Genomic DNA, 142,471 nt, shown 5'->3' on the forward strand with positions numbered 1-142,471 from the left:
AGATTCAATAACTGAATCTGAAAACTGGCATTTTCAGTTGGTCTGGACACAAGGTGCTTCAAAGAGGCCTGGGAAGCAGTGGGCAGTAGCCGGGAGATGGAAGAGTCAGGCTGATTGGAAGCTGAGAGGTCTTTCAGCCCAAGAGCTGGTCTTGTAGCCCTAACTCTGGACACTGGCTTGCAGATGCCCATCAGATACTGGTGTCTATAGGAGTAGTGTGTCTGCAGTGACAGCCCGGGACCAGGAAGCAGGGTGTGGGAGCCAAGAGGAGAAGAGGAAGCCTCCAGCCTGGAGAGTTGTGGGGAAATGGAATCGAAACCCTGGCTTCTGACCAAGTTTATGTGCTGGAGATCTGTCTTCAGCCCTGAGACCCTCTGGCCCCTTGGCTGAGCAAAGACAGAAGTAATCAGGCTGGGTTCTTTGCCAGACAGAAACCAGTGGCCCAAGAATGGGGCCTGGTGGGAATCTCATGGGTTGGCACAGAGGCTCTTCTCCCCTCAGTTGCTTCAGAGGTCACAGAGTGGTCAGCGCAGGAATCTCCTGAGCTGTCCAAAACCACAGAGCATCCTCTCTAGCTCATGACTGAGGAGAAGGGTAAAAAGGGATCTTGGTGCAGAAGAATTTAGGGTAACAATTAGGGGGAAATTTTCTGACGTAAAGCTGGTATGCTGCTTTCTGTAAACTTTTAGCAATAAAGAGAATGTGCATGAGTGCATGCTAAGTCACTTCAGTCATGTCTGACTCTGGGACCCTATGGATTTTGCAACCCTATGGACTGTAGACAGGCCCCTCTGTCCATGGGATTCTCCAGGCAATAATACCAGAGTGGGTTGCCATGCCAGCCTCCAGGAGATCTTCCCAACCCAGGGATCGAACCTGCGTCTCTTACGTCTCCTGCACTGGCAGGCAGGTTCTTTACCACTAGCGTCACCCAGAAAGCCCAATAAAGAGAAAAAGCCTTGTTTAATTGAACCAGTTAGCCAGAAGCAGGAGGATGGGCAAAATGACCTTGACACACAGATGCTTTTCACAAGCCTTAGTGGTAAACTCAAGCAGGGGTGCCTAGACAGAGAGAACCCCGAGCTCCCAGTCCACCAGGCCTCACACTAATGCCGCAGGAAGAGGACAACTGAGGTGTAACCCTCCTGTTCTGCTCAACAGAAGAGGTGATGAGACGGCCCTACTGTGGCCTAGCGTGGGGACCCCAGGGTGGTAGAATCATAGATTGCCAGAGGAAAGGGAACTCAAAGAGCAAGACCTGCTACTCCCAACAAGAAACTGGGGCCAGAGAGGTAGCTTGCTGCTTTCAGCCCTCTTCTGGAGGGTCTCCACGCCTGTGGACCCCTGGGAGAATGCCTTCCAGGAGAAGAGCCGGTGCCTAGCCTGAGGAAGTGAGGGGGCACAGCCATGGGGAGCCGGGTGTGGGGAATGGTCCCCATGACCCTAGCCAACCTTCTGGGCCCCAGATGAAGAGTGCATCGCTGGTTCCCCTTGGAGGGGAGTAGTCAGTCACCCCGTAAAAGTTTATTTTTATACATGTCTGATCTATTTCACATCCGCTCAGATATTTTGACACATATACAGGAAATGTAACTCTCTCCCATATGGCAGTGTGTGTTTGGCCAGACCTGGGGAAACTCAATAGGGTCACAGAGGAGCAGAGGGGAGCTGCAGCGTCAGGGAAGAATGCCAGAGGCCTGAGGCCACAATGGGCACCTGGGGCCAGCAGGCTGGGGACAGGGGTCAGAGCGAGGTCAATGCAGAAATCCCCCTGCCTGTGTACAGGGCCCCAGGGTCTCACGCCCAGGAGGCTGAGAATGCTGTGGCTGCTGCTCCCCAGGAGGGATGAAGTGATCCAGGAGAGGGCAGCTAGAGCAAGGGGATGGGGCTGTTAGAAAAACAAAGACAAGTTAGGCCTGAGGGCCAAAAGCTGAGACTCCTCAGACATCAGCAGAGGAGTGGGGCTCTTCTCCCCACTCCCACGTGCTGGCATCTGAGCACAAGCACAGGGGGAGACCCACAGCTCCAGTGAAACAAAGGGAGGGGTAAGGCACTCGGCTGGGTGCTACCCACCTGGACCTTCCCTGAGTCAACGAACTCCTGTGGGCCTCCATTTCCTCATAAGCAAATCAGGGTTGATATTACCTAGCTGGGAGGTCGGGAGGATGAAAGGGGAGAATGCACATATTGTTTCTCAAATGGGTCTGATACAGGAGAAGAGGTTGGCATTTGCTAGTTCTCTGTTCTGAACTATAAAATGGGGAGGATGCTGGTGTCTCCCTTGCAGAAAAGTGGGAGGTTGAAATGGGACAATACGGGACGATGTGAGTGAATCACCACGCAAAATGCCTGGCTCCAGGGGTGTGCTTTCCAGGTGGCACAGTGGTGAAGAATCCGCCTGCCAATGCAGGAGACACAGAAGAGGTGGGTTAGATCCCTGGGTTGGGAAGATCCTCTGGAATAGGAACGGTAACCCACTCCAGTATTCTTGCCTGGAGAATCCCATGGACAGAGGAGCCTGGCAGGCTGCAGTCCATGGAATCACAAAGAGTCAGACATAACTGAGCACACACATGCACAGCGGTGGGTTCTTGATCCTTCAGAACACGCTGGGTCTTCACATGATGCTGGCAGGCCCCATGTGGGTGTGAGCACAGCATGCTCTGGAAGAACTCAGAGGGGCACCTCGCCCCTCCACACGGGTCAGAGAGGGTCCTTTTCAGCTCTCGCAGAGAGGAAAGTAAACTCATTTTTTCATGACGGATGGTAGCCAGAATAGCACACTAACTTTATTGGTCTTTTCCCTTTTTATTTTTTGAAGTTTAAATTCATTGACATAGCATTCCTACAGGGTGTCCCATGGAGGCATGTTGATGGACAGGCATCAGTAACTCACAGAGTCGAGATTGGAGCAGATGCAGGCTCTCTCCCCGTGATCCCTTAATGCTGGCATCAGACACAGGGCACGGTGAGACTGGTGATGGCACAATCTCTCCAAACAAAGCCATTTGGACTCTCCTACTCCTATGTGCTTGAACACCACACGGGTAGCCTGGCCTCTGCCTGTTTCCAGGGACTCCTTCCCCACAGCTATGGGCGCTGCTGGCCTGGAATACGTCCCTGCCTTGGTCATCACTGCCCCAGCGAGCTGGTTCAGGATCTCAAAGGGCCAAGGAGGAGCCTCGAAGTCCCTGCTTGGTAAATAGAGTGTGACAGCCAAGAAGTCGCGAAGCCCTCCCCTTCCTCCTTTCTCCTCTGGGACCCAGAAGGTTGAAGCTCGAAAAGCCCAGGGAGTGTCAGTAGGTGGAGGCTGCACTTGGCCTCACCTCACCCCACTCCCCCACCCACCTCCCTGTAAATCCTGGCGACACAACAGGAAGGCCCTTTAACTAGCACATAAAAGTGCTTTGGGCTTTCAAAGCCCTGCTCTGCATTTATGGGGAGCCCGAGGCTTTTACGGGCCATTTCTAGTCCCCCTCCCCCTGACCTACTGATACCTTGTGGTTTCTAGCTGTGGTGTGGGGAATTATCACAGCCCAGGCCTAGTGACCAATGGGGCAGGGAAGGAGAACAAGGGAGCCTTGCACCAGGGAGGCAAGGGTATCTCAGCAAGGCCCAGCCGGTCACCCAGCCTCCATGGGCCAGGCAGTCTTCTGAGGTGACCCTCTGACTGGCCCCTCTATCCTTTGATAGGGCTCAGAATAAGGCCTCACCAAGTTGGTGCTGACGGACTGACTGATCTAAAGCCAGAGTAACCATGGATCAGCCTCAGAAGGGGCTTAGCAAATGCTCCTGAAGGGCAGGGAGGGTCTTGTCCTAAGAGATATTCAGCCTGTTCTGGAGCTAGCCAGGCAGGTGAGCCAGTCAGACTAGTGTTCAAACAATGGATTTTTTTCTTATTTATTTTTAATTGAAGAATAATTACAACATTGTGTTGGTTTCTGCCATACATCAACATGGATCAGCCATAGGTAAACATATGTCCCTTCCCTCGTGAGCCTCCCTCCCACCTCCCCCCCCCCATCCTACCCCTTGAGGTTGTCACAGAGGCCTGGTTTGAGGTCCCTGAGTCATACAGCAAATTCCCACTGGCTATCTGTTTTACATATGTTAGTGTATATCAAACAATGGATTTTGAAGATCTTGTTTGGCCCTGAAAGACTGAGCCTATAGGCTTGTAAGGATGTGGCACAGGGGTTGCAGATTGTTAAGCATCTCTCCAATGTAGAGCTGGAACTTCATCCCAGAAGCCTCAAAGGAGTGTTTTTCCCACCTGGGCCTCTGATCCTCCTTAGTACAGAGAATGCTCTGGCTCTGAGTGTGTGGGCAGTGGGAATAGGGCAGGGGGTGTGGTCCCCAGCTTGGGAGATGTGAAGGCTGGTGGAAAGGAAGAAGCGGCCAGAGTCTCTACCTGCTCCCATCTTCTCCTGCCTCCAGGCTCCCAAAGTAGACCCCAAGACCCCTCACTGAGGTCTGCCAGGAACCCCGCTCCATCCTGCTCACTGCCCCTCCCTTCTTGGTTGTCTTCTCTATCAAGCTCCTTCTCTGCTCTTTTCTTTTTTTTGTTTTTCCTCTCCCTTCTCATTCTCTCCTCTTCCTCTTCATTAGTCTCCCTCCAATTCTCATGCTGTGGACCATTTCACTTTGTTTTTACCTTTTCTTTCTCCTCTTTCCATCTTTATTTGATTTAACCATCTTCCTCCCTCCTCTCTTGTACCAGAGTGTCTCTTAAGGTCTCATTTAACAATGAGATCACATAATTTTTTAAGATTCCATAAACATAGGCCATGCACAGTGCCAGGGGCTTCCATGGTTATCATTATGTTTAAACCTCACCATCACCCTCTGAGGTTGAGGCTGCTCGCATTTTACAGGTGCAAAACTGAGGCACACAGAACAGGCATGATTGCCTAGGACCACACAGCTATCAGATGATGGACCCAGGATTACCTCCAGCTGCCTTCGCAAACAACAGCAACCAAGATTTCTTATAGTAGTGGCATATAGTATGGCTCCAGAATATAGTACTGCTGCTGCTGTTGCTGCTAAGTCACTTCAGTCGTGTCCAACTCTGTGCGACCCCAGAGATAGAAGCCCACCAGGGGCCCCCATCCCTGGGATTCCAGTACATGCCAAATAGAGATCGTATATTTAGTGCAGTTTACAATACAGGGCCAGACACTGTTCTTAGTGTTTGTGTTCTCAGCTCACACTCCTATGAGGCGGGTACTGCTGCTTCTACCCTCATTTTACAGACGATGAAACTGAAGTGTAAGAGATGAAATAACTTGCCACACTATAACAGGTAGGTGGCAGGGGAAGGTTCAAGCCCAGGCCTCTGGACTGTATACAGCATCACTGGGCCCTCCCTTCTCTCCATGTTCTGCGGCAGGCAGTCCTTTCATTGGGAATTTCCGGGTGATGGAGGCATCACTTCTGGCTCAGACAGTAAGAGTCCTCGGGGGCCTATGGGCCAAACCTACCAAGGGAAGGTGTCCACAGCACATGTCTGGGGTTGTGTGTCCTAAGGAACGCCAAGGCCAAGTGCTAAGCACGGATGTCACCGGCAGGGCTTGGCTGAGACAAGAGGATCTTGTCTTATTTCCAGACTAGAGAGAATAAAGGCCTCTATTTGGAGCCCCTGCCCCCCAGCTGGCTCCTCTGCTCCCGGAAGGGCCTCTCATTCCCCTCCTGGGAGGGCCTGGAGAGCGTGCCCTTCCTCCTGACCTGCTCAGGGAGGGGCTCTGCTAAGGTCAGGCAGCACCCCACTTGGGCCCATGGCCGCCCCAGCCGCTGCAGAGTTCTTGGCGGGCACCTGGTCTGGTTCTCCTGGCACGGCGAGGAATGTGCTTCTGTCATCCTATCCTCCCTCCCCAACCCTAACCCAGCGCAGAATTGGATTAAGAACAAAAATATGAGCTGTGTTTGTTTTAATCAGCTTCAAGACATGGGGGCTTTTAAAGGGAAGGAGAGCAGGCCGGAGCTGGCCCCGGGGCAGGCAGGCTGGGCGGTGATGCCATCCCAGGGTCAGGAGCACGCCGAGCCATGAGTGCATCTGCAGGTCAGATCCTGGGGCAGATAAGGGCTGAGAGGGAAAGGACCTGGGGGGCCAGGGGGCTGGAGGAAGGATGAAAAGGATAGGAAGGAGGGAGGGAAAGACAGGGTTTTCCCTAAGCCTGCAGAGGGCCAGCAGCCAGCAGTCCCATCAAGTCCCTCTTGCTGGCATGACAAGAGGCAGGAGGGGAGGATGCTGTGAGGCTGGGGGAAGCCCCTGGAGCCCAGAAGAGCCAACAGAGAATCATTTTTTGGCTCCTCTTGGCCTTTGGAATGAGGGATAATGGAAAGGAGTCGAGGAAGAGTCAACTGCAGTCTCCACCACCCGATGGCAGGAAGAGCCCCTGCCTGGGGTCACCACAGAATCCAAGCAAGGGTATCTGGGCTGGAGCTGGCACCAGAGGGGACAGGTGCTGACAGTGAGTCAACCACACAGAACCCAGAGGCAATTGCGAGGTGTGAGGGTCATGTTGAGGGAATCAAGGCCTGAAGGAGCAAGAGGCTGGGAAAACAATGATCTCCCTGGGTAGATCTCAGGTTACATGAAGACCTGGGGGCCATGGGGTATGGGGAAGGGTTCTGAAGAGGGAGCCAGAGGGTGCTCTGGGATCTTGGAGCAACTGCTTTTTAAAAAGCCCCTGTGGCCATACGACTGTATACTTGCTATACGAGAGGTTATCTTTACATGTGCCCTGTGAGCCAAGGAAAGCTGCCCAGAGAGATTCAGGGACTAGTCCAAGGTCACACAGCCAAGAAGAGAAGTTGGTACAATGACCTCAGGCTCAGGTTTTCTGGCCAGTGCTCGAACCTCCATGGATGGGACAGCCTCGGCTAATTCTCAGATCAAAGCCTCCAGATGGAAACGATAACGTCAGACAGCTGAGGACAGAGCTCCCAGAGGCGTTCCCCAGAACTCTCCTATTCCCCAGCCTCTGGGCATCAGGAGAAAGGCCTGGACTGGCTCCGTCCATGTGCCAATCACACTCCAACACTGTGGGCCATCCTCGCCCAGAGGATGTCTGAGCTAATCCCCAGGTCCCCTTAGATCAAAACATGAGCTCCTCGGGACAGAACCAGGTCTTCTAATTCAGGTTCACAGATGGGTTTCGGTCCATGATGACACTTTTGCCAGTCAGAGGTGAAAGTGAAAAATCAATAATCCTTATATGGTAACATTTGAACTTCCCTGGTAGCTCAGTAGTAAAGAACCCACCTGCTAATATAGGAGACATGAGTTCAGTTCCTGGGTGGAGAAGATCCCCTGGAGAAGGAAATGGCAACCCACTCCAGTATTCTTGCCTGGGGAATCCCATGTTCAAAGGAAACCTGGTGGGCTCAGTCCATGCGGTCGCAAAAGATTTGGACACAACTTAGCAACTAAAAACAATAAAATATGGTAACATTTAGTCAGCTTTTAAATTTGAAATATCGTTCCTGTTCTGATTTTAAATGTTCTTTCTTTCTTGTTACAAAACATGATGAAAGTAGGACTTCTGGAAAACCTGTTCTTGGGAAAATTAGAATTGTCAAACCTATGTCCATCCCCTTAATTTTTAATTGGTCCATAAAATCCACAAGTTTGAGAACAACTGTAATATTTCATTTGGAGACATTCTTACCTAACCTGAGGCACAGGCTTCCCAGGTGGCACTAGTGGTAAAGAATGCACCCGCCAATGCAGGAGATGCAAGAGATGCGGGTTCAATCCCTGGGTTGGGGAGATCCCCTGGAGGAGGAAATGGCAACCCACTCCAATATTCTTGCCTGGAAAATTCCATGGACAGAAGACCCTGGTGGGCAACAGTCCATGGCTGCAAAGAGTCGGACATGACTGAGCATGTGCACACACACACACACTGAGGCGCAGTGCAGAGCTCTGCACACGACAAGCACTCGGTACATGTGGAACAGGGGACGTCTTACAGGCCAGGCCAGCAGGGACTTGGATGTGGAGACCTGGGCTGTAGAATCTCCAATGACTGGGCAGGCCTGAGCAAATTCCTGCCATTTTCAGCCTCAGTTTCCTCTTCTGGAGGAAGAGACAGGAGGAGACAGGACTTTCAGGCAAACTCTAAGATGAATCCCAGGGGCAACATTCCACGGCTCCCAGAAAAGAGACCCACCAGCCTCAAGCACTGAGTCTGCAGCTATGCCCCAGGCAGAAGACTGACAGGGGTGCAGGGGGCTCTTGAACAGATGGCCCATGTGAAAGAAGTTCTAGTAACAACAACAGAGATCTGATGGCCCTGAGAAAAGAGCTTAACTGGACAGTAGCCAAGACTTAGGCCCAAAGCAAATGAATGCCCATTGGCCCATTGGCCCAGGCCTCTGGATGCATCTCCCAGCCCTCCCAGGCTGGGATCAGGGTCAGAGCTGCCCTTTCATTGTGAGTCTCGCCACCCTTCTGTAGGTCGAGTGGATCCAGTCCAAAGCAGCCAAACTGGACTTTCCCCTGCTCTGTGCCAAAGGCAGGGGATGCACACATTATTCAGGAAAATGTGCATACACTAGGGCCACATTAGTCAAATTTCAAATAGAAGTATTCCTCTACTCATGAGGAGGGCATGGCAACCCACTCCAGTATTCTTGCCTGAAGAACCCCCATGGACAGAGGAGCCTGGCAGGCTACAGTCCATAGGGTTACCAAGAGTCAGACAGGAATGAAGCGACTTAGCATGCACACACGTGTAAGTACCCCAGTGTGTTAAGTGGCAATTGGACTAAACAAAATATGAGCAGCCTCCACTCTCAGGGACCAGTCCTTGGCAAATACCCTACTGACCCGAGGGGGATACAGATGGGAGGAGACCCAGTCTTCCCATAACGAGCATTCTGGACCACAGAAAAGGTGGGTGTCATGCACAGACCCAGCAGCAAAGTAAAAGCAGGGGCAGAAGGCATGAACTGTTGGCCGTCAATGGGATCTGGAATGAAGCCATCTCTCTGCATGCTGGAGCGAGATCAAAAAGAGCGTGCTCTGATTCAGAGCCGGGCACTGGTACCCCCAGGCACTGTCTTCAGTGTGTGGGTGACTTTTTAGCTTTGGTCCAGCTGTGAAGAGGAAAGAGGTATCTTTGCCCGGGTCCTCGGGTGCAGGCGGAATGGGCACAGCTGTCCGCACTAAGTATGGAAGGAACAGGGACCATGGGGGCAGGGTGATCACAACCCTTCCACCCCCTCGGGCAGCTTAGCTCTGCACAGTCTCAGCCCCATTCCCCAGACACCAAGGGACACCCGCTGCTGACACCATGGCATTGGGTTTCCCTTGGGCCGGCTCAGGCTACTGTCACCAGGTCTGCCAGGAAATTGCTGCTGACACTCAGGGAAGGGCCCGGGGAGTGGGGAGGCCAGGGATTGTGAAGTCGGTGAGTTCTGAGAAGGCACTAGAAGGGGCTGGAGCAGGGGAGACAGCTCTGGTTCTGAGTCTCCATCCCACTCCTGCCCCTTCTGGGCCGCTGCAGAAGGCCAGGGAACCTGGCAGCTTGTGGCTAGCCTGGCCACGTGGAGTGCCATGGAGGGGAAGAACAGGACTCCCCCCATACCCCCAAACCCGATGCTATACAACTCTGCCCCTTAGCATCCCTCCGGGAGGAATGCCACGCCTGCCCCATCCCCATCTGGCCATGTGCCCAGTACACTGAAGGGCCCACCACATGCTTTAATCTGGATAAAGATCATGTTCCTTCATTGTGAGTCCTACTAGGTCCCAGGCGGTTCTCCGTGCAGCCTCGCCTGTGCCTGTACACCATCTCTTTCTCACTCTCTCGCCTGGGCTTACTAAAATAAAAATATGCAGTGGCTCCCAGGTGCTCCTGAGTATTTCAAAAGTTTGGGAAGAAAATGGGAACAAGGCCAGGGGTAAACGGCAGAAGGCGAAGGGACCTTCAGACTGGGAACTGGGACCCTCCAACTGTCACTGCCCCTTCTGTTCTCTGACAGGATGTATGTGCACATGTGTGAGCATGTGCACGCGTGTGTGCACCTGTGTGTGTGCATGCATGTGTTGGGGATGTCGGGGATGGAATGACCATCAGGGCCACAGAGGGCCACAGGACACTCTGGGCTTCCAAGGGCAATAGTTGCAGGATTTTGGGCCCAAGCCACTTGCAGAGAAACATCTGAACAGCACCACTCCCCCCCCCCCGCCCCCACCCCCCCCCCCCCCCCCCCCCGCCTCCCCAGCCCCCCTCCCCACCCCACCCCCCGCCCGTCAGCCCTGGAATGCGCCATCCACCCTGGCTTTGATCCTGGATTGCCCCACCCTAGTCCCCGGCTAGGCAGGGGGAAGAAGAAGGCTAGAGGCAGAAGCAGACCCTATGGACGTTCTGCAAGGGGCTGGGCCTTCTGGGAGAGAACTGGAGAGTGCTGGCAAGGGTGGTGAGCATCCTGTGAGTATGGGGTGGGGGTGGGGGTGTCCAGCCAGGGGACTCCAGAAGGTGATGTTCAGTTCCTGGTACCAGGCTGGAAGCCACTGATCTCACCAGCCAGCAGCTTGGAGCCTTCAACCCAGACAAAGGCGGTCCTCTCCCTGGGAGCCCCTTAAGGGCAGGGATAGGGCATCTCAGAGGAGGACCAGTCAGTCTATCCATCCATCCACCAGCAGGTGTTTCAAATAGCTGCCAGAGGCCTGACGCTGTGACAAGCGTGCGGAATTTTCTCAAAAAGGCCCACCTCTCCCTCAATCTGGGAGACTCGGGAAGGCAGCTGACAGCGGGGCCAGGCAGGGGAGAGCAGCGCCCGATTTCCTTGAAATTATCACCTACTGTTCTTACTCTTCATTTAATCAAGTAAGGACATTAAAGACAGATAAAAGTATGCTAACACTTTTTAAAAAAAATAAAGAGGATAAAAGGCAGTTCTTCCCAAGATCAATTAGTGACAGAGGTTAGACCAGAGGTTACTTTGTGGGGAACTGACTCAAAGAGACACCAGGAGGCCTGGGGGACACTAGGCAAGCACTAGTTTCAGATTGGGAATACACGGACATTCGCTGGCCTGTACTCTCGGGTTAGTGCACTCTGTTCACGTAAGTTACACCTCAGGAAAAAAAAGCAGAGACAGACAGAAGTCAGATGTTAGCTCACGAAACCACATGGACTAGGGCAACGCTTCATGAATTCAAATTCCAGCTTCACCTCTCAGTATCTATGTGGCTTTGAACAAATTACTTAACCTCTCTGTGCTTCAGCCACCTCACCTCTAAAAGAGGATAATAATTATACTTACCTCAAAGAGTTCCTGTGAGGATTAAATGAGTGAAAACATGTGAAGCCCATCCAACCACGTTTGCCATATAGTAATCACTTGGTAAGTGCTAGGCACTGTTATTAATATTATTTCAAGAAAGTGCAGCTGCCAATTTCATACTGAAATGCAAGAATAAATTTAAAAATTTAAAATTAAGAAAACATAAAATGACACTTTATAATGTGAATTACATGCTGTGACATGGCTTTCTTGCACAAACATAATTAGAGACTCTATATGTGATTACTAATTAATTATTCAACAAATATGTATTGAATGCCAGTAGCTTCTAAAACTATTCCAAACAGTAAAATAAAGCAGTGAATCAGACAAAATCCCTGTCCTCATGAATTTACATGTGGGAGACAGTACAGAAATAAGCAAACAAATATGTAACTCAAGGCTTCCCCGGTGGTCCAGTGGTTAAGAATCTGCCTTGCAATGCGAGGGACATTGGTTCAAACCCTGATATGGGAAGATCCCACATGTCGCAGAGCAACTAAGCCCATGTGCCACAACTACTGAACCCACACGCCGCAACTACTGAGGCCCATGCTTCTAGAACCTATGTCCACAACAAGAGAAGCCTGCACACCACAACAAAGAGTAGCCCCCGCCAGCCACAACTGGAGAAAGCCTGCATGCAGCAACAAAGACCCACCACAGTCAAAACACAAAATAAAAATAAATAGATAAATCTTAAACAAATGTTACTGTATATATTAAGCATCAGCAGAGGACATCAAGCAGGATAAATACCAAAAGATCTACACAAAACCACACCACGCCGAAACGGCAGGAAATCAAGACAAAGAACAAATCCCAGAAGAAGTCAGAAGGGAAAAAATATGCAAATGCTTTACTCACAGAGGAACAAGGTAAGGATTATATCAGACTTTTCCTCAGACACCAAGCAAGCAAGATGAAAGGGAAGTGAAATATTCGAACTGTTGAAATAATTCTGTATCCAGTGAAATCATCCCTCAAAAGTGAAAGAAATGGACTTTCTCAGGCAAACAAGGTCAGTAGTGGTAAATGCTGTGAGAAAAAAGAAAGCAGGGTAAAGGGTTAGAGAACAATGAGGAAGGTGCCGTCTCAGGGAGGTGAGGACATCTCCCGAAGGAGGTCCATTTCCATGGGGACCCGAAGAAGGAGAAGGGGCAGAGCAGGAGCCAATGAGGACCACGGAGGGAGCACAGGCAGAGGGAACAGCAGGGACATAGGCCTTGAGGTGTGTGGTGTGCTGGAGGAGCAGAAAGATACCATCACAGCTGGAGTAGGATGAGCCCGGGGTGGAGGATATGAAGAAGGCAATGCCCGAGGCCTGGGTCACAGGAGGAGTCTGAGTTCAGTTCTGAGTGCCAGGAGAAGCCACAGGAAGAGTCTGAGCTGAGGAGTGATACAGTCAGGCCTCTCTCTTCCAAAGATCACTCTTGGCCTCGGAGTGTGAAGAATGGGGAGGAACAAGGAGAACAGGTCCAGGGCAGCGTCCAGGCAAGAGATGGTGGGGCCATGGACCAGGATGGAGGGCAGAAGGGGGTGAGTGATTCACTGGGTTCTGGATACTTTGGAAGGTGGAGCAATCGGATGAGGGGCAGAATGGATGTGGGGGGTGAGGAAAGGAAAGGGCCCATGTGGGTCTTTGGCCTGAGCAACTTAGAGAGGGGCAGCGCCTGTGGCTGAAATGGTGCCCCTGCAAGAGGAGCCGATTGGTGGCCCAGTCGAGGTTCTGCTTTGTTAGGTTGAGACGCCTTCTAAGCCCGCAATCGGAGAGGACACGCGGACAGCTGGACATACTAGTCTAGCACTCAGGGGAGCGGGCAGAGCGGAAAATACCACTGGGAGTCATCAGCAGCAGGAAGTCAAGCTCACATGCCCTGCCTGTTCTCACGCTTGGGGTTTTCTCATAATCATTATGGAAAATTCCCTGTAGCTCTGCTAAGAAAAGTGGAAACAGTCTTTCTAGGGTTGTCTCATTAAGGCTGGAATATTCTGGGCGACATCAGAGAAGGCGAGACCAGCACCCCTTGTCTCCAGTAACTCCATCGATCCTCTCCCTGTGGGTGGTGAGCAGGTGTCTGATGGCCGAAGATCCAGGGAAGGTGTGGTCGATGCTTTGTGCCAATGGCCAGAGAAAAATACCACCTGGGCAGGACCACTCAGTGCCCTGGGTAGAACTGGAAACAATGTTAGATGGTGCTCTCAAGAGAATGAAATAATCATGCCCACCCACTTCTCTCTCAGACCTGATCACAGTATGCCCTTTGGATAATAGCTGTGTCTGGTCACTAAAACTGTGGCTGATGGGACTTAAACAGCCTTTTACAGTGGCTGACATTCCTGTTTAACAAAAGAAAGCAAACTGTAGACTCAAGGCCTTCCAAAGGCAACTCGAGCTACAATGTAATCACATTCTATGCCTTAGTTTTATTTATTTTTCTGGCTACCCTCTGTTTAAGACAAGTGCTACTGGTGTTCCATTTATAGTAGGACTGTACAATGTCCTTTGAAAAGATATTCATGTGTATGTGGACATGTATGTGTGTGTGTGTGTGTGTGTGTGTGTGTGTGTGGTGAGTTAATTTAAAGAAAAATGTTAATAGTACAAGTGGCACTCAGATGTGGCCGAGATCATGAAGGTGCTACTCACATGACGAAAGCCTGAAAAAACACGACTATAAAACATGAAGAAATGGAAACAAGAGCCTTGAATCTTATATTCGTACACAAAGCCCATAACCACCCAAATCACCCAGGATCAAGGGCAGGAGCATTTTACTTTTCCTTTATAGCTCCAGCAGGCTGCAGGTAGATAAATTTTCCACTTCCACCAAGAATGTTGCTTTTGGTATTTGCTGTGGCTAGATTTCACCAAAGGGCTTCCCTGGTGGCACAGACTGTAAAGAATCTGCCTGCGATGCAAGAGACCCATGTTCAATCCCTGCATCGGGAACATCCCCTGGAGAAGGAAATGGCAACCCACTGTAGTATTCTTGCCTGGAGAATCCCATGGACAGAGGAGCCTGGTGGGTTACAGTCATGGGGTCACAAACAGTCAGAGACCACTAAGTGATTAACACTTTCACTTTCACAGGTTTCACCAAAGGCAAAAATTCTCTGAATATACAATTCTCACCATCTCAAGGCCACAAATTTGATGTTATTAACACAAATGGTATTTTCCCAAACACTGCAAACTTATGAAATGCTTCTGAATCAGCAAACACTACAATATGCCCTTTAAATAACAGCTGTATCCAATCATACTTCTAACTCATGGAGATAGAAGTTCTGGGTCAAAATGTCCCCAAATGGTACCCTTATCAAAAATAAGGAGTAGGTTTGGGCATGACTCAGATCTTTAAGCGGCATCTGGCCTAGGCCAGACCTCAGGTGTCTCTGTGTATCAGGTGCTCCCCACACAGGACTGCCTGCCCAAGTCAGGTGAGAGTGTCCATGTGGGGTTCCTAGATCCAGGCAGAGAACAGAGCTCCGGAAGAACAAGAACAGAGGATATTCAGATGTGAGTCTTGCTGTCCTCTTAGCACCCCAAAGAAGCCACCACACCCCTTCCCTGGAGACCTTTTGGCCTAGTGGTGTTATCCCCAAAGTAGGAATTATGGGTCCTGGGTTCTCAGCACCTCCAGCTGTGACCGGGCTGAAGGAGGCACAGCTGTCTTGCCAGAGGCTGTGTCTCTTGCGAAGGAGAAACATCCGGCCAATTCCACCAAGAATGTCAGTCAAAATGCAGGGCGGGACTCGGTCAGCTCAGCCATCCTGTCCAGCAGTTCTTGTGTCCTGGGAGCAGGCGCCTGGATAGGCCAGGATAGGACCTCATCTCCACAGTCCTCTCCCATCTAAAACCTGTAGCCTGGTGGGGGCGGGGGGGGGGGGCGCCGCAGGATGCGGAGGATGTGACCTAGGATGTGGGGACCCGCGGGCTCCGTGGAGAGATATGCAGAGGTGAAAGGGCAAACCTGCTTCTAGTCTCCTTATCAGGAATGGCCGAGGGAAAGGGAAGTGGGCAGCCCTAGAGGTCAGGCTGGGGGGTCATGGCTGGGGCAGAGCGAGACCCACGAGACCTAAGAGGAGAGCCTGCTGGGTGGGGGAGAAGGAGAAAGGGGTGGGGGTGTAGAGGGAGGGTCAAGGAGGAACCAGCTGCACGGCCATTTCCCAAGTGGTGGTTGGGGGGTGGGGGGAGGTTGGTGCAAAAGCTAGGGTGGCCAGCCCTCCAGGTTTGCCTGGGACTGTAGGGCTTCCTGAAAGACAAGACTCCCAGGCTTAAAATGAAGGTGTAGCTCTGGCTGGGGACTCACCACGCCACCGTGCTAGAATGCCTTCTCACTTCTCCCCTCCCGTTCTCCACACAACAAATAATGACACGTCCCTTCTGTGCTAGCCTGCTGCCAGACAGGGGGCTCAGCAGTGAAAGGACAAGCGTGGCCAGGGCCGTGCAGGCTGGGCACCCCTCCCAGCACACGCAGGTGGACTCCGCACAGCACACCCGCCCGGCCAGCCCACCGCAAGGTGCCTCTGGGGCACATTTCTGGGAAGCTTTTTGTCTACCCCACCAAACCCCAAAGGTGGGGACTGGGTCTAGTTCACAGCTCTACCTCCCAGTGAGCCGGCCTAGGGCCCTGAGCAGCATGGGTGCTTAATGCATGTCTTTGGCTTGAGGGGCTAAGGCACTCGGGGCAGGCTGGAAGTGAGGACACCTGTGAATGACCAGTCCCTCACCTGCACCAGTACACAAGCACAAACACACGCGTATGCACACAGGCACACCTAAACTTTGAGCAACATGCTTCCTGACTCAGCACAGAAGGGCGCCCAGCCCTCTCAGCTAGGAAGGGTGACGCCTGTAGGCAGACCCCAGCCTAGGTTAGGGGAAGGTGGTCCCCTAGATGAGGGCGGGCAGAGCTGGCTTGTTCTCTCCTAGCTGTGAGGTCTTAGCCTAGGGCTCCATCATCCTAGTCCCTCAGGGATCCCACCTGCAAGGAGCTCACAATAGTCAATGTACCCCCTGTATGTCTGGGGTCATCATGGGGAATCAGAGCCATGCTGAGGCTCCCCTGACCTTGGTCCTTGCAGCCGGAGAAACCAGTGGGGACCCTGAGGGGAGGCTAGGCCTCTTGGGGCACAAGGGACTGCAGGAATGGAGGCAGTGCTGGAAGAGGGTTGGGGTTCCAGCGACAACTCCAACCAACTCCTCTGCCTGTTTAAAGAGTAGGGGACTATATCACTGAAGTCACCACGGGACTGTAAGCTTCTTGCAGACACACAAGACTGTGTGCACTCATCTTAGTCTACCCAGAAGGGCAGTGCTTAGATGGGCTTTCCACACTTTCCATGGACGTTGCCCTTAGAGAGCAGCGCCCCACGTTTCTGTCCTGCCCCCTGCTGACGTTTTATCATATTGCAACTCATGAGATAAAACGAAAAGCAATGGGTGGGATTTCTGACTGGCTGTGTTCAGCCCGCATTTGGGAAGTCTGGCCTTGGGATATCATTAGGATAAGACCCCTGAGTGTTTCAGGAATAGCTGGAACCTAGCCACTCCCAACCAACTGAGGAGTGGGAGAAAAGAGCAGGATGTGGCAAGACAACTTTAGAGAAAACAACAGCACACTCTATCCACAGAACACAGACAGCAAAAGCACAAAAGGGACCTTGGGCCTTTTAAATCAAAACTTAGGTGTCCAGAGTTGGATTATCAGTCTTTGGCAAATGCACACTCATGCTTTCCTTCAGTTAGTTATTCACTAGCAGTTTTTCATAATTCATAAACACGTATGAACTAGGAATTTTCTTTCTTTTTAAACAGTAGAGCACCACCCCCCCACCTTTTCTTCTAAAGGAAATTTCACGAGAATGCTGGTAAATAAAAAGTGGAACCGCTCTGGCTGCAGTAGGGGTGGGGGCTGGGAGCTGCCTGCTTGGCCCCCCTTTCACTGCTCCAACTGCCCTGAGAAGCCCCTTAGAATGCTGTGGAACATGATCTAAAGCAACATGATCTATGCCCAGAATGGCAGGAACCTGTCTCTTTCATTCCTATGTCCCAGCACCCAGCACATGCCCAGTTCAGTGCCCGGTTTCAACAAATGTTGGGTGAAATGAATAAGTGAAGCTTGCTGCAGTGTCTACCCAGGTCTGATTTGGGGCGAGGGCAATGAGAACTGTCTCTGCCTCCAAATGTGTCCCCCATCAGCCTGCCACAGTGCCTACCATTCCCCACCCCCATGCAGTCTAACGCTGCCTGTTCCCCGGGATTCAGAGCAGATGCCACCTCCTCCATGAAGTTTTCCCAGATGTCCCCCGCCACAGTCATCTTGCTGCCTTTGAACGCTGTGGCCACTTTATAACACCTCTTTCCTGCATTCTTCACACTCACTCAGCCCTCAGCCCAAGTTATTTGCATACATCTTATTTCCCCAACTATGCAGATGCTGCCCTCCTTAAGGGTAGGACAGGTTTGACTGACTGTTTCCATCTCAGCCTTTCAAACAGTAAAAATCATATCAATGTATTTGAGGTAGAAGGAAAGTCTCCTGATTTAAAAGGACACTGTGTCTCCAGGAAGGCCCATTAAAGTTCTCAACAAGGGCACCTGGAATCAATCTGACTAAGACATGAGTGCGAAGTAACTTCTCCACTCCAGCAACCATCACCAAGGAGAGAGCATTCAAGGAGATCCAAAATAGGGAAGTCTGAGTGGAAAAGAGACACGTAGGGCTGCATTAGTCCCAAAACTGTGTGAAGAGGTTGGGTCCCTGGCTCTGAGAAGGATTTGGAAAATGTGGTCCACGAAGAGCTGGAGGAAGGGACAGTGAGAGTAGAGACTGGAGGAGGCTGGAAGAGGGTCCTGGGTCCTGGGGCACTTGAGTTCGCCTCCCCACTCCTGTCTCCAGTGCCTGGCAGGCTGGGACAGGGGGACTAGCTCCCTTTTCCTCCCCCAGAACATCTGGGGCCGCATCAGACTTAACGATCTGGTAAAGAAAATTGTTATGGAAATATGTAACCGTGAGACGTTATCAAAGGCGTCTTTAAAGTCCCTTTTCAACCCCCAGCCGGGTGGAGGGGATTGGAAATTGGAAAACTGGGAGACGATTACAGGACCATCAAAGTGGCCGAAATTCAATCCAACCTGAAGGTTTAAGGATGGCTAGCAGACCCCTGCCCCAGCCCAGAAGGCTGCAAACCCACTGTTTAAAAACCAAATCAACGGCATCATCAGATCCGGGTCTGGAGCAAACAAACGGCGCCCACAAAGGCTTCCCTGGATTTCCCTTGTGTTGAGGAAATCTGAGAAGTGAGGCCCTGGGAAGGCTCCCAGCTTCCAGGGCTTCTATCTTCTCCTCCCCACCCCACCCCACTCCACCTCACCCCACCCCACCCCCATTCTGGGCTCCGCTCTTTGTCTCTTCATCCTTCTCGATGCCTTTCTTCTACATCTCTTTCTGTTTACTCTTTCTCCTTCCATCTGTCTGTCTCTCTTCTCCTTCCATCTTTCTTTATATATTTCTTGTCCTAACAGTGTTCTTCCTCTCCTTTTCCTGTTTCTCTCTCATAGTCTGTCTTTTGTGACATTCCCATCCCTTTGTTGTGAATTTCCATCCATTTTGTCTTTTAGCACTGCATCTGTCTCTCTACATTTTGTCTTCTCTTTCTCTTTTTCTCCCTTTCGATCTTTCTCTTCCTTTTTCTTTCTTTCACAGCAGAAAAACCTTTTCTTCAGCCTCTATTGAATTTTTCTGCCTTTCTCTGCTTGAGGATTTCTTGTACTTTCAGGCTACGTATGAAAGGAAATCCTCTTTGGCCGGTATATTTACCCTTATGAATCCCAGGTATTTCTCCCAGGTGACTAAATATAAATAGCCCTCCATGCATGCCCATCGAAAGACATTAGTCTCAACCTCCATCACCGTGAACTGTCCATAGCGGCAAGATTACTGTGCCCTGTGCCAGCATACACAGGCACTCAAAATGGACATGTGGTTTTACCTATGACCAGGCTCTGCAGACATGGAAATTTATGTCCGGAGGGGTGGAATGCTACAGCACATAAAACTGATACAGACAGAGAACCTCGGTAATTTACAATTCTTTTTTATGTGGAGTGAGAGAAAGAGACTATAATTTTGCTACTAATAAAGTTATCCATATTTATTCTCAAGATTTGAGGGTTTATCTTCGTTCATATTTCTTGCGGTCGTAACCTTGAAGGCTCTGTGAGATCGCAGGTTTGTAATTAGAAAACAGCTCAATTCGCACGTCTCTTTGGAAACACCGAGAGTTTCATTCCGCCCTGCAAAATTTGTCGGTAACCAAGCACGAGAAGAAAGCTCCATATAGTCATTCACCTTCTAAGAATCGTTTCAGAGGCGCAAGGGAAACACATACGTGTTTATGAAAGAACGGAATAGAGAAAGGGCAGAAGAAAACGAAAGCAAGCGCACGGTCCGCGCCGCAGGAACCCCGGGAAGGCGCGGGAGCCGGCGAGGCTTGTTGCGCACAACAGACGGGAAGCCGCAATTCGCTGCTGGGCTGCTCACCACGGCCTGCGGCCCGGATGAGAGCAGGACGCGAGCCGTAGCGGCGGGTTAGGGGCAGGCAGCACCCAACCTCCGGTCCGCCACCCGCTCGTCGTGCCGTCTGTCCGTCACGGGCCCCAGTGCGCAGCGCTCCCGGCTCGCGCGTTTTCTCGGTCCGCCGCCTCCACCTCTGCTCCCGGAGAGCCTGGCCGCGCTGCGGACAAGCCGTTAGTTCACCAGGCCCCAAGTTCACGGGCGCCGCGCGGGTTCCGCTGGCGTGCGCACCAGCTGGGCTCAGGCCCCAGGCTGCGGCGGTGCTGGAATCCTCGGCCCCGGCTGGAGAGAACACGCCGGGCAACCGTAGGCTCGAGCCCCGGCGGGGGGGCCCCCCTGAGCCTCAAGGCCGCGGGTGATCCGGGAAGAAACCAAGCGCCCGTTCTCTTTGATCTGGTTTTATAGAGATTTGATGTTGACATTAAACTTTGAATGCTTTTATCTATTTCGATCTCTCTCTTATTCTTATTTTGGGCGGGGCCTCCTGTGCCAGAGCTAAGGGCTGGCGAGGGCACGCGGGCGGGACGGGCACCGGGGTCGACAGGGCGGGCACCGTGGTCGGCTGGACGAGCACAGAGGTCGGCGGGCCCAGAGGTGACATGGCGATGCGAGAGGAACGCTGGACGTATCCACCTACCCACATCCACATGCAATTCCCGATCGCCCCACGTATCCCTCCGTCCCCCACTCGCAGGCCAGACCGCTCTCTCCATCAGCAACGCCGGCGCGGAAGGCCGAGCAGAATTGAGACGCCGCGGAGAGACCAAGGCTCGGAGGGGCGCAGAGCGCGGAGACCGGGAGTAACTGGGAGCCGCCGCCGCAACTCCGGTCTCCCTCCGCAGCCTCTGTACCCATGCCGAGAGGCTCAATTACTTTCAGGTGTGGACCACTTAATAAAATAAATCTTCCGGGGGCAGGAGGCGAGTTTTCAGGAGCCTAATTCAAATCAGCAGACTTCGCATTTGTAAAGAGGGGCTTCCCTCAAATCCTTGTGGTTGGGGGCGTTGGAGGGATTGGGGGGGGGGGGCCAAGGAGTCAAGAATAGAGGTCTCTTTCTGGGATGATACTGTCAGCGGCTGGGCGGAGGACCCTGGGAGCCTCTCTGTCTCCGTCTCTCTTCGGCTGTGACTTTTTCTGGCTCTGTTCCGGTACATCAGAACGGAACCAACCATTTGGGGTCTGAATCACTCTGTTAAACCGACTAGAGTCCTCTAGCCCAGACAGGAGACCCAGTAGAAACAAAAGGTTCTGTCTCTCTCCATGCCTCCCCCCACCCCCACCTCTTTCTCTCTTTTCTCCTCCTTTGTCTCCATCATCCGTTACCCAATGTCCTCTCCATCTGAGATTTCCAAACCTGGTTTTGCAACACTGGAGGGAAACTCCAATTATCTCCAGGGCTTTGTGAAATGCTCAAAATGAAATAAACCTTTAATTAACTTTAATTATTTAACTGCAGGTTATGGACCCCCCAATTGGCAGGAAAAGCAGACGAGAAGGCTGATGGATTAAATAAAACATCCCAGGGTGTCACAGCTCCCTGAAGGTGAGAAACGCCAGCTTTAGAGATTTCAGGGCTCCGGAAAGAATCCCAGGCTCAGAAGAAGAAAGTTCCCAGGAGGACAGGGACTTAGATTATTAAGGTTTGGGGCCAGAGACTCTGCTCTGCCCTAGGCTTTCTCCCCTCACCCTCTTGCCAACTGTCACCATCTAGGCCTTTAGAGGAGGGAGTGGGCTACTCTCTTCCTATCCCACCCCACTCCCACTTAAGATCCTTCAGTAAGGTCCAGTTTACATCAGACAAAGCAAACTGTTTCCTTCCTCTTTTGCTAGGAAATTCAGACCACAACTGAATTCTTGTCTGAATTTCCCAGGTTCTGCTCTTTTAGAAGAGTTACTCACCCCAAAGTCCCGTCCTCATACCACCAGATCTAGGAAACTGCCCTTCTCAGGGCTCAGGGACGGGAGCCCCCGAGAGGTGACCTCAGATGGCTGAGGTGGAGGGCAACTCGCTCCACAGCATCTGACAAGGGCCCACATGTTTCCCGTACAGAGAACAAATCTGCCCCATTAAAGCGTTACTCCGTTGGGGAAAACACTGATGCAATATTGGAAACATGCTGGGCCCACAGTGAGCGCCGGAAGGAGAGGCAGGTCTTCTCAGGAAGGCAGAGGCGGCCAGTGGGTGAAACTAATCCCGCCACGTCCACCCTCGCTTGGCCCAGCAAATTGAGGGAGGGATTATGGACCAAAACATCCAGATGCAGAGGGAGGCTGTGGGGCTGGTGGTGCATTTACAGAGCGAGCAACTGGGGACAGACGGGGGGAAGAAGGTGCCGGTACCCTGAGGGCAGCAGCAGGAACAGGACTCGGCTGCCTGGACTTGGGGCCGAACTGGAAGGAGAGTCCACTTCCCGGAGCCCAAGCTTTACAACCAATAACTCCATGGTTTGGGCCCCAGCGACACTGCTGATCTAAATAGTTTATTAACAAATGGAAAATACATAAACACATAACAATTGCCTCTAAGAAAAAAACTTATTAAAATCCCCCTGTGTTGTATGTAAAATAAATAGCTGAGACCATATGGGTGAGGGGGAAAACGGTCGTGTCCTAATTGGCTCTCTGCTCCTGGCACAGGTTCCGTCTTTAGGCCTCAGTTCCCTCCTGTGTAAATGAAGGTGACAGCCTAGACGTACACTGGTGATTCTCAAGCTTTAGATGGCATCGATATCACCGGAAAAAAAAAAAAAAAAATTAAAAACTGCTGGCCCTACCCCAAGAGTTTCTGACTTAGTAGGTCTCGGGGAGCACCAACAATCTGCCTGTTTCACAAGTTCCTAGATGTTACTGCTGTTAGCCTGAGATCCATACTTTGAGAACCTCTGGACTAGATGATATGTAAACTTCCATCTAGATCTAACACACTCTTCCATCTCCAGGCTCCTGTGTCTGCCCCATCAAGCCCTGAGGAGTCTGGAGCCACATATGAGAGGGGCTGATGTTTTTACCCTCGAGCTTGTACCCCCTGTCATCAGTGCAGAATAAATCTTTCACTGGCCAATAGGGACTGAGGCCCCTGCCCACTGAAGGATCCCAGTCCTCTCACTACACATATTCCAGTCTGAATTAACCCCAGCTGGCTGGCTGTAGGGCCTGAATCTCCAGCAGTGGCTAACACTGCTTTCCCTTTGTACCAAGCAGGGCTGGGCCTAATCCTACTTAAATGTCAAGCAGGCCTATTGTGTACAGGGCTGCCGTCAGAGGGGCTGGCAAGAGCCCAGGGTACATCTTCAGGCCCCTCGATGTAGCCTAGTGTCTGCCAAACACTTGGTCCGCCACACACCCGCGCACACGCACACGCTCCGTCACACGCAGAGCTGGGTCGTCAGGAGAGCTAGTTTTACTTTGATGTACCTCTCCGCTGCACATTTGTTTCAGCTCCCCTCCTGGAGCCACAGCCTTATTTATCTTCTTGGCATGGGTTCTTAGAATACTTCCATTCAGGCAGCAGCAAAATCACTCAGCTCCACTGTTTTACGAAGTTTATCAAACAGCAAAATATCCGGTCTCTTTGTCCAATGGATCTGGTGTGAATGTGCCTACAGAACTGCCTTTCCCAGACGCCCTGGGGTCTGTGTGTGGTTATATATATCCTCCCCTGAGAGGACCCCACAAAATTCAGGGCCTGCCTACTCATGCTGCAAGGGGCCCCCAAAGCAGCCGCAGGGCTCAGAGGCATCTTCCTGAATCAGGAGACCCAGCCACATATACTCCGCACATGCATGGGCTACACTCATACTCCACCAGCAGAGCCTCAGAAGCCCACAGCAGACTAACAGCCCTGCGCCCCACCCCAGTCGCCCCTTCCCCAGGCCTGCCATGGCACCCTCACCCCCAAAGGACAAAGCTTCTGCTAAAATCATTGCTGTCATCTCAATCCCAAAGTTTGGGAGCTCTGTGGAAGGACACACCTCCCCTGCAGCTGAGGACTCGGACCCTCTCCACCCACTTAAAGGGACAAAGGTATCATACCTCCCATAGGCTGACTCAGAATGAGGTCCTTGCTGCTCTTCCCCCTGTCCCTAGACTCCAAGCATCCTGCTGGCTTCCCAGAAATCACGCCTACTCCAGGGCTGGGCTCCCTACCTATAGCCCCCCACCTACCTGAGGCCTTCCAGCCAGGGCTATCTGAAGAGCAAGAGGGCCCACTCAGCACCTGGTATGCCCTGTGCTGTCACCAGGATGGCACTGATCATGCGCTTCCAGAGCCTGGAAGTTCACTTGGTGCCCTCCCTGCTCTGCCTCTTAAGGATCTCCCCAAATTCCAACAGGAACTTTGTAGATGCCCTGGCTTTACAGTTGACAATATATGCTAAGTGAAGAACCCCTTTCACAATGGAAATCTGGCTTAGGGTTCAAAATGTCCTCTGAAGCCATGCCTCTGTGCCTGGTCTCTGCAGCCCCTGTTTTCTGGGCTGCAGGTCATCATACACCCCACCCCCAATGTGGCAATAAGTCTGGTCATTCCTTCCCACTAAATATTAATACCTCTTCCCTTCAGTCATTCCTCCATGGTGGTTCAGATGGTAAAGAATCTGCCTGCATTGCAGGAGACCTGGGTTCAGTCCCTCGGTTAGGAAGATCCCCTGGAGAAAAGAATGGCTACCCACTCCAGTACTCTTGCCTGGAGAATCCCATGGACAGCGGAGCCAGGCGGGCTATACTCCCTGGGATCACACAAAGTCAAACACGACTGAGCGACTAACACTTTGGCTTTTCACTTTCAGCCGTCCCTCTTCATTTCCTCGGCCACATCCTGTCACATCTTTGATACCTCGTGCCTGGACTACTGTCCTATACACTGTCTTGTCCCCTTCTCCCATGTCCCTGGGGAAATAATGCTACCTCCCTCACAAAGAATTCGATAATGTACTTAAAATAACTGGCCCAGGGCTTCCCTGGTGGTCCAGTGGTTAAGAATCTGCCTTACAATACACGGGACACGGGTTCAATCCCTGGTCAGGGAACAAAGATCCCACATGCCACGGAGCAACTAAGCCCGTGTGCCACAACTATTGAGCCCATGCTCTGGAGCCTAAGTGCCACAACTAGAGAGTCTATGCACCTCAAAGAAAGAGCCTGCATGCCACAACTAAGACCCGATGCAGCCAAATAAATAAATATTTTTTTAAAAAAAGAAGTGGCCCATCGTAAGTGCTTAATAAACTTTAGGTACCATCATTGTGCATGCATGCTCAGTCGCTTCAATCCGACTCTTTGTGACCCTATGGACTGTAGACTACCGGGCTCCTCTGTCCGTGGGATTCTCCAGGCAAGAATACTGGAGTGGGTTTCCATTTCCTCCTCCAGGGGCTCTTCCCAACCCAGGGATCGAACCTGCATCTCTTACGTCTCCTGCATTGGCAAGTGGGTTCTTTACCACTAGAGCCACCTGGGGAGCCAGATACCACCATTACTATTTTTATTCTGCTCAAGCTACCAAAATTATATTCCTAAAGCACACCTCTCATTCTCCCACTAAATAACAACAATAATAATATTAACACACTGATCACTTACGATGGGTCAGGCCCTGCTCCAAGTGCCTCTCCATACTCTCCCTGCTGCCCAAAAGAAAGTAGGCTCTGTATTCCACATGTGCCACCTGGTCCCACCCAGCCTAGGTGTTGTCATGTCTATTACTCCTTCACAAAGCCCCTTCGGGGGGCAGCTGAGCTCCTTGTGCCTGGAAATGCCTACTCACTTGACCCAGACTCAGCAGCTATGTGCCCCCTTCTCCATCAGCCCACAGTTTCCCGGACCCTCCCATTTTCTCAGGCTGCTCAGAGATCTCCCAGGATTCCCTGCAAGGGGGGAATGGTCCTGTGTGCGGGTTCTCAAGGTGTGCGGTTGGGAGTCCAGGGCTCAGTGCTGATGTGCTCATGACTGCCCAGTGGCGTCCTTCTGCACCTGGAAGTGGCCTCAGAGGGCACCAGCCCCTCCCTGCTACATCTGTTCCTCAACCTGGCTCACCCTTAGTGGTCATCTTGGAGAACTGAATATTGTTCACGTGTCCAAATCTTGTCTCCCCAGGAGAAAAAATTCCATAAGAAGGATCTACCCAGGCTTGGAGTGCGGCTGCATCTGCCTCCCGCACTTGTGCCCAGCACAGTATCTGCCTCACTGAACACTCAGATTCAGAGTGGCTGGGGGCAGATGCAGCCCTGGCCTGTCTGCCAAGACTCAGGTAGCACACCTGTTGGAGATGGTACAGGCTGACCAGGCTACCTGCTTGGTTCTGTCATTTAGGAAGTATGTGACACCTTGGCCAACTTACTTCATTTCTGTGAGTTTTGTAGTCTCATCTGTGAAGTAGAAATAATAATAGCTACCTCTGGAGAAGATTATATGAAATTTTAAAATGTAGACCTCCCTGGTTCAGACCTACCTCACAATCGGCTCTCAACACCATCTTTCTCCCTGTCACTCAGCGCAAGGTATAAGACCAGAGTTCCTCTGCCCAACTGACAGCAAGGCAAACAGGGAAAGTGAATTCTCCTCTCACGTTAAAGGTGAGTCTGCTTCCTTCCTTCACCCATGTGAACAAAGAGCCCCCATGGAGCCTGAGATCAGCTCACTGTACTGAGTGAGCCCCCTAGGAGTTTGCCTCCTGTGACAGCTGAACACTTGGGGTACACAAAACATGTATTGTCCCATTTGGGGATCTCCCCTGTCTCCCTCAGGACAGGCAATGTGGCTCTCTCTGCCCAGTGGGCTTTGCCACTTGCTTTCCAGGCACCCTGTCATGCCCCTTCAGGTCCCCTTCTTTTTTTTAAATTGGAAGATAATTGCTTTAGAATGTTGTGTTGGTTTCTGCCATGAAAGTAAAAGTGAAGTCACTCAGTCATGTCCGACTCTTTGCGACCCCATGGACTGTAGCCTACCAGACTCCTCCATCCATGGGATTTTCCAGGCAAGAATACTGGAGTGGGTTGCCATTTCCTCTCCAGGGGATCTTCCCCACCCAGGGATTGAAACCGGGTCTCCCACATTGTAGGCAGAAGCTTTACTGTCTGAGCCACGAGGGAAGTCCGGTTTCTGCCATACAACAATGCTAATCAGCCATAAGTAATATAATACCCCCACCCCTCATCAGGTCCCCTTTTTAACCCATGGGTGCAGCCCCAACAGTGGCCAAGGAGCCACATGGTGGAATTCTCTCCTATACAAACTCAGGACTGACTTGTGTGCCCAGTAAAATATGGCAGCAGTAATGCTGTGTGAGTTCTGAGGCTGGGTCATAAATAGCACCTCAGTTTCCACCTTGGTCTTTTGGCTCATTCTCTGTGGGACAAGCCAGCTGCCAGGTTTTGAGGGCTGCTTGCAGCAGCTCCATGAAAAGGCCCACTTGGGGAAGAATTCAGGCCTTCATGAACAGTCAACACCAACCTGCCAGTGATGTGAGAGGGCCACCTTGGAAGCAAATCCTCCATAGAATGACCACTGTCTGATTTGGGGTCCTGAGGTACCCCTGAGACAGACCATTCAGCCAAGGTGCTCCTGAATCTCTGACCCACAATCACCGACCATTGCTATTTTAAGCCACTAAGTTTTGGGGTGATTTCTTATGCAGCCTTAGATAACTAATATACAAACCAATCTCAGCTTCTCCATTCTGTAAAATGGGAATATTAATATCCACCTTATAACATAATAAAGAAGATATGAGATGGTGTTTGACCAGAACATTGTAGGTGACCTATGAGTGGTGGATCCTACTATTACAATCCATCCCGCTCCCTCTGCTTCTCAAGAGACTTCAGAAGAGGCCGGTAGAGCCCTTCCACCCTCTTCACTTGCTTTTCTCCCAGTCTCTTATGAGGTTTAGGCCCTGTCTTCGTATTCTCTTCCACCAACAAAGGAGGAGACCCTGGGCTGGAGTGTACTTCTGTGCGACATGGTGGTGAGCTCCATCCAGAACTCTGGGGTGGGTCCCACGCACATTTCTAAGGGGGTTCAGTGGTGTGTGTTTGCATTTCCTTTGAAGGGCCCCAAATGTGATAATTACATACTTGTTAGCCCTGTAAAATAACAAATCTGGAATCTACACTCTGGAACCAATGGATTTCCTGCTGAAATGAGTTCAAGAGGTGCCCTGACCAGCATTCCCGGTAAGAGCCTGGCCCCGAGAGGCCCTGCAGACCACCCGCCCGCCCACATCCCACAGCTCCTGCGCGCAGCTCTCCACCTCATGGCTCGGGCGAGCAGATGTGCTTTTTGTTGCAGTTGTTTTCCTGTTTTCTTCATATCCGCCCTCTGGGTGTGGCTTCCCACTTAGCCTAGGGAGACTTCTCAGGCCTGAGGCTCCCCCCTCCATGGCTCCCACTAGCAAATCCAGTGCTTGGAGCTGGGCTTGGCAGATGCTGGGGGTGGACACCTGTGGAACCAGCCTGCCTTCCCCCTAGAGCTTCCCTTGACTCCTGTGGACTTCTCCACCTTTGTCTGTCTTCCTCCCACCCTTCCCCAAACTCTCTTCTTGCCTAGGCTCCAGCAATATTCAACAAATCTAAGTTCCCCAAACTTGGCTTCCTCTTTCTCACCTCTGGGCTGTCTTTCTGGAATGCCTTCCCTCCCTGCCACCTCCATACACCTTCCTCTGGCTGACCCTCATTCAACTTTCGAGATTCATCCTGGAAGTGTTCCATGGCAGCTGCCTCCAGCCCAAGGCGGTGCCCATCTCATGGCCCCTACAGCCCCCTGTGCTTTCTTGCCTCAGAACAACATGCCCTGCTGGATACCTGCCTGTTGCTCTGTGTCTCTCCTGCTAGAGTGGAAAAGCCCTGAGAATAAACAGTCTGCATCTCTGAGTCTATTCCCACTGCGTGCCCCCCCCCCTCTCTGGCACATGGCAGGCATTCAATAAATGCCTGATGAACAAACAAATGAATAAAATCAATTCATCAAAGTCTGCCAAGAGGTCTAAACCAGCCCCCTTCTGTTTCACACCAAGAAAGAGTTCATGAAAAACTCTCCCACAAAATGACTTCTCTTGGTCCAAGCCAGCACTTGCCACAGAACACATTTACTGTAACACCAAGGCAGATGTCAGGGCAAACCTGGCCTGCAGGGCACTGCCACATCCCAGATGAAGCTCTGCCTCTCTGGCCCCTGCCCCCATACTAGCCCGACCCGAGGAGGGTGGGTGGAGAAAATGAGCAGAGAAATACAAGTTTGGGGTGGGGGGGACTCAGGCTCAAGAAACATCTCTGTGAACTCATTCATTCCAGAAAAGCTGAACTATAGACTCACTCCCCTCCTTCTTCTGGGGATGAAACTTGAGTTCTCCCATTGAAAGAGATCAAATCAATAGAAGAGAAAAAAGTAGCTCCCTAACTTTCCAGAAATTTTATCCCAAAGCATAGACTTCAGCTTGGGTTGTCAGAATGACAGCCAAGGATCCTGGATATCTACAGCACAAAGCTGCTGCTTCCCCCACCCCACTTCTTTTCTTTTTTTAAAATATCATGGGTGAGGGGGAAGTACCGGATCTAAAGGTTTATTTACCATTCCTTAGTCTGACCTTCCAGGAAGAATGTCACTAATGAGAAACAATCTACGTGGGCTCCCCATCCCAGAATTTTCATAGGGATCAATTTAGGATTTCAAAGTCTAAACAGGACAAGAGTAATATTGACTGTCTTGCCTTCAAAGAAAAAAAAGAAAAAGCAACTGAGTTTTTCCTGTCTGGAAGGAAGTTTTATATGTCAAAGAAATGTCAGATCTGAGGTTCCATCTGTCCTGTTGTTCTGACTGCTCTTGGACATCCCCTGGGAGATAAAGGGGCGCATTCACCTTCGTGCGGCATAGGCGCAGGGCAGTCAAAAAGAGAAAGAAAGCTGAAGTTGGGACCAATGTTCAATTCAAGAACCAACCTTAAAGTTGAGGCTAGAGGCCAGGAGTTCTGCTCTGGAGACCAGATTCCATTTTGATTCACATCCAAATGATTTTTTTTTTTCCATTGTGGAGGAGACATTTCCATTCCAGCAAAGTTGACATGTGGCAGGGGTCACGTCTGTCTTGCTCTCTGCTGTATCCCACTGCCAGCAAATGCCTGTCACAAAGTAGGTCCTCCTATTAAATCAATGAATGAAACAATCAGCCAGTGTAAAACAGTTGCCTAGAAACAGCCACTAAGCATCATGTCCATTTTAAAAGTAGTTTTTCTCAGCAAGTGGAGTGATTTTTCTTTTCTTTCTTTTTTTAATGATAGGACCCAGAATTATCTGGATCATCCTTTCAGCTTATCTCACTGAGTCTCTGGACACTCTGTCAGTGACAAAATGCTATTGTAATTCAACTGGTTATTAAACAGCACGAATGATGAACTCACAAATTCTCTTAAAACTCTGCCCCACATCTGGCTGTGTTGGTGGGTCATAAAACCTCTCAGGTGTTAGACGCTGTTTCATTTGGTCTCAGCTTAGCAGAAACCCCCCTCCACCTAAACTGTCCCAACTGTCATTTGGTGATCAGAAAGGCAGCAGTATGGCTCCATCTTGGACCAACTCTGTTCCCATCCACTTTGGCCTCAAATTGCATCAGGAAGAAGTTCTGAGACCTCCCTGGTGGTCCAGTGGTTAAGAATCCACGTTCTAATGCAGGGGATGCAGGTCTGATCTCTGGTTGGGGGACTTAAGATCCCAAGTGCTGCAGGGCAACTAGCCCACATGTGACAACTACAGAGCCTGAGCACCACAACTAGAGAAGCCCACGTGCCACAAGAGAAGACTGTGCGCTGCAACTAGAGAAAGCCTGTGTGCCGTGAATAAGACCCAGCGCAGCCAAAAAAAAATCCATTAAAAAAAAAGAAGTCCTGACCTTCCCTTGGGAGAAGGAGATGTGCATCTAATGGTTCCAGTTTTGGTATGTTAGCTGAAGAACAACTATGAGATAGCTGGTGGGAACCATGGACCTGAGCATAAATTTTTGATCTGCCACTGATATCCACATTGGACAAATGGCAGCCTTCTGTGGCCTCAGTCTCTCTCTGATAATACGGATAATAATTGTCTCCTTCCTGGGGTTGTTGTGAGGGTCAAGTAAATCAATAGACAGAGAATACGTTAGACAGTGCCTGGCATGCTACATGACGCTACCTGTGTTAGCTATTGTTTTTATTTGTAAAATTAGGTCCCCTATGATACTTCATGATTTCTCAGCTCTCCTAAGAAAGAAAACCTTGAAACTCTGAGGTTGCATTTTTGTTTTTTCTCTGCTCCTGCCCCATCAAACTGGCCAGACCACATATGGATAAAGATGAGTGTGCACTAGTGGTGTCTAAGAGGGGGCAGGAAGGGGCCCTTTAAGAACTGTTTTGCATGGTCCTGGAAGAAAACCCTGCCAGAGGGGCAACCCTATCTACCTGACCCACCTTAAATGGAATCTGGGATTTCCTGCCACCTCGGTTCAATTGGGAACACCATCTCAGCATGGAAATTGGTTCTGTTCAAAGAGGGGGAGAAAGGCAGAAGGAATTTCTGGGTTTGGAAAACAGGGTGGGTCCCTAGGTCTCTCTGCTCAGCCCCCAATTATAGAACCTTCCATCTGAGGTCATGGAGCCTTCTACCAATTCAGTGATGTAGCCCAGAAATCTGGCAGCAGTTTCTGGATCTCTTAATGATAATAAAAATCTCTTAAATGAACACAGTTCATCACATCCATCAAATAAGTGTTCCTCAAATTTTCCTTGTTCATGGGTAGGGCCCACTTTCATGATGAGTAAACTGAGGTTCAGAAAGGTTATCATTGGAGGCAAAACACTTGGCACTTAAGTTTGGCTGCCCTGTTTAGACTGTTGATGATATTTTTCTGTCATACTTTCATCTTCCACAGTAAGCCACTTGACTACTTTGTTGAACAGAAAAGGTGTCCTGAATTGACATTAACATGCTCCTGAAAAAAGTCAACAATATCTACAGCTCTAACCCAATAACTATTATTTTCTAAATTGAGGTAAGTTGATTTACTAACTCAATATCTATTGAAAAACCCCTATGAATGGGCAAAAGTGATCAATACAAGTTGGCTGCCCAGAGCTGGGATCCACTGGATCCTAGAGAATGGATGCCCCTGGTAAGGCCAAAGAGGAAGCTTAATTCCAAGCTAAGCCTCCCTCTTGGCTGGAAATAGCAGCTCCAGGTGCTCCCATCTCACTATTCCAGTCTGCAGTCTGTGATTAGGGGCCCTAATGGCCATAATGCCTCCAATGTGGTGTTTAAACCAATAAGGCTTCAGAGAAGTTATGGTATGTTTAATAATGGCTTAATGACTACTTGTGAGATGCAAGGCTTCTGGTTCCTGTTTGCCCTTGATTTACAGCCCAACTCTGGCTGAGGACAGCCAAGAAACCCCCTCTAAGCCCCCAGCGGAAGAGGGAGGTGTTCACACCAGGCCCCTTGGATTCCTTTAAAAATTGAGAATTCAAATGAAATACAAATGATGTTCAACTCCCCATCCTTCTTGCTAATCTCTGGAGGCAGTGAAAATAAAAAACTGTGTGACCCAGAACTAGGGACTCCTCAATCTACAAAAGTGAGCAGGGGTCCTACGGCCCACAGGTATTTCTTCCCAGATCTTAGGTAAGGTGGAGGTTGTTTCACTTTTAAGAAATTCTAAGCTACTGCCCTAGTCCTGGGTTTCCTTTTGGCTAGGGAGACCCAGCTATTAGGTGACATGGTCCTACTTTGTCCTTCTAAAGTGGCAGGCCTGGGGCAACAGCACCCGAGGTCTGAGCTGCAGACAGCCCTTCTCCAGGCGGTCTCTAGGCACTTTCAGATTATTTGCCCATTAAAAGGCATTCACTCCATGCCTGTTGTTCAAACACAAAACCCTCTAGGAACTCCTCCACCTGCTCCCAAGGTAACCTCTGCTGGACTCTGTTCAGTCCTGAGATGCCTCTACAGCCCCGCTGTCTTCTCTGCCCCTGCCTCTGCTTCTGAAACTCACCAGGAATATATAGAGACTCAGAAGACTGACTGTCCAATGTCCACAGCCAGATGAGAACTGTAAGTGACTAGTTCAAGGCCTCACAGCTAATTATCATACCCAGCTCCCAGCCCCCAGCACCCATTACCAGATTAGAGTTGTTTCCACACAATAATGACTCCTCGACCGGAGGAAAACAAGAGATCTCTATAACGGAGGTGTTTTTGCTGAAGGCCAAGTTTTTCCAACTCCCAGTAAAAAGAGTAAACGTCCCAGCCCAGCCCCTACCTGTTCCTTGGCCATTATCCCAGGCTAAAAGTCAGGAGACCGGACCTAAAAGTATTTGTTGGGCCTGGAGGGGGTCTCTACCCTGAAGTGTCTCACCCTTTCAGAGTCAAGAGCCTCCGGGCCAGATATCAGGGCCAGTGCTGCTCTAAACAAGGGACTCGCCAAGATGCACAGACAAAAGGGACTCTACCCTCCAGAGAGGGGGTGGCTTCCTCCCCTTCTCCCACTGCTTCTGATACCAGGACTGGAGTGAATCAGGGGGCTACCGGGCTCCGAGGGGTTAACCCGCGCGGGGCTGCACGTGACGTGGATGGTTCCAGCATTAAGTCAGAGTGCGGCCCCCTCCCCTGTCCCACCCCCCGCGGCGCGCGCCGCTCCCGGGGGCTCCGCGCCCCCGCGTCCAGGTCCCTCCCCCTTGGCGGGCGCTCACAGGCCGCGCGGGCAGCGCGAGCCCCGGAGCCCCCGGCGGCCTGTGCGCCCCGAGCCGGCATGGACCCGGAGCGCTGCGCGCCTTTCGGCGTGGGGCCCGGGCCTGGCCCCTACGCGGCCGCCGGGGACGAGCCTCCGGGCCCCCAGGGAACCCCCGCCGCCGCGTCTCACCTGCACCCCGCGCCACCCCGCGGCCCGCGGCTGACCCGCTTTCCGGCCTGCGGGCCCCTGGAGCCCTACCTCCCGGAGCCGGCCAAGCCGCCCGCCAAGTACCTGCAGGACCTCGGGCCCGGCCCGGCGCTCAACGGCGGCCACTTCTACGAGAGCCCCGAGGAAGGTAACGCGCGGCGCGGGGCGCTCTCCCTCTTCACACCCCGGGCCCGCCGGGGCCTCCCCGCTTCCCTCTCCCGGTCGCTTATTTCAGAAATTTTCTACCTCTCTCGCCCCTCCGCACGGCTCTCTCTGAAGCCAGACCGGAGCTGGTCCTCACTGGGCGAAAGCTAGCGCCGTGCGGAGAGGCAGAGCCACGCGTGCCTCTGGCGGCGGGAAAGGGAGGCGGGAGGTCCAGGGAGACTGGAGTGGCGACGGCCCCGGGCCCCGTTGGGCCGGAAGACGGCCGGAACCGGGAAGCAGAGATCTTGCCTTGCCGGAGTTGGGCGGGAACTGACACCGAGGCCCAGGAGCCAGGCTTAACTCTTGGCCCCAGTGAGGGGAGAGAACCGCGGCTTTTGTGGTCGGCCCCGATCTACAGTGGCCAAGCCGGACTCAGCTGAGGGAGGTTGCGGCCTGGCCTCCCCCGGGAGAGGCGCTGCTGTCTGCGCCTTAAGGCGCTCGGTACAGTGGCCACGGTTGGTGAGGCAGTCCCGGGACATTCTCAGTGCAGAATAACTGTGTTCTTATTTCCCAGACTAACCTGGCCTCTCCGTCGTATGCACGGCGATGGCCGCCCTTCGAGCAGTCTTGGCTTCCTCGCGCTGGATGATCACCGCGGGGCCGTCGGGAGTGGGCCTAAGTCCTGGGCGCCTCCGGCTGCTCCTGGGCTGATACCCTGGGCGCTAACGCCAGTTGGACCGTGCGGTCTCCAAAGAGCCCGCCTGAGGGGGCCTGAACCCAACCCCGCGGCTGCCACTGCACCGGCTGACCTGTGGAAGTGTCGGTGCCCGCGCCCACCTCATCTTTGCTGCCACATCCCGAAGCTTAGGCCCGGAGCTGAATCCTTAGAGATCGCCTCCCAACTCTCCTCCGCCCCGCTGGCGCCTCGCGGGCCTCTGCGGAGTGGCCAGGCGGCTCCAGCCTTCGCCCAGTCGGGGCTGTGAGAACGTGTAAGGGAGGGCAGGGAGGTGTGTGGGGGTCAGTGGAGGAAATGAGCGAGTCCGCGGAGCTTCGTGTCTGTGCCCTTTGAAAGAGGCTCTCCTGATAAAAACCACAGTTGGGACTTAATGAGAAGCAGTTGGCCTGGCTCCTCTGATCCCAGCCAGACGGCGGCGGCCGCGCAGCGCCGTGAGCACCGCCCGGGACACAGGTACCTGGCCTGGCTCGACGCGCCGCGTTCGGATGACGCACCCTGCGGCTCAGCTTCCCTGCTGGGCACGATGGATCACGGACGGACAGCCGGGATTGCGACCGACCCTGGCGCCGAGCTAACTGCTGAGAGCGCTGGAGCAGAAAGAGCGGCGAGGAGGACTCTAGCGACCGCGACGGTGTCAACAACGAAATGCGTGGGGAAAAAAAAAAACAAAAGTGTAAACAACCAAAAAGAGGGAAGAGGAAATTCGACAAAACAATAGTGGAGAGAGGAAAGAAAGAAAGGTAAAAGGCGATCAGCGAACTGGGCAAAACGGAAAGAAATAAATGAAGAACGAACGAATAAAAAGCGGAGGAGGATCGAAGGAAGAGGGTAAATGGAGAAGAGGGGAACGGACGAAAAGAGAAGCAGCAGACAATATGAAGAAAAAGAAGCATCCTAAAAGTGCAGAAAATAGCAAAATGGGCACAAGTAGGAGAAGGAAACTAACCATGCGGGTTGAGCAGAGGACAGACCAAACGAAATGGAGGCGCGGCGGATGCGAGCCGAAACTGGGTAGAGCCCCGGGCCGCCAGTGGCCTCCCCAGTGCCCTAGCCTGAACTCGGCTGGTGGGCGGGTGGCTTGCGTCCCTGCTATAGAGACGGGCTGCTAGGGAGAGACGGCCCGGGGGACGCGGGCCGTGCAGTCTGCTTGGTGGGAAATGTTGGTCAAAAGGGGGAACCCGCCTAATTTCTCGGCTTTTAAAATAACAAGCTCAAAGCGTTTCCAGTTTAGACCATGAGCGCGCAGCTGTGCCCCCTCTTTTGCGCGATCCCGGCAAGGCCCTTAGTTGAGCGCTCTAAAGCCGGCGCACCGCGCTCCTCTCCAGCCCGTGGCCGCAGTTTGCGGAGAGCGCGCAGCTCCGGTCTGGACCGCGGTAGTGTCGGGGCAGTGCCAGCAGCCTTCGCGCCCTCAGCGCGTGGCTGCTCAGCGGGCCAGAGAAGTGCCTGGCCTTCCCCCCCCCCCGCCCCCCTCCACCACTCTGTTTTGCCGGGGGCCTTCCAGTCTGTCCTCTAGTTTGGCTTCTTGATCTCAAAATGCGCTCGCCGCCGCGGAGGCCCTGAGCCGGCTAACCCTGCTGGCCGCGCTTCCTGGGCCGGCCTCGGACTTACGAGTACCCAGTCGTCAGCCCCGCTGAGACTAGGGCAAGGTTGGAAACCTCTCAGGAGAGCCCCAAGGCCCCACTGGGTGTTTCCAAACGGCGTGTAGGTCTACACCGGCTTCGGATCTTCAGCCGAGCTGGGGAACCCCAGGCTTCAGAGACCTCTGCGGGTGTCTTGCGCAGGGGCACGCGGGGAATAAGCTTTCTGGCGAAAGCTGAAAGCCGGCTAGCTGGTCCTGCGGCATCGTGGACGCCATCCATGGGGGACAGGGCGGCTCCCTATAGGCAGCCCGAGTTGTGCGGCTTCCAAGCTGCCATGGCTTCCAGTCAGTCGCTAGTAGGACCCGGGATGGGGGAGTGCACTGGAGAGAAGGAAGTGAGGAACAGAGCTCTGCTGATGCTCTTCCTGACTCTTGTGGTTCAGGCCGACAGACTGGTTGTGCAGGCCACCTGGCACCTCAGTGCTGGGCTCCAGGCTCCAGTGCTCCAGGAGCACTACCCCCTTAATCTCCCAGTGGCCCCAATAGGTACAAGTGACTCCTGTACAGAGCCCGTGAACACTTTGAATGTACTCCGGGCTTACAGTGCATCGTTCCCATGACAAGCTCAGATTCAGACTACTGGCCTCTGTTCCCACTCTGCCTTTCCTTGACCATTGCCCTCCATTTAGCCCATCACCTCTTTTCTCTTCTGGGCCTTGCTTCTCAGGAGGCTGCTTGGTGTTCTGTGAGGCAAACCCCTGTCCACAGAGGGAATTCTCTGGCCTCACGCTGGAGTCCTCTGGGCAGATGGAGGTTTCAGGGCAATGGCACTGAGGAGGGGAGAAGTTCTGTGGTCCTCTGGGAGGGCTGCAGAACGGGCAGTCCCAGGAGGCCAGCAGAGGCCAGCCAGCTTGGCTCTTTTGGGGGGTAGCTATTCCAAGAAGGCTTGCTGCATTTTCATCCCTGGTAGGTGGGTGGCTTAAGGTCAAGAAGGCAAGTCCTGGAGCCCCAGGTCTGATCCCTTCCAATCTGGGCATATCCTGTCGAGACAGACACTGAGGGCCCGGTGAGAGCTGAGCAAGACCTGGAGCTTTGGGGAGCCCTCTGCAGGGACATCAGAGCTCCTCTGACCCCCATCCCTGAGCCACCCTCACCCTTTTCTGCCTGGAGTCCAGCCATCCCTCCCTCTGAATCTGAGATACCAAAACCCCTCCCTCTCCAGCCTGCAGTGTGTATGGTGCCCCTCCCAGTCTCCCTGGTCTTCCTGACCACTTAACATTATCTGGTTCAAACTACCATTGAGTCGTCCTTCTTTAGGTCCTACCTGGTGGAACTAGCACTATAAGCAAATGTATTGCCCAGGAATAGAAGTCAAGGACTGAAGCAATTTCCCCACCTGTGCTCCACCTGAAACATGAAAGAAGTGTCTGGGCTGTCACTATGGCCTAGCCCAAGGGCAGGCCCTACCTGACTCTCCCCAGCCTCCAGGACATTCATGAAGCATAGCTTTTTTCACAGCCTGGGGAGTCCTGGGAGGTCACTCACCACCTTCCAGCTATGGGGGGCAGGGGCAGGGGTGAACCTCACCCAACTTGTCCTCCACAAGGAGACAGGGACTCATCAGATCCAGAGCTCCAGAACCCATCTCTTTGATCCTATCTCTCAGTCTTTTCTCTCCTGCCCCTCCCCACTTTAGTGAGCCAACACCAAGTCCTAGGAAAGAAACCGCCTCTTGGTGCCAGCTTCCTAGGCTTCCTGGGGGCCAAGCCCCCACTGGAGATGGGCCTGGCGCCAGGGAAGGGGCTGTGTGAATCAGTTGGGCGTCTCTGTGGCGTCGCTGCTGATATCCCAGAGGACTGTTGAGAAGAGATTTCATGGCGACGCTGCTGGGGGTCCTTGCCAGAGGGAGAGGGCGGGGTGATCAGGGTGACCTATTTTTCACCATGCCCTGTCGTGGTGGAGCTCCACCAAGCTTTCCAAATGAGGATGAGCACGTCAGAGTGGGGCTGCTTGTTAATCATGGGCAATGGGGGAGTCAGAGACTCCCAGGGAGTGGGGATGGACGATGGCGAGAATGCTGGGCTCTGAGGCTGTGCTGTTCCCCGCTGTTCCCCACCTCTCCTTCTCCGAGTATAGCCTGTCACCTGTCTCTTGCTGTCTGATGCTGGGGCTTCAGTGCTTGCCCAAACATCAATGAAGAATCTGACAATCCCTCTGGAAGCTTCTTTGCCCTTTCTACACCAGGACATGAAGATTTGACATTGTCCTGAGACTGGGGTTTCAGAGAATAAGGCATCCTTGTCCTTGTCTGGTCCTGGAGCAGAGACCTGGGCATGAGGGTACAGGAGCCAAGGCCTGCAGTCAGGGCTAAGGAGGCAGGAGCAGGGGGCATCCCTACCCTCTCCTCCCACCCCTGGGCTTGGTCCTGCTGTGGCATCAATCCTGGCACCTCCACACTCTGTGGGATGCGCCACCACAGAGCACTTCCCCGAAATGAACCCTCCTCCGGCCCCAGCAGATCCGCCCAGACCACAGAGCACATGGTTCCCCAGGGCCCCCTCCCCAGCTGTAGGCTCAGCAGGCAGGCCTCCGAATGCCAGGCTCCCTTGAAGGGTGGCTGCTGGGAGGACGGAGGAAAAAGGAAGGGGGAGGCGGGGACTGAAGCGTCAACATTCTTCCCCCTCCCTCCATTCCACCCACAAAACCCCCTGGTTCGGTTTCCATCCTCCTTTTTGTGTTTTCCATTGCAGCTGAGGAGAAGGCCTCCAAAGCTGCCAGCTTCCCCCAGCTGCCCCTGGACTGCCGAGGGGGCCCCCGAGACAGGACCTCTAATTTGCCAGGCTCCCCAGGCCCCTGCCTGGCCAGCCTGCGTGTCCCTCTGTCCCCGGGACTCCCTGACTCCATGGAGCTGGCCAAGAATAAGAGCAAGAAGCGCCGGAACCGCACAACCTTCAGCACGTTCCAGCTGGAGGAACTGGAGAAAGTCTTCCAGAAAACCCACTACCCTGATGTATATGCCCGGGAACAGCTGGCTGTGCGCACGGACCTGACCGAGGCCCGAGTACAGGTGAGGGCACCTTGGCCACAGGGCTCCCTGGCTGCCTTGACCACCCAGACCGTGAGCCAGGCCATAGGGGGGCCAGGAGAGGTGGATGCTGGCACCACAGCGTTGCCCTTCCCTTGCCCTGTCAGCCCTCCCGGGCTCCCCTCCACGCCCAGCTCAGCTGCAGCCACAGGCTTGCAGTCCAAGTTGAGGCTCCTGTATGGGATGAGGGTGACAGCCTCCTGGAGTCAGAAGACCTGTGTGGGTGTCCTAACTTTGCCACTTACTAGCTGACCAGGTGACTTGGGGCATGTCACAGTCTTGGTTTCCCAATTTAGGAAAGGAGAATGATAGTACTACCACATGAGGAGTATCTTGGAGGATCACAGGTGTGACAGCATTTTAGATGTGAAATGCTAAACACGTCTCAGGGCCGCTCCCAGGGTAGCTGCCCAGAATGGGGAGGGTCCCTGCCAGGGGTCTCAGGATCATTGGTGCTTAAAGCCAGCCTGAGCCAGTGACCTCAGTGTTGCCAATTCCCAGACCGTGGCTGGGAGAGCCTGGCGGGAAGCCCCTGCCCACAACAACAAACTCTTCCCAACAGAAATCAGGCCCTGGGGCTGGATGGAGCTGTCGCCAGCTTCACTTGGGTGGGGAGCCCAGCCTGTGTGGATGGGGCGGGAGGACAGAGGGATGCTGGGAAAGAGAGAAAGGAAGAGAATCCATGTCCAAGGCTTGCTGGGAGTGAGAAAGAACACGAAGGTGGCGAGCAGGAGGTGGGGACAGAAAAGGGGGCTTCCATACGAGTCTGGCCCAAGAGGAAGATGGTCATTGCTGCCTTGCTCTGAACCTGCTTGAGACACAGCAGGCTCCCTGATGCCAAGCTGGAGGCCCTAGGAGAAGGGTTGGGTTTGGGCTTCTTGGGAAAGGTGAGGAGGTGACCTCTAAGCAAAGGAGAGTCCCTGTCCCAGTGGACCCAGGGCAGAGCTCATGCTTATCACAGCCTGGGTGGGGGCCCCTCCAGAGGCTCTAAGGGAATATGGGAACGAGCAGTCAGTCTATAAAGAGGCCAGCTGCAGCCTAGCAGAGAATGCCCTTCAGTTGAATTCAACATAGGACTCTACTCTGCTGGGTCTTCCTGCTTCCATGTTCCTACCAGGTAGCCCCCAAAGCAGACTGAGAACTGTTCCCAGGGCTCCTCAGGGCATGGGACCATCAGGGTAAGAGGCCCAGCTTTCAAGATAATTCCAGATCACATAAGCTGTGGAAGTCCAAATGTCACATTTCCAGACAGCCCAGCAAGCCTCAGTGGGGATTGTGGCGGGGGGATGCTCTGAATAGCTACCCCCATGGAACTGCTTTGGGGAGGCAGTACACACTTTCCTCACTGCCCTTCTAGGCCTTTTCAACCCTAAAGGGGTGGAGGGATGGCCCAGACCTAGTCCAGAAGCTTCCATGATGCCTGAGGCCCAAGACCAGGGATGCTTGACAGGAGCATTGACACCACCCATAGACCCCACCTCGGTGGGAGGAGTAAGGCGACCACCCATGGGACAGTGCAGGGGGCAGGTTCAGAGCTCAGGGGAGAGCGGGTGGTGACGGAAGAATTACAAGAAAAGTGATCAGCAAATCCAGGCTCCTCCATCTGTCTGCAGAGGTTGTTGTTGCTCAGTTGCTCAGTCGTGTCCAACTCTTTGCAACCCCATGGACTGCAGGGGAGGGAGAGCAAATTAAGGATCAAGGAGGAACCGGTAGTGGGCCCTCCCTAGCCTTGACCCAGGCCTGCTCTGGGATCTGCAACCCTGGGTTAAGGGCCAGGAGTACGCCCAACTTCTTAACTATCGGGCCTTCCCTTCTGTGTGAGAGGGGGTGGGCAGTGAGGGACTCAGATAGGGTTGCTTATACACACATGCAGCTCCTTTTGTTGTGGCTCCCAGCCGAATCCCTGGAAAGTAGGAGAATGTGTTTGGTTTGGTTTTGATAGTGCCGATATCTAGCCTAGAGCTTGACACGTGCACCGGCACACACAGGACATAACCAGGTGACAAATCCAGCCCAGCTACGTGGGCAGCACACAGATGTGCCCCCCTCACCTCCCAGCTCAGTAATGAGTGGGGAAGAGTTTCCAAGACCGATGGTGGCAGTAGGATGCGATGAGTATCGTGAGAGCTCTGCTGGGTTTTTCAGGAAGTCTAGTAGAGGGTGCCCAGCTCACATGTATGTGTGGGGGGACGGGTAGCGCAAGCTGGAAAAACCTAGGCAAAGGCAGGAGGAGCGAGACAGCAGTGTTTGAGACGGCAGCTGGGGTGAGAGGCTGCTAGGAAGAACTGAGTGTTGTTGCCCGACAGGAGATGAGGCTGTAGGGAGGGGCAGGGGTCAGTGCCAAGGGACCGTGTTAAGGAGCTGGGCTTTAGGCTGTGGCCTTCAGGTTACCTTACTGCATTTCTCAGGTGCGGACATTGGGGAAGAGATAAGACTAGAAGCCCAACACGCATACTCGCCCCGGGGCTCTGAGGCCACAGACCCCAACACTACCCTTACCAGACACAGCCAGACTGGAGAACCAGTATGACTCAGCCTGCGGGGTAGGGGAGGGCCCACAGGGCCAGTAAACCCTCTCTGGGCTTGGGCTTCTTTTAGGCCCCATCCCAGGCCCTGAGAATGACGTGAATTTATAAGTTCCTGCAATTCAGAGTCACCAGCCTGGAGCCAGCTCCCCACCACCCACAGGAGGATACAGCCATCAACTCTCTACCCAGTGGGCTCCATGCCTCGTGGCTGCTTTGTCACCTCGTCAACCTTCTCCCAACCTGTCCCCAGGTCTGGTTTCAGAACCGCAGAGCCAAGTGGCGGAAGCGTGAGCGTTATGGGAAGATCCAGGAGGGGCGGAACCCCTTCACATCTGCCTATGACATCTCCATGCTTCCCCGAACCGACAGCCATCCCCAGGTGAGACCCCTCCCCACCCAGACTCAGGGCCTGGCAGTTCTGTGGGAAAGCCAGCCAGAGTGTAAGCTGTGGCCCCAGGGAGAGCAGGAGCAGCCTTAGGGCTCCATGTGACTGTGGGTGAATCACTTCTTTCTCTGCAAGATGGGCTTTGACCAGCCTCACGGATGTATGTAGAGCAGTTGGAAAGCTCAGTTGAGAAGTAACGGCAGGGGCCTTCTGAGATGTCACTGTGAGAGTTGGGGGGTAGGTTCTAGACCTGGGCCAAGAGGAAGCTCTCTCCAAAGCTTCGGGAGCCCTAAGGCCAAGAGAAGAGTCTCTAGGTGAGGGAGGCCCCTGGGCCTTCTGATTCATGGGCTTGCTTCTTCTCTCTTTTCAGCTACAGAACTCCCTGTGGCCCAGTTCAGGGTCTGGGAGCCCCGGGGGTCCTTGCCTTGTGAGTCCAGAGGGCGTCCCCTCCCCATGCATGTCTCCATACTCCCACCCTCATGGGAATGTGGCTGGCTTCATGGGGGTGCCAACCTCTCCTGGAGCCCACCCTGGCATCTACTCCATCCATGGCTTCTCCCCCGCCCTAGGGGGCCACAGCTTTGAGCCTTCTCCGGATGGCGACTATAAGTCTCCAAGCCTCATCTCACTCAGGGTGAAGCCCAAGGAGCCGCCCAGCCTGCTGAACTGGACCACATGATCTGTCTCGTGGACACGCAGACTTGAGCTGCCCAACCCTGTTTCTGCTCCCAGCTGCTCCTACCCCACCGCGGCCTGGATGCCAGAGGGGGCGCACCTCTGCCTCCAAGCCCATTAGTTTCCTGGAGGCCCCGGCAGAGCAGCTGGGACCCTCAGGCTTCCGCAGGGAACGAGCTACAGAATCTTTCCAGTTAGAATAAGGCAAGGCTGCCCAGGAGAAAGGGGGCTTCAAAGCAGGTAGGACTCTTCCTACCACACACTGGGTCCCCTCCCCCAAACTCTGGGCAGGAGGGAAAAAGATACTGCCCTGCTTCCTTCAGACTTCCTTCAAACTGTCAATCCTCCAGCTGAAACAACTGGCGCCTCATTCAGGGAATGCAGGAAAATGGGAGGATGAAACAGGCTGAACTAGGCGTTCCTGCCACTTAGAGGAAACCAGAGTCTTGTACAACCGCGCAGATGGCCTGCCACCACAGGGGGTGTGCACCCAGTGTCTGGTGCTGACAAAGGCCTGGAAACTGGAGGTCAGCGTAGAAGGCGCCCCTTCTCTCCTGTTCCTCTCCTCGTGGCCTATGCCCCCTCCTGCAACATGCTGTGGAGTCCTCTTCCCCTTCCAAGGGGCAGAAGTTCTACCAAAAGTTCTACCAGTATTTGAATTCTCTTCCATGAGATCAGGCCAGAGAAATGCTGTGGAGATCATAGGTTCCCTTGGTTTACTCATTGGATGTTGGTAAGAATAAAACAGATTTCCCCAGACTCAGCCCTTGAGATTCCAAACCCCACTTTTGTAAAGATACTTTTGTAAAAAAAAAAAAAAATGTGCTGCCCAGCATAATAATAAAGGTGGCAGTATTTTTTATACCAGGTGATTGTGTATGCCCAGGGTTCGGCACTTGGTTGCTCTAGGGCTGGTCTGTGCCTGGGGTCCAGGCAGGGATCCTAGAGGATAGGGGAAGATGAACCTGCAGCCAGCCCTCAAGGCCCATGCATGTCATGTCACCTGCCCAGGGTCCCTGTGGCTTTAGCTGGTACAGGAAAGCAAGGGGAAAAGCCTGGCTCTAGGGTTGCTGGGCTCACCTGGAAGGGAAAACTAGGGCTCCGAAGGGGAGTGAGAGAGCTGAAACAGCTTGTGGGTGAACTGACACTGGAGGGGAGATGGAAGTCTGGGGAGCCCACTGAGGGTTCTGAGCTTCCCTGAGCAGGGACCCCAGAGTAGTGGGGGTGGGGCCATTCCCTGCTCCCAGATGCCCCAGGAGCATGTCTGAGCTGTAGGGCAGAGACGAAAGCCAGGACCCTTTCTTGTGGTTTCAGAGTATTACCCATTCTATCCTTCATCCCCGCTTTCTGCCTTATCTTCCTGGAAGGCAGGAAAAAAGCAGGCCCGGCCCTCCCACCCTCCCAGTAAACACAACCACATTGCTCAGAGCAGCTTGGCCTCAGCTAGCAGCCCAGCTACCCCCATCCTGGGCCTCCTCCAGGCGCAGAGAAACCCAAGCACACAAAGACTCCAGTGGCCAGCACTGTGCTTCTTCCCGAGGAGGGCGCAGATCCATCGGATGGATGGATCTGCCTAGTCAGTGACAAGGCTCCACCACCCCCCGCCCCTGAGGACCCCAGTGTCTTCCTTCTCTTCCCTGAGGGCCTGGCTTCTGAGGTCCAGGTGTCCTGAGCCCATGTCCATCAGGAAGGGAAGAGCCTGGGCAGTAGGGAGAAGCAGTCCCAGCCACCACTGATGAGCAGCACCACCTTCCCCCAGCTGGTCAAAGATGAACTGGGAAGCAAACCCACCCTTCTACTTCCAGGGTTAAGAGCACTGCACTATACGCTTCTTCATCTAAGGAGTAGCCAGCAAGATTTTGGACTGTCTCACAGAAGATGATGCAAAGAGAAAGATTAGTTCTCCAGAGACTGAGTGCCCACTTGAGCCACGTCTTATGCTGGCTGCCAGACATAGAGCGGTGGTCAAGAAAAACCACAACCCCCTCTCTCTCACAGCTCAGAAAGAGGGAAGAGGAAGGAATCTGTGAGAGCAAAGGAAACAGAAGTGGGAAAGAGAAAGTGAAGAACACAAAGTCGAGTCGGAGATCAACGCAGCAAGGGCGGGAGAGGCGGGCAGGGCTGCAGCGGGCCCTGTGCGGGAGGGAGGCCCTGGTGGGGGAGGGCACAGGGAGGCCGGAGACCAGCTGCTGGCCCCCATCCAGGGGCATCTGCCCACAGCTCATATTTTTCTGTCTAGTGACAGCCAAATGAAGAGAAAGCTAACTTTACAACCGCCCACTTCACACATAATGAATATGAATGGGCATCCCAGAGCCTGTTCCCTGGGATTATCTGTGAGTTGACGGGTTCTCCCACTGACTGGGCCATCCCAGCCGGCCTGTCCCCTGGCTGGGACTCGGGCAGCCCTTCCACCTGCTTCCCATTAGCCGTCCTCCCATCCTCCCCTCCTCCTCCTCCACACCCTAGGCGTCTCACCCCAAGACACAGCCCCCAGGTCTCTAGACGCCCCTGCCCCCAGTCTCACTCCAGAGGCAGCCTTACTCCTCAGCCTAGTCAAGGCCAGGTTGGGGGCTCTAATTCACCCTTTTAGAAAAGGAAAAGGGAAGTGGACCCACTTGGAATCTTGAGAGGAGCTAGGCTTGGTCTCCCTTTGCTAAGGCTCCTCTCCGCTCCTGTGGGTCCCACCTAGAGAAGCCCTAAATCTTGATCCTGCCAGGGGCTCAGACACCAGACCCAGAGAGGAGAGCCCTATCTAGCATGCCCTTCAGTCTCAGCTTCCAGTCTCAATCCAGCATCAGGAAATGCTTCTTATTACAGCCATTCAATCTTTAGCCCCAGGCACTCCCAATCCTTTACACATCAGCCTGAATTATAACCCCAATGCACAGACCCTCTGCAGCCCCAGACAGGAATGGAGCCCAGCATCCTCAGGAACTGGGCATTTCCTGTATCCAGCAGGGGGAGAACAGCCTTGGCACTGGCTCATCCCTGCTGTGAGCACAAAGCATGCGCTCCAGGAGCCCTTATTCCTGATGCTGGAGCCCCCTGCCTTCCCCTCAACAACTGAAGGCTCCCCTCGCCTTGCCCCTTCCCCAGTAGGAGGGCACTGGCTGGGAGGAATGGGCCCTGTGAGGCCCTCCAGATGTCTGTCTCTACCACATTGCTGCTTCCACTTGCTTTTTTGGCCAGCTCTCCATCGACTGTGAGCTTCTCAAGGAAAGTAACAGTGTGGTGTCTTGTTCACCTGGACACCCAGGACACCCAGAATGGGCTCAGCCCACACCTGGCTTCAAATGGCCAATCTGTCCAGAGCACTGTCTGTGGCCATGGTTAAGGCCCTTCCCCTCCCGGACCAGCAGATGTAGGATTCACCTGCCCAAGCTTTACTGGCCCATGCAGCTTTGATAGTCTTTGTTCATTCTGCATAGATATAAACATATTTACAGACCTTTGCAAACCGAGAGAGAAAATGGCATCTTTGTTAAGGTGAAGCTTCAGAGGAGACATTGGGGAAATAAAAAACCAGGAAGGAGGTAAAAGCCTCTGCTAGGTGGGTTCAGGGAGCCAGGCTGCATGGTGAAATAAGAATGTGAAAATTTATCTTACTCAAACTACAGTCTCAAAATACACACTTGCTATTGATCCTAGTACAAAACAGCAGAGAATCCATCATGTACACATAAATTGTGTTGAATCTCCTTGTCCTGTGCGAGTTACTTTGTGGTAAAGGATAATTGCAGGGACCTTCCATCTCCTAGGCCATGTGACTTACACATGGAGCACACTGCTGGCTCCACCAGGCTGCTCATAATCACACTGGTATGTCAATGCCTGTCCTGGAAGCCCAGCTCTGGGCCTGGACTGAGGCTCAATGGGCAGGTACTGAACGGAAGAGCCAACAAAGGCGAGAATTCCCCCAGAATACATTTCCTTTATAAGTCAAGACCCCTTGGAGACTTAGAAAAACCCCATACGTGGCCTACAAGTAAGATAAGGAAACTTGAAGCAGTTCTGAAAAGGGGACACCCTTTCTCAGCATCAGAACGTAAGATCCTCAGAAGCAGAGCCTCAAGATCCAGCAAGGTGGAGGCAGACATATCCGGGAATCTGAAGGCTGGAGGCAGGCTCCAGGAGGCCTCACTGATGCTGAGCACAAAGGTGCGCCCTTCTTCAGCCACACGGGCCTGCCGACCCTCTCTTTCCCAGGACTCCTGATGGTCTGCTTCCCCAAGCTTTGGGCACTTAAGTCTCCTCTCAGTCCCAAGCACCTGCCCAGTGAGGGCCCAGGACAGACCCCTTCTCTGATCTGGCCCCTCCCCTCCTAGTACTGGAATTGGTTTGGCTGAGGCCAGCTCAAGGGTGTGAGCCAGAAAAACCTGGGGCTCCTAGTGCAATTATCTCTAACCCAGAGGGGTGCAAACAACTTATCACTTCAGCAACCCTGAGCCCTGGGGCTGGAAGCCCTGGAGCAAAACCAGACTAACTGGGGCAAGAACACTTGGGCTAAGTACCAACTCCCCCTCTGCTTCTCCTTCAGATGGGAAAAGTGGGCAGTTTGGCAGGGACAAGGGGGTGATCTATCAATGCTGGCAAGAAAATCCACTTTCTAGACCTGGAGGAGATGTTCAGGGGCCATGTTTCCTGCAGACAAGGCAATGGGCATTGGTTTTGCTTCCTTTTAATGTAAACAGAATACACAAACACATTAAAAACCTCAACATGACACGAGAATACACAGAGATTTATATATAGATATTTACAGACCTTGCACACCAAGAAAAAAAAAACAGCCCCTCCGATTCATGGAAGCTGCCTCTCCCCTAACCCTATCCAAAACCAAAGTGCTGGGGCAGCGGCAAGAGCCTCTGCAATTGCTTCTGGATGAAACCTAGCAAGAGGCTGGAATGACATCAGAAACCCCCAGAGCAAGGCCAAGATTCCGCTCTAATCCCAAGCCCTCCTTCTTTGGCAAGCTGACATGCCAAGGATTTGTGTCTCAGAAGAGTGAGCATGACCCCTGAACTTCAGACATGGTGCATTCCCAGCCCATTCCAGCCTTCAGTGGAATGACAAAGGAGCTGCAACCAACTGTGTCCAAGAGAGGAGGGCAAGGAAGAGTGAAAGAAGAGAGGATCTCAAGCAGAGAGATGACCACTCCCGAGCAGGACCCTGGGAATCAAAGAGAAGCCAGATCCAGACTTGCCCACCAGCCCAGCACTGGCTTGGAAGGGCACAGTAGGGATGTGCTGCCACCTGGAGGAGGAAGGGAGCACTGCAGCAAGGAACCAGGACAGCCCCTGGAGTACCTGGAGATCACCCCTTCTTTCATTTTCAGCCTCCCACCCAGGAGCCTCACTGAAGCAGCTCTTCCCAGGAAATGGGCTTGGAGAAGACCTCCCTTTCTAACCAGAGGTCATAGTTCATCTGGAAGTCCTCAGGGAGATCCACCCGCTGGCCCAGGACACTTTGCAGGCAGTTATCCACAGGCAGAAAGTCGGGGTTGCTGTGGGCCCGGTCATAGCGCCGGGCGTTGAAGCGCTCGATGTTGGCACGGAGGGCACACTCCTCTGCCTGGAAGTCCCAAGGCCGGGCATCGAGATCTACGATGAAGCAGGAGGACATTTTATGTTGAGAGCCAAAGCCTTGTGGCAGCTCCCCTTGGGGTCACTGCAGCTCAGGGCCATACAGGCTTGGGCTTGGACTGTTCAATGTCAACCAATAGCAGGAAACCTCCAAGCCCAACCCTCGGGAGGACTTACAGAACTTCTTTCCTAGGTACACAGGAAAGTCAGGTCAAAGGGGAAACACCAGAGCTACGGAGAAAGAGGCTATACAGCAGTTTATGTGGATCTGCTGAAGGAAAGCCAGGAGTACAACACACTTCTCTGAAAGTCACATTCCCCCTGGCTCTCCCAGATTAGAGGCAGGAACCTGCAGACATGCCCCCTTTGCTTATTCTCTCAAATCCCCGACCAGGTGCTGCGGGCCACCTTGGCTCTGTACAAATTCGGGGCGTTGGGAGTGCAGATGCAGTCACGTGGCCCTGGGGCCGTGGTCAGGAATTCGAAGGGTGCGGCAGCATGCTTGGGGGTACCAGGAAGACCTACTCTGCCAGGGAGGCCAAGGTGGGAGGGGAGGAACACGTGCAGATACAGAGGGGTACAGGGAGGCACCCTGCCAGGAGAGGGAACAAAAGTCCGGGACAGGATGGCCAAGGTGCTCAGAGCCCTCGGTGTGATGGAAGCTGGGCTGAGAAAGTGGGACAGATTACAGAGGACAGGGAGGAACCATGTGTGGGCCTGATGCGTTAAGAGTTTGGCTCTAATTCTTCAGGAAATCAGAAGTCAAAGAAGGATTTTACTCAGAGAGATACCACCACCGGATCTGGGTTTTATAAATATCAGTAGGGCAAAGTCTGAGGCACTGATGAAGGGAAAGGAACTAGAGGCAGGGAAGCCATCAGGAGCTGTGAGAATTTCGGTGACCAGAACCAAGGCAGCTGCAGGGGTGAGAGAAAGGACGAGAGGTCGGAGAAAGTCTTGTGACAATTTCTGGTAAAGGAAAGAGGAGGCACAGAGAGGAGCAGGGATGACCACAGACAGAAGCCTGGCAGTTTCTCCAAGTCCTTCCTGGGCTTCCCTCTCTGATGCTACAGAAGCAGGAGCTGGGCACTGCCAGGTTGGTTGCTCGGAGGGAAACTTAAGAGCAAAGGGAGAGCTGTCGCCTGCCCCCACCCCCCTCCCTCGCCTCACACGGAGCCTCACCGTTGCCGTAGGCCCAGTCGTCGTTCAGCCGATGCCGCACCTTCTGGTAGATGGCAGACATGGTCTTCATGTTGCTCTTTCGCCACTGCCGTCCCAGATACTTGGTCTGCACCTTGAGCAGCTTCAGCACATACAGCTGCATCATGGCCTGTTTCACTTTCAGGGCCCGCTTCAGGATGGGGGCTGACTTGAACACCACCAGCATCTGGAAATGGGCACGAGGGAGGCTGTGTTGAGGGCAGAAATGAACCCTGCTCTATCATCTGGGTAGGGTGACCAAGTGTCGCAGTCTTCCTCAGACTGAAGAGTTTCTTGGGACATATGACTTAGACTAAAGTCTCCTGGCTAAAACTAGGCAAGTCCCAGGCAAACCTGGACGGTTGGTCGCCCAAGTATGGGTCATTCTGGAATTTGAAGAAAGCTACGGATTCCACCACCCGAAGTATCCTTATGTGCAGGTACATACGATTTCAGGGGGTTAGTGGGCCTCCCCACCCGAGGCATCCACAGAGTTAAGACAATTCTCAGAACCCTGGTTATGTTACCGGTGGAGATTAGGAGGCTATACAAAATTCCTTCTGTATTACACGTGAATTTGTCTCAGTGCATGACTGTGCTGCTTCCAGTTCAACTCATCAAGGAACCAGGGATCCGCCCTCAACATGTAAGGATGTGGCTACAGGAGAGTTAGGTGAGGAAGATGTGGCTGCTCCAGCAACCCTGGGGACTCTCTGCCCCCATGTGAAGGGGACAGGATGGTGTGTGGCACTCTGGTTTAAGCTCTGGGACTCATGCCTGCTGGCTGTGCTGACTCACCATCGTCCTTGAATGCTTCCATTTTGTCAGCTTGTTCAAGATCCGAAGCAGATTAATACAAGAAAAGAGGTTTCTCCAGCAAAACTGGTTATTGTCACCTGCTTCCTGCAGGGAAAACCCAGGAACCATTGTCCCCTGCACAGCGGCAGGCGCCCCACAGTTTCCCAGGCCCTCCCATATATGACCTCAGCACTGCTGGGTCACTCCACGTGGGCACCAGGAACCCTCTCCTCTCCTCAGCCTGGGGGAATGCCATCCCAGAAGCTGGCAAAGGGTAGGGGGTGATCCCGAGAATCTTCCTGCAGGCAATGTGGAGCATGACATTGGGGGCTCTGGCCTCAGCCCCCACTACCTGGGGCACCCAGGCTCCCTCAGAGCTGTGGCCCCAGAGTTCCAGCGAGGGGAGAAGGAAACAACTCGACCAGGTGAGCTCTGGGTCAGCAGCCCCTGAAGACCACAGTCCTGACAAAATAATTTCTAAATCCAAATGTTCCTACAAGGTCCCCTCCCTGGTCCTCCTATGCGATGTCAGTGCTTCAAAAGCCAGGCACTCAACAGTGAGCTGACCTGTGAAGACGCCTTTCCCCCAGGTGAGGGGGCAGGTTCTCCGGTCCAGCCCTTACTCAGAGGGAGCGCTGGGGCAGAGGTCAGCTACTCACCAGACTCTCGGCAGTCAGCTCTGGCAGCTCGTGCACCACGCAGTGAGGGTAGTCCAGGACAGAGATGCTGCAGGGGGCAAGAGAGCAAGGCACCCACCATGAGCAAGGGCTGGGGCCTGGGGAACGGCCGCTGGCTTCTGGCTTTCCTCTCTGGCTTGCCGGAGCAGAAACAGCAATCTACCTTGTCTGCACTACCCTGATAGGGAAACACCGCCTACAAGAGCACTCATAAGACCCCTTTGTAGCCAGAGACAAGCTTGTAATCTTGTGAGGGGTGGAGAGAGCACGCTATCCCTCACAGCAACAAACCTGGGGCTGGGGGTAGATTTCTCAAGGCAATTAATTTACACCAAACCCCTGCTGGAGACTGTGTCTGGCTAACAGCTCAGCTTGTGGCGTATCACAGTGACAAACAGTCAGTGTCAAGTACAGCTGGCACCAGGTGATGGGGCGGGATAAGAGCAGACAAGGCATCGCAGTGCACATGGCCGAGCTCCTGGAGCACGCAGGCAGCCCCGCCAGGCTCCTCAAAAGAATGGGGGACACAGAAGGACTGAGGGCAGTACTGGAGCCCAGGATGAGAACCTCCCACCCAGGCATAGACAGACTGAGTCACCTGTCACCAGACTAGCCAGACTCAGGTTTGACAAACTGGCGTTTTCTACAGACTACATCTCTTTCATCTTTGGGTCCTGACATCTGGCAGAGCACCAGCTTGTGGATGCTGACTGGGCTCAGTGGAAGAGGCCAGCTAGGAGCCCTGCCATCTGGCCATACCCACCCCTTCCTGATCCCTGGTCCTTATCACCTGTTCTTGGCAGTGATGTAGGACATAATGTTTTGATTGAAGAACTTTAGGATCAAAGGGATGCAGTTGGCAAACACCAGGTGCTGGGCCATGTACTCAAACTGAAAGCAACAGGAGAAAAAATAAGCATGCCCCTTGGGATCTCACCCTTTCTCTAGTGATAAAAGGCCTCGCGTGGAGGACTGTTTATCTGCACATTTGTGCAGAGCTCAGGGAGGTTTGAAGGCCAAGCCTCCGTTCTTTGGGGCCAGAGGAGCGGCACTGCCCAAGGCCCTGGCCCCGTGGACAGAAGGAAGGGGCTATAGATACCTGATAGACGTGGTTCAGCTTGAAGTGCTTCAGCAACAGCAGCAGGACGGCAGAAATGGCCTTAACGATGACCTCTTTGTGGCGGTTCACATCCACTCCCAGCTTCATGCTCTGCAGCACTGTGGTGCTGGAAGCACAACCCCCGGTGAGCCCCCAGCACGTGCAGCACCTCCTGCCTGGCGCTCCCAGGACACAGGACTCCTGAGCCTTCTCGGGGCAGAGCTCCCACCTAACCCTCCACCCTATGGACATCTCAGAGGTTAGGCCCGGCTCCTCCCACCCACCTCCCAAGCAATCTAGCTCAGTACAACTGACTTCTTCCTTCTGATGCCCCAAACATATTCTTAGCCTATTTCCCTGCTTTTCCTCCAAAAATGAACTTCTCATCTCAAGATCTTCCTTAGGCTTCTGCCACCATACGCACTTGTGTTTCTCAGAGCATGTTCTGCTGGAATACCAGTATATTGAGATGGCTCTTGTTATGGGGAAAAGGGATTCTGAGTCAGATAAATTTAGGAAGTATTTACTTAAATCAGTTTCTTAATTTAGGAGTTAAGTTCTTAATTAAGGAGTTAACTATAACTCTTTATAAGAGAAGATTTAATACTTGAGTCTGGAACCCTTTTTCTGTCAGGTGGCCTGGCGTTCTCTGACATCCCCTTTGGTGTCAGCCAACCCTCCTACTCCCTCGCTGGCTGTCACCACTGGACCCAAGTGGCCAGCCCACCAGGGAGTTAGGCTCAGAGCTGGGCAGTCCTGGCAGGCAGGCAGGAGATCAGGTGCCCAGGTCCTTCTCAAAGTAGAACGTGATCTGAGTTTGTACTCTCACATCAAAAAGATGAGGTCAGGGCCCCAGGGAGGAAGAACCCCTAAAGATTTCACTATCACCCTGAGACATTCAAAAATATTTTTCATGCCAGTTCACTGGTGAATAGTAAGGAATATACACCCAGCTCCAATGGCTGATTTTTGTGCAGAAGCTAAAACTGTATATCCTGAATGTCCTAATCATTTAACAGAGGAGGAAGAGGAAGTGACTTCTCCAATTCACTCAGTCGCAGAGTCTACACTAGAATCCAGGCCAACTAGATGAAAGTGTCCTCACAAGCAATAAAACTAAATATTTTACCCAGTACATTTTCTTTCTTCTAAACCAGGAATACCCTGAAGTTAATCTGCAGAGAAGCTGAGCCAACATAGCAGCAGCAACAACAAAACCAAGAACCACCAGCACCCAGCAACAGTGGACTGAAAGGCAAACACGTCCCCTTTCTGTACATCCTCAACACTCAAGACTTGACACTCACGGCATCTCCTCAGGCAGGACGTCAGCTAGGATGTTGATTGAGTCTGTTTTGGCCTTCGAGGTGGGAGCTGCGGCCAGCAGGATCTTCAGTAGCGCTATCTGGCAAGGAGCAGACATTCACACAGCGTGGCTGAGAGGGCCCCAGGCAGCACAGACTCCTGAGAGGCAGTGCTTTTAGAGGTGCTTACGGGGCAAAAGGAGGCACTCAAGGACACCGGTGGGCATGCTCTCAAGGCCTATGTTGTGGGGCGGTGACCCCATGGCAGGCAGAGCTCTCAGGAGGCGCGCACTCACCATGTACTGTGGCAGGCTGGGGAGCAAGCCTTGGTACAGAGTTTCTGCAGGCACCTGTTCAACTTCCTCTTCTCCCTTTCAATACAATGGGTACAAGGGGCACTGATACAAAGCCTGGTCCCAACAATGCTCTCCCGAGCCAGCCTGCTAGCTGGCTGGAGGAGAATCTCTAAGTATGGACGTAAACGACAATGCTGATGATGATCACAAACTTTCAATAACAAAATGTGCCAGGTACTTCACTTGTAAAGACACAATGAATCCTTCCTACAACTCTATGAAGAAAGTACTATTGTTATTTCCATTTAACAGGCGAGGAAGGGAAAGCAGAAGGAGATCGAGTACCTTGCCTAAGTCCCCATCCACCAAGGGTGGAGCTGGGACTCCGAGGCAGGTGGCGGGCCCAGGTCTGTGCTCTTACCCCTGCACCCGACACGCAGCAGCCCTGCAGCAGGAGCTAGACTGGGAGCTGTGGGAGGGCAGGCCAGGGTACTCTGCAGCCTAGGCCCATACAGTGCTGCGAACGGCTGGGATCCTGTGAGCTGAGGAAGGCTCCCAACTCACCCCTGAGAGAGGAGAGCGAAGGTACTCCTCCTCCATCTGTGCCTGGACCTCTGCAATCGACGTGTACTTGTGCTGCAAAGAGAGGGAAAGAGGCATTAGGGCAAACAGCCTGCACTCTGGCCAAACGCCCACACCTGGGAAAGGCCCCATGCAATTTTCTTCAAACGTCATCTTCTCAAAGAGGGCTAAGTCGCCACAGAGATCCTGAACTAAAACCCAAACCCAAAATATTTTTCTAAGTGGGCACCTATCTCTTAAAACCAGAATAAAAAAAGCACAGAACAGGTTAGGGGGAAAAAAGGAAAATTAAAGGAGAGAAGGGGACTTTCAGATAGCTACAGCTATAGGAGGAAACTTAAAAGCAGAATCAAGGACTCAAGTACTCAGAATCAAGTACTCAAATACTCAAAAAGCCTAGCTGCATGAGGCCCACCTAGTACTACAAATTTCAAAAATATTTTTCAAAAATATATGAACATTTATATTCCAGATACGCTCTTAGGAGATACACCTCTTCCTCATTGTGCTGTTTCCTCCCATTGGAGGGACACGTGTGTACCAAACACCCTGGTCTCTCCCCGCCGCCCCCCAACTCACTCCTCCCCTTCCTGACTGGCCAGTATGGGAGGAGGAACAGGACAGTCTCAGCTCCACCTCTTTCTCTTCTCTCTTAAGGAAAAAGAAAGCCTGTACACTCTTCTGATCCTTGCTGGGCTGAGCAGGGCTCCAGCCCACTCTGGTCTGGGTGGGCGAGTCTGCCCAACTCTGGAAGGGAGGTGTCAGGACACCTCCCGCAGCTGTGCTCTCACAGCACTCCATCGGCAATGAAGCTGGCATCTGAATCTCCATCTGCCTACTCCTCTAACTCAACTCCCTGAACTTGGGCAAGGAAAACGGAGGCTATTTCCTAAGCCCCTTAAAACGCCAACTGTCAGTTAATATAATCTTTAATGGGTACCCCAGTAAGTATCCAATAAAAAAAGCTCAGTTAAAATAAATAAAATGTATGAAAAAGTGTTTTCAAGGATACTGCCACTGTCCACCTATTCCTCCACCCCTGGTTCCTTCAGGCAGACAGAAGTCTAAAACAGCTTCTGCCAACAGGCTGGTCTCACTTTACTCACTTGGGACCAAACTAGGCCAAAAGCTTACCTGAAGCCACCTACCTGTTTCAGAGTCTTGATGCTTTCGTGGATTGGCCTGGGCAGCCCCACCACTGTGTTCGTGTCACTGGAGAACAAAGGCCCTGTGTTAGGTCTGGGTCCTCAAACACCTGAGGCCGGGAGGGTGACCTTCCCACTACCTTTCTTTAAAAGGCACTCAGATCATACTCACCTGCCCAGAGTATAACCTATGAACTTGCTGCGGCTGGACTCGAGGAACATCTCAATGTCTTTCTCTCTGCCAAAGGAAAAGACTGCGGCTTTCTTACAAGTTACCTCAAGGCATCATGGTTAATAAAACACGAAACGTCCAGAAATTGTGAAGCTAAAAGAAAAAGTCTCCCACAATTGTTTTTCTTTTTGAAAAAAGAAAATAAAAAAAAGAAAGAACTGAAACCTTCAAACTATTTTAAAGTCCTTCACAATGCTGTTGGATCAATACTCTGAAAACATATTAAGTGTAACTAATTCATAAAATTAAGGTGCTACATCAAACTTAAAAGCGTACTTTATTCAAGTGTACTTGATGTTAATAACAAGTCTGTCAACAGAATTTCTCAGATATTTTTGAAATTTCCAATTACAGCTGTAAACTACTCATTTTTTCATATGAGTCATATTGTCCTGTCTCAGACCATTAGGCTAGCTTGCATTTTCTGATGACTTGTTCTGTATTCCCATCACAGATCACTGAAAACTGGGGCTTTACTTAGATCAAGAAAATGACTTCTATACCCTTTCCCATGTTCATCTATTTCTTAAGTTGATGCCCTTTTAAACAGATTACATTTATATGCATACAGGAACCTTCAAATCCATAGATTCACACACATGTATCTCAAGCATCTTAATTATGGTTCTAAAGAAGTTCTTCCTTAATCTATAATTTTCTGTCAAATATCATACACAACCCCTGGGAGAGTGGAGATGGGTTTACTTAAATGTCCTTGTTTTAATCTTTTTCGTAATTCCTTTCACTAGTATCGCATCTAACCAAGAGCTAATACACATTACTGACTTGAGAGCCATGTAAGGGCCTCTTTGTGCCAGGCCAGCACCCTGACCCCCCAGGGCCAGCACTGGGTACTTCAAAAGAGGCTCATCCCAAGGCCAAGGACATCCTGGCCTTGCACAGGACCTCATGTGACAACTCAGGCCAGATGCCAGGCCTGCGGGAATGATGACTCTGGTTTCAGGAGTGAAGAGCGTTCGGGAGGTCTGAGACTCACCTGACCTTGGGAGCCCACGGGAGCCCCTTTGGGCAGGTCAGCCTGTCGGTCTGGGGGTGCTGCAGTGGGGGAGGCATGACCTCATCCCGCTCAAGGGGGAACGTCTCCCCCTCCAGACTGTTGTCGTCATCATTCTCCTCCTCCTCCTCTCGAGAGTCATCAGCCTTGTAGGGATCCCGCTCGTTGAAGGCATCCAAGTTGTCCTGCTTTATGAGTGCCTGAAAGCAGAGGAAGGGAGGTCAGACAAGAGCCAACCAACGAACAAGAAAGGGGCATGGAGGCTGGAGAGGCAATTACGTAGAAAGGTGGTAGGAAGAGAGCCAGGAGCAGTGGAAAAACCTGAGAGCAAGTCATGGTCTCGGGCCCAAGTGACCAATCAGTTCTTGCCCCAGAGTCCCTCAGAAGTGCCACGTCCTAAGTGCCCACTAGATCCTGGCCCCTGGGCTGGGGACAGTGTCCCTGCTCTAAAGGCATGCACACTGACGCTGATCAGAGGGGACCTGCAATAACCTGGGGCTCATCCAGAGACCATGCCACTGCACCTGTGCACCCTGAGAACCCTCAGGAGTCATGGGGACCTTGTCGCCCTCACCTTGTGCTCCCGACGGCCCCGTTTCTGCTGCTGCTCAATCAGGTCAGAGGCAGAGGCCGGGGGTGAGGCAGCCCTCATGTTGCGGATGACCTTGATGCTGTCCTCAGGCAGCGGGGGGAGCCCCAGGATGGCGCGCTTCTCGGCCTTCATGCTCTGCAGCTCCTCAAAGCCGCCCAGAGTGCACTGCATCAGACAGGTGTGGAGCCAGGTCAACATGTCCATAAGCCAGTCCCTGTCTGTGTCAGGCTCGAAAGTATCTGTGACACCACGTCTTTACAGAGACGACACAGCCTCTGAACAAGGGACTTAGCCCACCTCCAAGAGAAGCAAGTGACATCATCATGGGAGAGGAGAAAGGGGGGTCAAGGAGGAGAGACACATAGGCTGACAAAGCCTGGCGCAGAAGCACACGTGGCTCTGTGCGGCCCACAGACTCATCAAGTAACAACAAAGCTGCCTGAAGAGCTTAACCCTTTAAGTTCCTAGAAAAGTAGGTGACACTCAAATGCTTCAAATGCTGTACATGCTAGTCTTTCAAACTTAAATTGGGAATATATTGCTGGATGCTCATTAAGAAAACAAAAAACAAAAAAAAAACTTCATCTAAACAGCCCTCTAGAAGTAAAACCCCAGTAGAGCTCAATGATTTTAAGCTGCTTCATTTCACTGTTTCTGAGCAATTCAATTGCTTTCCACTCTGGCTTCAATGAGGCTTCACAGGCAACCAACAGGCTTCTGGCCAAGATGCAATGTGTAGACCACTCTGAAGGGGCCTAAACTCACTGAGCTCGCTCTGCAGAGTTGGCCTATTATGGAAGATGGGAAGGTGAGGCCCAGGGAGAGCAAGAGTACAGACTCCAGCTCCTCTGTCCTCCCAGAAAAAAGGGCTCCTGGTCTGGTATGGGTCTGGCTACTGAGCATGGCCCCCAAGCTAAGGGTGATGGCCAGCCTACTCTCCTGGACCCAATCCTTCCCTACCTAGAAAGTAAGCCACCATACCCTGAGGATAATGCAGGCTCAGGGCTCACCCTTTCTTCTTTCCAGTGACATCTGACTGAGGGGCCCTTTACACCAGCTTTAATCTTGCCTCGAATCATTTTACAAGCTCCAGGTTCAAGAGCAGCCTGTCTGGGGAGAAGGTGTTCCATGATTGCAGAAAACAGTTTCCAGGAACCAGGGAACCAACCACCTATTCTGATTCAAACACAAGTCCTCTTAGGCTGCTGTGAGCCCAAAGTGACACTTTTTTTGTCATTTCCTTTCAGGACCCTTCTTTCAGAGTTTTTTTTTTTTTCAACTAAAGCAGTTATGTATTCATACAATTCAATATCCAAAAGGATACACAGTGAAAGTCTCCCTCCTCCCCTGTCCCCTAGCACCTGAGTTCCCCTTCAAGGAAGTGCTCACCAACACTGTCTTCCAGAGCAGCAAAAGAACCTTTTTCATGGGGAAGTGAGGCGCATGGCCACTGCAAAATTTGGTCACCATCCCAAACAGCATGATGGCAAATGGCTCATTGTTGTACAGCGGGGAACCTGGGGGACACCAAGGTATCAGGACCACCGGCAGCAACAGGACCCTCCCAAAGCCCTCCAGCCTCTGTTCCCAGGAGGGCCTCCAGCCAGGGCCCCCAGAGTCCTACCCAGCTCAGCCCTGAAGGTCTGTCGCATCGTCCTCCACTCAGCCTTATCACCCTCACACTCCTGGTGAACGGTCTCCACAATCAGGTACATGATGTTGAGCAAGACCCTGGGAGTAAGAGGCAGCTCATAAGGGGGCAAGATGGGGGATCAAGGGAGCACCCTGGTTTCCTCACATCCCACCTGACATGAGAAAAGCCTGCACACAAAGGCTGGCTGGGGCGGGGGTAGACGTAGGGCTGTGGGGACTGTAAGGTAGAAAAACTGAAAACTCAGTCCCACAAAACACCTGTGATGTTTCCTTCTTTGTCCTTGGTGCTAAGGTTGGGACCAGACCTTCTATTCTGTGTTTCTAGGGTATGAGTGCTTACTCAAAGCAGATGCTTAATAAATGGCTACTGAATGGATATCCAGACATGAGCAAGAATGGCCCAAAGCATTTACTACCCTAAGCTTCCTGGAATGAGAAAAACACAGAGGCAGGAGTGAGCTGCGGAAGTGGGTGTTGGATCAGACAAAGCAGAGGATGGTCAAGGTGAGAACAAGCAAATGTTTACCCTGTGATGGAGTAGAAACAGGAGCGAGCAGGATGATGGCCAGGGACCCTAACTACGGTAGGGAACGTCACCAGCATCTAATCTGAAAACTTCCAAATTCACAAAAAGAGGTGGATTCTAATCCTCACAAAAATGGAAAGGTAATCTTTCTGTTTAGCAGCTGCTAATCACAATGGTGTAATCACTCATCTAGAGCTAGACATCCTGAATGTGAAGTCAAGTGGGCCTTAGAAAGCATCACTACCAACAAAGCTAGTGGAGGTGATGGAATTCCAGTTGAGCTATTTCAAATCCTGAAAGATGATGCTGTCAAAGTGCTGCACTCAATATGCCAGCAAATTTGGAAAACTCAGCAGTGGCCACAGGACTGGAGAAGGTCAGTTTTCATTCCAATCCCAAGGAAAGGCAATGCCAAAGAATGCTCAAACTACCGCACAATTGCACTCATCTCACACGCTAGTAAAGTAATGTTCAAAATTCTCCAAGCCAGGACTCAGCAATACGTGAACCGTGAACTTCCTGATGTTCAAGCTGGTTTTAGAAAAGGCAGAGGAACCAGAGATCAAATTGTTAACATCTGCTGGATCATGGAAAAAGCAAGAGAGTTCCAGAAAAACATCTATTTCTGCTTTACTGACTATGCCAAATCCTTTGACTGTGTGGATCACAATAAACTGTGGAAAATTCAGAAAGAGATGGGAATACCAGACCACCTGATCTGCCTCTTGAGAAATCTGTATGCAGGTCAGGAAGCAACAGTTAGAACTGGACATGGAACAACAGACTGGTTCCAAATAGGAAAAGGAGTCCGTCAAGACTGTATATTATCACCCTGCTTATTTAACTTATATGCAGAGTACATCATGAGAAACACTGGGCTGGAAGAAGCACAGCTGGAATCAAGATTGCCGGGAGAAATATCAATAACCTCAGATATGCAGATGACACCACCCTTATGGCAGAAATCGAAGAGGAACTAAAAGCCTCTTGATGAAAGTGAAAGTGGAGAGTGAAAAAGTTGGCTTAAAGTTCAACATTCAGAAAACGAAGATCATGGCATCCAGTCCCATCACTTCATGGGAAATAGATGGCGAAGTGGAAACAGTGTCAGACTTTATTTTTTGGGGCTTCAAAATCACTGCAGATGGTGACTGCAGCCATGAAATTAAAAGACGCTTACTCCTTGGAAGGAAAGTTATGTCCAACTTAGATAGCATATTGAAAAGCAGAGACATTACTTTGCCAACGAAGGTCCGTCTAGTCAAGGCTATGGTTTTTCCTGTGGTCATGTATGGGTGTGAGAGTTGGACTGTGAAGAAGGCTGAGCGCCGAAGAATTGATGCTTTTGAACTGTGGTGTTGGAGAAGACTCTTGAGAGTCCCTTGGACTGCAAGGAGATCCAACCAGTCCATTCTGAAGGAGATCAGCCCTGGGATTTCTTTGGAGGGAATGATGCTGAAGCTGAAACTCCAGCACTTTGGCCACCTCATGCAAAGAGTTGACTCATTGGAAAAGACTCTGATGCTGGGAGGGAATTGGGGGCAGGAGGAGAAGGGGACGACAGAGGATGAGATGGCTGGATGGCATCACTGACTCGATGGACATGAGTCTAAGTGAACTCCAGGTGTTGATGATGGACAGGGAGGCCTGGCGTGCTGTGATTCATGGGGTTGCAGAGTCGGACACGACTGGGCGACTGAACTGAACTGAACTGAAACTTGGGACACAGCCAGGAAACATCCTGACGTCGTCAGGACTAACCCCATGCAGATGGGCAAGCTGTGCTTGAAAAGCACAGGTTGTACATGGCTGACACAAGGAGCCACTTCGCATGCTTCATCCCAATACAAAAAGCTACTCCACCAAGCTTCTGGGCAGCAGCATGGGCAGGAGGCCACACTTATACTAAGTGGCTCCACCCTGATTTCCTCTGGGGGTCTCATCCCAGGGCCCACTCAGGGAGCCCTCAGTAGGGCCTGCTCATCATACACCAAGCCCATCACATCCGCAGATTAGCACGTGCAGAAGAACAGCACACACAGCGAGGAAACCCGGAGCCCCTGCCTGCCCCGCCCTCCTTCTCCGGCTATCGCTCAGGGAGCCCAGGGGTGCTGCTCGCCTCACCTCAGGTCTGTGCTGTCCGCCAGAGAGATGGCTGGCTTCCTCACCGCACTGCTGCAGGCAGCACTGTTGCTGTGGGAGAGATGTGAGAGTCAGTGCCTTCCCCCAGGAGGAAGAGAAGTGGTTCCCCCAACAAGTGCTGCCCAACAAGGTGATAAAACCCTATGCGATGCACTTAGACTCACAAGAGCCCACAGGACCCAGCGGGCAAAAACTCAGGCCCTGAACCAGACTGCCAAGGTTGGAATCGTGGCTCTAACACTGCCTAGCCATGTGCCCTTGGACACTCAATTTCTCCATGCCATAGATTCCCCATCTGCAAGATGGGGACGGTAACAGCAGCTATGTTATTAATGAATTAGTACGTATAGTGTCCTTAGAACAATGCCTGGGACATGCAAGCACCCAAGGAGTGCTTTTACTACTGATGGTGTTTTCCTTAGATGAGCAGCAGCTGGCGTGTCCACCAGACAAAGGACTAGTGGAGACGAAGGCCAGAGCAGGTGCTGTTTGAGCCCATGTGCCAGCCTTGTGCCCGGTCTCCTGCTCAGGGGAAACTCAAGGCAGTACGCAGGTTCACAGTGAGAGACCTTTATCTTTTTCTGGAGGAGCACTGTAGGTCGGCAGGAGCTGCACTGTCTAATGAGCTCTTTGGTGTTAGCGAGCTGTGGGCCCCTCATTGGTCTTCGAGGTTTGGGTCAGCATCTCGCCTATTATTCAAGCTGGCTGGTCAGAACAGAGCCCCACGTGGCCCATTTAACCCACTCAAAACTGCTTAGTTCTGCAAGCTCTGCCCCTCTGCCCCCCTTCCCCCACTTGAGCCCCTAAGAAGAACTCACTCTATTTCCATGTTCAGAAGCTCCACCAGAGCGTTGAAGGTGCCCACCTCCAAGAGCAGAAAGGTGTTGTAGCGCATCCAGGACTGAACCTCAGCCTCTGAGCTGCACTCCCCAAAGGTGCCTGCAGACACAGGGCACGGCTCACTGCATCCCTGCCCGCATCTGACCGGGCAGCAGACACAGGGCACGGCTCGCTGCGTCCCTGCCCGCATCTGACCGGGCAGCAGACACAGGGCACGGCTCGTCGCGTCCCTGCCCGCATCTGACCGGGCAGCAGACACAGGGCACGGCTCGCTGTGCCCCTGCCCGCATCTGACCGGGCAGCAGACACAGGGCACGGCTCGCTGCGCCCCTGCCCGCATCTGACTGGGCAGCATCACTGAAGCTGGTGTCGGGGGTCTCTGGGTGTCCACTCAGTACCTTGGGCAACATAGAGAATCGCCCGAGCCACCTTGAGCCTCTTCTCCCTGGCAGTGACCTCCAAGCCATCCAGGAGCCTCATGGCGTGGGTGCGGTGCTGGTTGGTGTCCAGCTCGGTCCACTTTTTATCTGTCACTGCCAAGAGAGAGACTGCTTAGACTGGAGCCCAGAAAAATCCTCCCAATGGAACAGATACCATATTAACCCATCAAATTCAGGACTGCCACAGGACCAGAAGCTCAGAAAGATAAATTACTCCTTACATAAGGGAGGAGGTCACACCACTGCCCCATGAATTTGAAGTGTGGTTGAAATACTGCTATTTTGGGTGCAATTTTAATTACATAAAGCTTCCCCCATGATACACACTTCTGAAAAGCCCCCACCAGAGTACCTGCAAGCCCACCCTACATGTCACATCCAGCCTTGAATAACCATGGTTCAGCAGGCTTTTTAGGCCACTCCAGGATGACTGAGGTCATTCAGATGACTAAGAGAAACCTGTAGCTCTCAGGATGCAGGGTGAAAGGAGCCAAGAAGGAGGGGAATCGTCTCACCATGCATCCGAAAGTCCTCCTCAAAGCATTTTCGATTCATCAGGAATTCTGGTCCTTCCGTGTAGCTATAGAGCTCTGTCAAGAAAAAAGGTCATCATCTCCATGTCGATGTCCCATAGCAGGGCCACAAGTAGCAGAGAAGGTGAGGTGTTTGCCTCCAGGCCCAACTCTGTCCCTGAGTCATAGTGACTCCTGGATGATGCTATCTAATTACTAAGGGGGTCTCAGTGCTCTAATGTGCACAATGGAATGCTGACTACCCTTGCGGCCAGTAACCAGATGCCAGCTAGGCATAAAGCCTGGCATTTCCAGTCCAATGAGCATTGATCCCACCATGCTATGCCAAAGGCTAACTGCCACCATGAACATGTCTCTCTCAAGTGGCATGAGAACAGGGCCTGTACTATGGAGGCTTGAGAAGCAGCTCAGGCTGACTGCATACTATACATGAGCAGCAGTGGCAACAACAGATGGACACAGAGATAGACCCACTCACTGGCATTCCTCAGGACTCCTTGTTCGAGGAGAGACCACTGTCAGGGGGATTGTGTATGGCCAAAGAACATCAATGTCCACAGTGGGACTGGGCCACAGCCAATTGAGCTGACCATGCGGAGATGTTTCATAAAAGTAAAGGACAAGTCAAAGTTATGAGATATGAAGGGCTTGAATCTAATAATAAGTTTCATATATACATATCATTACTAGTACTAACTAGGAGATAAAATGAACTCCAAAATGACACTCACTCTCAATTTTATTAAAGACCAAGTAATAGAAGGCCTCTGCCTTACCTGAGAGTTCTGCAGCCCACTTGTCTGTGTCAGCATACTCAAACTCCAGGTCAGGAGACTCAGAATAGCCCTGTTGAGAAAAAAAGGGTTATATAAAAGATCACCGTGAGTGTTTTCCAAAGGAACAAACACACATGCTTCCAGAGACACCACTGTGTTATAGGACATCACTGCCTTCACTTTTCTGACGTTTTATCTCAACGTTTTTGTCTTCTGGGTTAGTTTGGCTCTCCCTACCAAGCCTTCTCAGAGTACCTTGCACTACTCCTTCATGTCACTTACCATAACTAGTAATTATACGTGCACCTGTGCATCTGTTTCGTGTCCATTCTCACCAATGATTTCACAATGCTCAGCACAGTACTTGGCATGAATGACCGAATGAACAGCGTATACTCAAATAAGTACTTGTTGGATAAATGAACACTAAAGCTTCCATGTGTTCCATGCAGTAAAATGATCATTCCACATGGTACGAAGATTTTAGAAGCCTTGTTTCTTTCTGGCTAGTGGGCTATCAACAGCTCAGTACAAAATAAGTATTGACACCCTCAGTCTTCCTGCCTTTCTCTCAAATTTCAGCAAGAACTGACACAGAAGGCAGCAGCTGAACAGAAATGGCTTCCCTCCCACACATAGGAGAGATTATGGCAAAGAATCTTTTGACTGCTGGAAATATGTGAGTACTGAGAACACACCATCTGGGAAGCCCTGTTCTGGGAAAAGAGAAGAGGTGAAGAAAAAGGCAGTCCTCAGCTTAATTACAATCTACTTGGGAAGACAATGACCACCCACAAAATGACATAACATACCCTCAAACATGAATAACATAAATAACTCTACTTCTTATTCAGAGGCAACAGACTGCACAGTTTCATAAGTTCCTGAGCTTCAGTTTCTTCATTTATGCAATGAGCATGACAAAAATCTATCTTGAAGGTTTTTTAAGGACTAATCAAAATGATGTGGCACACAGTGGGCTCTCATCAAACACCTGCCTCCCTGTTCTGCAGGCATGCCTCAGGCTCCCAGCCGACTGATTTCAGCTTTGACTCAAAAGAGAGCTGTTATCAGTATTTCTAAGAAAATAGATTTTGACAGGTCTCTCAGCTTAAATGTGTTCACTGAATGACCTTCCATGTGTTCAATCTATATAGAAATTAAAGGGTAGAAAGCACATTTAATGGAAACACTTAGGAAAATTGTTAACTATTTAACAACTATGATGCTTCTGATGATGAAACTGGATTCACCCCTACCACTTTAAAAATCCTCCATACTTGAAAAATTATTAAGAAGTCACCACTGATGTGCAATCAGCCCATCATGCAAGGGCTCCTAAAAGGTCGGTTTCATTGCTTTTTCAAATAATTCACTTCAAGCTCAAAGTGTATCTGACTGGAACTTGTCAAATTTTGATGTCTGACCAGATGTTTGTTCTTGCCAACAAAAACCAAGAGCTTGAGAGGTACTGATTTCAGGTGTCTAAAGACAGCATCATCACTCTGGTATGACCTGATACATTATATCTGGACAAGAAAAAATGCCTTCTCATTAATAAGCACCTGACTGCTAATCAGCCTCAGGTGAAAGAAATTTCCTAGTAAGTGCTCTGGGAACATGCTGATTAAGAAGCCCTAAAACGCTGCTACCGTGTGTGTCTTCATTCATGAATTCTACAATGGAATGCAGTGGGAGTAATGCTTTAACTCGGGGTGAGGTGACTAGTCAGCTCCAGACTACGGTGTCTCCGGAATGGGAGGAACAGCCCACTAACGAAAGAAGAGAGATGTTGAGCCCCAACGCCTGTTTAAGTTATTTCTGATCTTTAACAGTTCAGCATCGGGCGGACTGGGCACACCAACCACCGGGCACTGTCTAACCGTGGCCTGAATCTGCAGTGGCTAAGCTCAGAGCAGAATAAGACTGTTCCCCTTTCCAACCATCGCGACCTACAGGCGCGTAGTATTGATACTATTAGTGCTAATTAATTAGCTCAGTCCTTCTCTGAGGTGCCTTCCCAACCCTCGCCAGTCCCTTCCCAGCCCACACACGCCCTCCACCGTGCGCCGCGGAACCTACAGGACCAGAAACTGGAGATGATTAGGGGGTCTGGGGTGTAGCCGCCCCGCCCTCTAGAGCGCACGCAGATCACTGACTCTTCACCCGAGAAATGGGGCAGGGGGCGGACTTCCGAGGGGCTGGGGCCCAGAGGCCGCGCCCACAGCCCGGGCCTCAGAAAAGGCGACACGGGCTCCGGGAGGTTCTCCCGGTCGGCAGAGCTCGGGGCGGGGACCCCAGCTTCACGCCTCCGACCCCCGGGAATGCCTGCCTTGCTTCCAGCTCCTTTCGCTGTAAATGACAACTCCCCTGCCGAACCCTCCAGGAAACCCAGCCTGGACCCGAAAGCGGCCCCGAAGTGGGGTCGGGGTCCACCGCCGCCGCCCGCCTGGTGCTAGCCTCGCCCCCCGAAGCTCCTGACCTCCGAGTCTTTTCGCTGGTTGCGGTTGAACTCTCGGGCTTTGCCACCAGGCAGGAGGCCTCCGGCGGTCCGCGGTGCCCCAGGTGGAGGCTGCGCGGTTGCAGGCGGCGGAGGCGGCGGCGGCTGAGGCTGCTTGTTGTTCATGATCAGCGGGCCGGGAGTGCCGGCTGCCGGCTCCATCTTGGCGGCTCCACACCCCCGGCTCGATTCACTGACCATGGCTGTGATGCAACTCTCGCGTGAATTCCTCCCGGAACGCGCCCTGGTCGCCATATTAAGTGTGGCGGCCAATGCCAGAGCCATCTTGACTGCCCAACACCTCGCGAGATTTTCTCTGTGAAATCTTATCCTTCTTATAGTTTCTGTTTCGTTTCCAGTTTAGAGATCGTTTTATCTGCAAAGCCTCGCTTAGCCCCTCAGCCAGTTTAGTGGAACCCCTCTCTTTCCTTTAACATCGCTTTGCACTTGTTACTTTCACAGCTCTGTCCAAAGCTTGCGGGATATTGTAGAGAACAAAATGGACACGATCCCAGTCTTCATGGAGATTACCTTCACGTGGGGGAGATGTGGGAAACGAATGAGCAAATCAATGAAACAATTACAGTTATGACATTCTTTTAATCATTCATTCAACAAACATTTAATGAATGTCTCCTAGACTTCAGGCAGTGCGAGAGAGTGGGGAACAAAATCAAGTTACTACACTAATGAAAAAAATGAAATGATCTATAACATAGAGCCTGTGAGTGAGCCAGACAATGCGCTCACAAACAAGTGCTAAGAAGAAACGAAAACAAGTGTAAGGCATTGGAAGGTGACAGTGATCGAGGTACAGCTGGGCTATGTTAGGTAGGCTGCTTAGGAAAGGAGGGGCTGAGAGTGATTTTCAATGAGTTCTAAAAGAAGTGAGGGAGAGCCATACCAATATCCATGGAGGTAACATAGACAGAGGGACCAGCTAACTCCAGAGCCTCCTAGGTGGCTTGGCAGGAACTGAGTGAGCCAGGAGAAGAACAGTAGGAGATGAGGGCCATGTAAATGCAGGGGCCAGATAAATATAGGGCCTAGAAAAGCATAGAAAGTAGTCTGGATTTTATTTTAAGTAAAATGGAAAGCCATCAGAAAGTGTTGACCTGCTGCTGCTTTTGGAGAAAGGATTGGGGTGTTGCAAGAGTAGGTGAGGGTGGACAGGTTCAGAGACTATATAGATGGAAATGATGGTGTCTTACGCCAGGTTGGAACATTGGGTTGATATAGTATTTCTGTATTGTGTAGGTAGATTTGCTGAAAGACTGGAATCCTATCAGCAGGATAGGAAGGAATAAAGGATGAGTCCTAAATTTTTGGCTTGAGCAACTGGGTGGGTGGTTGTATTGTTTATTAAAATAGACATGTCAGAGGAAAATAGGTTTGGAGGAAGATCAGGATGTCTGTTTTGGACATGTCATGTTTGAGATGCCCATTTGACATCTTAGAGGTGATATGTAGTAATTACCTGATACTGTGCTGTGAAATCCTTAAAAGCGTTTTATTTATCCTTGTTTCTCCAGAAGTACATTTTGGCTGCTGAGTTCTTGGAAAGTCATTGTGATGCAACTCTTATATGATTTCTGCCAAGGTTCTACCTGGTAGTTGCTTTAAAAGTCTTTGTTGCAAAATAATAAATCCCAAGCTGCTATGTTGGTACTTCCTCCTACCTATGTTCCTGTCCTTTGGTCCCGTTCCTTCTCAAATCCAGTAATATATTTTATAAATTAGCATTTCATCCAAGCTGAGCTGGTTCAAGCTGATAGGAAAAACTAAGGAATTTGCAGGAAAAGGACCAAAGCTGAGAGAATTCTTAGGTAATACCAACAAACTCCGCACAACCGAACACCTGACATCTAGTTTCAGTGACCACAGTTTGGTCACGTTCTAAGACTGACCAAAAGCTTAGAAGCTTTGATCAAGTTCCAAGACTTAATTACCACAAGTTGTATCACCTGGGGAAAAATTTAGACCTTTAAACAGTACACTATTTCAGCTACATTCAGAATAAAGGATATTTTGATTTAGTAATTCCACTTCTAAAAAATTGTTTTATTGTTTTTGGCTGCACTGGGTCCTTGTAGCACAGGGGCTTCTCTAGTTTTGGTGCAAGGGTTCAGCAGTTGTGGCACGCTGGCTTAGTTACACCCCAACGTATGGCGTCTTAGTTTCCCAACCAGGGATTGAACCTGCGTCTCCTGCATTGGAAGGCGGATTCTTAAGCATTGGACCACCAGGAAAGTCCCAGTAATTCCACATTTAGTGATAAGTTCTAAGGAGATAAAACTTTAGGCAAAGATATTGTCTGATGATTTTCCGGGCAGTGATATTTTCAACAGTGTAAAGTTGGTACAACCTAATTTGAAAAATAGTCAATAAGAAAACAGCTAAGTTAAAAAAAAAAAGAAAGAAAGAAAACAGCCAAGTAAGTAATGGGGCAAGCAAAAGATTGACTAAGGAGAAGTCATTATTTATGTTTAATAGTAAGAATTTTTAGGGGCATAGGAAAATACTTATGATATAATTGAATGTACAGTTGGTTCTCATTGTGCTTGTGTTTGTATGTGTGTATAGAAAAAAAGACTGGAAGGAAATACACAAAATTGTAGTAGGTTTAATTTCTAGATGGTAGAAACTTACATTATTTTCATTTCCTTCTTTATACTTTTCTGTGTTTTTGAAAATTTTATTATTAAGGTGCTATTTTTTGAGGTATAATTTATGTACAATAAACCACATATGTTTGAAGTATACAATTTGATATGTTTTGACATATGCATAAACACATAAAATCATGACCATATTCAAGACAAGAACTTCCCTGGTGGTCCAGTGGTTAAGAATCTGGGGGAGATGGGTTCAGATCCCTGGTCTGGGAAGATCCCATATGCTGCGGGGGGATTAAGCCTGTGCACCAAAACTACTGAATCCCACATGCCCTAGAGCCATGCTCCACAGCAAAGAGAAGCCACCACAAAGAGAACTCTGCACACCAAAACTAGAAACAGCCCCTGGTCACCACAGTGAAAGACAGCACAGCAACAAAGACCCAGTGCAGCCAAAGTGTAAAAAAAGTTTCCATCACCCCCAGAAATTTTCTTGGTAATCCTCTCCTATTCATTCCTGTGTCCCTCTCCCATTCCCAGTTAACCACTGTTAAGTTTTCTGATGCTACCGATTAGTTTGCATTTTCTACAGTTTTACAATAACAGAATCATACCATATGCATTCTTTTTTGTCTGGATTCTTTCACTCAACATAATTATTTTGAAATTCATTCATCTTGTTGCCTGATATCAATAGTACATAAATAGAATTCCATTGTTTATCCAATCACCTGTTGATAAATATATGGGTTGTTTCAGTTTTTCTTGCTTGCTTAAACTCAATACTGAGAAGTAACATGCCTTTTTTTAAAAAAAATAAGAATTGTCCCAGGTTGTGTGGAAACATTTCCTGAATGAAAGCAGGATCTCCAAGCTGTGACTAACACAAGAATTCTAAATTGGAGAGCTACTTAAATTAGTACCACTTTTGAGTTCCAGAGAGTACTCACTCCACCCTGGGAAAAACTCCTTGAACTGTAGCATTTGGTAGGAAAAGGAATCGCCAGTGTGAAGAAGCTGAAGCAGAGCTGATAAACTCCCCCTCCCTCACTGGCTAAGACACTTTCAGAGAAGGACAATTCAGTCAGTAGAGGGTAGAAGTTGCAGAAGTGCCTTGATGAATTTCCAATCTTCTTTCCGCACCTACAAAATGAGGATAATACCACCTCTCTCTGAGGCTATGGATCAAATGAGCTAATTTATGGGAAACCTTTTTTAAAAATAATAAATCATTGTTTTCAAAAGAGAATTATTTTTATTACCAAGAGGTGATGCCTATGATGAGAAGGCCCTTCCTTTACCAGAAGCGGTCATGGTTCAAGAAACCAGAGGAAATGAAATTTCAAGTGTGAGCTATTATAGCATTGTAGGTACTGTAAAAACAGTAGTTGTTCCAGCTGGGCTCTGTAGAAGGAAACTGGCACATACTGTGTGTCTATAGAGGAGAAGGAAACGGCACCCCACTCTAGTACTCTTGCCTGGGAAATCCCATAGACAGAGGGGCCTGGTGGGCTATGGTCCATGGGGTTCCAAAGAGTTAGACATGACTTAATGATTAAATTGGAGAAGTAAATGGCAACCCACTCCAGTATTCTTGCCTGGGAAATCCCATAGACAGAGGGGCCTGGTGGGCTATGGTCCATGCGGTTCCAAAGAGTTAGACATGACTTAATGATTAAATTGGAGAAGGAAATGGCAACCCACTCCAGTATTTTTGCCTGGAGAATCCGTGGCCAGAGGAGCCTGCTGGGCTGCTGTCTGTGGGATGGCACAGAGTCGGACATGACTGAAGCGATTTAGCATGCATGCACGCATTGCAGAAGGAAATGGCAACCCACTCCAGTATTCTTGCCTGGAGAATCCCAGGGACAGAGGAGCCTGGTGGACTGCCATCTATGGGGTCGCACAGGGTCGGACACGACTGAAGCAACTTAGCAGCAGCAGCAGCAGTGTGTCTATAGGGTGTCAGATACTGGGCAAGGTGCTTCACATTCATACATCTGTGAACTACTAGCAGCCAGCTTTCCTGGCAGTAGAATAAGAGCGGCAGTCCTGGAGGGGGATTTTGAGCAGTGCATCACAGTATCCAGGATACACCACACATTAGTTTCTAGTTCTGTGTAGCAAATTACTCTAACAGAGGATTAAAACAACACTGTGGAGTCCTATCCCAAGGCCACAGGTGTGAGGCTTTGTGCCAAAGACATAGACGTGGAGCCCAGAACCAAGGTCACCTCTGAAACTGACTAATCCCCTTTGTTCAGTTCAGTTCAGTCGCTCAGTCCTGCCCGACTCTTTGCGACCCCATGAATCGCAGCACGCCAGGTCTCCCTGTCCATCACCAACTCCCGGAGTTCACTCAGACTCACGTCCATTGAATCAGTGATGCCAAAAGCCCCCTCATCTTTGCCAGCCAGCTTCTTGACCCATTAGTCAAAAACACCCACTCCAGTACTCCCCCTATATAGCACCCTAACGAATCATCTAATGCTACCCTTCCAGTAGGAATTTTCTCTTGAGGCTATGAAAATTGGCTACTAGCCCACGATAAACATCAGCTCTCATTTTAGCTGGCCCATTGCTGTAACAGCATCACCCACTCTAATAAACTCTATTCTCCTCTCATTCTGCCTTGTGTCTGGAAATTCTTTTCCAACCTGTGTTTAGACTGCCATGACAAACAACTTTCCTGGTGGTCCAGTGGTTTTAGTCTGCCTTCCAATTCAGGGGATGCGGGTTCAATAATCTCTGGTCAGGGAACTGAGATCCTATATGCCAAGGGGCAACTAAGCCCACAAGCTGCGACTACTAAGCCTATGCACTGCAACTAAGACCTGACGCAGCCAACAAAAACACACCAAACAACAACAAACCCATTTATTATCTCATAGTTCTATGGGTCAAGAGTCTGGGGATGGCTTAGCCGGGTGTCTCCAGCTCACGGTTGTTAAAAAAAATTATTCTTGACATTTGTTAAAATGTAAAGACTTTATTCAGGGCAATTGTGATAGGTGTCAATGCTACTGGAATAGGCAAGAGAGGTGGGGCTCAACTCCAAGTTGAGCTGTCCAAAGACAGCTGGAAATTTGTAGCCAACAAGTGCAATGAAGGGGTCAGTGGGTGAAAAGTTACTCAGAGGAGACATCAAGGGTAGGGGAATTCTTGCTGAAGACAGGCAAGGGTGATCAGATAGTATGGGTAGGGGATGGGGAATATGATCAGATAGCAAGGGTGAAGGCATTCTTGCTAAAGTGACCTAGCAGGATCCTTGTTACAACCAAGCTACGCAAGATGGGGCCAAGGTCAAGGCCTAGTCAAGAAGAAAGGCCAGAGGACCCTGACTAGAGTTTGGTCAAGTGGAGAGTCTTTGTCAAGGTCTCTCCTGAAGTTATAGTCCAGCTATTGGCCAAGGCTGTGGTCTTTTCTGGAGGCTTCATTTGGGGAGGGGAGACCCTGATGCTGGGAAAGATTGAAGGCAGGAGAAGGGGACGACAGAGGATGAGTTGGTTGGATGGCATCACCGACCTAATGGACATGAGTTTGAGTAAGCTCTGGGAGTTGGTGATGGACAGGGAAGCCTCTTGTGCTGCAGTCCATGGGGCTGCAGAGAGTCAGACACGACTGAGCAACTGAACTGAACTTGTCTATGGAATGCTGCTCCACATCCCCTTAAGAGGTATAACATAATAAATTATATATTTGTATATTTCCTAAAAATCTGAAATATTCTCAATTTTAAAACACAGGAGTTTCATAAAAGGAATTGTGAACCTATTATCCTTTGCTGGCCAGAGATGCTATGCGACAACCAGACAATGTGAGAAAACTTGCCATCTGGTGGTTGCAGTGGAGAACAAACAAAAACACTAAAAAAAATAAACAAAATACCATTATTAAAAGTTCCAATTGTGTAACTTCCAATACTACATATATACAAAAAATTGATTACAACTTAAAATTGATTCAGTTCAGTTCAGTTCAGTTCAGTTGCTCAGTCGTGTCCGACTCTTTGCGACCCCATGAATCGTAGCATGCCAGGCCTCCCTGTCCATCACCAACTCCCGGAGTTCACTCAGACTCACGTCCATCGAGTCAGTGATGCCATCCAGCCATCTCATCCTCTGGCGTCCCCTTCTCCTCCTGCCCCCAATCCCTCCCAGCATCAGAGTCTTTTCCAATGAGTCAACTCTTCACATGAGGTGGCCAAAGTACTGGAGTTTCAGCTTTAGCATCATTCCTTCCAAAGAAATCCCAGGGCTGATCTCCTTCAGAATGGACTGGTTGGATCTCCTTGCAGTCCAAGGGACTCTCAAGAGTCTTCTCCAACACACACACAAATTGATTACACACTCTATATTGGAGTCATAAAATTTTTAATAATTTTAAAATTATTTATCTTTCGGCCATGTGGTTATGTGGGATCTTAGTTCCCCGACCAGGGATCAAACCCGTGCTCCCCTGCATTGGCAGTTCAGTCTTAACCATTGGACAGCCAGTGAAATCCCTTAAAATATTTTAAAATTGCTTTATTGGTTTGCTGAGACTTCCTGATCCCAGATTCTTTACCGTCTGAACTACCAGGGAAGAAAAAAGTAGTTAATCTATGGTCCCTCAGTGGTGAAGAATCAGCCTGCCAATGCAGGAGACAGGGGTTCAATCCCTGGGTCCGAGATTCCCGGGAGAAGGAAATAGCAACCTACTCCAGTGTTCTTGCCTGGAGAATCCTATTGACAGAGAAGCGTGGTGGGCTACACCCATAGGGTCACAAAGAATCAGACACGACTGAAGCAACTTACCATGCATGCACTTAGACTAGAATACTCTTTGATATTTTCTTATTTTTAGAATGTCATGTGTATTTAAAGGTGTGTATTCTTTTTTAATTGGAGAATTGCTTTACAGTATGGTGTTGATTTCTGCCATACATCTATTTACATAAATCGTCTATAGGTATATGTATATCCCCTCCTTCTTGAACCTCCTTCCCACCTCCCACACCATCCTACCCCTCTAGGTTGTCATAGAGCACTAGATTTGAGCTCCCAGCATCATACAGCAAATTTCCACTGGCTATCTAACTTTACATATGGTAAAGAAGATGTTTTAATGCTATTTTCTGATGCTTTCATTCTCATTTTCTGCTGTCACAGAGACTTCCTCTTCTTACCTAATAGAACGCAAGTCAAATGCCTTCAGGGGGCTTCCCAGGTGGTGCTAGTGGTAAAAAAACACTTGCTTGCCAATGCAGGAGACACGAGATCCAAGTTGAACCCCTGGGTCAGGAAGAGCCCCTGGAGGAGGGCATGGCAATCCTCTCCAGTATTCTTGCCTGGAAAATCTCACGCACAGAGGAGCTGGTGGGCTACAGTCCACAGGGTCATAGAGTTGGACATGACTGAAGCGACTTAGCAGCAGCAGTAAATGCCTTCAGACACATCTTTCCCTTTATCCCTTTATCCCTAACATAACCTTTATGCCTAGGGTCAGCAAAGTTTTTACATCGAAGACTATTTCAGACTTAGTGGGCCATTTGGTTGTGCCTCCTCAACTCTGCCATTGTGAATGAAGTAGTCTATAGACATTACATAAACTAATGAGTGTGGTTTGTGTTCAAAACTTCATTTACAGACACTGAAATTTGAATCCCGCCAGGACTGTCTGAATCAGAACTAGATTCTGAAGAACTACCATCTTCTAAGACACTAGTATGTAAACTGCTCGGACAATCAGAGAAAGAAACTGCATAAAATTCACTGAAAAATTCTTCACTCAAAAGTTCATGATGTCTCACTTTTGAAAATTTTACAGTAATAATTTTGTGTTAATAATATACACAAGGTTCGAACAAAAACCTAATGAAGCAAAATGTGAATGATAATGACAATTGTTAAGTTGTATAATGAACCCTTGATCAATTTCAAGCTCTAACAACTTCGCATGGTAATGTTAATTGTAAAACGTATTGATGTCGTCTCTGGTCAATAACATTCAGGTAACAAAAGGCATATTAATATGTCTCTGGTCAATAATGTGTTAAGAAGTATTTTATGGAGAAGTGCTCTGAAATTACTTATATATCTCATTCTTTATTATTAAACTGATTCATTTATATCAGTATATAGTTTCTTCTTCTATTCAGTGCTTTATAAACCATTACTTGGGTGCTCAGATTTTTCCAGATTTGCCCTTAAATATCGGTTTCTGTGTCCTTTTGACATGCAATCATTCTTTGAGTACTTCCTTGCTTTCCTGCTCTTCATGTACTTCTGCACAGCCATAGAATCAGCCATTTCTCCAGAGTCCTCACTCCTTTAAGTGGAGAATGTAATGCTTGAATCTGGATGCTAGAGCATGCAGTGCACTGGAGGAAGAGGGGAACTGCTGCTCCAAGGCTCACTTAGTAGACAGAGCCAGGGAATGTTTGTACAAACACCCATTCCCCTATTTCTTTATGCTGAAATTCATGAGTTCACACCAAAACCCTGTAGCTCCTATTCAAACTCAACACTAGAGTTTGTTCTAGTCTTTTCCCTTTCTAACAACTCCTCTAAAAATCAGATAGCTGGCTTCCAATAGCCTTAGCATTTCTTCTGGTTTAATCAAGTTCCCTGTTCCTACACACTCCAACATTGCCATCCCTTTCCTGCATGGCTGTCCTCCCCACCCCAAGTGCAGGGAGACTCCCAGCACTAGGCCACATCCCAGCTCTCACCCACATATCCCAGGCTGGGAACCCATTTGGATAGCAGCCCTACCTAATGCTGAACTGTGGGTAAAGGAAGAGCTCCTCGTTTCACTTGTATCCCGAATATTTAAAACAGATCCTAGCGCATAGAAAGCAATAAAAGACACGTTGAAGAATTAATTTTATAAAACTGCACAGTCAACAGTTCATTTAAATTCTTTATATTCAAACACTTAATTTTCAAATATTTTCCCATCATAATAAACTTTTTATAAAGTTATCAGATTCAGGAAACAGTTTTTTTTAAAAGTTTAACTCTAGGCAACATGAAGTTTATCTTATATTTGCATTTATTTGCATGGATAAAACCTTGCAGAACTAAAAACACTCATTTTACCAATCTGCACTGCAAAATCAACACTGGGATCAGTTTAATAAAATAGAAAGGGTATTACTTTTGAACAATATTAACAGATACACTGTTAAATCAGAAAATATGGAGACTACTTCAGAGATGGATACAGGTATGGTGTGGGGTGGGGATGGGCTAAAGCTTATGTAACTTTGGAGGCATTTTTTAAGAATTAGGTACAGGGTCTTATGAAGGGGACTGTGTATCTGAGGAGGCCTGAATTTTAGGCAGCAAGGTGCAGGAACGAAGTTAAAGTGAAAGTGTGCAGGCCCAATGCTGGGCACAGAGCAGACACAAATTTAAGATATTACTGAGGAACTCTGCATCTAGCCTCTTCCTCTACATACTAGGTCCTAAAAAATCTCTTAGATATTGCTAACTGACCCATGACTTCTCTCATCTTGGAAAACAGATTCTAAATGAAGGTGTTGTTCAACCAAGAATGACACAGGATTCCAATAAGGTCTTATCATTTTAATTGACTTTAATGATTATTGCTCATCTGCAAGGATTAATATTGCATTCATTAAAAATCATTCAATACAAAATAAACTTGTTCCTCCTAAGTTCCTCTCCACATGCTCCCTCTGATGCCAGACATTTTCCCACAGTGTCCTTTGTTACATGGCTTGACAGAGACGGAGCCCTTACCGAGTATTCCTATGGACACAGTAATAGATATGGGAGCAGGGGGCAGGCCAGAGGGCAGCAGGACCTGAGCCCCATCCCTCTAGCAGAGCTGACATGATGGATACCACTGTTGGCCAGGTTATCTCCCCTAAAGGATGTGCTGTTCTGATTGGCTGGTTAAATGCCCTGGGAAAAGGGCTTAAACTCTTAGCATCTACAAAGAAGAAAGCATGGTTGCATTGGCAAGGAGTGGGAAGGGTAGGGAGAAAAAAGAAAGGGAAAAAATTTTTGGCAAGATCACTGTCCCCTGATAGGAAGTCACAGGGTGGAAGCTTTCCTTTCTTATATTTCTGTTTTTAATTAATGCCTGTCTCTCTGATCAATAGCAACAGGGAAATGAAAATTTCTAGTATCTAGCACTAATGCCTGACCCAACTTTGAAGGATCACAAGCTACAACAAGTTGAGGATTTAGAATCCTGGATAATTATGCACTTAAAGCTCATGAGCATAAAGCTCATCTGACCATGCAGAAATGCTGGTAAGCAGGGTTCATGGCAGGGGAATACATCATCTTTCTGATTTCTAAGAGCCTTTCTGGGGATTCTTACAGAGTGTGAGCCAGGACATACCGATTACTCTATGCACAAACTGCCCTTTGAGGTCTCAGTTCATACATTTTCTGTGTCACGTGTAAATCAAAAGTGGTACTACTTCTGTAAAACTAAAGTTATATGGGGCCTAATGTCCCAGACAAGTTAAACAGAGCCGATTTCCTTCGCCCTGGCCCAATTTAGCCTTCCTCCTCCCATCCACACCTATCTCCCTTTAAATATTTTAAATTGCAGAAGCACAGCTGATCAGAAATTTGCTCTTAAAGAGAGTTCAGTGCTATATACTGACTAATGACTCAAGAAATTTGCTTCCAGCACAAGCTGATGGGCAGAGCTGATAAAATCCGCTATTATGGCCTCAGTTCATTGATGCTATGAACTATGGGCTAGAAACTGGGATTATCAGAGTTTGAAATCAGCATTTCTCTAGACTCAACTCTGCACTTTTAGCTCCAAAGGTTCAAAAGATAAACTGATAATAACTAATCACTCAAGCAGCTCCTCAATATTAAGACTAAACGTTTTTCTTACTTAAAAAACAAACAAAAAACCCTAAAACAGAAACAGAAATAAATGCTAGGGGACAAAATTCAACTGAACAGAATAGTCTGGTTAAAAACCTGGAAAATGAGAGGTCTGGTGGGAAGCGGAGGAAGGGCTGTACTAAATCCAAGTGGGCCTACTGGATCTTAACAAGCAACACTCACTAGTACACATCTCTGAACCAAACATACCACCTTTACACAGGAAACAGGGCTTGGAACATCTAGGGGAAATTAACATGCACCACCTACATCTAACCTACCTGCCTGGTAGGTACCATCCCTGCTCCTCTGAAGAAGTGAAAGAGCACTGATTCCAGCAGCTGAGAAATGGGCTCTTTTAAGGCAATTTAGACATTGCAGATTGTTCCACACAGACGGTACCTTAGCGTCTCCTGTTAATAAGGTACCCAATTAAGACTATTAAGTCCCCAGAAATGCAAAAGAAAGGATCACCTTTCTGGGCTGGGAGAGTAAAATCCTTCTTTAGTGACTAGGGTGAGAAATCTTTAATCTCAGTTTCATCTAAAGAGCCATGAAGCAAGTTCCTGCGTGGTCTGTAGAACTTGGATAATGAGATGAAAAAAAAAAAACAAGAAAGAAATTATAGGAAAAAAAAATCAAAAGGAAAGGATTAAGAAGAAAATAAAAGTTATTTTAAAAAATATTTCTTTTAGAATTGTGTGGTTCATGTGTTCTGGTCCTTGGTAATATGGTCCATTAGTATCTGTAAAGAAAGAGTGACTGGTTAGCACTTGTGTCTTCCACATGAGAGTTCCAAGAGAAGAATCAAAAACAGAGAACACTCTCCAGGGTCTTCCCTCGCACAGGCCAGGGATTCCTGCAGTCATTCCCCACGGATCATTTCTCACTGTACTTCCACAGGATTTCCAACAATGCCATCTCTAGCTTTCTCTCCTGCTCCCTAATAAGTCAGTGATTTTCAATGTGACAATATGTTAGAATAATCTGAAGAAGTTTTACAAAATAAGCCTGGGCCCCATTCTAGACTAACTCTATCAGAATCTCTGAGGGGAAGGCTCAAGCTCCAAAATTTTAGAAAATGCTGACTTCTTTACATTTACTACTAGATAAATACTTTTTCTGTTTACTTTTTAGTGTGGGACAGAGTTCTTGTATATTTCAAAATCAGCTATACTACTATTTAGAAAAGTCTGCTTGGCATAATATCAGGGACAACATCTTTTCATTTACTTTCCCCCAAGTTACCTGTAATAATTGGGTTTGAATGGCCCATTTTTGTTGAGTCCCAGATATTTTGCTTGGTCATCTGTCAGCTCTGTCAGGTGGGCATCAAATGATGGCAGGTGCAAGCTGGCAACGTACTCATCTAAGAAGAACAAAGCAGCAGGGAGCAGACTCCATATAAAATATGCCTCTCAGGGCATAACCTCCTATTACTTCATCTGAAGCTTTCTGAGAGAGAGGACAAGGCTTGGAATAACACTGGAAGAATCTAACTTGAAATATTCGCCTAATTAAAAAAAACACTCAAAGTTGTCTTTAAGGTATCTTTCAGTACAACCAGAATGTATTAAGAAAGCCATTTGCTAGGGTGGTACGGCAACTTGTACCGCCCCATTCTTCTCTGGCAAAGCTTCTGGGTTCACCTCAATGGCCAACATACCATGGACTACCCTCACCTTCCTGCAGCAATTTCCTTAGCTGAATTATAGTCAAATTCAGAGTCAAGGTGGATCCTGGTGAGCTCAAAAGAATTAGTCATCAACATTTACTTAGGGTAAGATCCATAATGGCTTCAAATCTTTGGATCACAGATTTCTAAGGCAGCTGGCACAACTATATTAGTTTTCCATAGATAAGCTTCCTGGGCTTTTACCTTTATGAATATTAATTAAAAACCAAATAGCAATCAGAAGTAAGCTGCTGGAGGGGACAAGAATAAGGTGGTTTTTAGCTTTAAGAGGACAGGGGTTTGGGCTGACGAATGAGAGGGGAGATTGGCATCATATCTGGAAAGGTAAGCATCTAAAGATGATGCATTGTGTCATGTAAATACAGCACAGCTGACCGCTGGAATGACAGGAGACTGCTTACATGTTTCACAGAGGATGGACAATAAAACCTGTATTTGGTTTCTGTTTCTTCCATTTTGGTCCCGGGCTGTAATCAGTGGTAGTTAAGTTTACTGAACTTCAAAAACTACTTGGGATATAAGAGCATCTACCCTAAACCACTGTGCTAAAGCACCTTTACTCATTAGCTGTATTTCTTGCTACAATTTTGCAATGTACATATTCTCACCTTACTGATAAAGAAACTGAGGCTCATGGAGATTAGAACTTGTCCTGAGGTCCGAAAACCATTAAGTGCCAGCACAGGGATTATAATCCTGACTCTAAATCCAATGCTTTTCATGATACTCATTTTACCAAACCACCCAACATCTAGGGGTCAACACAGGTTTCTCTTTCCACTCACCCATTTTCTTAGGGAGCAAGTATACATCTTGTTTGTATCGTCCCTCAGGCGCATTATAGAGTTCTATCAGTGCCAAAGCCTAAGGCAAAAGTGGGTCAGAAAACACAAAAACACTTCTTAGGGACATTAAAATAAAAGTAGGTTTAACAGGGTCTTGGGGTAAGTACTTAGTGAACTACCACAGCAGCAGCATCCAGGACTTCGATTGTAATAAACACCAGCACACATCATAAGAGGATTTATTTGTGTTTTTGCTTAGTTCCTAATAAAAGAACAGACTACATACAACTACGCTGGAACACTGTATTCCTAATGAAAATAGTTAATGCAAAGGAACACAAATACTGACTCTACCTAACGATTATTTTCTATACTTGACAACTTGTAACTTGAAGAAAACAGGTTGCTAAGAACCCAGGAGGCCAAGCTCGCACTGGAACTCGGTCTAGGCCCAGATCCAGGCATCTCAGTGCAGGCCAGGCTGATGTTCTGTCACGTACCTGTGTTGTAGCTGTGATGGACAGAACAAAGGTAGGGACCGTGGAGCAGCTCAGATTGAGCAGACGACCCTGAAATGTTGAAACAGAGCCCTGGGGTGAGTTGTGTGATCCCTGTCACATCACGAAAGCCACGCAAATGCAAGAAAGGACTTTATACCCCTCTCAACTCAGCTGGTAGAAGTACAGTTCCAAATCAGGACTCTAGGTTTTATCTTATTTTCTGTAAGTCCATCTGAATCTGACACACTAATGAATCAGTTGTGGTCAGGGAGTGATTCTATTTTGGGAACCAGACTATATTTGAGAAATATACTTCTATCCAAAGATAGAGCTCAGGGAACAACAGGCCAAATATGTTTACCCTGCCGCCCCTCCCCCAAGGGTGCTAAGCACACTGCTGTGCTGCCCGAACCCTACAGTATGTGCACCTCTGCCAGAAGGACGACACGTTTGCCATCCGGCCAGATGACATGATCCACCTGAGAACGTACTCGCTCCCATGTCAGCTCAGGAGTGCGGAGGCTGGTCTGAAAGGAAGAGAGCACAGTTGACTGGCTATAATGGAAAAAGGAAAAAAGGTCTAGTAACAGGTAAGAGAAACCTTACCACATCAATTTCTGTGTTTGAGTGGCCCATATTGCATACGATACAACTGTTTTTCATGCGATCCAAATGCTCCCGTGTCACTACATTCTTATTTCCTAAAAGTAAAATAGAGTAGCTGAGGAAAGAAATCCTGTGGGGGAAAGGTACTGACTGACTTTCAGTTAAAACATGGGAAAGAACTCCTGGCACTGAAGAGCATGTATACACTGCAAGCAAAGAAGTGTGTGTTGCATAACAGCTCTTTAGGTTCAGTTATTTCATTTTAAGATCAAGCAGTACATAAAGACATCAAGGAAAAAGGCTCTTTGTTCTGGAAAATATGTTAAGGTTCTGACTGCTTACTCTAGTTCTCAGACTTTTATGTAGGACACAGGTCTTACCTACTTTATATGAAAGTCAACTAGATCACATTCAAGATTTAACCTCAGTTAATACTCTTTCATGTATACCAAAGCACTGCTGGGCTTCCCTGATGGCTCAGACAGGAAAAAAATTCCCTGCAGTGCAGGAGACCTGGGTTCCATCTCTGGGTCGGGAAGATCCCCTGGAGAGGGGAATGGCTATCCACTCCAGTATTCTTGCCTAGAGAATTCCATGGACAGAAGAGCCTAGCAGGTTACAGTCATGGGGTCACAAAGAGTCAGACATGACTGAGTGACTAACACAAAGCTCTGACACTCACCTGTGCAAGTTATTACAACATCAACTTGCCGGATGACTTCATTTAGCTTTACCACCCTGAACCCATCCATGCTGGAAGAAAAGGAAGGAATACTATGAGTAAGAGTAGGACAGAAGCTGGTCACAAAATGAGGCAAATTTGTTTCTGAAGTTAGATCTAGGGCTACCTCACTGGAATGATAAGTGATAAGCTGTGCTAAGAGATACACACTGGCCCCTTCAGACTGCCCAAGATTCCATCCAGGAAGGGAAAATACCAAGAAGCTCTATGAATGCCCTATGATTACAATGCAGAGAACAGAGCAATCATAGCTGTCTCCTCCTTTGAGGAATTTTCCCAAGGACTAGTTAATATAATCAATCACAAACTCTTGGAAATACAAAGTACCTGGAGCCAATCTAATGGTATTACCACTCTGTTCTTACCAGGCCTGCAGAGCACAGATGGGGTCAATTTCCGTGATATAGACAATTGCTCCAAGGGCCTTGAGAGCAGCACAGCAGCCCTTTCCCACCTGCAGACGTAAAACAGAAGTCAGGTACACTAAGGCGTGGGTATTTAGGATGGGTTTCCCTGACGGCTCAGCGGTCAAGGATCCACCTGCAATGCAGGAGATGCAGGTTCGATCCCTGGTTTGTGAGATTCCCCTGGAGTAAGAAATGGCAACGCATTTTAGTACTCTTGCTGGAGAAGGGAATGGCTATCCACTCCTGTACTCATGCCTGAATATCCCACGGACACAGGAGCCTGGTGGGCTATAGTCCAACGGGTTGGACACGACTACTGAGTAACTGAGCACAGCACACACACATTTGGGCAGATAGGCTCTCTGGGAGATGGGAATTAACCTCCCTAAACCCATCAATCATCTAGCAAATCCTTGCAAAGATGCTCCAATCCAAGCAGAGGAGAAACTGATCCTGATTATATTGTGATCAGAGAAGTGATTTAGCAGACATTTCATAGCAAAGGCTGGAGACTGGGACAGTAAAAGAGATAAAGGAAATGAAAGTATCACCATCAGGGAAATGGACCAAGGAAGAGCAGCTTGGTCTGAAGGTTACCTTCAGATTCTTATTCTAGGAAAACTTGATTAATCGTCACTTAATTCATTCCCTATGTCTGTATTTGTAAGTGTGAATAAAGGACTTTTACTACAATTTTGAGATACTTTGTCTAAAAGCATATTTTAAACTCTATCAGTACTCTACACTGACAACACAAATCTCCTTCACTCAACATTTGTAACAAGCCTGTGAAAAGGCAGACACTGAGGCCCAGCTACTTACCTCACCATAGCCACACACTACCACTTGTTTCCCACCAAACATTACATCTGTGGTCCTCTTCAGGCTGTGGAAATAGACAAGGGCTCAACTCAAACATTATTAGCTGAAACACAGTCCCTCTGAAAGTAAGTGTGGGGCAACGCCCCATGAAAACTTCAACTAGAAGCAGGTTGGACTCAGTATGAGATAGAACCCCTCTAACAAACTTTTAAAGCCACTGGAAGACCAGGGGGCAAAACTGGAATGATATCAGACTAACATTATAACCCAACCCAAATTTATCTCCTACAAATCTGAATAATTATACGTTTCAACCTACCCATCCAAAATGGATTCTCGGCAGCAGTATAAGTTATCAAACTTCTGTTTGGTAACAGAATCATTGACGTTCATGGCCGGAACACAGAGCTTCCCAGCTTTGGAGAGCTGATACAGCCTAAAGGGGGAAGAAAGCCACAAAAACAAAAACAAAGTTAGCTGGTAAAACACAGTAACTGGCAAAGTCTGCCTAATTCTCTTCAAGCTCTGTGCTGCCCTCCCCAGTCTTATTTATTGCCCAAGAATATCAGTAAACAAGGTATTTCCTTGTTATCCCTCCTCATGTCTTTTCATTTTCTCTTCCCCAACACCCACTCCTTTTTTTGGAAGGAAAAAAACAATCTTTCAATTTAAGAAATTTACTTCTCTTCCATAAAAGGGGATACAGTTCCTTAGACCAAGCATTTTCTCTATCTTTAAAAAAAAAAAACAAAACCCACGCCTACTTCTGAATAAGATTATCAATGATTCTGATATGGTTCCGTGTGTGTGTGTGTTTAAGCATATGCAAGGTGCCCCCAAATGAGAAATACTCTCTCAGGTATTTTTTTAGGTATTACAACAAGCAAATCATATTTTGCCCAAGTTTATTTTTTATAATATGTATAACATATAGTTTTACAATAGATTTTTTTATTTTAAATATAAAAGTATAATCTAAAATCAAATACAGGTTTTCAAGATATACTCGCTCCCTACCTCCCAGCACTGATTGAGAATCACAGTGGAATAAATGGGTGAGAAAATGTCTGAACTAGAATCTGAAATAACTTCTTTAGGGTCTCCTTGATTTTTTAAAGGTAAAAACTCAAACGTTTTATCTAATGAAAATACTCCCATTTAAGTTACAAGTCGGAAACACAGCCCTAAAGCCTAAAAGAGACCAGAAGAATCTGCTGAGGCAAGGACACAAGGGGCAGCTACTCCAGAGTCTGTTACCTGTGAACACCAGTCACGCTCTCTTCCACAATGCCTCGGATCTTCTTAAACACGTTTGGATACTTCTTATAAACCCAGTGGGTTAAGTCTCCCCCATCATCCAGGATCTATAGAACAGCCAGAAGACTTCTATGGGCATTCAGGCTGCTAGAGCTGGGGGGAACTTTGAACCCACTTTCTGCACTAGTAAGAGAGCCCTATATGTTTTGGAAGAGCACTCCTCAGAGCTCCTTAGAGCAGGTTTAGATAATGGAAACACAGTCAAATTTGTTGGTGTAAATGGTTAAAAGGATTCCTAAGTTTGTTCTAGGCTACAGTGAAGAGTAGTGTAGGCTAATCACAGACTCATTTTTAGTCTAGAGCCCTGAAATACAGCCCCTTGGAACACAAAAGGAGCTGGGGCAGGAAGGAAAGAAACCATAATTCTACTCCAAAGAGATACCATATCACGTTCTTCTATTTCATTCTGCTGTGTTTGAGCCACATGTGTTCAGTTGGTTTTACCCTTCCCCCGCCTTTCCATTCAGCACTGAGACCCATTTTGAAAAGCTATCAAGCTAAACACTTTGGCAACAAAGTAAGTGCGTAAGACCAAACATCCAAAACATATTTAGGGAACCATGCTTTGAGGGAAAAAAGGAAAGAAATCCATTGTCAAAAGTATAGGATGAATATGCATTATTACCATATTGGCTTGCCACCCATCCATGTTCACACAGCGGTCAATACACCACCAGAAGTCATCTTCTGACTCGCCCTTCCAAGCAAACACTGCAACTCCTGTAGAGATGAAAACAAATCAGCTGATTCCTCCTTTGGGCAGTGTCCTACACCAACATCTCTGAGATCTGAAGAGAAAAAGGCTATGGAAATTACTCTGGAAAGGAAACAACTTAGGAAGGGCAAAAAGTTAAAAGAGCATTTAGTCCAGAAATCAGTTAAGAATTTAAGGGATTTTTATTTTTAAAAGTATTTTAGAACCTTAAATGTTATTCTCTTTGGCCAAATTTTTCTTTTAAATGATTTTATTTATTTATTTTTGGCCGTGCTGGGTCTCCGTTGCTGCATGGGCTTTTCTCCAGTAGCGGCGAGCAGGGACTACTCTCTACTTGCAGGCATGTGGGCTTCTCATTGTGGTGGCTTCTCCTGTTTTGGAGTATGGATTCTAGAGCATACAGGCTTCAGTAGTTTAGCACATGGGCTCAGTAGTTGTGGCTCCCAAGCTCTAGAGCACAGGCTCAATAGTTGTGGCGCACGGGCTTAGCTGCTCTGTGGCATGTGGGATCTTCCTGGATCAGGGATCAAACCCATGTCTCCTGTATTGGCAGGTGGAATCTTTACCACTGAGCCATCAGGGAAGCCCCTCTTTGGTCATTTTTTATATGGAACTTTCTTCTAAGGAGATAAAATGAAGCGGGAATCAAAACGAAGTTGTTCATTACATTGTTTATGTTAGCAAATATCATGAAACAACCTAAATGTTCAACATTAGGAAAATAGTGAAGTAAAAAATCACATGGTCACATGACTATTATAAATGATACTGTCAAATTTTTGAGAGACATGGAAACTACTTCTGAAGATGTTATATTTAGGTTATAAAATTGGACATATACTGAGACTTATTTCATCTCTGTAAAAAGTGAACAGAAAAAATGAGAAATATATTTATCATATATCATGCTATGCTATGCTATGGTAAGTCACTTCAGTCGTGTCCAACTCTGTGCGACCCCATAGACGGCAGCCCACCAGGCTCCCCTGTCCCTGGGATTCTCCAGGCAAGAACACTGGAGTGGGTTGCCATTTCCTTCTCCAATGCATGAAAGTTTAAAGAGAAAGTGAAGTCGCTCAGTCATGTCCGACTCTTAGCAACCCCATGGACTGCAGCCCACCAGGCTCCTCCATCCATGGGATTTTCCAGGCAAGAGTACTGGAGTGGGGGGCCATTGCCTTCTCCGATCATATATCATAATATATGATAATAAAAAAAGGAGATAATATATTATCTCTGTGTAGCAGGATTTTAGGTTTTTTTGGGAACCTCTAAAATTTTCTGCAATAGATATCTGAAAAGAGTAGAGAAGAAAAACAAAAGTGAGATACAGTTGCTTTCTGAGGATCACAGGAAAGTGGAAGAACCTTAAAAACCTTCAGAGTGATTTTCCTTTGAACATTTTAACAATAAAAATTGTTTTCTGTTTAACTGAACGCATAACTAGTTCATATATTTTCAGTTCAATACTGAACACCAAATTATCTAATGAACTATCAGATCTAATGAACACAAGGTACTTCTTGTGTCCTCTCAAAAGTGATGAAACTTTTGTGAAAGGAGACCAGCTGAGCTCATACTCATATAGCTCACATAGTTTAAAGTTTTTATTCATTTAATATTAGAATTAGGCATTTCTCCACATATTAGATTCTTTACAAAGATCACTTTTTAAAAAAGTGAATGGGTACAAAGATCATTTTAAATGACTATATAATGTTCCATTATGGATCTGGATCTTCACTGTCCATTTCCTTCCTTTTGACATTTTTTATTATCCTCTACATTTTATAGCTCCTAGACATACATGACAGTAAAGATAATACTGGTATGTAAAAATTATGTTTGGATATTTACTTTGAGGTAAAGTCAGTGAAAAACAGCTGAACTTACCGGCCTCAGCCAGTGCTGCAGCCACCTCATTCTGAGTGGAGTAGATGTTGCAGGCAGACCAACGGCACTGTGCCCCCAGGGCACAGAGTGTCTCAATCAACACCTACATAGATGTGTAAAGAGACACAGTGAGAAAGATGAGGCCCAGACAGGAGTGCTGATTAAGAGAATACCACCTAGGAACTCAGTGGCAACAGGTGCAACACTGGGAAGTAACAAAAGGGTGTAATCCCCTACTTAATAAACTGGAATCTACCTTTACCCAAAATAGGTAATCTGAATAACATATTTATAGCTATCATATTTTGCAACTCTAGATCTCCCTAAGGCAGGTTTGTTAAAAGTAAGCTATACAATCAAAGTAGAAAACCCCGTTATAGTGTAACTGGAAGGTTCAGTTGGTAGTCAGCATTTGGAGGTTAGGTAGGGAAGGAAAAGCAAACAAAAAAAATCACCACGCCCCTCCTCAACCCACCACCAGAAGTCCATCATTTTCTCCCATCAAACTCACCGCTGTCTGGGCTGTGATGTGTGTACAGCCCACTATTTTAGCACCAGCCAAGGGCTTCTCCCCCTGAGCACGTTTCCTGAGTGAAATCAGAGCAGACATGTCTGTGAAAGAACAGAGGATTTGAGCTAGGTCTGCACTAGTGAGATCATTAATTTCTGCCCCAGCAACATCTAGGGCAGAGATGTGGTGAGGTAAGGGAGAAAAACTATTTTTTTTTTTTTTGGCCTTGCCACACAGTTTGTGGAACTTTAGTTCCCAATCAGGGACTGAACCTGGGCCCTTGTCAGTAAGAGCACAGAGTCCTAACCACTGAACCACCAGGGAATTCCCTCTAAGCATATTTATTTGATGTCCAGCAGCTTCAACTGCAGAACAAGAGGAGGCAGGGAGTTGTCGTCTAACCACCTGGAATTTCTCTCTTCCTCTACTGTTTCAGCCTTATATGTAGAGGGCTTGAAAGTGAAAAGTGAAAGTGTTAGTCACTCAGTTGTGTCTGACTCTTTGTGACCCCATGGACTGTAGCCCATTATACTCTTCTGTCCATGGGATTTCACAGGCAAGAATACTAGAGTGGATAGCCATTCCCTTCCCCAGGGGATCTTCCCAACCCAGGGATCAAACCCAGGTATACTGCATTGCAGGCAGATTCTTCACCATCTGAGGCACCAGGGAAGCCTGTAGAGGGCTTATATGTAGTCAAATTCTCAAAAGTGGAAGGTGAGTGTCATCCTTCCTTTGGGAGAAGAAGGAATAGTTATGTCACTGGCTAATGGATTCCTACAGAGTAAAATCATCAGACCTGGAAGAAAGACTTTGCATCAGCAGACGCCACTTGCTTCTGTTTTTCTATGCTGTCTAATCCTATTCTGTCAGTTTTTCTGAGTTCTGTACTCCCGCCCAGTATAGAACATGTTTCCAGTGTGAAAGCAACAAAAGTAAAGAGACATTATTTTGAGTGGGGCTGGGTAGAGAAACCAAGATTTAACTGATGGTCAAATTATTTTTACTCTTGATCCAGCAGAGGGTGCTCAGGATCAAAGATCAAAAGAGACCCTAGGTCACCACATCCTTAGCTGAAAACCCTCCCAACATTTGCTACTTCTGAGAAATCTGGGTCTCTGAGATTGGCAGCGATGGAAGGATCCCGCAGAACTAACCACTAGGTACTGATCCAGGACTTGCTGACTCTGCAAGCAGATCTCTGAATATGGTGTCATGGGGGAGGAAAAGAGAAACTACTCTGTGTAATTACCACACGCTGAGAACAGGAAGCAGCAGAGAGAACAAGAACAAGAATCCTGAGGCTCAAGCTCCATACAGAGAGAGCTGTTACATAAACAGCTCCATACAGAGAGAGCTGTTTATGTCCAGGATATTGGAGTTTCCCAGGAGACTTTCGTTAGCTTTCAAGCCTTAAATTGTTTGTGCATCCTGATGACCAGCAAGTGGGTTGCTTCTGGTCCCCAACCCACTCCCTTTCTTTACCTTGCTCTGCAATCTCAATCTCCCGGCGTCCAAATTCTGCCTGCTTGATGTTCTTCACACAGAAATTGCTGCTGCCCTTGGAGTTGGTTTGCTGCTTTTCTCGGGGGGAAACCTCATCATCAGAGCTATCTGTGTAGGATGCAGCTAAAGCCAGGAAAGAAAGAAATGAGGAAAGAAAAACCTCAATGGCCCCAACTCCACAGGGTGCAGTCCCCAAAGGACTCTCATTTAAGTTAAGCAAATGCTCTTAATTGGAGCCACCTTTAACATCACTCTCTGTTCTACCTTTTACATCACTCTCCATTCTACTTCAGGTCTAAGAAATGGTATGAATGAAACTCCTGTAGATCCTTCAGTGTTGTGGCTCTTTTACCCATTCTGATAATTCTGCCATCAATGCCTGTGATAAGGAGCTACTGATCCCAAAATATGCACCAGCTCATGAGGTGCTTGGTCCCAACTGGGACTGGAACCAGACATGGCGAAAATGGAAGAGTAATTTAGGGCATATAAGGAATGCTATTTCCATAGATCACCAGTTCTCAAAATATCTAAAGCATATACCAGAATCACATGGAAGGTGCACTGAAACACAGAAGGCTAGGTCCCACTGCCAGAAATTCCCATTCGGTAGGTCTCAGGTGGCACCCAGGAATTAACATTTCAAACAGGTGCTGCTGATATCGCTGTTTAGAGGACCAAACTCTGAGACCCATTAATGCAAAAGGATACAAACAATAAGATAATCTTTTATTATAAAATCTTTTAGAGATTTTACACTAGGTTGCACCGAGGAACAGAGAAATGACACAAAAGATAAGCAGCTCCGGTTCTATTGCCAGCCCTGAGACCACTCAAGACATTCAACTTTATATAAGCAGCCTCACAAAACACTAAAGAAGTCCTTTCAGATAGACATGCAGGAGGACATAGAACAGTCACTCTTTACCTTTCAAATCACTCCTTTTCCATTTTCCTCATCACAGACCCAGTATACCAGGTCTCTCAGAGTGCTACATACACATCCTCCTCTGTCCAGCCAGCACAAATAGTACTAAAGGTTATCTACCCACTAGCACAATCTAACTCTCTCACTAAGCTTTTTAAAATGCTCTACTAGGTCCCCATAAAACATGGCCATCAAGATCTTTAAAACTTCCTTAAAGCTTTTGTCACTCATCTCAATTTTCTCTTATAACTCAATCTTTCAAAATTTTTTCTTTCTTAGCTATAACTAGCCTGCTTGTCACCTATCACTTTTTGTATCTATCTCACTCCAGGACACTTTTTCATTTATGACAGCCGTTATATCTGGAACTTTCCTTGCACACAGGCCCACAGTGAGTGTGCACGTTCCCTTCTCTTCGAACTAGACCATGTGCATACACTGCCATTCGTACTTGTCTGCGTATCCTGTCCATGGGGGGGACACAGCGTAGTGGCACAGGGCAGAGGAGAAGTTTCCAAAAACTGTTTGTTTATTTTTTAAAAGTCCTTGTACCTCAAGCCCAGTCCTTAAGTTAATAATACAATGCAAACAAGACTCTGGCAAAAGAGAAGAAACGGCTTTTGGTACAAATTCCTTTGCTGACATTTACAGCAATCTATGACCTTGGGCAAGCAAGCCTTTTAATCTTTTAACAATGTTTCCTCAAGTTGAACATTGAGGGGGTTGGATTATATGCCCCATTTCCTCCAGTACTCAAACTAAGATTGTATATCCTTTTCCATGGTAATTTTCTGATACTCTCCTCTAAAGTTGAGAACAGCACAATTCAAAGCAAAAAAAAAAAAAAGATTACTTTTTTTTATATAAAAAAGATTATATAAGGTTAAGATAGGAGAGGAAAACTAAAAAGAAACAGCTGGAGCCATGTAAATTGGACTCTTTCCCACTCCAGAGATTAACAGGGGAGGATACTTCAACATCAAGGGTAGCCTAGTAACTAAAAAGAGTGAAATACCAATTTTTTGTGATGATTCATGCAGTTAAAAGGCAAGAAAAAAAATAGGTGGCAGGGTATATCTTAAACAAAGAAATCAGAAATTATGCTTCCAAAGTATACCTCTTTTTCAAGGCCAGTTCTGTCAGCCAAAATGATTCTCTCCCTTCTCGATGTGGGCAGTAAACGTGGGAATGGGAACTGGCCCAGTACTATCAACCACGCACTGGCCACAAACCACAATCAGAAATCATCAGGGGAGGAAAGTCTCAAGACGACAAAAGCTTCTCCAGCTACAAGCCTGGCTGGGAACATTCCCATTGCCACCCGCTAGTTATCAGCTTTTAGCACAAAGATGGGCAGTCCTGACATGAGGCATTTTCAGATCCTAGATACGTGAAGAGAACTGGGTAGAGCACTAGCTCAAGGCTCTGGAACAGGGACGAGAGATCAGAGAGAACAAGGAGTTCACACCTACCTGAACTGTAGCTGTCAGTGGAGGACTGAGAGATAGAGCGAGACAAAGATCGTCGGCCAGTCTTGGTGGGGAATTTGGTGAACTCCTGCATGTCATCAGCAAACTGAATTTGCTGTAAGAGGAAGATGAAAAGTTGAAACTTAAAACAAGGATTCTATGAAATGTTTCATTTTTAAAGGCCATACAATGTCTCCCTTAAAGTTAATGTTACCATGTGAAAGTGAAAGTGGCTCAGTAGTGTCCAACTCTGCGACCCCATGGACTACAGTCCATGGAATTCTCCAGGCCAGAATACTGGAGTGGGTAGCCTTTCCCTTCTCCAGGGGATCTTCCCAACTGAAGGATTGAACCCGGGTCTCCCACACTGCTGGTGGATTCTTTACCAGCTGAGCCACATGGGAAGCCCAAGAATATTGGAGTGGGTAGCCTCTCCCTTCTCCAGTGGATCTTCCCGACTCAGGAATCGAACCAGGGTCTCCTGCATTGCAGGCCGATTCTTTACCAACTGAGCTATCAAGGAAGCCCTAATGTTATTATGTGGCTCCTACTAAATCAGCAATTCTTCCACCAGAAATGAGGATGGCAGAAGCTCTTCTTTGACTCCTCCCAAAATGCCAATTACTATCTCTTCTCAAAAGTTTCAGCAGAATTGGTGGGGGGAGGGGGGAGAAGGGGAGCAGAGAGAGAAAGCTTAAGATCCAACTTTGTTCAGCATTTGTTTAATTTTACAGGTCTTCTTTCTCATATTCCATAAAGTTTTCTTTCCTCTTATAACCTTGACACATTAAACTCTTTACCCCCTTGTTCACAACTCTATCAAAAAGCAGGCATAATCTCTTAGGGCTTCTTCTTGTTTTTTATTTCAGAATATTCTCTTGTAGCATATCTTATCCTGAAGTTAGCAATGGTTTTGTTACTTGAAAAGATTATGAAGAGATGCCTTAAATGGTGATGGGCATGGAGGTGCCAATAGCCAGAGTCCAGTCATACACCTATCCTTTACAAAGGCAATGGAATAACACCAGAGCCTGCTATATCCAGTAAAATACTAGAATATCCTAATAAAAATTTAAAAACACACACCATAATAAATTCCAACTAATTTGAAGGAAGGAGAAAATAATAACTTGGTAAACTCTAGGTTTAAACCTTTCTTAAATGAAATAAAGCAGAACAATATAACTGTGGAAAGGATACTTGGAACAACTGGCTTTAATAAATGGCAAACAGCTTACAATTAAAATTATTTATAGATAAATTCATGAGTGTTTCTAAAGTGTAGGAAAACACTCTATTAAGTGTTTTAGACCTTCCTGAATTCCTGTTTAAACTGATAAACCCTTTCTTTGAAATGTAAAATAAACCTCAACCTCAGCTGAAAAACAGAACTTGAGATTCTGAATTGAGAAACAATTCAAGTTTGAGAACTTGAATCAAGCTTCTCCTCACAATCTGACTAAATCTGAAAAGGTTCCCACGGAGAATTCATTAAGCTGTTTTCAGCAAACAACTGGAAAAGTAACCTATTACTGGAAATGTAACCGATTACAGATGAAAATCTTCTCTCCATAATGCTGGCAGCCTGGTTACAGGCATTTTGAAGCCAGCATTAGTAAACTGTCCATTATTTACCTCTGCTAAAGGTTCCCCCTGTCTCATGTACCCTCCGGCTAGGGCAGCAGCTGGTGGTAGTGTAAGAGTCAGGCTTAAATGTGCAGCTAAACGCGAACAAGGCGATTACTGAATTAGGAGGAAAAAGTAAGGAAGAGGGAATCAAGAGAATCAAGATTTGTGTTTTTATGTCAAGAATCAAAGCAGAGAATACTGATGTCTTTGGTGTTCAGCTTTCTTTACGGTCAAACTCTCACATCCATACATGGCTACTGGAAAAACCATGCTGACGTTACTTTGCCAACAAAGGTCCGTATAGTCAAAGCTATGGTTTTTCCAGTAGTCATGTATGGATGTGAGAGTTGGGCCATAAAGAAGGCTGAGTGTCAAAGAACTGATGCTTTTGAACTGTGGTGTTGAAGAAGACTTTTCAGAATCCTTTGGACTGCAAGGAGATCAAATCAGTCAATCCTAAAGGAAATCAATCCTCAATATTCATTAAAAGGACTAATGCTGAAGCTGAAGCTCCAATACTTTGGCCACCTGATGTGAGAGCCAACTCATTGGAAAAGACCTTGATGCTGGAAAAGATTGAAGGCAGGAGAAGGGGACGACAGAGGACGAGATGGCTGGATGGCATCACCAACTCAGCGGACATGAGTTTGAGTAAGCTCTGGGAGATGGTGAAGAAGAGGGAAGACTGGTGTGCTGCAGTCCATGGCGTTGCAAAGAGTTGGACACGACTGAGCAACTGAACAATAATACTGATGTCATAGGTATTCAATTTTGTGGTTTTTCTTTAGGTTATTTTGTGAAATAGAGAGGAGGCAGAGTCCACAAACTTTTTTTTTTAAGTATAAGGACAGATCCTAAAGGCGTGGAAGGGAAAGAGAGCTATATTCTTGGCACCTAGCCCAAGGTCTTGCACATAGAAAGCATTCAATAATTATCTGTGGGATGAGTGAGGCTTTCAAATTTCTTTCTTATATAAGATCAAACCAATCAAATTTCAAAATTAAATACTAAAGATTCAAGCGAAACTACATATACTACACCTGAACTTAATTAACAAACACCTTTAAGCATCTGAAGAAACAGCTTTTTAAGTTTAGGTACTAAAACTTTAAATAGCTTAAATGTCAAAAACACAACTGCCTTTCCAAACCCAAACAAACCCACTTACTGAAGTGGCCACTAGTCAGCATCTGCCCTTCTAAATAGGATTTCCCACTGCGTGTTCACATGACTTCTGCAGTCAACAAAACTAGTTTTACTGAAGGGATTAATCCAGGACCAAGGTGATGACTTTCAACCCAATAGGCAGTTATTTTGGTGGCAGAAAAAAAACACAGTCAAGAGACTATCAACACCATTCAATGCTGCGCAGAGGCAGCTCCTTCTCCAACAGCTTCCCTGCTCCTGATACGGGCAGCCTGTTTGGAAGCCGCTTTCCTGTAATGGCTGTTACAATTCCCCGCCCTGTTCCTCTTTTTAGTTCCAAAGGTTCTGGATATATTCTCAGATACCACCTACCTGGGGGTGGAAGGGTGGGGGAGGGAACTGCAGTAACCTTTTCAGTTTTAAAAACAGAAAACAGAGAGAAAGCCTGCTGTGTCAAGATAGAAATGTATTTCTTTGGCAACCTAAGAACTAACAGTCATAATCCCACCTTGTATTAATACAGCTCATCGGTAGCCTAAAGCTTAGCAAAATCTTTCCCATCTAAAAATAGGAGACTGTTGCACGTGGCTTACTAATCACTGCAGTACCTCAACTCTCAAATAATGAATATGGTCCATATTTCAAGTGGGTAAAAAGTTAACTCAGGCTGTGACATGAATGGGTTACTGTCTATTCTTGCAGCATTTTGATAATCTCAGTGCTTACAAATAAGACGATTCAGATACACACAGATGTATGATAACCTTGTCTTCTCTTCGACCCTGAGTAACTTGCAGAAGAGAACCTGTATCAACAGTTGCTGTTGTGAAATGCAGCTTCTTTGCCAGATTCCACCAGGCCTGCAAGCTCCACTGGCTGTCTTCACAGCAAGAAGCTCTGTCTTCTCTGTGGTGAAGTACCACCTGGAGTGTTATTCACCTTCACATTGTAAATAAAGACAGTGCTGCCAAAAGCAATTTATAGATATCACAAGTTTTCTCTCTAGTGAAATCAGATCTCAATAATAGCCTTCTAACTGGGTTGGACTCACTCCATTTAAGCTAAACATGGTCATTTAGGTGAAAACAAAACACAGAGAATGACTACAAAGTTGTTATGTTTACATTACTTCCTATTTATTATGATTTCTTCTAACCATTATTAAGTTTTTACTGGTATGCTTTCATATTTCTTCAAATCTAGATCTGTAAAGACTGCCAGGTCTAAATATGACATAGGATGGGGATGGAAGGGAGGGGAAAGAAGATAGGTTGAAATCTAAAGTGGATCTGAAAACCAAAAAGTCCTATGCTAAAGAACTATTCTGTGTTTTGATACTCACCTCCATAAACAGCAAATACACAACAAACATACTAATGTCCCTTTTTTTTTTTTTTGGTTTATTTTTGGCTATGCCACATGGCTTGTAGGATCCGGGTTCCCTGACCAGGAACTGAATCTGGATTCACCGCAGTGAAAGCACCAAGTCCTAACCAATGGACCACCAGAGAATTCCCACCAGTGCTCTATTCCTGAACTAATATCAATCACATCTGAGAAAGGTTAAAATATCAGACTGACCCATTCTCCAAATAGGACATTCAAATATGGAAGTCTACTTGCTGTGCCTTAAAAACTCAATTAAATGTCAGGCCAATTTTACATACTAACTATCTTAGAGCACTTTTTAAAAGATGACTCTTATCTATGTGATACTGAGAATGGTAAAGAAAAGTTCTACTGAAGATACAAATTGGGGTATGGTATACCACCATCTCGTGGTAAGTCTGGTGACAGTGAACTAAGAGTTGCTCTACAGAACTTAGCAAGAAAAAGGAATCACAGGCAATTGAAAACAACTCCAGAGAAGAAAAACAGTTGTATACTATTCCTTGTTGCTGCTGCTAAGTCGCTTCAGTCGTGTCCGACTCTGCGCAACCCCAGAGACGGCAGCCCACCAGGCTCCCCCAGCCCTGGAATTCTCCAGGCAAGAACACTGGAGTGGGTTGCCATTTCCTTCTCCAATGCATGAAAGTGAAAAGTCAAAGTGAAGTCACTCAGTCGTGTCCGACCCTCAGCGACCCCATGGACTGCAGCCCACCAGGCCCCTCTGTCCATGGGATTTCCCAGGCAAGAGTACTGGAGTGGGTGCCATTGCCTTCTCTGATACTATTCCTTAGTTGATCCTAATTGATACTGTTTTTACCATCAGAAGCTGAGTTTACTTCCACAAACACATGGTCTATCTACTCAGATATTTAAATAGCTTAGTCACACTTCCTTCCCAGGTCCCACCCAATTTTGCTTTCTAGCTCCTAAATCAGAATTAACAGCCACAAGAATTCTGCTATGATACTATGGCCAATGGACAGTGATCAGGGTAACACTCAGAGTATTACATTCATTTAGTCAACACATCTAGGAGGCACCAACTAAGTTGTCGGTGCTATTATAGGAAAGAGCTATGAAAGGAAATATGGTCCCTTACAATCTGTAGATGTGTTCTGATCCACAGTATAACAACCCAAAGCCATATGACAAATGGCTTTGTCATGGAATTTCACTGTTTCTTTAGGAACATGCTAGATACTGTAGTCTTCACAGCCTAATCTGGATATTGTTTAACTGAGGCCTCCAAAAACCAGAGGTTAGGCTAGACAACTTATTATTAAGATGTTATTTCACATGCCTATCTAATAGTTTTTAATTTCCTCAGAAAGGTTTCCTCCTAAGGGTGAAGAACTAGGCTCAAAGGTAAACAGCAATTATTAGGAAAACACATCATTAAGAAAGCATAGCTTGAAGTGAAGAGAGGGTTCAGTCTTCCTTACTGCTGAGGATTATTTGAAGGGCCAATTATCTTTTCTGGTACACTACTGGTTTTCTCAGATGTTCTCAAATTTACATGATGTCCCACTGTCCCCAGCATATTATCTGTGCAATCTTTTCTGTTTAGAAATTATGGTCAGCACTGAAGTGACTTAGCAGCACATCTCTTAGCTAACCCTTGTCAACTGAGCAAAAAAGTGACTATCAGAAGCTAGAAATTTTAACAAAGGCAATTATTAAGCAGTATGCTAGAACACCTTTCAGGATTCCAACCACATCTTTTCTAATCTTTTTTTCCCACACATCTTCTGGCTAACTTATTCTTTCTTCTACAGACTTTACTCTCATCTGCCTTTTTTTCCCCACTCAGAGGAAAAGAGAGAATGGCTATCAGGATAAAAAGGTCTAAGACCTGTTCTTAATACTTACCATTGATCAGTCTGATTCCCATTTCAAATGAATCCAAAGAAATAGTTATCAATAAACACTAGCTTCTTGGTACAAGGACTATATAAATCTGAACATCTTTCAGACTTGCAATTATAATGCAAAATAAATTTCCCAAAGATGAAGGACATCCTTTTCTCAACTTGTAGCCTGCAGGTATATCAGAAAACAACTCATCTCAAGGGAATCAATCTCAGGCCACACAGTCAAATCAAGAGCCATCTCCAGTCATTTCTTCCATTCCCTGGTGCAGAAACCAGTCTTCTGAAACTTGGTAGGTTTTGGCTGCTCACTCTTCTCCTTCCCTGTCTCAAGTTTCTTAAGTTCTCAGTTCCCCCAGATGGGCCCTGAGTTTCTATAGGGAGGTGGGCAGGCAAGCTGACTACAGCACACATCTCCCTCCCCCACTCCACCTGGCTCTGTGTCTCAACAGTAATAGGATATAAAACACACACACACAGCCAGAAGCCAATTCTGCAGTCAGAACAAACACTGTATCTCAACAGTAGTAGGATAACACACACACACACACACACACACACACACACACAGAAGCCAATTCTACAGTCAGAAGAAACACTCCTTTCAAAATGGAACTCAACCTGATCCTTCTTTAACGTTGCTGGGAGCAAGGGGTGAGCAACACCAAGCAAGGCCCACACTGTTGAGTCACTTAAATGGTAAGTGAAGTGAAAGTCGCCCACTCATGTCCGACTCTCTGCAACCCTATGGACTGTAGCCTGCCAGGCTCCTCTGTCTATGGAGTTTTCCAGGCAAGAATACTAGAGTGGGTTGCCACTTCCTTTTCCAAATGAAAGGAAGGAACATAGAGCTTGAAAAACTCTGCCAAAGAGTGGTTTACCCTATAAGCTACTCCCCCTCTCTTCATACCAGACTGTGCATTTCATAGGCTTTCTACTGATATTATCTCCAAAAGTGCACCAGTGAAAATGAGTGATCTTGGCCTCTGATTGCCAAGTAGAGATAAAACTAATAGGTTTAAAAAATGGCAACAAGTAAGAGGAAAGGCGTCCCGATCTTCTGAAAACCAAAAATTACAACAGAACATAACATGCATCCAGACTATGTTTCAAAGCGTATTTAGCTATCTGCCTGGCCAGTTCCTAGTTTCTCGTCTTCAATCAATACCAATATTGTATGAAAACATGCCTGTCATTCTTTTTCTCCTGACACTGAATTATCATTAACTCCAGGTTAATTTTGGGGGGGGGGGGGGGGTAATAGGTGACTGAAAAAATCTAGGTTCCTGAAATATACCCATGTCTTTAGAGATACACCAAAACTCCTCCCCACTCCAACCACTGCACCCCCCCATCACCACTCTTGCACTTTGCCTATCTTTATTATAATCATTTTCAACATAAAAAATTTAATATAAAGGACATTTGTATACCCTCCATCTAGACTGAAACTTTCCCTTTTCCATATTAGATTTCTTTCTCTATATGCACACATGCATACTTTCTAGCAAAGCTATTCTCCTGCGGAACCACTATAACATTATAATACTTAAGAACATTAACAGTTCCATATCATCAAATATCCAATCTGTATTCAAATTAATTTTTCTCAAGTATATCCTGCATAGTTGTAAACTCAGCTCTACCACCTCAGGATGGAATCAAGGTTCACAAAATATATTTGCTGTTAGGTTCTTTCGGTCTCTGCTAATCTAAACAAGTTCCATCCCTGCCCTACCCCCACCCCCCCCTCCATAATTTTCCTCCAGAGTCCAGGTCAGTTGCAGTATAGAATCTCCCATATTTTGAATTTTTCAGGTTGTTTCCCTCCTGTGAACTGAAAGTTCAGCTTTGAAGTTGGATTAGAGAGAGATTAAATTTGGCAAGAATATTCCATAGTTGATATTATATACTTTACTTTGCACTTCAGGAGGCACCTAAAGTCAGGTTGTTCCACTATTAAGGACACTAACTTGAACCCTTGGTTAGAGTGATTAACATCAGTCTTTGAAAAGAATATTTTCTCCTTTGCAAGCAAAGGTTAATTTGTGCGGTGATCCTTGTCAGCAATGTCCTGTTCCCTAGTGACTTTACCATCTGTTCATAATCCTTGCCTGAGTCAGTTATATTGGGGAGGGGGGGTTATAGAACCCTGATTTCTGTCATTCCTTCCACATACATTAGCTGGCATTCTTTTGCAAAGAAAAGTTCTTTTTTTTTTAACTTGTCATCCGTATTTTTATTTATCTATGTTACACTCAATTGCATGAGTGCACTGAACGCTCCAGTTGTCCCAAACTGGGCCAGCGGGAACTTCCTTTAAGCTAACTTTTCTTCTGACATGATCGCCTTTAAATGACTCCTCTCTTTCTGACATACAAGATATATCAGGCTCATCTTGTTCTTTCTCTGCTTCCAATCTAGAATCAAGTCATTTCTCCAAGGAGCCCTCACTTCTTTCAGAGGGAAAAGGTATTTAGAAACTAAAATTTGGATACAAGGTCTGCCCATTGCTATGAGGTGTCAGTGCTTCTAGCTTCTTGCAGTAGAGAGAGAAATTAATCTTTTGGTTTTACTCATGAATTCATATCAGTACTTCTATTTCAAATTTAACACTCAATTTTTAAACTTCTCATTTTCCTATTTATATCTTTTCTCTTTGGTGACAATCCTGACTTCGAATAGCAATAAAATATTTACTTATTTGCTTTAGCCTACAATGCACATAAAATAATTTCAAAATTACAAGACTAATATTAACAATAATCTTTGCAGTGAAGTGTCAATATTTCCTTGAAGTTCTTTTTGTCCTTAGGATATATTTCATACAAAAAAGGAATATATTTCACAAAGAGTATTGCATAAGCAAAGTACTTTTTTTCTAGGTGACTGTGTAATCTTCCAGATATGTAGTTAGGTTCATTTGTTTGTTTATACACAATTTTAAGGTTTCCTTTGTCTTCTCTAATTTTATTTTTGACATATGAAGTACACCTCAAATTTTAAAGATATATTCAGGAAAGGCTCATTTCCATTCTTATCCCCCCAACTCTGTTCCACTCTCCTCTATTAGTTTCTGGTTTACACTTATGTTCATTTTTGAGGTGGGGAAAGCAAATATGAATTTATATTCTTATTTTCCTTCTCTTTTTTCCTACATTTTCTGAAAAGGTAGCATGCTAAAATATTCTGCACCTTTTTTTTTAACTTGGAAATCATTTGTATTGGTTCATAGAGTACAAGAATCAACAATTCTTGAATGCTGGGAAAGACCAAGTCTGGTTACATATACAAACATTATATGTTGTAATCAAAAGTCATCAGCCTTAATTTGCTCTTTGGTGCCAATATTGATTTTAAGGGAAGCTCACAAAGGGTTGCTGAGGGTTGGACACGACTGAGCGACTTCACTTTCACTTTTCACTTTCATACATTGGAGAAGGAAATGGCAACCCACTCCAGTGTTCTTGCCTGGAGAATCCCAGGGACGGGGGAGCCTGGTGGGCTGCCGTCTATGGGGTCGCACAGAGTCGGACACAACTGAAGTGACTTAGCAGCAGCAGCAGCACAAGATGTTAGGGGGCTTCCCTGATGGCTCAAGCGGTAAAGAATCTGCCTGCGATGCAGGAGTTGTGGGTTCAATCTTTGGGTTGGGAAGATCCTTGGAGAAGGAAATGGCAACTCACACAAGTATTCTTGTTGGGAAAAATCCCAGGGACAGAGGAGCCTGGTGGGTTACAGTCCACGGGGTTGCAAAGAGTTGGACACAACTGAGCTCACACACGCACAGACAAGATGTTAAACTGGCAAACCTGACTGCAAAGTATACTGGAACATTTCTTAAGATGAAAACTTGTCAACTGCTTACAAATTAGGTAAATCTGTATTCTTCAAACAAATCGCTATGAGAAAAAAAAGTTAACACCGAAAGCAAGTAAATAGTGGACAGCTCTAAAGGAAGACGGAGTCTGTGGCATTTTGGAAGGAAAGCCACATAGATTGAATAAATGTCATCTGTTTAACTTCTTAGCCTATCAAGTTGGAACAAGATTAATTCTTCCTTCCTTGATTTGGAAGGCTAGCTTAAATAAAGTTTAAATTCAATGGCATCTTAGAAACTTAAATCCTCTTCACATATTCATCTGAGTGAGTGAATCCCACCTGTGATATGGCAGAAGAAATACAAGTGACTCCAAATAAGTAGCAGCTGAGTCTAAAAAGAATCCGTTTCCAGAACCCTAGACTAATACTCAACAAGGGTTAATGAGACTTTTTTTTAGTCACCATCTACTGCTTTCCATCAAGGAAGGAAAAAGCCATCAAAACTCAATATTAAATAACATAATCTGACTTTAAAGACCTAACATTAAATACTATGTAGTAACAGGCATTGTTTCCAAAGATGAGTGGGTCAATGGGAACTTTCAGAATCCATTCAGTAGTTAGACTGGATATTTTCAAGTTCAATGGACAAGGTGAAACCACTTTAAAGATAAGCAGCACAAGCTTCAGTTTCCCAGCTCTTAAAAATAAAATACATAATTTTAAGCTTCTAGAGGGAGAATAGAGACAATAACACATGGACAAGAATCTATCAAAGATAATCAGTCACATTAAAAACATAATTGTATTTTTAATTATAGAGAGGCAGTATTTGCCATCCTTCTTGACTTTCTAACTTGAGGTGTTTATGTTCAATTTTAGTTAAAAATCTCAGTTTAAAATCATGACCTTAGATAGCCTATAAGAAACAAGCTGGCTGAAGAAACTGTCGGCTGCAACTTCTTTGGAGTTAATGAAACATGAGAGATACCTGTTGCTCCAGAATGAATACAGTACAATCCCCCTCCACTCTCTGCCTCCCATACCAGACAACAAAAGTCTGGGTTTTCCTGACCTATGACTTCCTGACTAGCCATTTTCTAATGAGTAAAGCGGACAGATGCACAAGGATAAAGGTCTCTTGCTTTGGGCTGTATAGTAAATGAATAGTCAAAATCAACTTTTGCATAGGAAAAGTTATTCAGCGAATTTTACCAGTAACAGTGCTAGAATAATATTAATTTAAATGTCTTTTCACACCATTTTTGTTTAAATCTCGACATACAAAGAACAAGTAAAACCACCTGAGAGCACTCAATTAGAACTTTTACTTAAAGCTGATTAGAAGTTTGAAGTTCACATTTAATAGTATTGTGAAAACCAAGGTTGAATGCCAGGATTTCTATGCCTTTCTAGTTTAAGCACCTGCTTCACAATTAGGGCTTCCCTGGTGGCTCAGAGGTTCAAGTGTCTGCCTGCAATGTGGGAGACCTGGGTTTGATCCCTGGGTCGGGAAGATCCCCTGGAGAAGGAAATGGCAACCCACTCCAGTATTCTTGCCTGGAGAATCCCATGGACGGAGGAGCCTGGTGGGCTACAGTCCACAGGGTCACAAAGAGTCGGACAGGACTGAGCGACTTAACTTTCACTTTCACTAACTTTCAAAATTAGTGGCATATGACTAAAATTTTTCTTATAGAGGATCTGTATTTTCGAAACATTTTGGAATCCTTTGACGGTTGGATCTACTCTTTACAGATGACAAAACAACAGGGATGGTGGTTAAGTGCCTTGGTCAAGGCAATCTGCTACCAACATTAAGATTAAAACAAGAACAAAAACTCAAGAGTAAAAAGCAACAAACAAACCAAAAAACCCACCAAAAAAAAAAAAAACCCTCCTCCAAAAATGGTACTATTATCCTTCTTTTGGAATAGTCTAGGGGAAGCAGCAACTTTCCCTTTATTTTCAAAGGGTTAGTTTAGAGAACACTCCACTATTGCACTACTGCTTTCTGAACTTACAATACCAGATGAACATGGTAAGCTTTGGGACGGGAAAAGAACTTTCAGTTCCAAAATCCAGACTGATTTTGGAGAAGTGAAACAATGCAAAGAAAATATTTTAAAGTTGCCTATGAATTGCCATTGAGAGATACCACTCCTTAGACTTGGAAAGGGTGAGGAGACAAATTAAGCCCAAACATTGTGGAAGCAAAGAGCTCCACTCTGATACATACTTCCAGCTGTCTTTTGGGGATGGAGTGGGGAGGAGGAGAATGTACAGGCGACCCAATCATGACACTTTACTAGGATGAAAGAAATGACCTCAGAGTTTACCATCACAATCAAAAGCGATTTTAAAACTCCACCTGTATTTATTAATTTACACAAGGAGATTTTCAATTTGGTATGGTTAAAACTGAATAATAATTTTTGGGGTGTCATTTTGGAAACCTGCTGGCTATTTTCATAAGATATGATCATGCTTTGAAACATGCAAAAGAGAATATACTTAAAATTTGGATTTTATCAGTGTTAATATTTATCCTGTGTAGAACAGTGATGGGAGGACGTTTCTTTCACAGACCAGCACTTAGTGTAGTTAGAGCACATGTCCTAAAATTGAGAACATTCTACTAGGGTCTTTTCTCAACTGGGGCATACCACTCAAACAACACCCACTTCAACTCACCTTGTACTTTGTAACATGTCTGAAAGACCAAGTGAGGTTGCATTTTCCCAATTCAAAATGAGCTATAATAAGTTTGGGGACCTCCCAGTAAAAATTTTAAATAAAAATACATTTTGTCATTGATGCCTTCCCATTTTCTGGTACCACTTCTCTAACTCTACAACTAACAAAAAGTTCCTGTAAGGTTATTAATTTTATTGAGTATTCTGGACTTACTTGACACAATATGTGATTACTGGATCTTGGTTTCATAGCCATGGTAGACATTATTTAAAGTACTCATTTAATGAATAAATTAAAATATCTTGGCTATATGGTTGGCTATATGGTTTTTAAGAATAGAATTTTTCCAAAACCTGAAGAGCAGGTTTTAACTATAAAGCTTCGTAAGCTGAATAGAACCTCAAAACAAATCTAAACAGATGCAGGAAGTGAGGTCTGAAACTCCTTTGATCATTTTAAAGGGTTTCTTTAAAAATAGAAAACAAAGATAACTGGTGGTATGATTATATTCCACTAGATTAGGTAGCTTTGGCTTCAATGCATCATTAAGCAAACAGTGAGATGTCTTTTATGTTAAATAGCAGGTTGTAAGGTTTCACAGCAGATCTGTTTTTTCCATATGCTAGAGCAGTTACAACTGGAACCATCTAGAGTCTCCTGGCTCCTCTGGGAAGGACTGTGACTTCTGTTCTCCGAATTTACAGAAGTGTGGCCTGAAGGGCCTTGAATACAGCACTTATTCAGTAATCCCTCAATGTGGGTCTGGAAAGTTTCCCTTAGAAACAAGAATATCCCTGTAAAGACCACCTTAAGGTGGTCTTGGCCTGTGGTTACACTGGCACAGGGTTCTGCAGTGCATTGTGCTTCAATCTCTAAATCTGGCTGTGTCTTTTTTTAATGTAATTCTTTCTCCTATTGCCCAAATGAAATTTCATTCACATTTCTGTAGTATGTTACACATTGTACTAACACTGGGCAATCCTTTGGCCATTCATGTAAGTTAAACACCAACTTTTCTAGGGATAGACATGTTAATATTTGTATCAATAAAGCCAAACCTTATCTGCCCTTCCTTTTTTATCCTGAGTTCTATTTGATAATCAAACAATAGCAACAGGCCCCTTGAGGGCTAAAAAGGAATAATCTTTTGTCTGAGTCTCAAATCCATTCACTTTGGCTTAAGGAGGAAGCTGCTCTCCTGGCTACCTGGCTTACCAGCTTAGTGCCCTCCTTTTTCTTCTACCATCTTTCTCCAATCTTTACTCTTTGGCTATTGCCTCAGCCCCTCAATCAACTATGGTGATTTTTCTATGTTTTGAAGCCAGAATTTCATGAAAATGTCCTCTCATATAATTTTACTATCACCCTCAGTCCAGGAATTCACAATAACCATGTTAAGGAAATCTTATATTCTGACCTGATTTTTAATCTATTGAGTCCAAGAAGCTCAGCCAACCAGAAGCCAGAGGTAGGAATGCAGATGGAGAGTCAAAATCATTCTTGGCATTTCAAAGACAACACAGACTAAAGAAATGCTATTGATTTCCTGGAGTTCTAGCCATTCCTTATACTATTTCTAGAGGTACCCTTGAGTTCTTGGCAAACTGCCTTGGCTATATAGACGAAGAAATCACAACCCAGTCTTGTTAGGAGAAAAAAATGTCCAAACACCCAAACTCCTGGCCTTGCTTTATCCCAATCATGACATTCTTAATTCCAGGCAAGGTTTTTAGCCTGGGGTCCATGGATGGGCTTCAGGCTGCCAACTCCCCCTTATATGCAAACTGTTACATATATGTAATTTTTCTGGAAGATAAGCATAGCTCTGATAGGGCTCTAAACTCCAAATTGTTAGAACCACTACACCAGACTCATGTGACCAAGTAATAACCTCAGAAGAATGTAAATGCCACAGGACGGACAGGGACGCTTGTCTTGTTCACCAACGTACCCTAAGTGGCCAGCACAGGTCTGGGGACACAGGAGGTCCTCCACCTTGAGCTGACACGGTGGCATGATTTCTGGTTATGGCTTACTCTGTACACCTTGGGAAAGAAGAGCAAGGAGAAGCTGTTTTCAGGACCTCTCACAAGGGGCACAAGATTTCCCTCAAGGTCAAAGTCATCCAAGATAGGTGGTAGCGGCATTACCATCCAAATATCAGATTTCAAAATTTTGACTAGCCTTGCTAGATAATTCTAACAGAGTGTTCTAAGTCTGGGATCTCTCAAGTTTAACTGAGGAAGCTGTACCAAAATCCACATCCCATCCCTTCTCCACTTGCCCCTTACTTTCACACCCCCTCCCCATTCTAATTAAGTAGGTAAGGCTCCAGTAATGAATAGGTAATGAATATTTTTTGGGGGAAAAAAAAAAACTCCCTAGGTGACTGATACCGTTTATTCCTTCTTACTGCATAAGAAGGACTGATCTGAGACAATCTAAGCAGGATCTGGAAAAGCAAACACAGGCACGTGGAGTTTACCAGGCTCTTGATAAAGTGACTCAAGGAACACAGGGAACAAATGAGTTAGACAGTATTCTTCAGAAAAAAATAAGGCCAAGGAAGTAGAAAATCTGCTTTTAATACCAACTCCATCTGTCAGCTGTGGACAATCCATTAGATGGATCCACAGAGGTTTAGTAGAACATGACAAAGAGCCTGTCTAAGGAAGAGAGACTATTTTTACAATGGGTTGGTCCAAATTCAGTAAAAATTGGCAAGGTATTCTCATTCCAAACATGCCCAGGGCTCAGCTAATCCCCTCCCTGTGAAGTCAGAAAAGAATGTGCAGAATTCTGAACCCTCTACTCTCCAAATAGAAGAGGTTCCTTCTCCTGAAAGTAAAGGTTGAAATTAATCCCATCAATTCTCCACTCCTAATTACAAACAAGGTAGAGAAAGGAGGTGCCCCTCAACATGGGTATTCTCTTTAACCTTCATGATTTGTAAACACCCTTTACCCCACCACACTAAATACCAAGCCTCTGCCAACCTTGATCATTCTCAACTGGCAAAAAAGAACAGAAACCATCACCAGAGTAATGCTTCCCTCTGGGAAATTCCAGGGAAGGGGTGTGATAGGGTCAGTCTGTCCAGTATGCATCTTGCTTGGACTTACACTTAGAACACCATGTTCCCAACTAGCTTGGTCTCTTTTCTGTTACAAACCCGAAGTAAACAGATTCTACAGCAGCCACAAGCCTGTTACCAAGGTCACTGTATTGATCAGTATAATTAACATTCACAATTCATCTAGTTCAGTATGACAAGCCAGCTGGGCTATTCTCCATAAGAGCTGAACATTGGGAATCTTCTTGTCTTGCTTGCAAAGAAGTCCGGTGCTCTGGACACTAGAAACAAGTACTGTATTGGAGGCTGGATACCACCTGGCCACCCATAGGAAACTGAATTAGTTACTGGAACAAGTGAACATTTGCCACCTCTACAAAGCACAGATTTCTACTTTTAAAGCTGAAAAATTCTGGAGGTCTTCCATTCCCCTGAATCCTGCCTGGGTTACCTACTATAGAAAAACAACCTACACAGATTTTTCAGTGCCAACCAGAGTCCAAGTTCTTGATTACCGCAAGCACTGGCCCAGCTCCCTGAAGACTGTGACTTGAAGAAGGTGTGTTTCAAAAACAAGGGCACATACAGCTTTTGAGCACAGAGCTCAGCCTTTGGTGCAGAAGGGGCAGTCAGGATTGCAGAATGAGAAGAATCACAAGTTTCCTCAGCACCGCCAGGCAGAGATGTTGTTTATTACTTTTAGGATTCCAACACAGACTCCAAAATGAAACTGTTCAACTCATCATTGGCCCCCAAATCTCAAGGACCCTAAGAGTAAGCTTAAATCAAGAGTAAACCAGAATACCAGTTTCAACTGGTATTCTCTGGGCAGTGTTTCTAATGCTAAGTGTTCAGAACTTGGTGGGAAATTCAAATGACCTTTCCCATTATGTCTAAGGACACCTCTACGCTTCTAGCCTACTGGCTTGTGGTTCTCATCATCTTAGCTCCAAAGATTCTCTTACCTATTTCTGGCATTACTAAGCTGCCGGAAATTTCCATCAATTTCTTACCTGCAGTTCTTGGTACTGCATTATCATTCACATTAGAGGGGTTCAAGAAAAACAACACTGGCCAGCTGAAGGGGAAAGTAAGCCAAAGTCACCAAGAGAGTTCAACCCACTTTCTCTAAGGGACAATCATCTCACGGTATTTTACTCAGTGAACAGTTATTGACACTGTAGGGTGCAAAGCCCTTCATACTATACATATGTTATGGGATATGGTCCTTGTCCTTAATAGACTTGGTCTAGAGAAATCAAATGAAAAGATTCGGATATCAAGTCAGTACTGAAAACAGTCGGAAAAGTACTACACTGAAATCAAACCTACTTCTGAGATACACAGTGGAGCAAATTATTTTACTGAGTTTTGATACTCAGCCTAAAGATGTGAGCCCCCTATTCTAAATACTCCTATGGAATGAACTCTAGAGCTCTTGGGGTATCAAAAGTTCATTTGAGGACAATGGGGCTGAGAAGGTACAAAACCCCCCAAAGTTACTGAAATGCTGGTTTCAGTGCACACAAGTTCCTGAGTTGAACCCTCAAGGCATTGATAATGAGTCTCTTAGGAAGCTGAGGAGCATCCCAAAGAGGGGGGTGAAAAGAACACGAACAACCTCAGCTTTGTTTCAAGGACAAACTGCAAGCCTGGAAATTTAACCTCAGCTGTTTCTGAATCTGTAAGGGAGAAAGATACCATGGCTTAGAGCCCTGTCCTTCTAAATCAAGGTTTTTAAAGCCAGGATCCAGAGATGAGTTTCAGGGAGCCCCATAAGTTCTCTGAAAGCATAAATAAGTTTTTGTGCTCTGGAATTTTGCTGAAGAAAGAACAGTGATTTTTGTAAGATTTTTAAAGGGATCCATGATTCAAAAGATAGGAATCACTGTTCTAGAGTCTCTAATCCAGTGACTACTTCACTGGTTTGAGCATTCCCTCAAACTGGCAAAAGAGAAGCCTATTTATCTAGCTTTCACACAAATTTGTCTACTAATTGACCTCTTTTGAAGTTAGAGACAGGATGCTGCATTTTGAGAATTCAAAGCAAAGAGCTCTTTTCTAAACGCTCAAAATAAAGCTAACTGTCATGAGAGCCCCAAAAGGTTTCCCTTAAAGCCTCTGAGTAAGGAAACAGTGCAGGGTGGTCAAAGGAGGCAGAGAAGAATCGGTCCTCTTAACTTTCCCTGACAGGCCTCTTCTGACTTCAGGATCCTCAAACCGTTAATAGGGTTAGGTCATAGCCCCGAAACTTTGACTTGCAGTCAAGCCAGTCCTGGGGTAAAGGGACACAGTGATTTCCATTATGCCCATGGAAACCTATACTCCAAAGATTCACCTTAATACAATTAAAAAGTACTAAGAGACGTGGAGCCATTTATGAAAAACAGAACTTCCAAAATCCTGCTGCTGCTGCTGCGTCACTTCAGTCGTGTCTGACTCTGCGTAACCCCACAGACGGCAGCCCACCAGGCTCCTCTGTCCCTGGGATTCTCCAGGCAAGAATACTGGAGTGGGTTGCCATTTCTTTCTCCAATGCATGAAAGTGAAAAGTGAAAATGAAGTCACTCAGTCGTGCCCGACTCTTAGCGACCCCATGGACCGGAGCCCACCAGGCTCCTCCGTCCATGGGATTTTCCAGGCAAGAGTACTGGAGCGGGGTGCCACTGCCTTCTCCATCCAAAATCCTAACACTGCTCAAAGCTCGGAGATATGAACAGCTTCATTGCTACTGCTGCTAAGTCGCATCAGTCGTGTCCAACTCTGTGTGACCCCATAGACGGCAGCCCACCAGGCTCCCCTGTCCCTGGGATTCTCCAGGCAAGAACACTGGAGTGGGTTGCCATTTCCTTCTCCAATGCATGAAAGTGAAAAGTCAAAGTAAAGTTGCTCAGTCGTGTCTGACTCCTAGCGACCCCATGGACTGCAGCGCACCAGGCTCCTCCGTCCATGGGGTTTTCCAGGCAAGGGTACTGGAGTGGGGTGCCATTGCCTTCTCCCGAACAGCTTCACTAGGGAGGCCAAAATGAATGAAACATGGTTACACTCATCTGCTCCAGCCTTTAGTCCCTTCATTCTGCTACTCACCAGCTCACCATCTACCTCACAGAGCTGTGCACAATGCAGATCAGCACGTGAGCACTTTCCTTGGTACCTTGAGCACACAGGCACAGTGGATCCCACCGATGCCACTGCACACACACAGGTTCAGGAAAGAAGAGACAAACACGGAAATAACAGGGCTTGCTCGAGTCGGGCAGTTCTTCAGATTGTAAAGAACTAAACTTGAGGCAGGTCCAAGATGAACAGCATGGAACAGTGAGCAGTCCCAAATCCTTCCTGTTTAAGCCTCCCTGCTAGCACACAACTAAGAACAGGGTGCCCATTTTAAAAGAACTGAACTGGTTTGGGCTGGTAAAGGAGAATACTTTAAGCCCATTAAGCCGGAGAAATTAAGTACAGGGGCACATTAGCTGAGGCACTGGGGCTTTTAAGACAAGAAAGCAGAAACAAGCTTTGCAGTCTTAGATCTGTGGTTTTGTCAAAGTCCTTTCTCAATCTCTACCCAACATCACAAATACTACCTTTTACCAGCAGTTCATTACACTTTTTTACTTTGTGTCCTGTTTGGGCAGTAAATGATTAACCCCATTGTACATTACTAAGCAGTACTAATCACTATATACATTCTGAGATTAAGGTACTTGACTGAATTGTTTTAGAAAAACTGAACAGAGATAGGAACAAAAATGAAACCCGTATGACTGTCAACAAAGGCAAAGGGTGAGCCACCCTAGGTCCGTAATTGCTGTGGAGTAAAGGCCACACATTTCTACAAGAGAAAATCAGTTACACATAATTAAGAGCAGGCTGTTAGAGGAGAGAGAAACAGAACCTGAGTGGGTTTGGAGGGAGCTGGGGTACATAGGGATGGGATCTGAAGGTGACTGTATACACAAAGACAAGGTTACAGCTCAGAAGAGCCTCTGGAATTGCTTCATGTGATTCTAGGATTCTAGTTTTGGAAGATTCCCAAACTATTGGTTGTAGGTTAAGGAAATAAACTCCTGGACTCAGCTAGGCCAATGTCTGAGAAACACCCATATGCTATAGGTACACTGTGTGTCACAGGGAAAGAGGTGGGGGAGCGGTCCAGTAGAACCTACCTCATTTCCGTTACAAGCTCTAAGCTCTCCCACTGTCTATGTACCTCCTGGAACTCAGTCTAGTGTTCAACAGGAATAAGCTCTACATAAAATAACATTTTTGTCAGGGAAATTTCCTGCTGAAAGATACTCCAATAGAAACATCTTTGTTTTCACTCTTTGAGAGTATTTTGAAATTCCATATAAAGCAGGGTACTTTTGTCTAAGAAGGCACTCATTGAATAGCAGGCTGGGATAACAGGCATAAGCCAGAATTGTACTAGGCAAACCAGGACATATGGTCACTCTAGTCAGAAACAAATAAATACACTAATTAGTCTTTATTACATTCTAATCTCAGCTATCCTGTAGTACTATCATTATTCCTCATTTCACAGATTAAAAAAAAAAACAAACGGAGGTTCAAACAGGTTAAGCTACCCAAGTTGTCCAAAGGTCACATAACTTCAAGGTGGTAGATTCTGAAGGCAAACCTTACTGCAAAATCAAGTGCTTAACTTACATTGTACTACTCCTCACAGTTTTAGAAACAGAAAGGGGGACATTAAGAGGTCTTATGTAACAGCGAAACCAAAGTGGGATCGCAAGAGAACTACTTGAATGAGATAAAGGGAAATGAGACAAAGGGAAATATGGAATCAGAACAGAATTCATGTGAATAGAAATTGATGTGAATTTTTAAATATTTACCACATTCAAGGCACTGATAGCACTGACAAGAGTTGGAAGGAAAATCTGTGTTAAGAATCTGTCTTTAACTTTGGATTCTTGGATTTCAGGAAAAAAATTATATTCTATGTGAATGGATTGTTCTTCATACAAGAGGGGTGTGCTTCCGACCCACCTCAATGTGATGTATTCTGAATTATTATATCCAGTACAAGGGTGGCCTTTCTTTATAAAATTTTAATATTCAAATTTCCAAACTTGAGAAACAGTCAGGTATACATGATTCTCCTTTAGTGGCTAGTTCCTTTAAGTAACAGCTTCAAGAGAGAATTAAAGGGTTTATTTACAGATTATAACTACTTGAGGTGGCAGAATAAACTTTTAGGAGTCACAGGCAACTAAAGATCGATATGATTCTATGTATCAAAATATCTTTTACAAACAATTTTACAAGAATAATACACTGGGTAACACACTGGAGCCGGAGGACACTCTCCTCAAGAAACAAAAGGTACAGATTTATAACACTGACAGCAAGGAATGTAGACAATGAACAGATTTCTGTTACAAGCTAAAAATCTAAAGGAACTTACAACAAAGTAATATGAAAACTGTGCCTGACAAACTGAACAGAATCCAATAAGAAAAAGAGAGCTAATCAGTATCTGTAGAGCAATCTAAAAGAGATAGGATCTTCTTACACCTCTGACTCCTGTTCAAAGACTGCACTACAACAGTGGTCATTCTAAAGAGAAGTAACAGATACTAATGATGTGGAGAGGATAGGAAATGCCAATCTATCAAATCACTTCTCAGGGAATCCAAGAAGTACTGGTGTGAATTTTATAAAACTGCACCAAGAATTAGCCACAACAAAACCCTGACTAAAAAAAAAAAAAAATCCTGTATTTCACTTAAATGTCTAAGCATTACTTACTGGGTCTCTATCTGGTATGCTTCCTAAGTCTCAGCTGACCCTTCTGATGAATTAGTTCCACATATGCTTTATTCAAATACATCCTACAAAGAATATCCTACAAGCAAAAGTAGTTCTGTCGTGTTCTTTTTCTCTTCTTCCTACTATGTTGGTGGTAAGGTTTGACTGTATAGATCCTAGTCAAATGCCTAATGTTTCACTCTACAGAGTCACTCTATATGTTCAAAAGTACAGGTGTTCTGACAGGCCTTCCAAAGAAACGTGTCCATCTCAGGAGGCTTCCTCAACAAACTTGGGTTTACACTATGGGGGGAAATTAAAAAAACCAACAATCCAATTTGACATAATCTCAATTTCCAAAGGTCCAAGGACAAATATTACCATTGCAATACAAAGTAGCAGAAAAAGAGGGATGAATACCCAGTGAAGATGAAGAACTGGCTGACTTGTTCAGTTTGACTGATAACTGCCAACATTAAACAAGGATCCTCTTCAGCTGTGATACAATGTACATGGCCCTTACAACTCAAGGTCTCCTTTTCTCTCCCAAATTTTCCTGGCAATTCCATCTGAAATCACCAGTGACAGCTGGCGAACAAGACTTCACACACAAATCATACTATAGCTATTAATACTATCACATGAAAATATCCTTTAGAACTTAGTGTCAGCAGAAGTTGCCTCCCTGAGGAATTGGTATAGATTATTTCCCATGTCTGCTAATAAGACTGTAATTCTGATTCATTCTCCAGCTCCTAGGGAGCTTAGGGTTGCATGTGATGATCAGCCAGCCTCATCAATTGTCTTAGCCCTCAGGGTTAACAACATTTTTTCCCTTTTTTCTATTATTCGGGCTCCTCATGTATATTGTATGTGTCCTGTGTTGTAAATCATTTCAAATGCTCATTAAAGACAGAGAGTATAAGTATACTAATATATTTCTTTTTAAAAATCATTTTTGCTTACTCCCAACATATACCTATCTGCACATATTCCAAACACAAAGCACTTATTCGGCAGATAAGAAAATTGAGGCACAGCAGCTCATTTGCTCAAGTTGGGACCCATTTAGCTGGCTTTCTGATACTCAGATCAAGCTTTGAATAGGACTGTGGAGTCATATTATCTACATAGTACTGTGGCAGATCTCACGGCATACAAAAATGAGTAACTTGTGATTACAGTTTTAGAATCTTGCTATTTATGCATTTAATGGAAGGACATCCAAACTTCCCCAAAGTGAATAAAACTTCACAAGTTGCACAGGAATCTGATCTGACTGAAGACCATCAGGGTCACCCTGAAGTAACCTATAGCCTCTGGCTGGCACCAGAAATGTCCTCATTTCCTAAGGGGCCTCAGGCTTAGAATGATCCAAGGATTAGCTGGTTTAGAGCCATGCTGAATTCTCACAGGCAAAGGACAGCACTATTTGAAGAGGCCTTTTCTCACACCATTCAATACATGCCAAGATAAAATTTTTTCTCTTACTTTGCTCACGCTTTCTCACATTATCAACACATGGCAGAAGTACAAAAGTGACCTAAGTCATAATGTCCAGTTCAGCTAAAGTGGTGAAAAAACAGTTTACTTAGGACTTGCTATGTGACCTTGACTAGTCCTCAACAAACCCATTAACTAAATAAAGGCCTTTTTTATCATCACTGGGGGAAGGGTAATTAGTCATCATAAAGCACTTTAATAGAAAGTGCTGTGCAAACACTAAACAACAAAGCTCACAAAGAGCAAGATTAATAAGAAACACAGGGGTACATTTACCAGCAAATGGAAACTTACAACAGGGTCTTCCCACATTCCTGGCAGAGACCACTCCTTTGAGCTAATGGAATATGAATCTCTTTTTAGAGATTTTTCATTAGTACTTGACCTGACAGTGATACACATTAGCAACATTCCACCTTGGGAAAAAAAGGGGAAAAAGAGTTATTTATTCCTGGTAGGCAGCCATACAGACATCTCAATTACCAGTTAGCCAGCCAGATGGGCAATTACTATTTGAATACCTACTATATGCTTGGTACAGAGCTGGGGCACAATGGATACAATGGTGAACACGCGTTGCCGCCTTGATGGAGTTTACAGTCTACAACACAAACTTTTGTTTTATTACTAGTGGCACCTGCAGGAATAAAACCTTACTAAAATAAAGGCAAGTAAGAATAAAGAGGCCTAATCCCTGAAGCCACTAGGCCAACAAAAGGCTATGCGCAGAGGAAGAGTTCAGGGAATGAGGGTACCAGGGTGTTCCCATTCTTCTCCCTAACTCATCGCCAAGTACTATCCTTAAACATTCTGCTTATGTACACTTTGTCTCCACCTAGTGCAGATTACAACGGAGAAGGCAATGGCACCCCACTCCAGTACTCTTGCCTGGAAAATCCCATGGACGGAGAAGCCTGGTAGGCTGCAGTCCATGGGGTTGCTAAGAGTCAGACACAAATGCAGCAACTTCACTTTCACTTTTCACTTTCATGCACTGGAGAAGGAAATGGCAACCCACTCCAGTATTCTCGCCTGGAGAATCCCAGGGACAGGGGAGCCTGGTGGGCTGCCGTCTATGGGGTCGCACAGAGTCGGACACAACTCAAGTGCCTTAGCAGCAGTGCAGATTACAAAGGGTTACTGCTCCAACAAAGCAGTCAGCTGAACTGAGAGCACTAAAAATAAGATTAATCAGACTTCTTAGAATCAAGGGATCTTCTGCAAGGTTTTATAAGGCATTCTGTGGGGTAAGATCTAAATTTTGTGGGAAGACAGAGCTACAGCACACAATGGTGAACTATCTTCTCAATCCTGTATTAGATTTCTGGAGTGGCAGGTTAATTTCCTTAAAAGAAAAAACAAACAAACAAAAAAATCATCTCTCCCACAGCCTGAAGGACTGTCACTATCTACAAATCTTGCTTTGTGCAGCTTACACCAGCAGTGCATCCCATCAAACACTGCAGGTGGGGACAGCCTTGAAACTCTGTCTTTATATAGGAGGGAAATATTTACCCAGGTTCTTACTGGTTTCAGAAAGGTCACCTCTCTGCAAAGGTTCTCTTGTTCTCCGTTAACTGGTGCCAGTGATGTAGAAAATCAAAATGTGGTTGGCAGTAAACACTCAGAAAGCACCAAGGATCCCAATTCCACCACTCAGAGAGCTGGTTAGATTAATACTTCCAAAGGCTGCCATTTAATCTTCCAAAATAAAAGAATTAGAAGAATGGTCTTTGAGCTCAACCCACAGCATAATAGACTAAACCTGTTCTTCCTCAGTAAGTGCAGTAAAGAATGAGCAATCGCTCCTTACCACCCACCCCTCCAACCCACCCAAGCTCCTTTCTCAAGGGATGCCGAAGTGATCTATTCACACGACTCTACCATCAACCTGTATCCATGAGTGTCTGCTGTCACTAACCTCCAAACGTTAATTTCTTACATGTGTCGAAGCAACTAGACGACCACAGAAGATGAAAATTAGTCTTCAATTTCATGCTGCCCTCATGCTTTTCACCTGCATAAAAGAGCTAGCTAGCTCCACGCATTTTTTTTTTCCCCATCTTGCCTCCAAGATCACACGCAGTTGTTGGCTAAGCCGGCCACTGCTCCCAAAGAAGCACTATCAGATTTACCTGCTCACCTGAGGGGAGAGTTCCCGTACACCCTCATCCCCTGGGGCTGGTCACTGGGGTCAGCAGACTTCGCTCACCTCTCTCCCACTCCCATCTCTGAGGCCCTTCATCTAGGATAAGTCAGCCGCAAATTTAAGGCCTGGCCGTGCTGGGTTTCGAAAAGATCCCGGAGGACTTGGGCCGAGGGACAAAGGAAAGTGAGGTCAGGGTCGGCCTTTCCAGCTTGGGATAGGCCTGGGGCCGCTCACTCTCCACCCCTCACACCACCTCCGTAGTCCTGGGTCCCTGAAACCTCGCCCCTTAAGTCCCAAACTAGCTGGAGCCCGGGGCCGGGGCTGGCTCGCGCCCCTTCCTCGAGGCCCCAACCCGGACCCCCGCCGCCACCCAGAGCCCCCGCACCTTTTTGGGCGCCTTGGTGACGGTGGCCATGAAGGAGTACTTCTCGGCGTCCTCAATCTCCTTGGCCTGCTTCAGCTCCTCCCCGACACCGGGCAGCGGCATCGCGTCAGGCATCGACATCCCCCGGCCGGCCGGGCCCGCGGCTGACCCGCCGCCCCCGCCTCTTTCCCTCACGGGCGCCCGCCCGCCTGCCCGCGCGGCGCCCTCCGACACGCGCTCGCCCACCCTCCCGCCGGGCCCCAAGCTAAGCCGCGTCGGGTGCTGAGGTGCTGTGGCCCGCGCCTCCTCTGCTCCGCGGTCCAAGACAGCCGGACAGCGACAGCGGCGACAGGAGCACCAGAAGCAGCAACGCGGAGCTCCGACCGGCCCGCGCCGCCACCTCCGCCGCACGCAAACACGGACGCAAAGTAAGGGTAGAGGGCGGTGACGCCACGTCGAGTACTGGCAGCTCCCAGCGGGCGGGGGGAGAGGCGGGGAGAACGGCGCTCTGTCATGACGTCACTACGCTGGACTGGGCCGCTGAAGCCACCTTTTCTTCCTCGCTCGAGGGGGAAGGGAAGCTCCAGGGGTGAGCCGCGCCCTTGTATGCCGCCAGGTGGCGCCATTACCTTGCGAGGAGCGCGCGGTTCCTGCAAGGTTGCCGCGGTGCTGGAGGGCCTTTGGACTGCGGAATGCCAGGGGAGGCCTCAGAAGGGTGTAGGGATGCTTGGGAACGAGTACCAGAGCCTTACACAACACAGCCTACAGCCAGTCCTAGGAAGCTTCCGGCGCCCTAAGTAGCCCACTCGCTCAATGCCCCATGCCCAGGCTCTTTGAACCAGAACCTCCTTCCCAAGAGGCAGTGTTTGCCTCTTTGACACCGTAAGAGTGGGCAGAACAGAACCAGAGCAGTGTGGTTTCTGCGCAACACTTTGTGACCTCCTCCACCACCGTCTCCGCTGGGCCTTGCTTGTTTACAAGTTCTTCATGTCGCGGAGCTGATGGGATAGGGCTAACGATGGGTAAGAGGGTGGGAGAGGAAAAGGGGTGGGGGAGGGGAAGAGAAGTCGACGAGCCCTTCCATCCCCCCACCCCCAAGCGTTTCACTCTGCCAGCTTCCAGGGCAGCACTAGGGCATTTATGAAATATTCACATGCTTTTACTGGGCCCGGCTATGTGCTACCCCTGTGCCAAGGCCCTGGATAGTACAGATGTGTGTAATACGTTTTTTGTTTCTAAAGGCTTAGTCCAGCTGGTGAGGCAATGTCAGCTGAGGTTGCTTGTCCTTTGACATTCAAATGACATTGGCTCAAATGTCCACGTCCTGTGGAAAGTCCAATGCTCCCCCCTCCCCGATTTCTGTGAATTACTGGGGGGACAGAAATTTTCAAGGTTACCTCTGGCTCTAGTTTTCTGCCTCATCTGAAGTTTTAGTCGCTATTCTGGTCTTTGTGGCTGTTTCTTTAGTTCCTGCTTGTCAATTCAAATGTGGAGAACAGTCCCTTCTCCTTTCAACCCCCACCCCTATTCCAAAACAACCACAAAAATAATGCTGTAACATGTAGCAGAACTTTTAATGAAGTTTTGTGGGCCACAAGGGAGAGGTTACATCACATCACAAACAATTTGAAGTCACATTTCTGAAATGTTCTAAAAAGTTATTTTGGCCATCTCGTCACCCGGGACTTCTCATTAGCCCCACCACCCCACAAAGCTCCCTAGTCTATTGCCTGTTTCATCCCCTGTCCTCCTGTTCCTCCCTTCCCATGCCTCCGCCTCACCCTTCCCTCTTTGATTGACTGGGAAGCCAGATTCCTCTCCACTCTGCTGAGTGTTCAAGACTTCCCAGGGCTCTTTTCCTAAATTCCTCCCATCCCACCTTCTTCCTTCCACTTCAGAGACCCAACAGGTCAACTCTGAAGAAAGAAGTTGTGGCTTGAAGTAACATTTTCCCAACTGGTTTACAAAAGGTTGGGAAGAGTGTAAAATACTTGCTTCTGGGGCCTCAGGAGTCTTAGTCAGAGAATCCCATGTTCCAACCGCCCAGCCCCATGAGGTTGCCTGTTTGAAATAGGTTGTGGAAGTGTCTGGAAGGATGCATTTCTGCAAATTTTCATTTTAGGATTCTCTCCTCTGCCCACTCTTTTTTAATTAAAAAAAATTATTCAAATGTAGTTGATTTACAATGTTCTGTTAGTTTCGGGTGCTGTAAATACTTTTTTTTCTTTCTGGCCATGCCATCCTGCCTGTAGGATCTTAGTTCCCTGAGTAGGAATCAAACTCAAGCCCCCTGCAGTGAAAGCACAGAGTCTTAACCACTGGACCACCAGGGAAATCCCGCCTATACCCACTCTTTCAGGCCCCTCGACTTCCCTCTCAGAAGTATTTATGTAGCAGAAGGGACAGAGATTGGGGAGCAGAATACGAGATTGATCCATAAGGGTGCCAGACTGGCACTTTCCTTCTTATTTCTCAGCTGAGGCCAGGAGCTATGCCTGCCCACCCAGGACTCTCTGGCTGTATGGCCTGAAGTAGCTTTCATCATGTGGGTTTGGCCAAACTGTTGGCAGCGTCCAGGAATCAGAGCTGTCTCCTTAGAGACAGAGCCAGCTAGAACAGAGGTGAAAACTCCATATCCCATGAATAGGAAAGCATGTGACTTAGGTGAGCTTATTTGAAAAAAAGAAAAAAGCATGGATGTCTTTTGGATTTGATTTTTTAAAACTCCTGTTGTCTGAGAGCTTTGTGGTCAGCTCCAGCTCTGCCATGCATGTTAATGTTCAGACTGCTAGAGAGCTGGCTGGGGACTGGAGTTCAGCCTCTCTTTTATTCCGCCTGAACCAAAGTAACAGGTTTTCCCTCATACTAGACTCACAGAATTGCCTGCTGCTGCTGTGGACAATGGTGACAACAGGGCCAGACCTAGAGGAAGCAGTAACTTTGCAGTCTGAGCAGAAAGAAGATCAACAGATGTGACTTCACTTACCTGAGTGCCCGGCCCAAATGGAGGCTGGGGAGGCTGGCCGAGGGGAGTCAGAGTGCTTGCACTGAAAGTGGGGGGCCAGCACGCCTTGCCCGGGTGGAAAGGCAGTAGGCCTAGGTGGCTCATGTCAGGCGAGAGCCACCAAGGGCGTTCCTGGAAACCAGCCCCCTGCAGAGGACATGGGCGGTTGCCATCCCACCCGCCAGGTATGGGCTGCAGATCAAAGCGTTCACCCAGTCAGAGTGTGATGACATGACACTGGTGAGAACCATTGCACGCTCCCTCCTCCCTCCCCCGATGGCCCCACAAGGCCATGGCTGTGACTGCCTATGCGTGAAAGAAATAAACATCCTACCCAACCTGGCCCTGGGTCTGGCTACCAGCCTACCCACCCAGCTCTCTGAACTGAGCCTCTATGCTGTGTCAGGTGGGTGAGTCAGGGCTTACTCCCCTGAACTGCATCACCCACACAGAGACGGCAGATGCTATGCGGACCCAAGGTCGGCAGGGACCTAAGGACAGGTGCACCTGTTATGCGTGGTGGGGGGAAGTAGTCTCCAAAGGGTCTAGAAATCAGAGGGGGGCCATGCTCTAGAAAGGAGCAGTCTGAGGAGAGAGAGATGAACTAGGACATGCTGTCACCACAAGCATGGTAGCACACTGGTACCATAGGTGGGCTGGGACTGCTTAATCAAATTCATTCTTCTGTCTACCCCCCCCCCCAATTACTCTCCATGTGCATTCATTTTTTTAATTCATAAAATCTACAGTGAATGCTGGGCTTCCCTGGTGGCTCAGATGGTAAAGAATCTGCCTGCAATGCAGGAGACCCTGGTTCAATCCCTGGGTTGGGAAGATTCCCTGGAGAAGGAAATAGCTACCCACTCCAGCATTCTTGCTTGGAGAATCCCATGGACAGAGGAGCCTGGCAGGCTACAGTCCCATGGAGTCACAAAGTGTCAGGCACGACTGAGCAACTGACACACACACACCATGACTGCTGAAGATGTGCTCAGAGCAGTACTAGATGCTGGGACCACAGAGACAAGTGAAGTGCCGATCTCTACCTGGGAGTGATGGTGGGTGGAGGATGGGAGGGTGAGCAGGAAAGGCTTTATACAGAAGGTGCTGCTCCAGCTGACTCTTGACAGATAAGCAGCTGGATAAGCCAGGGAAGGTATCTCAGGCTGAAGAAATAGCCTGAGAAAATGCAGGGCCCTGAGGCATCCTGGCATATTAGGAGAGCTGTAAAGATTTCAGTGTGGGTGGGGCATAGGGGCAGGGCTGGGTGGAATGAGAGCCACTGTGACAGCAAGATCCTGCGGAGCCTGGTGAGCTATGGGTGGGTGGTGGTGAAGGCGAGGAGGAGGAGAAGCAGGTCAGGTGGAGAGACTGCTGAGATAAGGAGTGAACTTGAGCCGTTTGAGTTTTATATTTGTGTGCAGTGCACACATATCCCAGAGGCCCCGGCGCTCCTAGGGTGGCGCCCTTCACACCTGCCTGCTCCCTGCTGGCCTGGCACACTCCAGAGCAGGGCTGTGCTCTCCCTAGGGCCCCTTCACCTCCTGTGGTACTGGCCCCACTTTAGCCATCTTCTTTCTGTCCCAGAGCTGCCTGATTGTGCAACCCTGGAGGCACCATAGGTGTAGTAAGTGATGTGAAAGGTGCCCTGGGAACACAGCTTCAGATTGCTGATCTGCCCTGCTGGCCCTGCGGGGACACCCGGGGCAAGATTGCTGGCTGTACCTCTGTGGCTCTGGGCACTGGCTCCCCTGGTGGGCCTTTCTCCTACTTCCCTCAATCCCCTGTTCCCCTCTTCTAGCCTTCTTCCTGCTCTTCTCTGCAATGCCAGCCCTGTTGGGAAGACTCTCCGAGGGCCAAGGCCAAGGAGAAAGGCTCCTCCTCCTCTTCTGCTTATGATGATCATATGTATTATTTATTTTACTATTTATGCTCACTTTGAACATACTCTTTAGAGGAAAGAAAAACCTATGAAGATGAAAATCTCTAGATCTCCATAAGTTCACTTGCAGTTCTTCTCAGTTTACAGAAGTGTACTTTTGCATACCTGATCGGTATGTACATGTCATTCCGTTTTGGTCAAATTATAGTATTTTGAAAACACATTACCACATACTGAGATTGTTTACATACTTATCATTGTCAGTGCTTCCCAAGGGTGCCATCATATTGCCATAGGAGTTTGCTTAACCGTTATCCTCTTGTTCTTAGAGTTCTTTCCAACTCAGTGCAATATAAACAGAGTGTATGTCAGGGTAGGAACAGTATGGGAATGGCTTTCAAGCAAAGCCGACAAGCCGGGGTCACAGCACCAGGTCCTGCTGGAGAGAAGGAGGAAAAATGTTAAGCAGTGGGGTCAATTGTCCTGGCTGTAAACAGGGCCTGGGAGAAGTCACACTTTGGCCGTAAGGGCATGTAAGGTCCACTGCCTGGAACTCACGAGGGCTGACTCATGTGGAGGCTGCATGGTGTGCAGGGAAGCTGGGCATCCAGGCAGACTGGAGGTGTGGCCTCCAGTCTTGACTTGACTACCAAGTTGGCCACTGGAATCCTGTGTTTTTCCTGGTCTCTGCTTCCTCATGCAAAGCAGGATGATAGCTCTCCATCTAGGGCTTGTGATGATCCAGTCCAACAAAATAATAAATATCAAAGAGCTTTGAACAAGTTGCATGTATTGTGCAAATATCAGTTATTAAGATGTGAGTCCAGGCTAGAAATCTGGACGGGAACGGAGTTACTATTGAGAGTTTGGAACTCTCTCTGTGCCCTGCTTCCCAGAATGATAGGAATAAACAGAAACCTGCTGGCTGCAGAAAAGGATTGTCACTGCTGATCCTGAGCACTTGTTTACGCTGGGATTGTACTTCCTTGAAAAGGAGGGCCGGACCTGCTCCAGCCGTGAGCAGCTGTCACTTCTCTGGGTCAACTTGGCTCCGGGTCTGGCTACTGTGTGTCTAGCAGCCTCTCCAGACTTCCACAGGTACTTTTTTCTAGGTTGGACCAGAGAGTCTGATATATTTTTTTTCAGTTTCTGGAGCTGAAGCTCATAAAAATTAAGGCTGAGAAGTCATCCAGTAATTGTAAACAATGTTCAAGGAATCTGTTCTGATGATTTTTTGTGCTGCTTTGTGTACTTTTCTGTGTGTGTGTGTGTGTTTATGGTGAGGAGTTTACCAAAAAGGCAGACTCCAGAAATTGTGAAACTGGCTTTGGCCTTCAGCCTCTGCCCATGTCTCTGCCAGTCAGTTATTTATTGATCGCCAACTCTGCTAGGTGCCAGGGAGCCCAAAGTCAGCAAGACAGACACACTTCCTGTCCTCATGGGGCTTAGAGTCAATAGCAGGCCTTGGTCACCAAATCTGGGTTCCAAATCTGGGTTCCTTCTGAAAGAGAAGCCCTCCTCTTTACTCTCCCCCTGTGCCCCACCCTGAAGAGTCCTTCCTAGAAGTAAAAGTCATCTTCTCCATGTCTCTGAGACGCTGCCAGACCCCAGGGTGGGGAGGAGGACAGCAGTCCAGCCCGAGTTCAGATTGACTTACCAACCCTTGGAGTTGCCCCGAGTCTTTTAGAAGCTTCTAGAACACTATCTCCCTGACAGATATCCTTTCCCAAGGCAATGGAGAGTGGGCTGGTGGAGGTGCCAGTGTGCCGAGAGTAGGCGCAGCAGGGCCTATCTGTGCCTGTCACACGTACCGCCTCCCCACCCACTGCCCGCTACCTGCTCCTTGCCAGGTCAATTAGACACCCTGCTGGGAGCTAGTAGAGGCATCTGCCTTGATTGGAAAGGTCCTACTGGGACTGGCAGGACAGGTGGGAGCTACAACTTCCCAAATCTCAAGTGGCCAGGGTCTTGCCCCCGTTCACCCCAAGGCCCTGCCTGTGGCCAGTTTGTTGGAGCTGGAGGAGACAAAGTGGTCAGCTGCTGGTTGTGTGGAGGCTGCTGCTGGGTGGGAACTCGCCTTCCTCACCCTCTCTGGTGTGCAGGGCGGGCCCCATTGCATCACCCTTGGAGCCTCTGCTCCTGGCTTTGCAGCCAGCTGGGCCCCTGGAGGAGGGACTCTCCCTGTTTTTCAACAAACCGTTAACCATTTCATCCTCCTGGGCCTCCCTCTAGCAGACCTGGATTCCCAAGGCTGTCACTCGAGCCTGCCTGTCCAGACCTTAAAAACTTCCCTTCTGCTTCACAATGCACAGGTGCTCTGCCTTGGCAGCCCTTTGGGGGTTGGAGGCCCCATATTCCCCAACGAATGCCTCACCTCTTCCCAGGAAAAGAGTTAACTTCCGTCGTCCCCACCCTCAGCATTTGTCCCATTCTGCAGCAGTGAGGAAAGCCTCTCAGCCTCCATCATGAGCTCATGCCACTTCCACACTCCAAACAGAGTCGGACAAAGGATCAACACAACGTGTCAGATCAAGACTAAGAGCGGGGCCCAAGCCAGAAGCCAGGCACGTGGACATTGGCCTGGCTCCATAGGACCCTAACCGTTTCCTACAGACCTGCTCAGGCCTTTGCCCTGTTTAGAGGGACCAGGGAAGGTGTGGGTGGGGCGAGGGTCCTCAGGGGCCCAAGGAGCTGATAGAGGAGAGTCCCAAGTACACAGTGTTTCCCTGCTCCTGTAGGGGCTGGGTGAGGAGGCATGGGGGGCGGGGTAGGGACAGGAGGAAGGCAGAGAGGCCCTTCCAGTGAGTAAGGCCCAGGCCACATTCCTGCTCAGGACTTTCATCTCCCAGCCCCAGCCTTCCCCTCACTACCCCACCCATGTCAGGGCCTGAAATAGCCTGAAACTTCATCCAAGCCTAGGCCCAGTTCCCAAATTTAGTTCCACAAACATTTGGCTTCACCATAACTTGCAGAATCCTAGGCTGGGTCCTGTAGAGGATGTAGAGATGAATGAGGTTCAGCCTCTGCCTTCAGGGAGCTTGTAAAATGTTCCCTGTGACTACAGCCAAAGGCACATGATGCCTGCAGGAGAAGAAAAATGGTTTTCTGCGTAAGGAGTGGAAGCAGACTTGTGGAGGAGAATTGTTTTTGTTGAATCTCAAAGACTGAGTAGGACTTCAAAAGGCAGAAATGAGGGGCATTCATTCTGGATGGAAGGAACAGCAAGAGCAAACTTACAGGGGTGCGAAACTTAAGAGTATGTTCTGGAACATGACCCACAGTCTGGACTGGAGCACATGGGAGAGTACTGAGATGTTTTCCGTTTCCAAGCATGTGTCATTTAGCTGACAGTGTGTTTGTCCACCCTTGCTGCAGGCTGAGGGCTCCCAAGAGGCAAAGACATGTTGGTTCTAAGAATTGTATAGACCAGAACACGGAGGCACAGAGAGATCGAAGAAACTTGTTTGGGAGCTGTAAAATACATTAGTGATACAGTGAGGACTAGCACCAGGTTCCCTCACCCTTATCTGTCTTGGTCCAGTACAGGTCCCTTAGTCCAAGGAGCTTAATCCATGAGCTGACTGACCCAGCAAGCTTGCCACCTCTTAGCAAGGATGAAAACAAAAATTTAGCTACTTGGGCTTCCAAGGTGGCTCAACAGTAAAGAATCCACCTGCCAAGCAGGAGATGCAGGTTCGATCGGAAAGATATCCTAAGGAATGAAGTGGCAACCCACTCCAGTATTCTTGCCTGGGAAATCTCATGGACAGAAGAGCCTGGCAGGCTACAGTCCATGGGGTCGCAAAAAGTTGGACACAACTGAGTGACTTAACAACAGGTGTTCCTCATGATGTTGCGTGTAAGCAAAGAATGAATAGCCCCATGTAACTGGATAGGAAAGAAAGGCCAATATTCTCTATTTTTCCAAGTTTATTTAATCAGGTCCCAAGCACCATTACAGTTGGTGAGAATTTTAGTATCATGTTAGGGTTAAAGCCATCTGTTGGCTCACTGGGTTAAAAAAAAAAAAAAAAATTCCCCAGACAAGCATACCAAGAGCCTGATCTTGTAGAACTGGGGAAGCTGGTCCTCGTTCAGTGGAGACAGCCTTGGTGACTCTGTTCCTTGTACCTGGTGTTGAATGCGGATCCTTTCTCTCTGTGGGCACTGTTTCTCCATTCAGACTGCTGGGCTGCCCACTCACAGAGTCCTCTCCCAACAGCTGACCACTAAGTGGTCTTTCTTCCTGCCTCCCTGTCATGGCCATCTTCATATCAGGTTTTGCTATCTTGAGAGGCTGGAGGCTGTGTGTGTTCCAGTTGGATCTCAGCTTGTGGATGCTCATGATCCCCCACCCTCTTCTCAGGTACCAGAAATCAGTCCCCCCCGCCCCCGCACAGGTAAGGCTACTCCCATTTCCCAGTTGGAAGACTAGCCCCAATCCTCTTTGACCTCCAGAACTGGAAGTCCCACATGTCATCCTGGGAGGATGTGGCAAAAATACTTCACATTCTTTTCTGAAGAGTCCACAACCAAGAAAACCAGATATAACTAATTTCTCAATCAGGTTATGCTGCCACACTAAATGTTTGATTAACCAGCCCATTCCACTACCCAAAGCAAAGAAGCAACATGATGACAGCAGTTGATGCACACAAAGCATTTGACAGAATTAAACATCCAGTTATGATTTTAGAAAGGATATGAAGGGAATGTAAATTGCAAAGGAAGAAATATAACTGTCCCTATTCGCAAAGAAGACCAAAGAATTTGCATATACACACACACAAATCACCTAGAACTAATAAGTGAGTTTAACAAGATTGTAGAATGTAAGGTCAATACATAAAAATCAGTCATATTTCTATATACTAGAAATAAAATTTGGAAATAAAATATGTTAAAACCAATACCATTTACAATAGCATAAGATGAAATATTTAAATATAAATCTCTTAAGACATATATAAGATCTTTGTGCCAAAAATGATAAAACACTGATGAAAGAAATTGAGCACGAGTTAAATAGCGGAGCAACATATTCAGGGATTAGAAGACTCATTATATAGATTTAATTCTCTCCAAATTGATAAGTAGATTTAACTAAATTCTAATCAAAACTTCAGAGGATTTTTGGTAGATAGATATACAATCTGATTCTAAAATTTATACAGAACAGCAAAGGAACCAGAATAGCTAAAACAATTTTGAAAGAAATACAAATTTGGCCTGATTTTAAGACTTACTTCATAGCTACAGTATTCAAAACACTGTGGTATTGGCAACAGAAGAGATCCATAGATGAGCGAGACAGAGGCTTCAGGAAGTAAACACATAAATACGGTCCATGGGCATTTTACAAAGGTGCAAAGACAACTCATTGCAGAAAGGATAGCTTTTTTTCAACAAACTGTTGTAGCAGTTGGCCATCCATACGAGGAAAAGCAAACTTCACACCTTATATAAAAATTAACTCAGAATTGATCATGAATTTAAATGTAAACATAAAACTACAAAACTTTCAGATTAAAAAAATAGAAGAAAATCTTCATGGCCTGAAGTTAGGCAAAGAGCTCTAAGACTTGAGAAGAAAAGCATGGTCCAAAAAGAAAATATGGATACAATGGACTTCATCAAAGTTAAAAACTTTTGCTATAAAAGAAGCAATTAAGGAAAATGAAAAGACAAGTTACAGGGTAGAAGAAAATATTTGCAAATTGTTATGTCCAACAATAGATGTGTAAAATATCTAAAGAATTCTCAAATGTTTCTTACTTGACAATAAGAAGGCAAATGATCCAATAAAATGAGTAAAAGACTTCAACATTTTGCTAAAGAGGATAAACAGGGCAAATAAACACATAAGATTATGTTCAACATCATTAATCATTAGCAAAATGCATATTAAAACCTCCATGAAATAGCACAACACATGTTAGAATGGCTAAAATAAAAATACGGATACTGACAATACCAAGTCCACTGTGTGGGTGCTCTCATACAATGGAATGTTGTTCCAATACATTGTTGGTATGAATGCAAAATGGTGCAGCTGTACTGGAAGACAACTGGACAAATTCTTTTTAAATGAAACACAGATTACCATATGAACCAGCAATTGCACTCATAGGTGGTTACCCTAAAGAAATGAAAATTTATATTCCTATGAAAACCTGTCCAGGAATATTTATTCACAATTGCCAAAATTGAAACAATCTAAATGTTTTTCAGGAAGTAAGTAGATTAAAAAAAAAAAACTATAGTTCATCCATATAATGGATTAAAAAGAAAGAAACTATTGATATAGGTAACAATCTTGATGAATCTCTGAGGCATTATGCTGAGTGAAAGAAGTCCCTCCTACTCTCCTAATTATTGTTAGCAGAGTATATCTTTTCTCATCCCTTTAGTTTTAATCATATTCATATTTATATAGAACCTATATTATATCTAAAGCATTTCTTATAGACCACATGTAATTGGGTCTTGGTTTTTTACCCACTCTGACAATCTGTATCTTTTACTTGGTGTAGTAGATTATTAACAATTTAAAGTGATTATGGATATAGTTGGACTAATATCTACCATATTTGTTACTATTTTCTATTCATTATCCTTATTTTTTGTTCTTATTTCTTTTACTTGTTTTTTGGCTTTTGTGATTTTAATTGATCCATTTTTATATTTGCATTTTTCTTTCTTTTCTTAGCATGCCAACTATACATATTTAAAAACAAGTATTTATTATGTGGCTCGCCAGGTGACAGTTGAGGCACATGAGACCTGTCTTCCTTGCGGCCTGCATAATCTTTTAGTTGCGGCATGTGGGAGCTAGCTCCCTGACCATGGATCTAACCAGGCCCCCTGCATGGGGAGCGTGGAGTCTTAGCCACTGGGCCACCAGGGAGGTCCCTAATTATAGGTCTTTAAAAACTTTTTTTAACGTACCCTAGAATTTGTAATATGCATTTGCAGGTAATCCAAGTCCATTTTCAAATAACACTATACCACTGCAGAAATAGTGCTGTATCTTCTAATAACAAGTATTCCTAATTCCGCCCTCTGAACAAATTGTTATCTATCAGATCAATTAAGAATAGAAAAATGAAAGTTTTAATTTTACTTCCATTTAGTTCTTCTTTGATGTTCTTCCTTTCTCTATGTAGATCTGAGTTTCTGACTGATGTAGTTTTCCTTTTCTCTGAAGAAATTACCATTTCTTGCAAGTCAGATCTACTAGCAACAGATTTCCTCAATATTTGTTTGTTTTATTTTTCCTTCTTTTTTGAAAGATAATTTCACAAGGTATAGAACTCTAGGTTGATTTTTTTCTGTCAACACTTGGTTTGCATGGTTTCTGAAAAGTCAAATTAATTCTTATTTTTGTTCCTCTGTAGGTGTAGTGGAGTTTTCCTCTGGCTTCTTTCAAGACTTTCTATTCATTTCTGATTTTATGTAGCTTGGATATAATATATTTAGGTGTAGAGTTCTTGCCTGGAGAATCTCGGGGACGGGGGAGCCTGGTGGGCTGCCGTCTATGGGGTCGCACAGAGTCGGACACGACTGAAGTGACTTAGCAGCAGCAGCAGCAGCAGCAGCAGCAGCAGCAGCAGCAGGGTTATTTATTTATTGGCATCTATCCTGTTCTGTGTACCCTGAGCTTCCTGATCTGTGGTTTGGTGTCTGTCAGTAATTCGGGGGAAGTTCTCAGCCATGATTTGCTTCAAATATTTCCTGTTATTTTTTCCTTTTCTTCTTCTAGTATGCCCATTGTACAAATGTTACTCTTTTTGTAGTTATCTCACAGTTCTTGGATATTCTGTTCCATTTTTTTCAGCATTTTTTTCCTCTTTATTTTTCAATTTGAGAGCTGCTATTGGCATATCCTCAAACTCGGAGGTTTTTTTCCTCAGCCATATTCAGTCTACTAACAAATCCATCAAAGGCATTCTTTATTTCTGTTACTGTATTTTTTTTAATCTCTAGCATTTCTTTTTGATTCTATCTTAGACTTTCCATCTCTCTGCTTACATTATCCATCTGTTACTGAATGTTGTCTACTTTTCCCATTAGAGCACTTAGCATATTAGTCATAGTTGTTTTAAATTTCTAGTCTGATAATTCCAATTTTCCTGCCATATCTGAATCTGGTTTTTATGTATGCTCTGTCCCTTCAAACTGTGTTTTTTGCCTCTTAGCATGCCTTGCAACTTTAAAAAAAAATTGGTTGAAAGCCTGACATGATGTGCTGGATAAAAGGCACACTGGTAAAAAGGCCTTTAGTGTTGTGGGGGTAAGGTGCGGGGGGAAGGGTAAGCGTTCTGTACTTCTATGACTAGGACTTGGGCTGTTAGTGAGTCTGTGCCCCTGGGTTGTGAATTTCATATGTGATTCTCAATTTTCTCTCCCCTTTGGTGGAATAGAACATCTAGAGTGGGTGGAATTGAGTATTTCCCTTCCCCCAGGTTGATTAAGCTGTGATAAAACCCCAGTAAGTTGGGGCCAATAAGTTGGGCCCAATAAGTTGGATAAAGCAGTTCCTCTTGAGAGCAGGCCTTGTTAAGAGGAACAGAAAGAATTTGCTAGCTTATTTCGGTATGGTCATTTTCCCCTTCCCCTGCCAGAATCACGAGGGGACTTTTTTCTGATATTCTCTATGAGAGCCTAGTAGAGTTCCTATAGCTAAAACTCACAGAAGTATGGGGAATCTCCCCTGATTGGACCTCTTGGAGTTTTAAGCTCTCATACTTGTCCATCCTGAGCATCTAGCAATTAATTAATTACAGTGTAGGTTGTTCTACCCCAATACTGGTTTTCACGGAAGTTCCTGCTCTGGGAAGTAGTGATGTTCTGTGTCTGTCTGTCTGTCTCCCCAATCTGGGGAGCAGCAGTTTGCCCTGAGACATCATTTCTCTGATGGATCTAAGAAGAGTTGTTGATTTTCCAATTTGTCCAGATTTTTACTTGGTATTATGATGGAGTGATGACTTCCAAGCTCCTTGCATGCTAGACCAGAAACCAGAAGTCAATTTATGTTAATTTAAAAAAGAAAGGACTCTTAAAATGGTTAAAATGTAACTTTTATATTATGTATATTTTAAATGATAAAGAATTTTTCAAAGGAAAGAATTAGAAATTATAAATGAGGAATAGCATGTAAGGAACAGGGTAATTTTTCCAAATCCTTGCAAGATACCTGTACTTGATAATGCCATCAACATATTTCAGCATGTTTTAAATCCTTTTAACTTACTTTGTTTCCTCTGTTCTTGATTTTCATTATAGTGCCACCTTTCTGTTGGTTACCCACGCTCCAAACCTTGGGCCCTCTTGACTACTCTTTCTTTCCAATCGTCTGTCAGTTGCCATGTCACATCTATTATGTATTCAGAATTCAGCTGTACATCCATTTTCTCTTTTCTTTACCTCCTGCCCCTCCCCCAGTTCATCACCACTTATTAGGACTTTTAAACAATTATTTCCTAACATTTCCCTCCCATAACAGTCAGCTTCAGGAGACTTTCCTGGTGGTCCAGTGTTAAGACTTTTGCTTCCACTACAGGGGCCACGGATTTGATCCCTAATCGGGGAACTAGATCCCTGCATGCCATGTAGCTCAAAAGAAAAAAAAAAAAAATGTCAGCTTTGAAATCAGAACTGATCTGACTCTAAATTCTGGCTTTGCCACTATCTCTGTTTTTGACCTTGAACATGATATTCTTAACATCCTTGCTTTGAGGTCGAGCATCCTCTGTAAAATTGAGGTGGTAATACTCAACTCCCAGGGTGATTATGAGGATTGGAAGACACTGCATGCCAGGGACAGAATCTTAAATGCACTATTACTTCTATTGAATGAGACAATGTATATAAAGGGCTTGGCATGGTGCTGGATACATAGTAAGCACTCTATCATTGCTGACTGCTTTATATAATTATTCTTCATCTCAGTTCATTTTAGCCACTATTGTCAAATTGATTTTCCTAATGAGCTGCTTTGATTCTGTCCATCTCTTGCTCAAAATCTTTCTTCGACTCCCTCTTGCTTGTTGAAATAAGCCCAAACTCTTTTGCCAAGAATTCAAAGCTCTTCTTGATCAGTTCCGTCCTGCCTTTCAGATTTTATCGTCTGAATTTCTCTGCTCACTGGACCCCATACATACACCTGGCTTTCCCTCATCTTTAGCTTTGTTCAAACTGTTCCCTCTCCCTGGAATGCCATTCCTCCTCCCATTTTGCTCAGCAAATATTTGCTGAGTAAATAGATGCTATCCTTTGGAAAAGCTCCTCTAGAGAAGCCAGTTCTTATCCATGTCTTATGACCCGCCTGTGGTGGAGACACACAGGGGAGGGTATGTTTATTTTCAGCAGGACTCTCTGTAGGGGAGACATATATACAAACAGAGAGGTTTTAAAGAAGTTACCCCTGCTCCACAACCCCCTCCACCCCTCCTGAATACTGATGCCACATAAAACTGATGCCAAAAGGAGATATTGCTCATGTCCTCTTGTTCAGTGAACCTCTCAGTTCACAGCATATTTTTGGAATACCTATCAAGCACTCTGCAACTTATTGGGAACTGCAACGTATTGGGCGGAGGGTAGTCAGAGCACATTTAAGACCATCTGGTTGGTGGAGAGAAGGCTTGCACAACAATGGCAGGCAATGTGTGGGAACTGATGCTGAAGAGAAGTATATAACCAAGATGAGGTCAGATACTTCAGATACACCAGAGAGGGGGTCAGAGAAGCTGCAGCGAGATGATGCTTTGTGACAGCCATGCCTGGGGTGAGTCTCCATGTTCTGTGTCCTTTGAGAATGTGTGGTATGCTAAGGCAAACATCTGATGTGTGCTCGGGAAATGCAAATCAATGAACTTCTCTCTTCATGTGATAAGCCAGGCCCAGGGCCATTCCTTAAAAGGCAGCTTTCCTAATCACTGGTAACTTTCTGCTGCTAAAGGCATAGGTACAGACTTTTTCTAAGGACCAGCTTCCCACACCAAATGCAATCCATGTGGTTCAGCACAAGCTCAGTTATTTAAAAATGCTAAGGCATCTTTAATAACAGTAGGGGTGATAAGTTTCAGGTTAATGAAAAAATAAGTATGTTTAGCCTTGTAATCTTACTTAAGACCTTAACCCAGTTTAACTCAATATCTAGGTTCTTGAGGTCTCTAATCTAGGTTTTATTCCCAGAACATTCGCAGCTCCTGGATTATTCAGAATAGGATAAGTATTAAGTTTAATCACTTACTAGCTCTGTGACTTTGAAACTCAGGGAAATGCTCTGTGATTAAGTTTCTTCACTTTTGACCGTTGGGATGATACCACTGATGTTAAGGTTTGTTGCAAGGATTTAATGAAATGACACATATGGAGTGCCTGACAGAGTAGGTGTCTTTGATGGTTATTGGAGGCCCCTCTGCCATACTCCAAGCTATGCCCAAACTCTCTCCTTCAAAGCTATCTAAACTCTAAGTTTAACAGCTTCCTCTGTATTTCCTTTACACCACTTATTAACAATAATAGTAGATATTAATAACAATAGCAGTAGCCCAGCTATTACAGTGGGCCTGCTGCATGCCATGCCCTGTGGTGAAACTTTCCAAACTTTATCTTCAATCCTAATTATTTCTAGTTTACCGTGTAGGAAACTGAAGCTCAGAACAAAAAAGCACCTTGTCCAATGTGGCACGAGTTGGAATCAAGAATTTAAGTCTTCTTTCTCTGAAGCATATACTCTTTCTTCTCAACCATATTGTCTCTTCTGGGAAGATATCTCTTCTCTGGATATGAAGACCAGAGATACTAGCTACCCCTAATAACTTTCAGACCTTTTCTAATAATTTGCCTCTGTAACTGCAATTCATTCATTCATTCCACAGATGCTTATGAGTGTTCACTAGATGCTATAGGGATGTAAAACTGAAGAAGAGTCCACGTCTCTAAAGAGTTCACACTCTTGAGCAACATGGGTGGATCACGTTGATAGAGATTATCATACTAAGTGAAGTAAGTCAGAGAGAGGAAGGCAAATACTGCATGATAACACTTCGATATGGAATCTAAGCTGGTACGAATGAACTGATTTACAAAATAGAAATAGACTCAAGACATAGAAAACAAACCTACCATTACAAAAGCGGGAGAGGAATAAATTAGGAATCTGAGTTTAACAGATACACACTACTATATATAAAATAAACAACAAGGACTGACTGTGATGCACAGGGAACTGTATTCAATATCTTAATAATCTATAAAATAATCCAAAATTTTATATATATATAAATATCTGAATCACTTTGCTGTATACCTGAAACCAACAAAATATTGTAAATCAACTATACTTCAATTAATAAAAAAGAGTTCACACTCTCATGTAGAAGACAGACAAGTGGATAAGTGGGGAAATCAATGATTAAGTAAAAGGGCATACTGGGACCTCAGAATCCAGGTCAGGTTGAAGGGAGTAATGTTGGTGTCAGATAAAGCTTTCAAAGGAGGTGGTTTGAATTGATTCATTATCCTGCTCTTTATTTCCTTCATTCCCCAAACATGTTTTAAGGAACTATTGTGTTTCAGGCTTTAGGCTTAGCCCTGGGATTAAACACAGGCAAGTCTCCATCCAGTATATGTCCCTAAGAAACTTATAGTCTAGCCCAGAGGGATAGACAGCAAATAACTCAACATTAAAATTGTGTTGGGGCTCACAAGGCATTGTTGATGCTATATGCCAAGGGTTGTTTCAGAGGTCTAGTTTCTTAAATGTTTTTTTTCTTCTTTTTCCTATTCACCCCAGTCTTTTGGCACTTTAAGCACCTTTCAGGATATTCCACAGACCATGCCAGATAAAAATGGCCATCTCAAACTGCATTTATATTTTATGATATTCTCCAGAGGAAGAGGCTATCATTCAAACCACAATATGTCAAGATGGGGCAATGTCTCCACAGCCAGCAACATCTGGTAAATGAAGGAGATGAAACATTGACCACAGAATTACAAAATGCAGTATTAATTATGTTTTAACTGCCTGTTTGTCCACTGTGGCCTCTTTTAGAGTGACTAACAGTGCAGGACAAAGTCTAGCTGTCCAGTTGCGTGATTCTCATTTCATGAATCATTTTTTCGATCTACTGAACTTCAGACTCTGTAGGTAAAATATTCAGTAATAAGTATTCAAAAATAAGGAAATTTAATATATGGTAAAGGTGTCCTTTTATAACAACTCTTGGCCATTTGGAAAAAAAATTAATTTGATCCATATTCTATGCCTATATACCAAAATAAAATCAAGATGAGTCAGAGATATTTAATCTTTGAAAAATGAGATCCTAGAAGCACTACAGGAAAACATGAGACAGTTTGTATCTTCCTTTTCATAATCCTACAGTACAAAACAGCTAACGCTGTTTGTTGATAATAGAAAGTGTTGATAAATTTAGTCACATGAAAATCAAACGTTTCTACATGACAAAAAAAATCACCATAAATGGTCAAAGTAAAATAGCAAACTGGGATGAGGGTATATCTGAAACTTAATATTAGCAAAAAGGACAATATATAATATCCTTTTAATATAGTAATGTATAATTTAATATATAATTATATGTTATTAATATAAAATACAGATAATTATTATTTTTGGATATTACAGGTAGATCCAAACAATTCTGGATGGAATTACATATTCATTAATATACAAAATTATAGTACATGCATACATATATGTATATGTATATATTTTGTTGTTGTTTTTCTCCAGTTCCCTCCAGAATTGTTCAGATCTACCTGCTCCTGCAGGATCTCAGTTTCTTGCTCAGTGAAGTGTCTGGCCACTGCCCTTGTTACCTGGTTCCCAACATACTGCCTAACTTGTCCTCCACCAGGATGAAGGCTGGACTAGAACCACAGTTGCATTGGTGCCCAGAGCTGAAAGATGTAATTCCTCCCTCGTTTGGACTCAAGTTGAGCATCATGCTATGGGACATGGAACTTGGCTTCCCCACCAGCTATTCTGGGTGATGCAGCCTGGAAGTTCAGGGCCATGATGCCTTGTGGGCAAATGTTGAACTATGAGAGACTACAGATGGGGGGTGAGGAAATGACAGATCTGAATGAAATTCGAATCCCCGTTTCTACCTTCTCTCCACCCAGCGTTCTGGTAACTGAGCAACTGTTCGCTCGTGAAGCGGCAGCAGCTCTGTGCTATACCTCCTTGTACTTGCTTTCCCTCCTCACTCCCATTCCCCCTTCAGTCTCACTCTCGTAGATTGTACTCCCAGTACAGCATGAGAATGCCAGCTTTGTCTCAGCCCCTGTTTCCTAGGGAATCTGAGTCAAGATAATGGAATTCTCCAGGCAAGAATACTAGCTGCTGCTGCTGCTGCTGCTGCTAAGTCGTTTCAGTCCTGTCCGACTCTGTGCGACCCCATAGACGGCAGCCCACCAGATTCCCCCATCCCTGGGATTCTCCAGGCAAGAACACTGGAGTGGGTTGCCATCTCCTTCTCCAATGCATGAAAGTGAAAAGTGAAACTGAAGTCGCTCAGTCGTGTCCGACTCCTAGCGACCCCATGGACTGCTAGAGTGGGTAACTATTCCCTTCTCCAGAGGATCTTCCCAAACAAGGGATTGAACCTGGGTCTCTGCATTGCAGGCTGATTCTTTACCATCTGAGCCACCAGGGAAGCCCATATAAAGAACTACTAGAAGACAATATGAAAAAGACCAACAATGCTATAGAAAAGTATGCAGATGTGAAGAAATAGTTCACAAAAACGTTACTTTAAAAGACACTAGAAATAATTTTTTTAATATGAAAAGATTAACCTCACTCATAATAAGAGAAATACAAGGTAAAGTTAAAATGATATATGTTTTTCACCTGTCAAATTGAACAGTCTGATTACATACTGTGCCAGAAAGGTGTGAAGAAAATAGGCACTCTCCTTGCTGGTGGAAATATATATCTGTATAATCTCTAAGGAGGATAGTTTAGCGATATTTTTAAAAATTAAAAAAAATTGCATACTTTTTAACCCAACAGTTTAATAAGCTCATTGTTGTTTTCTTTGTAAATAGACTGGAAATAATAAAAAAACTGGTTCCCTCCATTAGAAACTGGTTTAGTAAATTCTGGTACATCCATAAAAGGACAACTATACAACTATTAAAAACTAGAGAGTATTTTTCTTTTAAATGTACTGATATGGGAAAGGTTTCCAGTTTATATCAAGTAAAAATATCTCTAGAAGGAGACTGGTACCAGTGGCTGCCTCTAGGGTGGACAATCTTAACTTTACACTTTTTGTATCTTTTGAATTTTGTATCATATGGATCTATTTTTTCCTTATCAACTTTATTGAGGAATTAGTGTGTACAGGAGGTATTATACTACATCCAGTTAAAAGGCACAATTCTATGAGTTTTGAGAATTTTATACACTTGTGAAAACATCACCACGATCAAGATACAGAAAACATTTACATCATCTCCAAAGATTCCCCATGACACTTTGCTGTCCATCTCTCTCTCTTCCCTGGTCCTTCACAACCACTGAACTGCTTTCTGTCATTAGAGGTTAGTGTGTATTTGATATAAACTGAATCATACAGTATGTACTCCTGTATCTGGCTTTTGCACATTGCATAATGACTCAAGATTCATTCATGTTGTTATGTGTATCGATAGCTCATTACTGAATAGCGACTTCCCTGGTGGCTCAGACGGTAAAGCGTCTGTCTACAATGCGGAAGACCTAGGTTCGATCTCTGTGTTGGGAAGATCCTCTGGAGAAGGAAATGACAACCCACTCTAGTACTTTTCCCTTGAAAATCCCATGGATGGAGGAGCCTGGTAAGCTACAGTCCATGGAGTCGCAAAGAGTCAGACATGACTGAGTGACTTCACCTTACCTTACCTTACTGAATAGTAGTCTATCATACAGTTGTACCACATTTTGTTTATGTAGCCAACTGTTGGTTAACATTTGGGTTGTCTACAGATTTGGACTATGTGAATAATGCTGTTGTGAACCTTTATGTACAAGTCTTTGAATGCAGCTATGTCTTCATTTTTGTTTTTAGTAAATACCTTGAAGTGGAAAGGCAGGACTGTATGGTATATGTATGTTAACTTCTTAAGAAATGCCAGTTTTGCAAAATGATTGGATCATTTTCCATTCCTACCTGCAGTGTATGAGAATTTCCGTTGTTCTACATCCTTGCTAATACTTGGTGTTGATCTTTTAAATTTTATAATGAGTATATGATGGTGTATTACCTATTTTAAAAGATACACTTTAGATTAAAAATGGATATTTATTCATAGCCTTTCTCCCCAAGTCTGTAACTAATGTGATAATAAGAGAGCTAGATGTTGAAATTTTTAGAAAGGAGGGATAGAAGTTTTCTATTGCTGTGCAGAGAAAGTATCACAAACTTAGCAGCTTAAACAATCTGCATTTATTATCTGGTAGTTTCTGTGGGTCAGGAGTCTGGGTGTGGCTTTGCTGGATCTTTTGCTCAGGATTTCACAAAGCTGCAATCAAGATTTGAGCTCAGGCTGCATTCTTTTGTGGAGCTTGGAGTCCTCTTTCAGCCCACATAGCTATTGGCAGAATTCAGTTCCTGTGATTGTAGGACTGAGGTCCATATTTTCTTGCTGTCATCTGGGGCCTGTTCTTATAGAGGTCACCCACGTTTCCTCTCATGGGATGGCAACTTACCTCTTCAAGGAAGGAGAATCTCTCCTCTGATATAGTTTATATAATGTAATACAATCACATGAGTGTCTACCTTTACCATTTTCTATTGGTTAGGTGCAGGTCACATATTCTTCCCATACTCAAGGGAGAAGGTTACACAAGCACATAAGTCACTGGGGCCATTCTACATGTGTTCACCATAGGAAGCATACTTTCCAAACTTGGCAGAGATTCTCAAATTTTAGTGTGCGTAAGAATCACCTGGGGGAGTCTGTTAAGAGTAAGTTAGGTTTCCTGGGGCCTATCCTCAGAGTTTCTGACTCAGTAAGTCCAGGATGTGGTCTGGAAATTTGTTTTGCTGGTGTGCAGTTAATTTTTCAGTTGTGTGTAAGGCAAGGTCCCTAGGCTGCCTCTACAGAAACACTGTCATGGAGGTTACCTCGTGACTTTGGAGAGAGGCACACCTGGATCTGAGCCTCCCCTCTGCCAATAAGCAAGTGAGACTGACCGCTTCCAACTTCTCTTTTTGAAGAGCAAGGAAGAGTGTGGATACTATTTATCAGCAGAGCCCAGAGGCAAAGACCACAGCCAGGGATGAAAATGTCTGCAAAACAGAAAAACCCTTAGGAAAAAGTAATCCACCTGAGACATTGCTGAATCAAAGTAAAAATTCATTTACTTTGAACTTCATTTACTGTATGAATCAAAGTAAAACCAACTGGTAATATAATATTTAATACAATTTAATTATGGTTCTACCACTTACTAGGTGTAAAACATTGTCACTTAACCTCCCTGAGCCTCAAAGTATACAAAGCAAGGCTGATAATATCTACTTCCCAGATTTGTTAACACATGTCAATGAGACACTATTGGAAAAAAAATGCCCACATTCAAATATCTGCCAAATTCTACCTAAAAAAATATAATTTCAAAAGGAATTCCAGACTGTCAAAATATTACCATAAAGGTTGATGCTTCTGTTTCTTCACAAAGTTAAAGAAAAGAGGGAAGTAAAAAAATGGTGCAATAAAAATAAGTGCACAATAAAAGATCATATTATTTATATTACATGTCAAGGACATAGACTTCTCTATGAGGAGAAAATAAGTTTAAAGACTGGGTTATAAGATAAATATAACTATTCATTATGTATAAGAAAAATTTTGTCAGTATTTAATCGCTAAGTCATCTACGACTCTTTTGTGACCCATAAACTATAGTCCACCAGGCTCCTCTGTCCATGGAAGTTCCCAAGCAAGAATACTGGAGTGGGTTGCCATTTCCTTCTCCAAAAAATATTCCCAACCCAGGAATTAAACCCACGTCTCTTATGTCTCCTGAATTGGCAGGCAAATTCTCTACCAGCTGAGCCAGTGGGGAAGCCCCAAATAGCTATTTGGGAAGGACATATAAATTTAGGGATAAAAAGCATGCTTTTTATAGTTGACACGATTATACACCTGAAAATTCCAAGAAAAGCAACCCCTAAATTACTAGAATTAATAAATGAATTCAGCAAAGATACAGCCAGAAGAAACCCATGTAGAACAATGGCATTTCCATCTGTCAGTGAAATACAGCTGCATATTAATAAAAACATAAAACAAAAACAGGAGAATGATTTCATTTATAACCACAAACCAAAAATAAGTTTGAGGACTTTCTTTGAGCCACAAGATTTATTCCAAGAAAATTATTAAACCGTAACAGGAAAAGAAAAGGAGGATGTGAACCAATGGAGAGACATACCAGATCATTATTGAAAAAAAATCTGATAAATGTGGCAGTGTTAATAGATTTAATGCAGTGGTAGTTAAAGGCTTTATAAAATACTTACAGAAGCTGAGTAATTGGTATCAGCCTTAGAGGGAGAATAGTGGGAAAAAATATGGACTCTCATAAGATTTAAAATGCATTACAAAAAAATATTTATCAAAACCCTAGGTCCCCAAACAGAAAAAATAAATCAGTAGAACATCTCCACTTGGTATACCATCTTAAACTTAAAACAGGACCAACTCCAAAGTCCAAAATATTTCTCCAAATCCAAAACTGAGTTTGCTCCATCTAAGTAAATGGCAAAACCACCCTTCCAGTGGTCTGCCCCAAATATCCGAAGTCATCTTTGACCTTCTTTTTCACCACTGTCCACATCTAAGAGGTCAAAAATAGATCCAGAATCGCCCCCTTTCACTGCCTCACCTCCATCAGCCTGACAGAAGCCCCACGGCCTCTTGCCAGTGCCACTGTTTCAGGCCTCCTAACACATGTGTGATCTCCACTGCTCTCCTACAGTCTCTCAGCACAACAGCCACCCCACATCAGGCACCTTCCTCCTCAGGGAACCGGGCATTCCTTTACAACTGCTGTTCTCTCAGCTGGAACCTTCTTTCCCTCAGCTATTTCCATGCCTATTCCCTCCCTCTCTTCAGGTCTTAGCTCAAATGTCATCTTCTCAGTGAGGTCTTTAAACTCCCCATTGAAAAATTCAGCTTTAAGGGAACCCTCTTACACTGTTGATGGGAATGCAAACTAGTACAGCCACTATGGAGAACAGTGTGGAGATTCCTTAAAAAACTGGAAATAGAACTGCCATATGACCCAGCAATCCAACTGCTGGGCATACACACCAAGGAAACCAGAATTGAAAGAGACACGTGTACCCCAATGTTCATCACAGCACTGTTTACAATAGCCAGGACATGGAAGCAACCTAGATGTCCACCAGCAGATGAATGGATAAGAAAGCTGTGGTACATATATACAATGGAATATTACTCAGCCATTAAAAAGAACACATTTGAATCAGTTCTAATGAGATGGATGAAACTGGAGCCTATTATACAGAGTGAAGTATGTCAGAAAGAAAAACACCAATACAGTATATTAACGCATATATATGGAATTTAGAAAGATGGTAATGATGACCCTATATGCAAGATAGCAAAAGAGACACAGATATAAAGAACAGACTTTTGAACTCTGTGGGAGAAGCCAAGGGTGGGATGATTTGAGAGAATAGCACTGAAACATGTATATTACCATATGTGAAATAGATCACCAGTCCAGGTTCGATGTATGAGACAGGGCACTCAGGGCCATGCACTGGGTCAACCCTGAGGGATGGGATGGGGAGGGAGGTGGGAAGAGGGTTCAGGATGGGGAACACATGTACACCCATGGATGATTCAGATCAATGTATGGCAAAAACCACCACAATACTGTAAAGTAATTAGC

General features: G+C 46.8%; 3 protein-coding genes and 1 long non-coding RNA gene across 8 annotated transcripts; 1 reads left to right on the forward strand and 3 right to left on the reverse strand.

Annotated features, from left to right (window-relative positions):
- Positions 1-5,915: 5,915 nt before the first annotated feature.
- On the reverse strand, positions 5,916-35,166 carry LOC139182173 (uncharacterized). 2 transcript variants are annotated; one of them, XR_011565765.1, is made up of 4 exons: positions 34,501-35,166; positions 29,819-30,017; positions 11,281-11,420; positions 5,916-7,431 (listed from the first exon to the last, which is right to left on the reverse strand). It is a non-coding gene; the product is annotated as an uncharacterized lncRNA (long non-coding RNA). The 2 variants fall into 2 exon arrangements; XR_011565764.1 differs by lacking the exon at positions 34,501-35,166 and adding an exon at positions 33,861-34,183.
- Positions 33,370-43,775, forward strand: ALX3 (ALX homeobox 3). The gene is made up of 4 exons (XM_019958200.2): positions 33,370-33,924; positions 38,986-39,302; positions 42,099-42,227; positions 42,604-43,775. The coding sequence occupies exons 1-4, from the start codon at positions 33,648-33,650 to the stop codon at positions 42,910-42,912; spliced, it is 1,032 nt and encodes a 343-aa protein (XP_019813759.2). The 5' UTR covers positions 33,370-33,647; the 3' UTR covers positions 42,913-43,775.
- Positions 43,776-47,573: 3,798 nt separating this feature from the next.
- STRIP1 (striatin interacting protein 1) lies at positions 47,574-67,042 on the reverse strand. 3 transcript variants are annotated; one of them, XM_019956883.2, is made up of 21 exons: positions 66,826-67,041; positions 64,344-64,413; positions 63,550-63,624; positions 62,993-63,127; positions 62,573-62,693; positions 61,737-61,805; positions 59,058-59,164; positions 58,823-58,950; positions 57,416-57,598; positions 56,824-57,041; positions 55,767-55,832; positions 55,598-55,661; positions 54,432-54,503; positions 53,868-53,942; positions 53,575-53,672; positions 52,268-52,394; positions 51,959-52,059; positions 51,151-51,217; positions 50,492-50,596; positions 49,676-49,880; positions 47,574-48,511 (listed from the first exon to the last, which is right to left on the reverse strand). In XM_019956883.2, exons 1-21 carry the CDS (start codon positions 67,003-67,005, stop codon positions 48,264-48,266), a joined length of 2,514 nt encoding a protein of 837 aa, XP_019812442.2. In that variant the 5' UTR covers positions 67,006-67,041; the 3' UTR covers positions 47,574-48,263. The 3 variants fall into 3 exon arrangements, with proteins under 3 accessions (XP_019812442.2, XP_070642057.1, XP_070642058.1); XM_070785956.1 differs by lacking the exon at positions 50,492-50,596; XM_070785957.1 differs by lacking the exons at positions 50,492-50,596; positions 51,959-52,059 and having other exon boundaries at positions 66,826-67,042.
- Positions 67,043-77,021: 9,979 nt separating this feature from the next.
- On the reverse strand, positions 77,022-118,057 carry AHCYL1 (adenosylhomocysteinase like 1). 2 transcript variants are annotated; one of them, XM_070785958.1, is made up of 17 exons: positions 117,653-118,057; positions 92,223-92,334; positions 89,802-89,945; positions 88,317-88,417; positions 87,806-87,908; positions 85,823-85,917; positions 85,138-85,244; positions 84,200-84,316; positions 83,881-83,944; positions 83,017-83,105; positions 82,592-82,662; positions 81,910-82,004; positions 81,732-81,830; positions 81,304-81,372; positions 80,804-80,882; positions 79,571-79,691; positions 77,022-79,067 (listed from the first exon to the last, which is right to left on the reverse strand). In XM_070785958.1, the coding sequence occupies exons 1-17, from the start codon at positions 117,770-117,772 to the stop codon at positions 79,061-79,063; spliced, it is 1,593 nt and encodes a 530-aa protein (XP_070642059.1). In that variant the 5' UTR covers positions 117,773-118,057; the 3' UTR covers positions 77,022-79,060. The 2 variants fall into 2 exon arrangements, with proteins under 2 accessions (XP_070642059.1, XP_070642060.1); XM_070785959.1 differs by lacking the exon at positions 77,022-79,067 and having other exon boundaries at positions 79,567-79,691.
- Positions 118,058-142,471: the final 24,414 nt, after the last annotated feature.

This window comes from Bos indicus, chromosome 3, assembly GCF_029378745.1.
Source record: "Bos indicus isolate NIAB-ARS_2022 breed Sahiwal x Tharparkar chromosome 3, NIAB-ARS_B.indTharparkar_mat_pri_1.0, whole genome shotgun sequence".
Taxonomy (NCBI): domain Eukaryota; kingdom Metazoa; phylum Chordata; class Mammalia; order Artiodactyla; family Bovidae; genus Bos; species Bos indicus.

What these genes read in the sequence shown, in the direction of transcription:
- AHCYL1 (XM_070785958.1), bottom strand. Translation starts at nt 117,772, where the DNA reads ATGTCGATGCCTGACGCGATGCCGCTGCCCGGTGTCGGGGAGGAGCTG. An exon ending in GATTGAGATTGCAGAGCAAG is followed by an intron (nt 88,418 to 89,801) that starts GTAAAGAAAGGG and finishes GTTCTTTCACAG; the next exon opens with ACATGTCTGCTCTGATTTCA. An exon ending in GTGTCGTCCTTCTGGCAGAG is followed by an intron (nt 81,373 to 81,731) that starts GTGCACATACTG and finishes TCAACATTTCAG; the next exon opens with GGTCGTCTGCTCAATCTGAG.
- ALX3 (XM_019958200.2), top strand. Translation starts at nt 33,648, where the DNA reads ATGGACCCGGAGCGCTGCGCGCCTTTCGGCGTGGGGCCCGGGCCTGGC. An exon ending in TGACCGAGGCCCGAGTACAG is followed by an intron (nt 39,303 to 42,098) that starts GTGAGGGCACCT and finishes ACCTGTCCCCAG; the next exon opens with GTCTGGTTTCAGAACCGCAG. An exon ending in GAACCGACAGCCATCCCCAG is followed by an intron (nt 42,228 to 42,603) that starts GTGAGACCCCTC and finishes CTCTCTTTTCAG; the next exon opens with CTACAGAACTCCCTGTGGCC.
- STRIP1 (XM_019956883.2), bottom strand. Translation starts at nt 67,005, where the DNA reads ATGGAGCCGGCAGCCGGCACTCCCGGCCCGCTGATCATGAACAACAAG. An exon ending in GCGGACAGCACAGACCTGAG is followed by an intron (nt 59,165 to 61,736) that starts GTGAGGCGAGCA and finishes TCTTACTCCCAG; the next exon opens with GGTCTTGCTCAACATCATGT. An exon ending in TGCTCTGGAAGACAGTGTTG is followed by an intron (nt 57,599 to 58,822) that starts GTGAGCACTTCC and finishes TGTCTGATGCAG; the next exon opens with TGCACTCTGGGCGGCTTTGA.